Raw genomic sequence first — 144,179 nt, 5'->3', positions numbered from 1 at the left:
GGGAACTGTACTGTACCTAATGTGGGGGGAACTATACTGCACCTAATGTGGAGGAACTGTACTGCACCTAATGTGGGGTGCTTTACTGCACCTAATGTGGGGGAACTATACTGCACCTAATGTGGGGGGAACTATACTGTACCTAATGTGGGGGGACCGTACTGCACCTAATGTGGGGGAACTGTACTGCACCTAATGTGGGGAGCTTTACTGCACCTAATGTGGGGGAACTATACTGCACCTAATGTGGGGGGAACTATACTGTACCTAATGTGGGGGGACCGTACTGCACCTAATGTGGGAGAACTGTACTGCACCTAATGTGGGGGAACTGTACTGCACCTAATGTGGGGGAACTGTACTGCACCTAATGTGGGGGGAACTATACTGCGCCTAATGTGGGGGGAACTGTACTGCACCTAATGTGGGGAACTATACTGCACCTAATATGGGGGAACTGTACTGTACCTAATGTGGGGGGAACTGTACTGCACCTAATGGGGGGAGCTATACTGCACATAATGTGGGGGAACTGTACTGCACCTAATGTGGGGGGAACTGTACTGTACCTAATGTGGGGGGAACTGTACTGTACCTAATGTGGGGGGAACTGTACTGTACCTAATGTGGGGGAACTATACTGCCAACCTAATGTGAGGGAACTATACTGCCAACCTAATGTGGGGGAACTATACTGCCAACCTAATATGGGGGAACTATACTGCCAACCTAATGTGGGGGAACTGTCGAGGGGGGGGGGAGGGAGCCATCATAAAGAAGTGCTCAGTCTTCCAGGAAGGCTTAATCTGGCCCTGGCTGGGCCGAGTGTAGGTGTGTGTGTGGGGGGGATCATAAAGAATTGCTGTCATTAGGGTTGCCACCTTTCTTGCCAAAAAATACCAGCCATGCTAATTTGCATAATTAATGATATATGTGTAACATCACAGGATACAAATATGTGGGGGAAATTTTGTCCAATTCTGGCCTGTATGAGGGCTAATTTTTTGTAACTTTAACTGTACCATTTTAGTTTTGATGTGACTTTTTGGTCTCTTTTTTTTTAATTAAATTTGGGAGTTGCAGTTAGTTGCTAACTACAAATTCAAGCATGCCCTGATACAGCCTGTGGCTCAGTAGTTGCCCCAAACAAAAACTACAACTCCCAGCATGTTGGACTATATAGTAGTATATGTAGTGGCCCAGTACAGGAGTTCCACCCCTGTACCTTGCTGTCCAATCAGGAGGACTCTACTGTGGTGTCCCCTGAGTCCCTCTTTAACCCCTCAAGGACTCAGACCATTTTCACCTTAAGGATCCGAGCATTTTTTGCACATCTGACCACTTAAGCATTAATAACTCTGAGATGCTTTTACTTTTTAATTTGATTCCGAGACTGTTTTTTCGTGACATATTCTTTTTTATCATAGTGGTAAATTTTTGTCGATACTTGCATCATTTCTTGGTGAAAAATTCAAAAATGTCATGAAAAATTTTTAAATGTAGCATTTTTCTAACTCTGAAGCTCTCTGCTTGTAAGGCTAAGTTTCCACTTGGTTTTTTTTCTGGCAGTTTTTGGAATACTACCACTGCAGTTTTTGAGCCAAAGCCAGAAATGTATTCAAAAGGAATAGGACATATAAAGGAAGGACTTATACTTCTCCTCCCTTATGGATCCACTTCTGACTTTGGCTCAAAAACTGTAGTGGCGGTATTCCAAAAACTCCCAGAAAAAAAAAAAACAAGTGGAAACTTAGCCTTAGTAATAGACCTACCAAATAAATAATAAATTGATTCACATATACAATATGTCTACCTTATGTCATACAGTTGACATGTTTTTACTTTTGGAAGACATCAGAGGGCTTCAAAGTTCAGCAGCAATTTTCAAATTTTTCAAAAAAAATTTCAAAATCAGAATTTTTCAGGGACCAGTTCAGGTTTGAAGTGGATTTTAGGGGTCTTCATATTAGAAATACCCCATAAATGACCCATTATAAAAATGGCACCCACAAAGTATTCAAAATGACATTCAGAAAGTTTGTTAAAGGGGTTGTGCGCTGCCCTGACTTTCGGAGCTCTGCTCACAGCGTCCGGAAGTTCATTACTCCGAACATTGTGTGCGGGCTTCCGTGTTCGTGGCCACCAGGCGTGACGTCACGCCCGGCCCCTCGCGACGTCTCACCCGCCCCTTCGGGATGTCACGCCCGCCCCCTCTACCAAAGTCTATGGGAAGAGGGCGTGACAGCGGCCGCGCCCCCTTCCCATAGACTTAAGTTGAGGGGGCGGGCGAGACGTCACGAGGGGGCGCCCGGTGGCCGCGAACACGGAAGCCCGCACACAGCGTTCAGAGTAATGAACTTCCGGACGCTGTGAGCGGAGCTCTGAAAGTCAGGACAGCGCACAACCCCTTTAACCCTTTTGTTTTTTCACAGGAATAGCAGCAAAGTGAAGGAGAAAATTCACATGTTCTTGTAGACCCAGTTTTTGCATTTTTACAAGGGGTAAAAGGAGAAAAAATCCCCCCAAAATGTGTAACCCAATTTCTCTCAAGTAAGGAAATACCTCATATGTGAACGTAAAGTGCTCTGAGGGCTCAGAAGGGAAGGAGCGACAATGGGATTTCGGAGAGTGAATTTTCCCATTTTTACAAGAGAAAATGTTATTCATTATCGTTATTATCTTTTATTTTTTATTATCATTTTTATTTTTTATTATTATTTTCATTATTTTTTTATTTTTATAACTTTTATATTTATCTTTAATACATACACACTTTGGCTTACTTTCTTTATGCAATTTATTGTACACTACACAATTATTTAATGATATAATGGTGTTATATATGGTGATATTTAGGATTACTTCCTCTGTACCTATACATCCTTATATATCTTAGGATTCTTTACATTGGCAGTAAGTTTGATTTTTATTCTTGACATTTGGGTTTTGATATTATGCGTGCATTGTGTGACTCACGTTATGCACGGTTATATGTTGGCCTTTTCTACAGATATAGTTTTAATATATCACTTATTACCTGCTGCTCACATATATGTATATATTACCTTGTTATTATGTATATATACCTTTTTATGGCACATAATAGTATCTACACATATTAATTCACATATTCATTTATTGATTTTCTCACATATGGTTTTATTATAATATAGTGGGCTGAATATATAACTTCACACTATCAATCCTTATATTCAATATACACTTGTCTTCCTGCACTAGCCTACCCTACACTCAGTTTAGCACAATATATTTTATTATTATCATTATTATTATATTGATTATTTCAACTTTCTCTTCCCCTCACTTTTGTCACTCATTGTTTTGTGTCTGTGTCACCTCATTTGTACACTTTTCTTTTTATTTTCCACCTCTCACTTTCCCACACCTTTAATAATTTTATAATGTACATACATATCTATGTGTATGTGCAAGTGCATGCATATATATATATATATATATATATATATATATATATATATATATATGTCTATGTGCATTTCATCTCACTTCTTCACTTTATATATATATATATATATATATATATATATATATATATATATATATATTATTATTATTATTATTATTATTTTTTTTTTTTTTATTATTATCCTTGATCTCAGCCTATTGTTATATATATTCTTTATATCAGTATGTATACATAAATACTTTTTGGTTTCATATACCTTAATTAATTCTTAATAATGACGGTATATATACATAGTCTATCAATTCTCGCTAATCTTCGTCTCATTTATGAATTTTTTTTCAAATCGTGCCATTTATTCATTATCATTTATCTATTGATTTATTTTTTTCAATTTTTATATATATATATATATATATATATATATATATATATATATATATATATATATACACACACACAGTGGTCCCTCAACATATGGTAATCCGTTCCAAATGGATCATCGTTTGTTGAATACATCATATGTTGAGGGATCCGTGCAATGTAAAGTATAGAACAGTGGTCTACTACCTGCGGACCTCCAGATGTTGCAAAACTTCAACACCCAGCATGCCCAGACAGCCAACGTCTGTCCGGGCATGCTAGGAGTTGTAGTTTTACAACATCTGGAGGTCCGCAGGTTGAAGACCACTGGTATTGGAGGTTGTACTCACGTGTCCCTGCTGCTCCGGACCCATCACCACTCATCACCACTGCCCTGGATGTTGCCTTCCATCGCTGTCGCCGCGTCCCCAGGGTGTCCCCAACGCTCCGGCAAGGACTCTGCTTCCCCGGCATCCTCGCTCTCCGTCACCGCCATGACGTCGCTACGCACGCCGCTCCTATTGGATGACGGGACGGCGTGCGCAGCGACGTGATGACGACGATGGAGAGCGCCGACGATGCAGGGGATCCCGAAGAGGACGCGCCGGAGCCCCGAGGACAGGTGAGTGATCGTCAGCGGACCACACGGGGCACCGTAAACGGCTATCCGGTGGTGGCTGAGGCAGTCTGTGCTGCCGGATAGCCGTTTATGCGATGGCCCCAACATACAAAAGCATTGTATGTTGATGCTGCCTTCAACATGCGATGGCCTCTGAGAGGCCATCGTATGTTGAAATGATCATATGTCGGGGCCATCGTAGGTCGGGGGGTCACTATATATATATATATATATATATATTTATTTTTCTTGTAATTTTACCTTATTATTTATGTACTTATTTTCTTTATATCATTAACTTGGTTTATTATGACACTATGGATTTTGATTTACCATGTCTTTCTATGCTTCTGTATACTGATTTGTTCATTCCGATCATGAATTGCCTTTATTTTATGTTTACCTGTAATGATTTTTGTTCACCACTAGATGTCACTATTTATTAATACTTACTGTGTCGGTAGTGCGCATGATTCGCTGCGGCCTCTCGCCGGTGTTCGGGAGGTCGCGTCTTAGTGGTTCCGGTCACGTGATGTTCTTTCGCGTGTCCGGGTCATGTGACGCCATTTACGGCCACACAGTAAGTTTATACAGGTGTCTTATACTGAGTCATTAATTTCTGAAACGACTATTGAGTCACTATGTGTATAAAAGGTCTGATGGCTGAGGATGTCGCCACTCCTGGATGAAGGTCAGCGTTCTTGTGACCATACTGGTCTTTTGTGGGTATTATACAATACTGTTTGTACTATGCACTTTAGCCTTGACATGTAGCCTATATGTCAATACACAGTACCTTATATACTTTGTATTTAGCACTTTACCTATACTGTTTTCAGGTTTGCTGCACCTATATATTATATCTTCTTTATGTAGATTGGTGTCTGTGTTAATATATTTGATGCTACTTCTCCCATATTTTATACCCCTTAATTGCCATCGTGGTTGTAGGGCACCTGGTGTTGCCGCATTTTTTTAATGTATTGTTTCCTTCTATATATGTGTGTTTGATTTTAATGTATATCAATAAAAATCATGTTTTTATATTGGCATAAATTACTCCTTTGAATTCTGCTTTTTGATTTATATTTGTATTTGGAGTCATATCAGCTTTATGGGATATTACCTATTAAGGAGGGTGTTACAGTGGTCGGTTTTTGTGCCAAACACTTATGATCTTTGTTTTTTGTTCTGTTTTCTCATATCTACATTTTTACAAAAGGTAATAGGAGAAAATGACCGCCAAAATTTGTAACCCCATCTCTTCTGAGTATGGAAATAACACATGTGAGGACGTAAAGTGCACTGCGGGCGAACTACAATGCTCAGAAGAGAAGGAGCCACATTTGGCTTTTTGAAAGCAAATTTTGCTGAAATGGTTTTTGAGGGGCATGTCGCATTTAGGAAGCCCCTGTGGTGCATTAACCGCAAAAAAACTCCCCACATGGCTACTATTTTGGAAACTGCACCCCTCAAGGCACATAACAAGGGGTACAGTGAGCCTTAACACCCCACAGGTGTTTGACAACTTTTCGTTAAAGTTGGATGTGGAAATTAAATTTTTTTTAAATTCCCACTAAAATGCTGTTTTTTCCCCCAAATGTACTATTCATACAAGAGGTAATAGGAGAAAATGCCCCCCTCCCCAACATTTGTAACCCCATGCCTTCTGCGTATGGAAATACCCCATGTGTGGATGTAAAGTGCTCTGCGGGTGAACTACAATGCTCAGAAGAGAAGGAGCCACATGGCATGGTATTTGGGAAACAAATGAGCCTTTACACCCCACAGGTGTTTTGACAAATTTCCGCTAAAGTTGGACATGAAAATGAAAAATTAGATTTTTTTCACTAAAATGCTGGTGTTACCGCAATTTTTTTCATTTTCACAAGGGGTAATAGGAGAAAAAGCCTCCCAAAATTTTTAACCCCATATGTGGATGCAAAGTGCTTTGCAGGCGAACTACAATGCTCAGAAGAGAAGGCGCACCATTGGGCTTTTGGAGAGAGAATTTCTTTTGAATGGAAGTTGGGGGCCATGTGCGTTTACAAACCCCCCACATGTGACCCAATTTCGGAAACTACACCCCGTTTGACAGATCTTTGGAACAGTGGGCTGTGCAAAGCAAAAATTTAATTTTTCATTTTCATAGACCACTGTTCAAAAAATCTGTCAGACACCTGTAGGGTGTAAATGCTTACTGCACCCCTTATTACATTCTGGAAGGGGTGTCGTTTCCAAAATGGGGTCACATGTGGAGGGTTCCACTCTTCTGGCACTATGGGGGCTTTGTAAACACACATAGCCTTTAACTCCAGACACATTTTCTCTCCAAAAGCCCAATGGCACTCCTTCTTTTCTGAGCATTGTAGTGCACCCACAGAGCACTTTACATATACATATGGGGTATTTATATACTCAGAAGAAATGGTGTTACAAATTTTGGGGGGCTTTTATCCTATTACCCCTTCTGAAAATAAAAAATTTGGGATAACACCTGCATTTTAGTGAAAAAATAAAAAATAAAAAATGTTCACGTCCAGCTTTAACGAAAATTCTTCAAACACCCGTGGGTTGTTAAGGCTCACTATACCCTTTGTGCATGAGGGCTGTAGTTTCCAAAATGGGGTCACATGTGCGTTTATGTCAGAACCGCTGCAACGATCAGCCACCCCTGTGCAAATCACCTCAAATCTACATGGCGCTCTCACTCCTGAGCCCTGTTGTGTGTCCACAAAGCATTTTACATCCACATATGGGGTATTTCCATACTCAGGAGAAATTGCGTTACAAATTTTTGGGGTCTTCTTTTCCTTTTACCTCTTGTGAAAATGAAAAGTATGGGGCAACACCAGCATGTTAGTGCAAAAATTTATTTTTTTACAATAACATGCTGGAATAGACTCCAACTTGACCTTTTCTGAAAGGAGAAAATGCCCCCCAAAAAACGCAATTTCTCCTGATTACGGAAATACCCCATATGTGGCCCTAAACTGTTGCCTTGAAATACGAAAGGGCTCTGAAGTGACAGAGCGCCATGAGCATTTGAGGTCTAAATTAGGGATTTGCATAGGGACGGACCCGGATGCAAGAATTAGACTTGCCTCCGATACCAAAAATACCCTACAGCAGTGTTTCCCAAACAGGGTGCCTGCTGTTGCAAAAATCTCAGCCTGCCAGGACAGTCAAAAGCTGGAGGCTTCGTTTTGGAAACAGTGCCGTACCAGACGTTTTTCATTTTTATTGGGGGGGATTGTGTAGGGGTATATGTATATGTAGTGTTTTACCCTTTATTTTGTGTAAGTGTAGTGTTTTTAGGGTACAATCACACGGGCTGGGGTTTACAGTGAGTTTCCTTCTGGGAGTTTGAGCTGCAGTGGAAAATTTGCTGCATCTCAAACTTGCAGCGAGAAACGCACTATAAACCCCCGCCCGTGGGAATGTACCCTGTATGTTCACATGGGGGGATCTTTGGCTGTCCGTGCATGTTGGGGGTTGTAGTTATACAACAGCTGGAGGCACACTGGTTGCAAAAAACTGAGAGTTTGTTACTTAACTCAGTGTTTCGCAACTAGTGGGCCTCCAGCTGTTGCAAAACTACAACTCCCAGCATGTACAGTCTGTCAGTGCATGCTGGGAGTTGTAGTTTCCAACTGCTGGAGGCACACTGGTTGCAAAACACTGAGTTAGGTAACAAACTCAGTGTTTTGCAACCAGTGTGCCTTCAGCTGTTGCAAAAGCTACAACCCCCAGAATGCACAGACAGCCGAAGGGCATGCTGGGATTTGTAGTTATGCAACAGCTAGAGGCATACTACTAAAACTCCCAGCATGCACTTTGGCTGCCCATGCATGCTAGGGGTTGTAGTCATGCAACAGCTGGAGGCACACTGGTTGCAAAACACTGAGAGTTTGTTACTTAACTTAGTGTTTCGCAACCAGTGTGCCTCCAGCTGATGCAAAACTACAACTCCCAGCATGTATGGTCTATCAGCGCATGCTGGGAGTTGTAGTTTGCAACAGCTGGAGGCACACCGGTTGCAAAACACTGAGTTAGGTAACAAACTCTGTTTCGCAACCAGTGTGCCTTCAACTGTTGCAAAACTACAACTCTCAGCATGCACTTACAGCGGAAGGGCATGCTGGGACTTGAACATATGCAACAGCTGGAGGCACAGTACTGCAACTCCCAGCATGCCCTTTGGTAGTTTGTGCATGCTGGGGGTTTTAGTTATGCAATTGCTGGATGCACACTTTTTCAAAGAAAATATGTGCCTCCAGATGTTGCCTAACTACAACCCCCAGCATGCACAAACTACCAAAGGGCACGCCGGGAGTTGGAGTTGTGCATTCTGCTGTTGCATAACTACAACTCCCAGCGTGCCCTTTTTTGCATGCTGGGAGTTGTTGCTAGGCAACAGCAGGAGGCACGGCCTTACCTCCTGCTGCTGCGCACGTCCTGCCTGACATCCTGCCGCTGTCTCCGCTCTGGTGGCTCCGATCCTGTCTCCGATGCCAGGGATCAGGGGCCCCCACAACAGGTACACAATCCGGACAATCGTGAGCTGGCCCTAGTGCCACCTCACTCCTGCTAGTAAAGGGTGATAGGTGCTGTCCAACACGGCACCTATCACTCTTTTTTTTTCTGGGTCACCGGGGACCTGATTGACCCGGAATCGCTGTCAATCGCCGATCTGAATTGATCGGCGATTTGCAGCGATTGCCGACATGGGGGGGTCTCAGGACCAGCTGAATGATTTCAGCAGGCATCCCGGTCCTTTCCCTGCCCGGCGCGCGGAGGGAACGGAATTCCCACGGGCGTAAATGTACCTATACGCCTTGGGTCCATAAGGGGTTAATCTATGTAATGTAAATGATTAATTATACCTTGTGTTATCTATTATAATGTCCTTATACTGTCATGTGCCTTTATAAACTGTTACCAAGAGTTGTAACCAAGGAAGGTGTCAGTGATCACGTGACTAATAGGGTGACCTATAAGACCCCTCCAGAGTCTCCCCCATATAAACCCTGGGAGGAGCTAGCTAGTGAGTTCTATGCATGCTGAGGAACAGTAAGGTCAAGCCCTCAGAGAGTGTCTAGTGTCCTGAGGAGGCCTATGGCCTACCACGCAGCCACGTTTCCACTAATCCAGTGCCCCACAGGTGAACATCAAAACCTGGTAAGCTATATATGGGGTGAAGTCAGTCAAGATCAGTCTGCACCAAGTCAGCGTGAGCATGCAGCAAATTGTCCAAATCCACTATAAGACCCAGCAAGCCCTAAAGTCTCTGAAGTCACTGGTCACTTCCTTGGGCCTAACTGAGCTGTAAAGTCTATTCCATCTGTCTACCTCAGTAAAGCTGCCATTTTTCCCTAACTTGGCATAGGAGTCATTATTTGCCCCCGCCTAGCCCATGATCCAGTGGTATACATTTGGGTGGTGCAGAGGTTAAACCACGTCCTGGCGTCACGAACACAATTATAGGTCAGTGTTTTCCAACCAGGGGTGCCTCCAGCTGTTGCAAAACTACAACTCCCAGCATGCCCGGACAGACAACGGCATGCTGGGAGTTGTAGTTTTGCAACAGCTGGAGGCACTCGGTTGGGAAATACTGATATAAGTGCAACATTCCAGGAGTTGGAGGATTGGTTGGATAAATACCAGCCATTGCATTGCCTCTAGTTTAACATAAAAATACTGGCTGAGCTGGTAAAATACCGGACAGGTGACAACCCTAGCTGTCATCCTGATGGGCATTCGGCCAGCAACTGCTGAAGGTGTAGGACCACCTGTAGTCATGAGAGATGTATTTTTTTAATACCTTACAACTTACACACCACATTTTACACACACACAAAAAAAAAAAAAGTTCCAAAAAAGTGGCTTGAATAATGACAGGTATGTGGAATACATACATAGAAGAATAAAATCTTGTGGTTAAGGTTTTATATAGGAATCATTATGTCCCGGTATTGAGCCATCTTAGTATTGACAGTTTATCATCACCGAAATAGACAACGAGAGAAGACTCATCTTGTCATATTACCAGGGGAAAATTGTGCTGCGACTGCAACCTAGAAAACCCTTCCTGTATTATACTAACATCAGCATCATGCCAGAAAAATACTGCACGCCAATACTGAAGGTGAATGGGCTAAAAATAGCTGGCGAGTTATTGTAAGGCAATGTCACTCACCATGGTGCAGACATCTTAAAGGGGTATTCCAGGATCTTTTTTTTTATTTGACTATGCTACAGGGGCTGTAAAATTAGTGTAGTCCATATTATAGTATTTGTGCCTGTGTGTTATCACAATTCTTCTGTGATTATGGCCCCAATATTTATTTTTAACAGCATACAAATTTACTCATGTCTCGGGATTTCCAAGGTTGCAGTGTGGCCCGAGACATTACATCACTAATCAGGTGATCAGAGGGAGCCCATCCTGCTTTAACTTTCTTTGCAACAGCTGTTGGCACCCTGGTTAGAAAACACTGAGGGAGATTTCTCAAAACCTGTCCAGAGGAAAAGTTGTCCATAGCAACCAATCAGATCGCTTCTTTCATTTTGCAGAGGCCTTGTTAAAAATGAAGGAAGCAAGCTGATTGGTTGCTATGGGCAACTTTTCCTCTGGACAGGTTTTGATAAATCTCCCCCACTGTGTTTCAATGGGTGGGGTGGCTGATGTGTGGGAGCAAGGAAAGTGACCTCAAACTTTCAAGCATGGAACTGTGGGATGTGTAGTTTAGAGAACAAAATGCAACAGGGAATGCTCAGTTCTCGAAGGTAAGTACTAAAATCACCTTATGGTGGATAAACCCTGTGGTGTCCCAGTACAGGACCTGGTCCTGTCCCTGTCTAAAGTCCCCTCAGCCAGAGTCCCTTCATTCCCATAGGACTCTCCTGCAGGGCTTATCCCTGGTCGCCTCATATAAATTGTGTATTATTTAATGTATATACATAGGTATTATAAGTGTATAGGACCTTAGCAGGTCATGGGATTATAATAATGGTTGAACTATTGTTCGAGGACCTTCCAGGGTCATGTGATGTACCCAGAGTTCACTGGGTTCAGGACTTACAGGTTTGCTGACCAATGAGCTTAGTCCAGCCCCCTATAATATAAAGGGCTGTAGCCACTAAATTTGCTCTCTTAGTTCCTGCTATTGTTCCTGCACTACAAAGCCAAGCACATCTCAGCAGAACCAGCAGCCATTAAACTGTGAGTTACAAAGCTCAATCTATCCAATCCTGTGTGACTACTACCAGCTAAAATATTATAATTAGTAGCCCAGTGGCCTGCATCAAAGCTCATCGCTTCAAAGTCCAAGCAAAACCTGTGAGGAACCTGCATTCCGCTTACCTCTTAAGACACTGTTCTGTCTGTTGCATAAAATCCACAAGTAAAGTTCTTCAGTTTATTCATAAAGTCTGCTCTGGACATTCCGTTATTTTCCCTGTCGTTTCTGGGACGGTTGGCGGTAGGAACATTAACACTGAGGAAACCGCACCCTGGCGTCACGAGGAAACCAGACCCGGCACTTACATCTACGCAACACCCCAGACACCACAACTCTCCTGGTTCACCACAAAGCCTTTTGGCGTCTTACGAACAGGATTTGGATGTGTGCCTTAAAGAACTTTGCTCGATATGCAGAAAAAATTGGAAACACAAAAGGGAAGCGCAACAATGTGCCGTAAAAGTTTTCAGATATAGCGAAGACAAAGAGGTGAAAAAAACTTGCTCACCTTCTGGTGTTGTGCAGTGGGCACAACACCATATCGCGCTTGTATCCCGTTGCAAAGGGAATAGTGAAATCAGGGGGTGCAGCTCACACCGTGGCATCCTGGGATTCCTGGACGTCTGGAGAATGCAAGATGTGAAGATCCACGGGGCTCCGGTTCACATGGAAAAAAGGTGTGTTCGAGCGCTCACTCCTGTAGAATAGCTTGGCTGGGATCGTGGCAGTATAGAAGTAGCCGGACGCGGTTAAGGATATAATAACCGGATTTTATTTGGATAGATCACAAATAACGCGTTTCGAGAGGGGGGACCCCCTCTTCGTCAGATCAATGATGTGGCAGATGTGGGAGGCCACTAATTTATGCAAAAAAGCCTGCGAAATTTAACAGCAATTACCGGGTACAGATTAAAATACAAATATGCATCTGTGCAATACAATTTCCACAGTGTTGAAGATGTCTCAAATCTAAAGCAAAACATAAAATTAAACACATATTACATTTAACATGAATGGTGCTTGGGTGGCAGATCAAATAAGGTATTACTACTACTAGCCTGGCCTTCCATTCGGAGAGCAAAGCAAGTAGAAAAATCAAAGCGCCGCTCTCCATGTTGCGGCGGCATCTCAAATATAGAGGCACAATGGGACCGTGGTCTTCCCCTGTATGGGAGACCCCTCACCCAGGTGTGTGGGAGGAAACGTCCCAAATTACAAAAAAGTTCATAGTAGATGCGCATATCCTCCGCTGGATCGATTTAACAAGCGCAGGCATCAGCATTGCAATAGAGCATATTCTATGCAGTAGTGCTGTGGTGTATCTTGATGTCATTGATAGATATATATATATACACATGCGCAGTTGTACACACATCCTCCCATGTATTCTTCTTTGGTTGATTGCTGGGCTGGTGGGGGTCATCTTTATTGGTAAGAGGGCAGGATGACACATTCAGTGAATGAGCTCTGTAGCCTCATTCAGCCCATGGGGTTGGAGCGATTCTAGTCTGTAAATCTGAAGGAAAGAGATGTATTGGATTTACAGACTAGAATCGCTCCAAACCCATGGGCTGAATGAGGCTACAGAGCTCATTCACTGAATGTGTCATCCTGCCCTCTTACCAATAAAGATGACCCCCACCAGCCCAGCAATCAACCAAAGAAGAATACATGGGAGGATGTGTGTACAACTGCGCATGTGTATACATGTGCGTGTATATATATCAATGACATCAATATACACAACGGCACTATTGCATAGAATATGCTCTATTGCAATGCCGATGCCTGCGTTTATTAAATCGATCCAGCGGAGGATATGCGCATCTACTATGAACTTTTTTGTAATTTGGGACGTTTCCTCCCGAGCACCTGGATGAGGGGTCTCCCATACAGGGGAAGACCACGGTCCCATTGTGCCTCTATATTTGAGATGCCGCCGCAACATGGAGAGCAATAGTAGTAATACCTTATTTGATCTGCCACCCAAGCACCATTTATGTTAAATGTAATATGTGTTTAATTTTATGTTTTGCTTTAGATTTGAGACATCTTCAACACTGTGGAAATTGTATTGCACAGATGCATATTTGTATTTTAATCTGTACCCGGTAATTGCTGTTAAATTTCGTGGGCTTTTTTTTGCATAAATGAGTGGCCTCCCACATCTGCCACATCATTGATCTGACGAAGAGGGGGTCCCACCCCTCGAAACGCGTTATCTGTGATCTATCCAAATAAAATCCGGTTATTATATCCTTAACCATGTCCGGCTACTTCTATACTGCCACGATCCCAGCCAAGCTATTCTACAGGAGTGAGCGCTCGAACACACCTTTTTTCCATGTGAACCGGAGCCCCGGGGATCTTCACCTCTTTGCTTAAAGAACTTTGCTACCCGGCCAAAAACCATAGTCCTCCCCCTATTCAGAACGGTGTTTTATGAACTGTCCGGAATTATCGCATGTAGCGATTAACATTGCGCCCAGAAGTGTACGGAACTTTACTGTTGAGATTGTGCTTAGCTGGGGCGCAAGAAAAAGTAAGGGGGGAGGTGAAGAATTCTGTGCATTTGCTGTGTACCTGAAGGAGTTTAAAGTCAGCGCCGGGCCTTCCCGCGTGCACAAAAAGCTGCGACTCCTCCCCGTTGATCCTCCGTAGTCACGCCTCCAAGTGCCGGCTGGAAGAATGAAAAGTCCCTCCTGTGTTGCCGAGGGGAAGGATTTCTTGCCAAACCGGGAGTCCCTCGGGCACAGCGAAAATTCAAAAGCTCCGGCAGCTGCGCCCGCATCCATATAGTGCACCTCCGCTGCAAAGACTTTGCAAAAGCCAGAAGAAGAATCCGGGCAGCGCAGCTGATACAGCAGACTCCAGCAGCAGATTGCACAAGCCGATGCAGCACGCCGCGGTCCATCTTAAAGGGCCAGCGTACCCTAATTTCCCAGCAGCGATGATTCACTCAATCTTCAAGACAGTGCACTCGAGCTTCAAGACAGCGCAGTCAAGCTTTAGGACTGCGCACTCAAGCTCCAAATGAGCACACTCAAATTTTCTTTAAGGGCCAGGGTACCCAATCAAGTTTCCAAGATGTCAGCACCTACAGCATCATCACCACCACCTAACCAACAGGATGGAGGTGCTCGTGCAACGCCGCCAGAGGGGTCACCACAGTCTGCAAGGAGAATGTTGCCTGCTTCACCTCCAGCTCAACATTACAACCTGGGAGCTCCTGTAGCCGCACCTGTCTTCTTGGGGAATCCAGTGCTCCCTACCTATAATGGGGATCCTTTGACCCTGCAAGACTTCAAGGAAAAGATACAGAGTCTTTTTGTTTTCTATTATTTACCCCCTAACCGGCAGGACAGCTACAGGGATCTGCATTGGAAGAGGTCCGCACCTGGCCAGCTGCCGACAAGGCCACAGTGGAGCAGATTTTTGAGGGACTCTACCAAGTGTTCGAGTCTCACTCCCCATCTGAGGTACATCTACGCATGTACGAGAGACGTCAGAAACCAGGTGAGACCCATCGGGCCTATGCTGTAGCATTGCAAAACGCATTAGAAACTGTGCAGAAGTTAGACGGCATTACGCCCGAGCAGTGTAACAAGGTGCTCATGGACAGATTCATAGATGGGGCACGAAATAAATGGGACAAGGCCCAACTTAGAATGCTGGTGGTGCAGAACCCTGACATATATTTCTCTGCCTTTAAGAGATTGGCCATAAAAGTCAGGGCCCGAGGCAGAAGAAGTTAGTGCCCCTTCCACTGAGACATTAGGAGCCTCTGCTAGGCCAGCACAGCCCTCACCGCCTGTTGCTGCACCAATACCTGCCCCTACCAGCCCTGCGCCCGCAGATTTACAGAGTGTACGACAGGACATTGACCAGTTAACTAAAGCCGTTAAAGAACTGGCAAGCAGGCCCAGCCCACCTAGTTAAGAGACACTTCCACCCAGAAAACCTGCTCCCCGTCCTGCCAATCCTCCTCATTTCCCCCCTATGACGCCTTCAGGGACTCAGAGACCCTTCTGTAGTCATTGCAATAAAGCCGGGCATTGGAAAAGTCAGTGCTGGGCTTTAAACGGGAATCCCCTGAGGAATCCACTAGATCCAGAACCAACCTGCACCAAGTAAGGACTTTCCATGTACGTTGCCCCATTCCCTTATGTGAAAATTATTGTGGAGGGGGTGCAGTTAGAGGCCCTTATTGATATGGGTTCCCAGGTATCCACTATTTCTAAAGATGTATTTTATAGGTATTGGGGGCCTGAAATATCAAGCCAAGTGCCAAGCAATATCAAGAGGCCTTCAGCAAGCTCCCCACCGATTTTGGCCGGACCACGATGATCCAACATCGGATCCTAACAGTTGATAGTCCTCCAATCAAGGAACGACATCGCCCAGTGGCCCCTGGTATGTACCAGACGGTGAAAAAATTGTTGACCGAGATGAAGGAGGCTGACGTAATCCGGGAGAGCCAAAGTCCTTGGGCCCCTCCCTTGGTCCTCATCAAGAAGAAAGATGGGACCATCTGTTTCTGCATGGATTACCGGAAGTTGAATAAAGTCACCCACAAAGATGCCTACCCTCGGATTGAAGAATCCTTGACTGCCCTAGGATCCGCTGCCTACTTCTCTACTCTAGACATGACCAGTGGATATTGGCAAGTGCCGATGGCAGAAGAGGATCGTGAGAAAACAGCGTTTGTGACACTGATGGGGCTCTTCGAATTCAAAAGTATGCCCTTTGGGCTATGCAACGCCCCTGCCACCTTTCAATGCCAAATGGAACGATGCCTAGGACATCTTAATTTCCAGAGCGTGCTACTATATCTGGACGATGTCATCGCCTACTCCAAGACGTACCAAGAGCATCTGGACCACTTGAAGGAGGTGTTTCAAGTCCTAATCCAACATGAACTGAAGATCAAACCCTCTAAGTGCCATTTACTGAAGCCACAAGTCCATTATCTCAGCCATGTGGTCAGCGCAGAAGGCGTCCAGCCTGACCCAGAAAAAGTGAATGTTGTCAAGGACTGGCCTTCCCCATGCACGGTGCGGGACATCAGAAGCTTCCTGGGATTTGCTGGCTACTACCGGCGCTTCATTCTTCACTTCGCACAAATTTCTGGACCCCTTACAGCGCTTCTCCGGGGTACTGCAAAGGAGAACTATAACGGAAGACTCCCGATCCAGTGGGCTGAGGAACAAGAAACAGTGTTCCGGGCTTTGAAGTTCCTACTCACAAAGCCGCCTATCCAGGCATATCCTGATTATGGCCAGCCCTTCAGGTTGTACACAGATGCCATCTTCGAAGGCCTGGGAGCTGTTCTATCCCAGGTGCAGGAAGGTAAAGAAAGAGTGATAGCCTATGCCAGCCAACCCATTGGCACACCTAAATACAGCAAAATTGGGAGCTATTGAGCAGCGTTGGGCCTCCAGACTGGCCAACTACGACTTTAACATTAAATACTGAAGTGGCAAGTCTAATGTGAATGCTGATGTGCTATCTCGGATGACTCCTGGAGAAGAACCACCCGTCGAGGATGAGTGGGAAGACGTGGAGATGCCCCCATTCTATCAGAGGTTCATGAGTCAGAATGTCCTTACTACACAGGAAGACAGTGAACCTGGATCTACAAAGGTTCCTGAGGACCTCTATACCTGGAAGACCCTACAGGACGAAAGTCGAATCATGGGGGATCTGTTGGATTACCAACTCCTGAAAAAGGTACCAACCCGTCTACGCCAGTCACAGTGTGACTATGAATTGAAGAGGTTGTGGCGAGAAAGAAACCAACTGTTTGTTCACAAAGGACTACTGTACAGGATCTCGTTGGATCCAGTCTTTGGTGAACAACTCCATCAGATCCTGATTCCTAGAAGAGATGCTGCAATGGTCCTAAATGCCTATCATGATCAGTCGGGACACTTTGGGATCCACAAAACCGAAGCCACCATCAGACAGAGGTTCTATTGGGTAGGGATGCGAGGAGACATTGAAAAGTGGTGCGGTGAGTGTACTGTCTGCAACGTCACCAAGAATCTCCGCAAGGCTGCGAGAGCACCCCTTCATCCCATCCAAACTGAAAGGCCCAACCAGCTGGTCGCCTTGGATCATGTGAAGTTGTCCTCTACCCGTTCTGGATACACCTACACCCTTACCATGGTAGACCACTATTCCAAGTGGGTAGTGGTAGTGCCTGTCAAGGACCTCACGGCAAAGACTGCTGCGCAGATGTTCTATTCTAGCTGGGTCCAGACCCTGGGATGTCCGGAGTCTGTCCTCAAGGATTGGGGGACAGCATTTGAAGCCCAACTGTTCCAGGATCTGTGCCAGTTTCACGACTGGAAAAAGCTCCGGACTACAGCTTACCCCCCTCAGGGGAATTGCCTGTGTGAACGAATCAACCAGGTCTTCATACACATGTTGCGAGCAGCGTCAGTATCCAAACACGAAGAGTGGCCCCGGCTATTGCCTGAATTGTTGGAAATATACAACAACATCATCCACTGTTCCACGGGGTACACCCCCTTCTTCCTAATGATAGGGCAACATGGGCAACTTCCCAAGGACTGAGCATTTGGGTTACAAGCACCCTTCAATAATTCTCCACAAGCTTCACAAGACTGGGTCTCTGATCATCAAAGGAGAATTCAGGAAGCTAAGGAGATTGTTGGAAAGAAAATGGGCGAGGCCCAAGAACGTCAGCAGAGAGACTACAACCGCCACGCATCTGCTAAGCAGTTACAACTGAGAGACAGAGTTTGGCAAAGGAAGTTCCCCAGAACTCATAAGTTAGACTCCATCTGGGAAACAGAACCTTATACTATAACCGCTGTTCCATACCCAGACTCAGATGTCTACGAAGTACAGAAGACTGGATTTGAACCGCAGGTGGTTCATCGGAACCGAATCAAATTGTGCCTCAGAGAGGACCTCCCAGAACCTCCTCCTCCTGTTCCCACAACTGCTAGACCTGTGAGGGAATATGTTCCAGGAGAAGGGATCCATCCGTCGATTTACATTCCGATGTTCTCATCCAACCAGCCTGCAGTATTCTGTGTAATGCCCTATCCAGTTCTAGCACAGCCGTCTCCTCTCCTGCTGCATGCCTGTCTCCCGTGGCAACTCCAGTAAGGTCAGAACCAATCTCACAGATCCCTATGGGTTCCCTCAGTCCAGAGTTAAGTACAACTTCTGCCTCCAGCCCTCAAGCTGGTCCTTCTGGGACTGAAGTCACAAGAGTTCTGACAGAAGAAATTACTCCCGAAACCAAAGAGGTGGTGATGCGTTGGTCTCAAAGGTCGACCCAATGAAATATACCAATTAGATATCAAGACTGACAACATTCATAAATATAGTGTGCACATAGCATATAAACTTCGTTAGTGTACCTTCATAAGTTCCAGTACACATAACTCAGAAAAATCTCACAAATACCAAAATTAAGTCTTAGGGACTGTCACATGTTATATCTCAGTCCATACCACTGTTATGCATTAATGTCATGTACTAATATGTTCTTTTGTATTTTACGTGTTCAGGATGCTCTTCCTGGCCAGAAGGTATTCCTGTAGCTAACTAAAAAAAAAATGCACGTATCCGGTGAGGTAACAGTATGCTAAATTTTCTAAATTCAGAGTTCTAGGGGTAAGTGTGTAGTACCGATAGACCCTAGTAGCTAAGGCATTGGGCAGAATGCCTCAGGCAACCCAATCCGCAACCAGTGTATAACATTAAAAACAACAAATATGTGGTATAATAAATGTGTGGTATAATAGTATCTAAGGTATGTTAAAAAAAATAAAAATAAATAAAAGAAAAAAAATGATAGTGAGATTTATAGCAGTATGTAGATGCATCACGGTCATCATACATACTTACAGTCCAGTATCAGTATTATTTGCCAGTCAGGAAGAAAAGAATGAAAAAAAATCATTAATCAAATGTTCAGTCAAATGTCATATGTCATTCATTTAATGCATAGTCAATAGGTGCATAATAAATTAAGGTAAAGTAGCGATACCAAAAGTGTATACAGATAGGATATGATGAACCTATCATCTTTTGCTCATTCTGGTTGTGACCCAAACCCAAGCAAATCCTGTTCATCCTGTTGAAATACCATCCTGTTTGTGATCTAATCCTCAACAGTCCTGTTTATATATAATTGCTGAAGCATGTACAGACACTACTCAAACGTACAGAGACTTTATATTTGTTTTCATCTCAGCCTGCATATGGACGTTTGTATTAATGCCCAGGACTGCATCCGGCCCTATCGCCATTCCGTCCCTCTACCTTAGGGGACCTACCTCGAGGATGACTTTTCTCAAGTAAGGGGGTTTGTGGTGTCCCGGTACAGGACCTGGTCCTGTCCCTGTCTAAAGTCCCCTCAGCCAGAGTCCCTTCATTCCCATAGGGCTCTCCTGCAGGGCTTACCCCTGATCGCCTCATATAAATTGTGTATTATTTAATGTATATACATAGGCATTGTAAGTGTATAGGACCTTAGCAGGTCATGTGATTATAATAATGGTTGAACTATTGTTCAAGGACCTTCCAGGGTCATGTGATGTACCCAGAGTTCACTGGGTTCAGGACTTACAGGTTTGCTGACCAATGAGCTTAGTCCAGCCCCATATTATATAAAGGGCTGTAGCCACTAAATTCGCTCTTAGTTCCTGCTATTGTTCCTGCACTACAAAGCGAAGCACATCTCAACAGAAATCCGCAAATCATCATAACTTCATTCAATTCATCCAGGCCAAAGCCTGAGAGAACCAGCAGCCACTAAACCGTGAGTTACAAAGCTCAATCTATCCAATCCTGTAGGACTACTACCAGCTAAAATATTATAATTAGTAGTACAGTGGCCTGCATCAAAGCTCATTGCTTCAAAGTCCCAGCAAAACCTGTGAGGAACCTGTATTCCGCTTACCTCTTAAGAGACTGTTATGTATAGAGACTGTTGCATAAAATCCACAAGTAAAGTTCTTCAGTTTATTCATAAAGTCTGCTGTGGACATTCCGTTATTTTCCCTGCCGTTTCTGGGACGGTTGGCGGTAGGACCATTAACACTAAGGAAACCGCATACTGGCATCACGACAACTAAGGGTTAATACCACCAGACCCCAGACACCACAACTCTCCTGGTTCACCACACCCCTTTAAAGGAACACCCACTTCCGGAGTCTTCACAATGGCATTTAATAGATCATCAGATATTCTGGATTACTGGATTGTCATAAAAAGGCATATACCTGTATAACATTTAAGGATTCATTTAAAGTTCCTGGGCCTCGATGCAAACTCTGTAACAGGCTCCCGCCTAAGATGTACCCTTTATAATACTGGCCTGAAGAGGGAAGGGATTCATGTGGCTTCTAGGGTGCCAGTTCTTGGCTGTTAAACCTTATGAAGAAACATAGAATGTGTCGGCAGATAAGAACCATTTGGCCCATCTAGTCTACCTAATAATCTGAATCCTATGAATAGTCCCTGGCCCTATGTTATATGAAGGATAGCCTTATACCTATCCCATGCATGCTTAACCCCTTAAGGACCTAGGGCGTATGGATACGCCCTGGCTTCCTGGTACTTAAGGACCCAGGACGTATCCATACACCCATGGGAATTTTGGTCCCGGGGGGGTCATCAGAACCCCCATGTCGACAATCGACGCAAATCGCCGGTGAATTCACACCCTCGATTTGCGCCGATTCCGGGTTATTACGGGTCTATGGTGACCCGGTGACCCGGAATATAAGGTGTATAGCAGTTGTACAAGACACCCACGATCCCCCTGAAGGGATAGGAGTGAGGTGGCAGGGGTGCCACCCCTCCTATCCCTGCTATTGGTCGTCAAGGAGCGACGACCAATAGCAGATCGGGGGCGGGGGGGTTAACTTTCGGTTTCCCCATTCTGCCCACCCACAATAGGTGGGGCAGAACGGAGAAACCGAGGAGGACTGGCGACAGAAGATCCACTTACCCATCCGGAGGCTGCAGGCGACGGTGATCGCTGGGCGGCGATGTCGTGCGGCTGGCTCACTGGATCCTACGGAAGCCGGTGAGTTGCCTAGCAACATCTGGAGGTCTACAGTTTGAGACCATTATACAGTGATCTCTAAACTGTAGCCCTCCAGATGTTGCATAACTACATCTCCCAGCATGCCCTTCGGCGATCAGTACATGCTGGGAGTTGTAGTTTTTCAACAGCTGGAGGCACACTGGTTGGAAAATACTGAGTAAAGTAATAGAACCTAACTGAAGGTTTTCCAACCAGTGTGCCTCCAGCTGTTGCAAAAGTACAACTCCCAGCATGCACGGTCTGTCAATGCATGCTGGGAGTTGTAGTTTTGAAACAGCTGGAGGATTGCCCCCCCCCCCCCCCCCCCCATGTGAATGTACAGGGTACATTCACACAGGCAGGTTTACACTGAGTTTTCTGCTTCAAGTTTGGGCTGCGGCAAATTTTTCGCCGCAGCGCAAACTCCTAGCGGGAAATTCACTGTAACCTGCCAGTGCGAATGTACCCTAAAAACACTACACTACACTAACACAAAATACAGTAAAGGGTAAAACACAACATATACACCCCCTTACACAGTCCCCCCCAATAAAAATGAAAAACTTATAGTACGTCAGTGTTTCCAAAACGGAGCCTCCAGCTGTTGCAAAACAAAAACTTCCAGCATTTCCGGACAGCCACTGACTGTCCAGGCATGCTGGGAGTTTAGCAACAGCTGGAGGCACCCTGTTTGGGAATCACTGTCGTAGAATACCCCTATGTCCACCCCTATGCAATCCCTAATGTAGTCCTCAATTGCGCATGGCGCTCTCTCACTTCGGAGCCCTGTCGTATTTCAAGGAAGGAGTTTAGGGCCACATATGAGGTATTTCTCGGGAGAAATTGCACTACAAATTATGGGGGGCTTTTTCTCCTTTTACCCCTTATGAAAGGGAAAAGTTGGGGGCTAGACCAGCCTGTTAGTGTAAAAAAATGAATTTTTACACTAACATGCTGGTGTTGCCTCATACTTTTTATTTTCACAAGAGGTAAAAGGAAAAAAAGAGCCCCCCAAAATTTGTAACGCAATTTCTCCTGAGTATGGAAATACCCCATATGTGGGCGTAAAATGCTCTGCAGGCACACAACAAGGTTCAGGAGTGAGAGTGCACCATGTACATTTGAGGCCTAAATTGGTGATTTGCACAGGGGTGGCTGATTTTACAGCAGTTCTGACATAAACGCAAAAAAAATAAATACCCACATGTGACACCATTTTGGAAACTACACCCCTCTCGGAACGTAACAAGGGGTGTAGTGAGCCTTAACACCCCACAGGTGTTTGAAGAATTTTCATTAAAGTTGGATGGGAAAATGAAAAAATTATTTTTTTCACTAAAATGCTGGTGTTACCCTAAATTTTTCATTTTCACACAGGAAAATAGGAAAAAATCCCCCCAAAATTTGAAAACCCATTTCTTTTGAGTAAGAAAATACCCCATATGTGGATGTAAAGTGCTCTGCGGGTGCACTACAATGCTCAGAAGAGAAGGAGTGCCATTGGGATTTTGAAGAGAAAATTGTTTACAAAGCCCCCCCATGTTTACAAAGCCCCCATAGTGCCAGAAAAATGGACCCCCCCTCGTGACCCCATTTTGGAAACTACACCCCTCACGTAATGAAATAAGGGGTGCAGTGAGCATTTACCCCCCACAGGTGTCTGACAGATTTTTGGAACAGTGCTCGATGAAAATGAAAAACAATGAACAGCGTTTTTTTTTTAAATGTCAATAAAAGGGTTAACGAGGGTTGTGCGGGAGTGTTTTTTTAAATAAAATTTTTTTTTCAATGTGTTGTGTTTTTTTATAATTGAATTTTCAGGCTTAGTAGTGGAAGGCGTCTTGTAGACAGAATCCATTACTAAGCCAGGCTTAGCGTTAGCCCCCAAATCAGCTAGCACTTACCCCTAATTATTACCCCGGTACCCACCGCCACAGGAGTTACGGGAAGAGCTGGTACCAACAGGCCCGGAGCGTCAAAAATGGCGCTCCTGGGCCTTAGGCTGGGGAGGGCCAGTAACAATGGTCTTCACCCACCCTGGTAACATCAGGCTGTGGGTAGCGCCGTGCATGCGCCATGGGCCGTACACCCGGAAGCAGCGTTTTCCTGCATAGATAGATATGCAGGAGAATGCCGCTTCCGGGTGTACGGCGCGTGGCGCATGCGCGGCGCTACCCACGTAACCTACACCAAAAGGAAGACTGCGATGAGGCAGCCATGAATATTCATGAGCCGGGCAGCCGCTCCGCCTGGCAAAAATGACGTAAGCGAGCACGTGCTGATGCTGCGGACCTCCCACTGAGTCCCAAGTCTGGGAATACCATATAACTAAAAATGAAGATATCTGGCGAACCGCTGCACAGTTTTTAATGAGATAAGAAGCGTTTTAATCAGGATCACCCGCACTACAAGCCTGTGTAACAAGTTTAGTGCGAGTGATTTTGATGACAGATTTCTTTTAAAGTCCCATACAAGTCTATGGGAAATATAAGTTACTGCATAAGTTTCAAACGGCTGGAGATATTTCCATAATACTTGGTCACATGTTACTTATATGTCCACTAAAATTATAGGATAGTTAATTTAACCCTTAGCTACCCCCCTTTGTTAGGGTCGGGTTTTTTGTTTAAAGTCCCATGCAAATCTACGGGAAATGTATGTTCCCACATAACTTCCGTATGACTGGAGATATTTCAATAATACCTGGTATACATATTACTTATATGTCAAATAAAAATATATGATACTTAAATTAACCCTTACCTACACCCTTATATAAAAGATGGGTTTTTGTTTCAAGTATATGGGACTTCCAGTACCTTACTCCACAAGCTCCGCTCTGCATCTCCTGGTGAATGTGTCAGTCTGGCTGGCAAGTCACACCCTATCTCACAAAGACACGCCCACTGTTTATATGGGCACTGTCATGAACTTTTTTTTTGATATGCTGTAGTACTGATGTACTACAACATATTTCTAATATACTTTAATTATTTTTTGGTAATTAAAATACTTTATTTTAATGTTGAAATCCGGCCACTGGGGGTCTCCCTCCTAGTGGCCGGCTGCAGCCTGCTGTGACGTCACAGATGAATTTGGACTGATCCCGGCCGGGCATCGGTCCAAATTCAGTCAGGCTGCGCTCGCTCCCTGCCTGTCAATCAGACAGGTGGGAGCAAATGCTTTGAACTATGAGGATGTGCGCAGGCTCTCTGGCCTCGCACGCCGCCCCCAGCTCCCGGTGTGAGGTAGAATTTCACCCTGCACTTTAGTCTTTTCAGGCGGCGGCCAGGGGGATTGGATGGGAGCGGGTTGCGCGGCGGGGTTCGGGCCAATAGATGTCAGGGCAAGCTGGGAGTTGTAGTGGGGAAACAGCTGGAGGTACACTGTATAGGTGAACTAAGGGCTGAAGTCGGCCCCCCCCCCCCCCCCAGCAGGCATCAGTGATCTCGTGCCTGCTGCAGAAGTTTGCCTGGCAAGGGAGCACACTACCAGGCAGACAAAAAGACATTTTTAATATAGTAAAAAAAAAAAATGTAAAGGTAAATGTAAATGTAAAGGGTTAGGGATAGAAAGAAAAAAAAAGGAGTTTTGCAACTGTTGATGGGTTTTGTTTCCTTGCAGTGCATTTACTTTAGAGTACTGTCCCACGTACCGCTCACACAGCGTATTTCACGTTGTGTGAGTGGTAAAAATCAGTGGCGTAATGCAGTGGCGTAGCGTGGGTTGTCAGCACCCGGGGCAAGGCAAGTGATTTGCGCCCCCTAACCCGTGGATTTTAGCACTCGAGTCTCTTCCACTAGATTAGTTAAAGAAACCCTTACCCCCTAAGCACATGTATTGTTTGTTATGAAAATACTGATGTAATTAAAGTAAAATGCATGTAAATACAAGTTTATTTTCAAACACTTTATTGAGTGTGAACATGGATTACACATTCTCCACATTGTCAGCGGGTCTATGAATATAAATCTACAAATGCAGTAACCTAGCGTGGGCCGCGCTATTATATGTCGTCTCACAACCATCATAAACGACAAAAAATATCAAGAACAAAAACTAATCAAAATGGAACCATACCCTGGAGATGATCCAAGGCACATGACTTTGGGTATTAAAAGTAAGCGGCAAATGTCAGGGGGCATTATATGTGCATTATATGGGCACATGACAGGGGGCCCCTGTCATGTGCCCCCACATATATTGCCCCCTGACATGTGCCCCTCACATATAATGCCCCCTGAGGGGGCAGGACAGGGGGCATTATATGTGAAGGGCACATGTCAGGGGGGGGCATTATACATGAGGGGCACAAGACATGGGGTATTATATATGAGGGGCACATGACAGGGGGGGGGGTCCTGTCATGTGCCCCCACATATAATGCCCCCCTGACATGTGCCCCTTACTCATCATTTGCCCCTCTCACTTATAATTTGCCTCCCCTTTCTCACGCCTGTCACCTTTCTCCCACGCTGCGGCTGCTCCATTCCTGCAGTCAGTGAGAGCCACGGCGACGTGATCTTTGGGCGCCAGCGCGATGATGTGATGTCATCGCGCCATCCTGCCGTGATTGGCTCTCACTGACTGCAGGAATGGAGCAGCCGCGGCGTGTGATAGCAAGGTGACGGGCGTGGTGGAGCGGGATAGCCGACAGCTTTCACACCACCATGCGATAGTTCAGGAAGAGGGGCAATCTCGGGGGGGGGGGGGCAATTGCCCCCCCCCCCTGGATCCGCCACTGCCTCCACAGTGGGCGGTGACCCGGCGGCTCGGATCGGATTCGCACAGCCAGCACTGCAGAGAGAGTGAGTGAGCCAGGCAGGGGCAGAGAGCTGCGAGTGAGCCCCCCCCAGATGTTGCGCCCGGTGCGACCGGCCCCCCTGCACCCCCCACGCTACGCCTCTGGCGTAATGTGAAGATGCTGGCCCCAATGCAAAAACTGTTACAGGCCCCCCAGCTATAAGGCTTCATTTATGGCGCTGGTCTACTTCTATAGGAAAGATAAACTAAAAAGGCAAAAAAGAGCACTCCATAGTGAATTACCACTTAAAGGGGTACTCTGCACCCCTAGACATCTTATCCCCTATCCAAAGGATAGGGGATAAGATGTCAGATCGCCGGGGTCCCGCTGCTGTGGGCCCCCGGGATCTCGGCTGCTGCACCCACCTGTACGGCTTCCACCTCACACCGGCAATGCTGGAGGCTTCAGAGCCCGACCACAATGGCGGAAAAGCGTGACGTCACGACTCCGCCCGATGTTATGTCACGTCCCGCCCCCTCAATGCAAGTCTATGGGAGGGGGCGTGACGGAGTGTGAGGTGGAAGCCATACAGGTGGGTGCAGAAGCCAAGATCCCGGGGGCCCACAGCAGCGGGACCCTGGCGATCTGACATCTTATCCCCTATCCTTTGGATAGGGGATAAGATGTCTAGGGGTGCGGAGTACCCCTTTAACTGGTTCAAACCCACTAGGTGTGCATGGGCGCTTACCAAGGTTGGTTGCGCAACCCCAGCACAACAAAGGTAGAAAGCGAATGGTGGGTCTCACTGCAGCCTTCCACAATAGACAACCAAAACCAACGACCTCTAAAGTAGGTGGAAGTCCTTCGGGCGCTGAGAGACCACAAGTACAGGGTAAAAGTAACCAATGTTTATACCCAATATGTAACGCGTTTCGATGCTTGATGAAGCACTTAGGCGCAAAACGCATTGCATATTGGGAATAAACGTCTGTTACTTTTACCTGGTACCTGTGGTCTCTCAGCGCCCGAAGGACTTCCACCTACTTTGGATGTCGTTGGTTTTGGTTGTCTATAGGAAAGAGAGATCTTAAAGCTCCTTGACACCCTCTGCACCCCCTATAGTTATGCCCATGATAATACTGTCCACCATAGATCCACTTACAACAGATCCAGCTCCATATTAGTGTTCCCCAACTTGAGGATTTCCAACTACAACTCCCATCATGCCCTGACAGCCGGAGGGGATGGAGAGACGGCATGAAGGAAGTTGTAGTTTTGCAACAGCTGGAGAGTCACAGGATTGGGAAGATTGGTCTATATCAGTGGTCTTCAAATTGCGGACCTCCAGATGTCACCTAAACTACAACTCCCAGCATGCCTGGACAGCCAACGGCTGTCCAGGCATGCTGGGAGTTGTAGTTTAGGTGACACCAAGTTGTCTTAAGCTTAGGCGTCATGGACTTGGTGCCCATTAATGTGGAAGGCAGCACAGACCCCTGCTTTTTATCTGTTTTGCAGCATGATTCCCTCCTCCTGCTGCAGGGAGCTGAGGGGTTAACTGTTAGGTGGGCTGGGTTAGAGAGGAGGAAGGCTGTCAGCTAGGTCAGGAGAAGTGCTCCCTCCCCCTTCCTCACACTCATGGCAGCCATCTGAAGGGAAAGCCCCCCCATTGTACGTGTCATTTGTTTTCTGTTTTGTAACCCCCTGTTTAACAACAACAACAACAAAAAAAAAATATTATGATTTGGGATTCTAACAAGTTTTGGGACCTTTTCCTATAAGGTCGCTTGTATACTGCTTGTTCCTTCGGATTTCTGTTATCCCATTTGTTTTGATATTGGTTTTCCTCTTTGGATGTATTTTGATTATGCTTTCTTTAAAGGAGTAGTCCGCGCCCCCGGTGCTCCGGTACACTCCGGTACAGGTGTTCGGTCCCCGGGCTGTATTCTTCTTACTTCCTGTTAGCCCGGCACGTCACACGGAGCTTCAGCCTATCACCGGCCGCAGCGATGTCCCGCCTCGGCCAGTGATAGGCTGAAGCTCCGTGTGACGTGCCGGGCTAAGGCTGGGTTCACACCACGTTTTTCAAATACGGTTACCGTATACGGTTTTCCGCTAAAAAACGTATGGCAAAAACCGTATGCAACCTTATACAACCGTATGACTCCAAATTAAAACGAGTACGGTTTTTCCCCGTACGGTTCTATCCGTTTGCATCAGTTTTTGCCAACGGTTTTGCTATTTTGTTGGAATTAGTTTTCCAGCAATTTAATAAAGTTACTATTGTTCTATTGAAATTCCAATCTGCGCATGTGTCAACTCCAAGAAACGGATTAGAAAAACCGTGTGCAACCGTATTCTGAAATTCTATGTCCGGTTCTCATAGACAACAATGTTAAAAGAACCGCATATGGTTCGCATACGGTTTTCCAACCGGAGGCAAAAATGTGGTCGACAGCGTTTTTGCCTATGGTTGAAAAATCGGCAAAACCGTATCCGAGGCAAAACGGATGCAACCGTACACAACATTTGGAATACGGTTTACAATGCATTCTCTATGCATACGCTTTCGGATACGGTTGTATACGTTTTTTTTGCGGAAAACCGTATACGGTTACCGTATTTGAAAAACATGGTGTGAACCCAGCCTAACAGGAAGTAAGAAGAATACAGCCCGGGGACCGGACACCTGTACCGGAGTGTACCGGAGCTCCGGGGGCTCGTTGGCAGGTAAGAGAAAGTGTGTTTTCTTTTATTTTGCAGCACGGACGGGATAAAAGGAAAAAAGTGCGCGCCGGAGTACTCCTTTAAGTCACAGCTGGCGATGGAGAAGTGTTCGTGACTCCTGAATGGAGAGAGAAGGCTATGTGCCCACCGGGAAAAGTCCGGCGGCTGGCAGGGTGCTTCACCTGCTGCTGGGGCGGCAACCCACTCGAGATGGAAATTATAGAGGTTTTGAGAATGTTTAAGGTTGATAATAAAGCTGAGGCCGACCCCCATCGTCCATTAAAAGAGAGATTGTTGTCTTGGTTTTATTTTACAAAAAAAAGGTAGGGGGTGAAGCCCCTGGTAGAAGTATAAGACATACAACAAGTCTTGCAACATGTGGAGGTCCACCGTTAGTAGACCACTGCTCTATATCGTTGACCACAACGGTGACCCCCACCATACACGTTCCCAGGGACTCCATATAGACTGCCTGTATACAGTGCTCCCTCAAATTACAATATTAATTGGTTCTGGGACGACCATTGTATGTTGAAACCATTGTATGTTGAGACCAGAACTCTATGGAAACCTGGTAATTGGTTCTGAAGCCCCAAAATGTCATCCAAAAATAGGAAAAAGTGAGGATTAAAGAAAAATAAGTAGATAACTAATAAATCACTGTCTATGTCAGTGTTTCCCAAGCAGGGAGCCTCCAGCTGTTGCAAAACTACAACTCCCAGCATGCCCGGACAGCCTTTGGCTGTCCGGGCATGCTGGGAGTTGTAGTTTTGCAACAGCTGGGGGCACCCTGCTTGGGAAACACTGGTCTATGTAGAGGACAGGAGCTTCTTCAGGGTCCTGTACAGTACACACAGTGTCCTAAAAAAAAGTAACATGGAGTCGCCCTCACCTGGTGTCCAAAGTAGCAGCTAACCCTGGAACAGGTAAAGAGTAGTACAGAACATGTAATACCTCCCTGTACTGTAGGGGGCGCTACAAGACACCAGTCAGTGCATACACTTCAGAAATACAGGCGTTTTACCGGTAAATTGCCCATTCTGATTGGTCAGTTCTCTTGGCCATTGACGCGTTTCACAGATCTGGACTGTCCATAGCATTGTATGTCGAGTCTGGTTTCAACTTACAATGGTCCAGAGAAGACCATTGTATGTTGAAACTATTGTACGTTGAGGCCATTGTAAGTCGAGGGATCACTGTACTGAGCTTACGTTGCTGCAAGAGTAATTGTCTAGTTCAAATAAAGCTTGTTTATTTTAGGGGCGTGGCTAGCACGCAATGCACGCAGGGAAATGTAGTTCTCTTGCTGTGACACCGGGTGTCATGAGACTGAGCATTGTTTGTCCTTATCGAAAGGCGCTGGGATCCGTCTCGGATTGTCGCCCTGGACACAGGTTTCTGGCCGTTATTTATGACGTATGGATGGGGCTGTAAATTGTAATAGCGATCTACTACCGGGTCCTCCTGGGGCGCTGTGTAGAGATAGCGTTCTGTGGTATACTATATAGATCATATGGAAGGGTGCAGGGCTTATAATAATCACTCTATTATAGTCTACCTTCTATTTACTTACTATTAACGCTTTCAGGGAGAGACGCAGAGTAGTCACGTGACTGACGCCCTCTGTGCAGCTTTATGGTCGTCCTCCTGCAACTTTGTTGCAATATGTCAGTCACGTCTGATTCATCTCTCCGGGAGGATTGTAAGGTTTCCATAAAAATAAACTATTGGGGGAAAAAACGAAAGGCTACGAATGCCACATAAACTAACCCCACGTTTTTATCCCCTATAATGTTGTTCATGGCTTTTTATTATAGTAACACTTAGTATATAGGTCAGTGTGCCTCCAGCTGTTGCAAAACTACAACTGCCAGCATGCCCGGACAGCCTTCGGCTGTCCGGGCATGCTGGCAGTTGTAGTTTTGCAACAGCTGGAGGCACCCTGGTTGAGAAACACTGGTGTAGGCGTTTTTCGTATTATAAGTCATGTGATTTATGTGATCAAGGTTTTTCTTTTTTATTTATTAAATTATTTTTTTTTTTGCGTATTTTTTTTCTTTCCATAGAAGTCTATTATGGGATGAAAAACATCACAATTTCTTAAAAAAAAAAAAAAAAAAGGATTGCGCCTGAACCTAAAAACGCTGCACAGGCTGCATTCACATCTCGTTTTTGCAATACGGTTCCCGTATCAGGTTTTTTGTTAAAAAAAAAACGTATGCAGCCGAAGGCTGTCCGGGCATGCTGGGAGTTGTAGTTTTGCAACAGCTGGAGACACCCTGGTTGAGAAACACTGGTATAGGCGTTTTTCGTATTATAAGTCATGTGATTCATGTGATCAAGGTTTTTCTTTTTTATTTATAAAAATTTTTTTTTTTTGCGTATTTTTTTTCTTTCCATAGAAGTCTATTATGGGATGAAAAACATCACAATTTCATTAAAAAAAATGCAATACTCAGAGGATACTGGGATTTAAAAAAAACTGCGCCTGAACCTAAAAACGCTACATAAGCTGCATTCACATCTTGTTTTTTCCAATACGGTCCCCGTATCAGTTTTTTTTGTTAAAAAACGTATGTCTCAAAACAGGGCCGAACCGTGTACAACCGTATATACCTCTTATACGGTTTGAAAACAGATGTCCGGTTGCATACGGTTTAATACGTTTTTTTGAAGAAAAAAGACGGATATGGTTTTATGTTTGTCCTTAACCCCTTAAGGACGCAGCGTTTTTCCATTTTTGCACTTTCGTTTTTTCCTCATTACCTTTTAAAAATCATAACCCTTTCAATTTTGCACCTAAAAATCCATATGAGGGCTTATATTTTGCGCCACCAATTTGACTTTAATGACATCAGTAATTTTACCCAAAAAATCTACAGAGAAATGGAGAAAAAAATCATTGTGCGACAAAATGGAAGAAAAAACGCAATTTTGTAACTTGGGCTTCCGTTTCTACACAGTACATTTTTCATTAAAAATGACACTTTATCTTTATTCTGTAGGTCCATACGATTAAAATGATACCCTACCTATATAGGTTTGATTTATTATAATTTCGGAAAAAAAATCATAACTACATGCAGGAAAATGTATACGTTTAAAATTGTCCTTTTCTGACCCCTATGACTTTTTTATTGTTCCACGTACGGTAGGAGGGCTCATTCTTTGCACCGTGATCTGAAGTTTTTATCGGTACCATTATTGTATTGATCGGACTTTTTGATTGCTTTTTATTCATTTTTTTATGTTATAAAAAGTGACCAAAGTGAATTTTTTTCCGCGCACGCCATTGACCATGCAGTTTAATGAACGATATATTTTTTATAGTTCGGACATTTACACACGTGGAGATACCACATATGTTTATTTTTATTTATTTATTTTTTTTTATTGGAAAAGGGAAGGGGTTAAATGATCTCTAACTTTATTTTTTTTTTTTTCACTTTTTTTTTTTTTTGCAGTGTTATAGCTCCCATAGGGAACTATAACACTGCATACACTGATCTTTTACACTGATCACTGCAAAGCCATAGCTTTGCCTTGATCAGTGGTATTGGCGGTTGATTGCTCAAGCCTGGATTTCAGGCTTGCAGCAATCAATCGCCGTTCGGACGCACTGGAGGCAGGTAAGCCACCCTCCTGCTGCGTCCCAGCTGATCCAGACATCGCAATTTTATCACAATGTCCCGATCAGCCCGACTGAGCTGCCGGGATACTTTAATTTTCACTTTTAGACGCAGCGATCAACTTTGATCACCGCGTCTAAAGAGTTAATGCCGGACATCTGCCGGAACGGTGATGTCTGGCATTAGCCACGGGTGGGTATGATGCAAGCTCAGCTCCTGAGCTCACTTCATAACCCTCCCGTGCCGCAGCGCCGTATAAACCTGGCGCTTTGCGACAAGGGGTTAATTAAAGTTCTTCTTGTTCTATTTGTGGGAAGAACTTTAGGTGTACACTGCGCATGTGCAAACTTCAAAACCGTATGGTGCAAACCGGATGTAACCGGACAGTACGGTTCCCATAGGCCACCATTTAAAAAAAAATAAAAATTTATCCGGTTTTTCACCTGGACATAAAACCGTAGTATACTACGGTTTTGTGTACGGGAAAAAAAATGGATAAAACCGTAATTGAAGCAAAACGTACACAACCGGATGCTACGTTTGGCATACAGTTTTCAATGACATGTCTATACATACGGTTCCATACGGCTTCTACACTGATACCGGAAACGGGAACCGTATTGAATCGAGATGTGAATGCAGCCTTAGGCTAGGTCCACACTGCGTTCCTGCCCCTATAACTATTGACTCCAAGCTAACATCTGGCCATGGCGTATGTGGCCTAAAATTGTTTTTAAAAAAAAAGTAAAGTGGAATGCCAGCCTTTAAGGGGTCCTGTTTGTCCTGCTTTCAAGCACAGAACCCACATCTGGAAGGGCTACTGTTGTCCCTGACCTTTCCCAGCATTCCATGCGGCCAGAGACAATATGTCCTAAGTCACATGGTCGCCAGGGGGCGTGGCTATGCTTGCAGTGAGTGGGTGGATAGCACTACTCTTCAGTTTACACTTCAGTAAATCCCTTCCACTAGACATGAGCGAATTTACAGTAAATTCGATTCATCATGAACTTCTCGGCTCGGCAGTTGATGACTTTTCCTGCATAAATGAGTTCAGCTTTCAGGTGCTCCTGTGGGCTGGAAAAGGTGGATACAGTCCTAGTAAAGAGTCTCCTAGGACTGCATCCACCTTTTCCAGCCCACCGGAGCACCTGAAAGCTGAACTAATTTATGCAGGAAAAGTCATCAACTGCCGAGCCGAGAAGTTCATGACAAATCGAATTTACTGTAAGTTCGCTCATCTCTACCTTCCACTTTACCAGTTTACCATAAAATGGAAGGCAAGACAAAAAAAAATATTATTTGTGGGGGAGAAATCCGCAACATTTGGAGGTTTTGTTTTTACACAGTACACTTTATGGTAAAAATGTCTTGTTCTCTTCATTCTGTGGGTCAATTTATTTACTACAATATATCTCTAATATACCATACATCAATAATTTTTTTTTTGTGTTTTCAAATATTGTATTTTCTATTTGAAATCTGGCCACTAGGGGTCTCCCTCCTAGTGGCCGACTGCAGCTTGCTGTGACATCACAGCTGAATTTGGTTGGGCAATCAGTCGGAATTCAGTCAGCCTGAGTGTCAATCAGACAGGCGGGAGCGAGCACTGTGAACGCCGGGGCTGCACGCATTGGGTCACTTGTCTCGCACGCAGCCCGTCCCCTCCCCCGGCAGGGATATCTTGCACGGCAGATCCAGCGATGCTCCTATACTTCTCCCTGGGTAGCACATGAACTGCTAAACAGGGAGGAGGAGACCCCGGAGCAGCCTGCCGTGCTATTGGCGGTTCGTGTATGTACGTTCCTTAAAGGAGCGCAGCATAGATGAGGTGAGGGCTGAAGTCGGCGCCCAGCAGGAATCAGTGACGTGGCGCCTGCTGGGGAAGTCGGCTTCCTGCTCAGCCAGAGTGAGCAGCATAAGAGTAGCTGTTTAAAAGGTAGGAAAACATTTTTAAAAGGTAAGGAGGGCCGAGTATCCTCGCTCTCCGTCGCCGCCATCATGCCGTTACGCACGCCGACGCACGTACGCGACGACGTGATGACGAGGAAGGAGAGCGCCGGCCATACAGGGGATCCCTGAACGGAGAAGACGCCGAGGAGGCAGGTAAGGTCCCTCCCGGTGTCCTGTAAGCACTAACCCGGCTATTCAGTCGGGCTGTTCGGGACCGCCGCGGTGAAATCGCGGCGGTCCCGAACAGCCTGACTGAACAGCCGGGTTAGTGTCACTTTCCCTTCAGACGCGGCGGTCAGCTTTGATCACCGCGCCTGAAGGGTTAATACAGGGCATCACCGCGATCGGTGATATCCTGTATTAGCCGCAGATCCCGATCGTTGATGGCCGCAGGGACCGCCGCGATAGGGGTGTATTCGCCGTATAAGACGCACCGACTTTTCCCCCCCAGTTTTGGGGAAGAAAAAGCGCGTCTTATACGGCGAAAAATACGGTAACAATAGGTAGGGACAGGAAAAAATTATATACATGGTGGCAGCTACTCTTTAAACTTTTTTTTAAACAAAATTACTACCATATGTTTGAAAAATTCACTATTCTATTTTTTGCATTTACCCCATTCAACATACGGGATTGTATTATTTTTTACATTTCCCCACACGCTGATGAATGATATCAGAAGGCAGAGGATCGCTGCAGAGGCCCTGGAGCAGGTAAATGGTGCTCCGGCTGCCATCATGACTCATCAGACCCCTGCAATTGCGCTGTAGGTGGTCCGATGTTTCTCACAATGCCCTGCTAATACTTCAGACGCCATGACAAGTATTGATGTGTTAATGGCAGGCATCAGCATAATCACTGCTGCCTGCCAATACCGACGGGTCCGGGACCGTGGTCCATAAAGCGGGTACAGCTCCCAAGCTTGCTTCATAGTCTGAATGCCTCTCAGTAAATGTATGCCGTGTCCTGAAGGGTTAAAAATCGCCCTATTCTGACCTCTAACTATTTTCCCATATACATGGCTTATGAGGGCTATTATTTTGTGATCTGTAGTCTTTGGCGGTACCACTTTTTTGATTACTTTTTATTTCTTTTTTTTCTAAGATGTGTTGTGACCAAAAATCTGCAATTTTGGACTTTGGTATTTTTTTTACATTCGTCGTTACGGGACCATTAACATTTTATTGTAATAGTTCGGATACTTTCACATGCGGCCAAATATGTTTACTTTTTTTTTTTTTTTTTAATGGGAAAAGGGAGTGATTTAAAGGAGTACTCCAGGATGTCCCCTATCCTAAGGATAGAGGATACGTTTCAAATTGCAGGGGTTGGGGGGTCGACTGCTGGGACCCCCCACGATCTCCTGTACGGGGCCCTGGCAGTCTGTAGAAAGGGGGCGAGTTGACCACCACAAGAAGCTGCTCTGACACGCCCCCTCAATACAACTGTATGGGAGAGCCAGAGCACTGCATTTGGTAATCTCCGGCTCTGCCATAGTGCTGCATTGAGGAGGCATGTCGGCTGCCGCTTCATGAGGTGGTCAACACACGCTATTTGGCAAGAGAGCCAGTGCCCCAGCACTCGGACCCTCTGCGATCTGAAACTTATCCCTCTCCTTAGGATAGGGAATAAGTTTTCACATCCTGGAGTATTCCTGTAAATTTTTATTGGGGAGGGGCTTTAAAAAATATATATTTATTATTCAATTTCCATTTTTCAAGGCTATTACTATTACTATTAATAGCAATCTATTGTTACTAATGTTCAGTGCTATCGGTGATCTACTTGTACAGCCTGCCAGACGGCAGACCATGCAAGCAGATCCCTGAAGAGCGGCCCTGAAACAGGTGAGAAGAACTCTGACAGCCATCTTCACTTATTGGACCCCCCACCCCACCCCCGCAATTGTGCTGCAGGTGGTCCGAGCTCCGTTTCACATGACTAGCGTGCTTCCTCCGGCCGGAGGAAGCACGCTAGTCGTGTGAAGCGGAGCTCGTTCGCTCTTCACTGTCCCCCCACTACCCTCTTCCTTGTAATATGTGTATGTAAGTATACTTCAATAAAGAAGAATCCAGTCAGCTGAATTGGTGAGTTGCCGATGTTTCCTTTTCTTCTTTGAAAATATACGAACTGTTCCTACATACATCAGAGCACCACTATCAGCATACCTTGCTGCATCTATATCCAGCATACATTCCCGTATACCCATTGCTTCAAGCATTGCTGTGTTACCCTTCTTTGTGAACTGGTCTGATGAGTGTCCCTAAGCCCCACAATGGCTTTAAATGCCGTGATCAGTATTAATAATCAACTGGTGCCAGTAAATTAAACAGATTTGTAAATGACTTCAATTAAGAAATCTTCACCCTTCCAGTACTTTTTAGCAGCTGTTGTATGCTCCAGAGGAAATTCTTTTCTTTTTGAATTTCTTTTTTGTCTTGTCCACAGTGCTCTCTGCTGACACCTGATGCCCGTATCAGGAACTTTCCAGAGCAGGAGACAGTCCCCATAGCAAACCTATGCTGCTCTGGACAGTTCCTGACATGGACAGAGGTGTCAGCAGAGAGCACTGTGGACAAGACAAAAAGATTTTTTAATTGAAGTCATTTACAAATCTGTACCAGTTGATTTAAAAAAAATATATGTTTTCCACCGGAGTACCCCTTTAATCCTGGCATCTAAAGGATTAATGCGCTCCCATCATAGTTGGAATGCCGTTTAAGGCCTAATTGTACGTTCTGGTGTGGTAAGTGCTAGGTCACCAGGACGTATACTTACATCCAATGTCGTTAAGGGGTGAAAGGGACTCTGTCAGCTGCAACTCAGATTCCAACCTGCTCACTCCTCCTTCCATTCCTTTCCCTGCGTTTAGCTCCCTGCCGAAACCATATGAACTGTTCTGTGTCAATGCCAGTGTTTCCCAACCAGTGTGCCTCCAGCTGTTGCAAAACTACAACTCCGAGCATTTGGCTGTCCGGGCATGCTGGGAGTTGTGGTTTTGCAACAGCTGAAGGCACACCGGTTGGGAAACACTGGTCTATGCTGTGAATAGAAAAGCTCTCATTACCTCTCTCCCAGCAACAAGTATACAGCAGATTCCCAGTCAGAGGATTCTCCGATATCTCCAGCATAACTAGACGGCTGACAGACAGCTGTATCCTCACATAGAAGTGTAGTTCAAGTGTAGTATCTGTTCTTATCAGTTTCATGCTGGTGGCAGGCAATGCCAGTGTGGAGCTGGTGGGGATGGGTGCTGCATGTAGAGGGCAGGTGTACCAGGGCATTCCGGGGCTGGTTCTGAGGAATCAGCCCGACGGCTGCCCCGATGTGACCTGCTTCTTCCGGGTCTCGCCATGAGGCTGAGAGGGTCTAGAGCCGAGGTACTTTTGTGCCTCGGGGAGTGGTGACCATGAGGTCCCGAAACTTACAGGGTGTACTGGCTCACTGAGTGGCAGCACTGGCACCATGAACTCTTCACCTTGTGGCACTCACCTCTTGATTCCCGCCTTCTGGCTAGGATCAGAGAAATATTTATAGATCCGGCCAGATGTCCGGACAGTATACCTGCGCACATTCACATTCACTTATTGATTTCTTTTTGTCACTGTGTCACTTTTTGCATGTTGTGTGTCCACAGGATTTGTCAGGATGCGGTAGCCCTTCTGGGTATCCCTCCTGTGTTCATTAGGTTCCGCAGCTCCCTGCAAACACCCCGGGTACTCGTGCTTTGGCAGGGTACCTACAGTTATCGGCTCTGCGGGCAGATACCTTAGCTAACGTCAAGGGGGATGCCGGGAGCATTTGTGGTCCCTTAGTAGCTTCGGCGAAAAGGGACATTGAACCTGGAACCTCGCAGGTACCTTTTGGTCCGGAGGCGAAGGGTAAGATTTGTTGGGGGGCCTCTCTCCTATCGGAGAAGGGCTTGCGATAGACCGCATCCTCTGTGCACTTTTTTTTGTGTAACACGTTTGCACTTTTTCTTGCACTTTGGGTGATTCGAGAGCACGTTCCTCGGCACTTAAAGGGGTACTCCGGCGCTTAGACATCTTATCCCCTATCCAAAGAATAGGGGATAAGAATCCTGATCGCGGGGGTCCCGCCTCTGGGGACCCCTGTGATCTTGCAAGCAGCACCCCAGTTAAAATCAGTCCCCGGAGCATGTTCACTCCGGGTCTGATTACCGGCGACCACGGGGCAGGCAGCGTGTGATGTGACGCCTCCGCCTCCATGTGACATCACGATCCGCCCCTCAATGCAAGCCAGTAATCAGACTCGGAGCGAACATGCTCCGGAGACTGATTTAAACTGGGGTGCTGCGTGTAAGATCACGGGGGTCCCCAGCGGCGGACCCCCGCGATCAGGCATCTTGTCCCCTATCCTTTGCATAGGGGATAAGATGTCTAAGCCTCGGAGTACCCCTTTAAGAAAATAAGAAGTGTATACAAAACTTCCTGTCATTTGCAGATTCTCATCTTAAAGTAACAAATCTCTCTTTTTTTTTGTAAGGTTTATGTTGGGGTCTGCCCAAGGTATCCTGCGAGCACTCCAGCATAACTGTGCCCACTTGTTGCCCCGGAGAGGCATTTCCCACTTTCCTCCGCTGAGGATGAGGCTGATTCAATTCCAGAGCCCAGCGTCTGCAGGTCAGAGGATCGGATTAGAGCTGGAGGGAGAAAAGGTCATTGACCTGACTGCCTTCCATCCCTCATTGCCATGTAGGATGAGGGAATTCCTGGAAGGTGGTGAGGAAACCCTGCAGATAGCTAAGAGGTAAAAATACTTATTCTGACTAAGGGTATCTTCACACTGATTAATATTTGTCGGAATTCTCCCTGAAAAAATCAGTGCGGAATTCCGCGTGGCATAGGAGACATTATTTAAAAAATAATAATTTTTTTGTGCGAATTCTGCGGTAAAGTGTGGCGGACTGAAACATTTTTTTACATTGAGTTCTATGGGGTTAGGACGCAAATTCCGCATGAAGAAAGAACACGTTCATTCTTCATGCGGAACGGAATTCAGTGACAGAATTCCGCTAGCGGAAATTCCTCAGTGTGAACTGAGGAGCAGAAATGTAATTACATACTATGGGGTTTTTCAGTGCTGAATGAATTGGAGAGGAATAAGCGAGCAGAATTACTCCAGAAATTCCTGAAGATTTCATTGAAGATACGGCCACTACTTTTTTGCCCCGTATCCGGTTTTGTGACCGGACCTAAAACCGTGGTATGACCCTGGTCCAATAAGCCCACCCATACCTCCAGCACATCATAATTATGCACGCGTCCAATTAGCCCACCCATACCTCCAGCACATCATAATTATGCACGCCTATCTGAGAGATTTACGAATCTGTCAGATGGAAATAAAACACCCTCATAACTCCGGGACGGGGCAGATCAACAAACCGTTAAAGGGGTACTCCCCTGTTAAGCGTTTGGGACAAACTGTGAATGCTGGAGCCGGCGTCGGGAGCTCTTGATTTCATAGCCCCGCCCCCTCATGACATCACGCCCCTCCCCCTCAATGCTAGTCTATGGGAGGGGCTTGACGGCTGGGAGGGGCCCCGTCCTAGAGACTTGCATTGAGGGGGTGGGGCATGACGTCATGAGGGGGTGGGGCTATGATGTCACACGCTCCCGGCGCTGGCTCCAGGGTTTGGAACAGTTTGTTCCAAACGCTGAGCAGCGGACTACCCCGTTAAAACATATGTGATCAGCCCTCCCTAAGGAATCTATACATACCAGTGTGATTTTAGAAATGATCACATGTTAAGGGGAAGGTAACACGTTCTGTCAGCTGACTTTGCTACCCATTGGCTTGAAACACACGTGTGATCCTATCTTAAAGGAGTTCTCCGGTGCTTACACATCTTATCCCGCTCCGCTCCTCAATGCAAGCCTACGGGATGGGGCGTGATGTCACACGGGGGCGGGGGCGTGACGTCACACGCCGCCGGCCCTGTAGTCGCCCATAATCAGACCCGGAGCGAACGCGAACGTAATCAGACCCGGGGTGCCGCGTGCATGATCACGGGCGTCCCCAACTGCGGGACTCCCGTGATCAGGCATCTTATCCCCTATCCTTTGGATAGGGGATAATATGTATAAGCACCGGAGTACCCCTTTAAGGGGGTTATCCAGTCCTATAAAAGGAATGGCCTATTCTCAGGATAGGACGTTCTATATTAGATTGGCAGGCGTCTGACTCCAGGCATCATCTGAAGGGGCTGCAGCACTCATGATACTGTAGCCCTATTCAGTATTTACCAGGGTACTGCAGCGTTGTCCTTCACAAGCGGCAATACCCTGCACCACTGCTACAGTGATATGGTGAAAGTGCTGGTGAACATTGTAGAGGCTGCAGCGCTCACACAAACACCACAGTTACATTAAACCGCCAATCATTAAGTGTGCCAGGAATTGACCCCTGTGATCTAGTATTTATGGCAGCCCCGATAACAGGCCATGCATTTGATAAAGCTGGATAACCCCTTAAATGCTGTATACCTTTATAACAACTGGAGCTCCATCCTTTAAAAACAAAGTTTCATACACGACTATGGGTTCCATGTTGTTGACACTCATACTTTTATCTTCTAATTGACGCCATTTCTTGCCTTTCAGGGCCCTGGACTCTGGTCAGCACATCCTGAGCCGCTCTCAGCTCTCAATCCTGTCTCCCATCACCAACCCTGAGAAGGTTATTTGTGTTGGGATGAACTATGTTGACCACTGCCTGGAGCAAAACGTCCCTGTTCCGAAAGAACCCATCATCTTCAGCAAGTTCTCCAGCTCCATCGTCGGTCCATATGACTCCATTGTGCTTCCTGCAGAAAGTCAGGTGCCTATGGTCATGTTGAGAGGCGGGAAATGTGTTGCCATCTTATTGTGAACTAGGTTATGTATTTGATCTTAATAAGAAATGTAGTGAGAACCATTACAAGTGCACTGAAGGAACATAGGGGGAGATTTAGCAAAACCTGTCCAGAGAAAAAGTTGCCCAGGTGGCCATAGTAACCAATCAGATCGCTTATTTAATTTTTAGAGGCCTTATTAAAACTGAAAGAAGCAAGCTGATTGGTTGCTATGGGCAACTTTTCCTCGGGACAGGTTTTGATAAATCTCCCCCATAGAACAAATTCTAGAAGGAGAACATCGGCAAAAATGAACCAATCCCCTATCCAAATGATGGGGGTTAAGTAGCTGATTGCAGGAGTTCGACAACCCCCCAGCCCCCCCCCCCCCCCCCGCAATCTTCAGGATGGGACCCAGCGCTCAGTGAGGAGCATGGGCTGCAGACAACACGTGCTCCATTCATTTCTATGGGAGCACCGAAAAGACCCAAGTACAACACTCAGGCATCATCAGCACTCTACCAGAAATGAATGGAGGGCGGGCATGCTAGAGTTCTCCTTTAAAGGGGTTTAAAACTTTTTTTTTTTTTTTTTTTTTTAAATCAACTGGTGCCAGAAAGTTAAACAGTTTTGTTAATGAAATGGAAGTTCTTTTCTTTTTGGATTTCTTTTCTGTCATGACCACAGTGCTCTTTGCTGACAACTCTGTCCATTTTAGGAACTGTCCTGAGCAGCATATGTTTGCTATGGGGATTTTCTCCTGTTCTGGACAGTTCCTGACATGGACAGAGGTGTCAGCAGAGAGCACTGTGGTTGTGACAGAAAAGAAATCCAAAAAGAAAATAATTTCCTCTGTAGCATACAGCCACTAATGAGTACTAGAAGGATTAAGATTTTTTAAATAGAAGTAATTTACAAATCTAAAAAAAAATAGAAAAAATCTCAGCTCACCTGGGACTTGCGCGGCTACCTCCAGACATCAAGGAAAAATAGGAAAAAAAAGGCCAGCAAGTAGAAGCATAGAAAAACTTTTCTTTATTCAGGAATCTTCCATTAAAAAACCTTCAGGTGGCAGACAAACATGGACATGCAAAAATACAAAAACTGCACATGTAGAAAAAGGGGTCCCAAGCAATAGCTGACACGTTTCCGATCTATCGATCCTTACTCATAGCTTGCTAATACTCAAATGAAGCATCCCTATACATCCTTGCATATATAAGGATGCCTCATTTGAGTATTAGCAAGCTATGAGTAAGGATCGATAGATCAGAAACGTGTCAGCTATTGCTTGGGACCCCTTTTTCTACATGTGCAGTTTTTGTATTTTTGCATGACCATGTTTGTCTGCCACCTCAAGGTTTTTTAATGGAAGATTCCTGAATAAAAAAAAGTTTTTCTATGCTTCTACTTGCTGGCCTTTTTTTAAAAACTATTTTTCCTTAATTTACAAATCTGTTTAACTTTCTTGCATCAGTTGATTTAAAAAAGAAAGTTTTCCACTGGAGTACCCCTTTAAGCAACTTCAGGAGCTCCAGGTAGAAGTGATGACTCATATGCAGGGGATGGCACATATTTTAGGCTCTGTTCACATCTGCGTTGGAGGCGCACTAGGAATTTCCGCCGCCGATTCCATCACATTTGACTGTAGAAGTAGTGCCGCATGCAGTGCTAATTTTACCGTGCAAATGACAGACCCCTCAGCAGAACCTGACAGGCCCCATTGTAAGACAAAGGGATCTGTTATAAAGGAAACCACAACGCAGGTGTGAACAGTGCTTTAAAGCTGCCCACTCTTAAAGGTGTCTTATACATGCCACTCTGCTGACTGAAAACATAATAAATAGCATTTGGAAGAATCTTTGTATAACTCTTCATTATGGTAGATTTCTGGAGGGACACCTTTTGCATTTGTGTATCCCCAACCAGGGTGCCTTAAAGGGGTATTCCAGGAAAAAACTTTTTTTTATATATCTCAACTGGCTCCAGAAAGTTAAACAGATTTGTAAATTACTTCTATTAAAAAATCTTAATCCTTTCAGTACTTATGAGCTTCTGAAGTTAAGGTTGTTCTTTTCTGACTAAATCCTCTCTGATGACACCTGTCTCGGGAAACGACCAGTTTAGAAGCAAATCCCCATAGCAAACCTCTTCTAAACTGGGCGTTTCCCGAGACAGGTGTCATCAGAGAGGATTTAGACAGAAAAGAACAACCTTAACTTCAGAAGCTCAAAAGTACTGAAAGGATTAAGATTTTTTAATAGAAGTAATTTACAAATCTGTTTAACTTTCTGGAGCCAGTTGATATATATAAAAAAGTTTTTTCCTGGAATACCCCTTTAACTTAAAGGGGTATTCCAGGCAAAAACTTTTTTTATATATCAACTGGCTCCGGAAAGTTAAACAGATTTGTAAATTACTTCTATTAAAAAATCTTAATCCTTCCAATAGTTATTAGCTTCTGAAGTTGAGTTTCTGTTTTCTGTCTAACTGCTTTCTGATGACTCACGTCCCGGGAGCTGTCCAGCTCCTATGGGGATATTTTCCCATCATGCAAGGGATATTCTCCCATCATGCACAGCTCCCGTGACGTGACATCATCATTGAGCAGTTTGACAGAAAACTTCAGAAGCTAATAACTATTGGAAGGATTAAGATTTTTTTAATAGAAGTAATTTAAACAGATTTGTAACTTTCCGGAGCCAGTTGATATATGAAAAAAAGTTTTTGCCTGGAATACCCCTTTAAAGTGTTTGCAAAACTACAACTCCTAGCATGCCCGGACAGCCTTTGGCTGTCCGGGCATGCTGGAGGTTGTAGTTATGTATTTGGCTGTCCGGGAATTCTGGGAGTTGACAAACACTCATGCACAGAATTATCATGGGCTCTTTAACAACACCTTAAAGGGGTTGTCCAGTTAAAAATAATGTATCCCCTATGCACAGGATAGGGGATAAGTATCTGATCCATCGGTCAAACCCCCCCTGCGACCCTCAGAACAGGGTCCTGCTCTCAGAGAGTGCATGTGCTGCAGACCACACACGCTCCATTCATTCTTATGGGAGTGCTGAAGATACCAGAGTACAGCACTGGGGCATCTCTGGCGCTCTCATAGAAATGAATGGACGATGTAGCGAGAGCAGGGGCCCTGTTCTGGAGATCGTGGCAAATCCCACCAGTTGGACCCTGCATGATCAGATGCAAGTTGTTTTGCACTAGACAACCCCTTTAAAAGGTGGTATACAGGATTAGAAATGCAGAGCCGTTTTTTTTTTTTTGTAAAAACTGCACCACATTTGTCCTCAGGTTGTGTGTGGTATTGCAGTTCAGTTCCAGTGAAATGAGTGGAGCCAAGTTGTAATATCACACACAATCTGGGGACAGGTTGGAAAAAATAAGCCCTACTTTTTTTTCCCCATACCGCATTTAAAGGTTGTTAAAAATCTGACTATCCTTAGGCTAGGTTCACACTACAGAATTTCCAAATTTTGGTCGGAAATTCCGGTGCAGCAGAAACCCATTGCTGGCAGCAGACATTCTGCTGACACTAGACAACCGGCTCATGCTATATCTGAACATGGTTAAAAGGGTTGTCCTAAAAATGTATTAAAAAATTAATAGGTTTCTTTATTCTAGCATTTGATAGGTTGCTACTACTGTTGTGAACCACTAGATGGCACTATTACATTACCATTGTATATCTGTGCCTCTTGTTCTTCAGTGCTGATGTTCTTATACTACTCTATTTGCAGGAAGTGGATTGGGAAGTTGAACTTGCTTTCATCATAGGAAAAAGAGGGAAAAATATCAAGGTAAAAATAGATAAATGCATAGATGCATGATCATATATTAACTGTAAACTACAATTCTCAAAATGAGACCTCATCGGATTCAAAGTACACCAAGCTTCCTTGAATTTTTTATTAGTCTATCACTTCTCCTTCAGAACACTGCTTTTTAAGCTTAAAGGGGTACTCTGCCTCTAGACATCTTATCCCCTATCCAAAGGATAGGGAATAAGATGTCTGATCGCGGGGGTCCTGCCGCTGGGGACCCCCGCAATCTCCCTGCAGCACCCAGCATTTGTTTAGAGCGTTGGGTGCAGTGACGGAGGCTCGTGATGTCACGGTCACGCCCCCTCAATGGAAGTCTATGGGAGGGGGCGTGACTGTCGTCACGCCCCCTCCCATAGACTTCCATTGAGGGGGCGTGGCCGTGACGTCACGAGCCTCCGCCTCGCACCGCCAGTCACCTGGCACAGAGCGAAGTTCGCTCTGTGCGCCAGATGTCTGGGGTGCTGCAACGGAGATCGTGGGGGTCCCCAGCGGTGGGACCCCCGCGATCAGACATCTTATCCCCTATCCTATGGATATGAGATAAGATGTCTAGGGACGGAGTACCCCTTTAAATACATGAGACTCAGATTTCTAAAGTCCGATGTCCAGGTCAGAAACCTTCTCAGTATCCAGAAAAATGCTCTAGTATAAATCGGTAAGTTGAAGAGGTGCAGCTTGTCCCTTGTGTGGAGGTAGTAGCTCCCACATTTGACTTACACCCTTTATTCAGACACATTTCTACTGTATACACAGGAGCAGGACGCAATGGAGCATGTGGCTGGATTTACTGTGGCTCATGATGTTAGTGCTCGTGACTGGCAAATGAAAAAGAATGGCAAGCAGTGGCTTCTGGGTAAAACATTTGACACTTTCTGTCCAATGGGCCCAGCGCTGGTCACAAAAGACTCTATTTCAGGTACTTCTGGTCATTTACATTATACATTTATGACAAAAATATATTGTTCATGACACTTTGATGAAATGACCAAAACAAAACTTTGTATAAGTTAATAGAAGACACAACAGTAAGAAACTCTGTAATGTATCTTATCAAAGAAAAATGCTTCTTTCTAAATTCTCTCCCTTCTAAACTCATCGGGGGAGATTTATCAAAACCTGTGCAGAGGAAAAGTGGACCAGTTGCCCATAGCAACCAATAAAATCACTTAAATTTTTAAAAAGTCCTCTGAAAAATGAAAGAGGCGATCTGATTGGTTGCTATGGGCAACTGCTCCACTTTTCCTCTACACAGGTTTTGATAAATCTTCCCCATCATGTACTATGCAAAAACAGCTTTAAGAGGTCATCCAGGAATAGAAAAACAGAAATAATTTCTTTCCAAAACCGTTCCATGTCTGTCTCCAGGTTGGGTGTGGTATTACAATTTGGCTCCATTCACTTCAATGGAACTGAGCTGCAGAACCACAACGAACCTGGAGACAGACGGGGAGTGGTTTAGGAAATAAATTACCTCTGTTTTTCTATTCCTGGATAATCCCTTTAAATCTGTCTTTAGGAATGAAAGAGGCTCACTGAGGGATTAAGTGACATGCTGCCCATAGAAGTCTATGGTGAGGGGGGTTAATAGACATGCATAGGATAAGGCATAAGGCTATCCTTCATATAAGATAAAGCCATGTACTATTCATAGTATTCAGAATATTGGGCAGACCAGATGGGCCAAATTCAGCTAAAATAATTACAACTCCAGTATAATCCAGGTAAATACTGGTGCATGGTAATAGTACACACCTCCTGACGAAGTAGTGCAAACTACGAAACGGCGCAAGGCGGCATGGGGTCCCAATATGACGCACAGTACCATGTCTGCTTAAGGTATGGGTCTTTTACCATAATATTATATTTCTATGCTTGATATTTTACCACTGTGAGGTCAGTCTAACCATTCCTGCTGGAGTGGTACTAAGGTGATAACTATATCATCTAAGACTTATGGGTAAATCTTGTGCTCTTATCTTGGGGTGCATGTTTTTATAGGTTCGGCATACTGTCTATGTCTTTTTTTTTTTATTCATTTTTTATACTTGTACTAATAAAGCTTTATATTTTTGGGTATTATACTGGAGTTGTAAATATTTCAGGTAGCACTTATTGGTTCCTATATATTGAATGGGTTGTCATACCTGTTGTAATATTGGTTCCTGCGGGAGAGTGTAGGTTTTAGATGGGCCAAATGTTTCTTATCTGCCGACACATTCTATGTTTCTATTAGTAGCTGCAAAGTGAAACAGTAATGTAGCTGAAAGCTTTAGTGTTTTTTTCTCACCTCTAGATTCACAGCTTACACTGCTCAGCATTGCTTCATAACATTTTCCATGTTGCTACTGCTTTTTAGGATTAACAGGGACATAGGGCAGCAGGATTATATCTTCCATGTGTGTGCAGTGTATAGAAACATCAAAAAGTCAGTGAACCACTAGCTCAGGAACATTTGAACATTAGAAATAAATATTGCAGAGCAGAAAACAAGATACTCATTTTATAATGGCCAGAAATAGTGCTATTCGTCATGTACACATATGATAGCTTGTTCTTCAAACTTTAACCCCTTAAAAGGGAAACTCCGATGGAAACAAGTAGAAAACAAATGTTTTCAAATCAACTGGTGCCTGAAAGTTAAACAGATTTGTAAATTACTTTTATAAAAAAAATTTTGATCCTTCCAGTACTTATTAGCTGCTGTATAAAACAGAGACATTTGTGAATTTCTTTTCTGTCTGACCACAGTGCTCTCTGCTGACATGTCAAGAACTGTCCAGATTAGAAGCAAATCCCCATAGAAAACCTATCCTGCTCTGGACAGTTCCTGACACGGACAGATGTGTCACAGAGAGCACTATGGTCAGACTGGAAAGAACTTCACACATTTCTCTGTAGTATCCAGCAGTTGAGAAATACTAGAAGAGTTTAGATTTTTTTTAAATAGAAGTAATTTACAAATCTGTTTAACTTTATTGCACCAGTTGATTTGAAAATATATTTTTTTCCACCGGAGTACCCCTTAAGGACAGGCTCATTTTGGCCTTAAAGGGGTTATCCAGCATAAGGTGATTTTAGTAGGTACCTGGCAGGCAGTAATGGACATGCTTAGGAAGGATCAATGGTTATGTTGTGAGATTACCATAACACTGTGGCTAGCTGTTTGTGAACTGGTATTTCCTGTTTGACTTTTCTTTTTTTGACTACAAATCCCACAATTCCATCTTCCTCCCTCCCACACATCAGCCACCCCACCCATTGAAACATAAATGAGCCGCATCCATTCAAATCAGGGTGCCTCCAGCTGTTGCATTAGTTGCAGTTGATCTCTCTCCCACCAAGCGATCCCTCCACCCATTGAAGCAGACAGGCTCCCTGTCATCAGCTGACTAGTGAGTCAGGTCTCGGCCGCATTGCAACCTGGGAAAAATCTGAGACAACATTCTATAAATATTGGGGTGAAAATCACAGAAGAATTGTGAGAAAACCATCACACACACACACAGGTACAGACACTATATTATGAACTACACTAACTTTACAGCCCCTGTAGCATAGTGAAATAAAAAAAAAAATCCTGGAATACCCCTTTAAGGACATGCCCAGTTTTCATTTTTGCACTTTTGTTTTTTTCTCCTTCCCTTCTAAAAACTATAACACTTTCAATTTTGCACATACAGACCTCATATAAGGGCTTGTTTTTTGCGTCACCAATTTTACTTTGTAATGACATCACTTATTTTAAAACATAATCTGCGGCAAAACAAAAGAAACTTATTAGTGGGGTGAAATAAGAACACCATTTTGTAACTTTTGGGGGCTTCCGTTTCTACGCAGTGCACTTTTGGGTAAAAACAACACCTTATATTTATTCTGTAGGTCCATACGGTTACAATGATACCCAATTTATGTAGGTTTTATTTTATTTTACTACTTAAAAAAAACTACATGCGCCCGGGGCCGCCGGGGAGAATAGCGGGAGAAAAAAATACAGCTTGTGGCGTCTTTTTCTTCCGTTACTCCCCGTGAAAAACAGTGGCACCCGATGGACCCCATTCACTATAATGGGGTTCATTGGAACCTGCTGTTGCCTGTTGCGCCCCGTCAAAATAACGGCTTGTTTGACGGCAGTTTTTGACGGGACGCAACGGCAGTGTGAAAGAAGCCTTAAACTGTCATCTTCTGACCCCTATAACTTTTTAATTTTTCTGCATACGGGGCAATATGAGGGCTTTTTTTTTTTGTGCCACAGTCTGTTGTTTTTATCAGTACCATCTTAGTTTTGATGGGACTTTTTGACCACTTTTTATAAAAAAAATTTATGGTATATGAAGTGACCAAAAATGCACAATTTTGGAATTTTTTTTTACGTACAGTATACCCCATCGACCAGTAGGGTATTAGTGCCGAGACCCTCTTCGATCAGTAGTGAGAGCCGGGTGAAGTGTATGGCAGCATGCATCACTCGATGGCTTGGTAATCTGTCCACTTATTGCAGGAGACAGACTCCATAGACCAGTGTTTCCATACCAGGGGCCTCCAGCTGTTGCAAAACTACAACTCCCAGCAAGCCCAAAGGCTGTCCAGGCATGCTTGAAGTTGTAGTTTTTCAACATCTGGAAGCACCCTGGTTGGGAAACACTGCCATAGACTATAACGAAGCGTCATTAGTTGGCTTAGTAATTACTTGAGGGGAGACCCCAACCGATCTTGAGTTTTGATATGTAAAAAGTTATTTTAAATGAGAGTAACGCTTTAATAACTATTTAAAGGAAATCTGTCATCAGAGTCACCGGCAATAACCTGTTGGTACAGACAGTAGTGCAGGTGACACTGATGACAACCATACTTACCTGGTCCCATTCCGTGCTGCAGTTCTCCCGCTATCTTCTGTTTCGGGGCCAACTTGGAGCATGGGCGGAGCTTCCTGACATCACAGCTGCTGCATCTCTGCTGGGTCCCGCTGCTAGCAAACAGCAGTGGTGATGTCAGGAAGCTCCGCCCATGCTTCAAGTCGGCCCAAGAGCGGAAGATACCGAAGAAGATAGCGAGAGAACCAATGCACAGAACGTGATCAGGTAAGTATGATTGTCATCAGTGTCACCTGCATTACGGTCTGTACCAACAGGTTAGTGCAGGTGAAACTGAAGACAGATTTCCTCTAACTATTGGGATCATGCCTATTGTATGACATGAAGGGGGACAGTTCTGTCTCTGATAGTCTTTGCACCCGTGTTGTACACCACCACATAACACCGTGTATCATGTTTGCCTGGAGTGCACCTATAATCATTCTACTTCTTTCCTTCCCAGACCCCCACAGCCTCGGAATCCGCTGTCGTGTGAATGGAAACCTCGTCCAGGATAGTAACACAAACCAGATGGTTTTCAAGACGGAAGCTCTCATTGCCTGGGTTTCCAAGTGAGGATTTGCCAAAAAACATTTGCCAAATGTAGTAAAAATTCTGTGTTCTAAAAATATCTCGGTAAAATGCTTCTTCACATCTGCCCTATGTACATTAAAAAACAAAAAAGTCCAGAAGACACATAATAGTCACAAGGCAGACGTGGCATTCTGCATGTCTCTGCTCTTGATCTATGAATCCTGACATGCAGAGGTTCTCTTGTTTTTGGAATAACGTTAGGGGGAATAGCTTTAATAGCAATCCTTTTGTTCAAATGTTTTTGTTTTGAAGGACGATTTGTTCACTGCTGATGTGTAAAGCTTTAAACAAGCAGACAACAGTACAAACACATTTATAAAAATTGAAGACATGCAAGTTCAAAAAGGTGCAAGCACGTGCCCAATATACCGTATATAACACACAGGGCCATCGTGTGCACCATGCAGGGGATCTTACCAGGGGTTAGACAAACAGAGCAGATTCCTTTTCATAAAGCAGCACCACCATTGTCCTTAGGTTAGGTGTGGTATTGCAGCTCAGTTCCACTGAAGTGAATAGAGCCAAGTTGTAATACCCCACAGAACCTGAGGACAGGTGTGGCGCTGTTTTGGGAAGAAAACGCAGAACATATACTACTTTTAATTGTTGCCTGTTTTTAGTTAATTTATTGGTCCATTATTTATGTACTGAGGTTACTACCACGACCTCTGTTTATATTTTAGTTCTTGTTTTTATTTAATATATATATCCTTCTACTAACTATATGAACTCATTATTCCTATTATAAACATAAGAGAATTGATGTAGTGAGACCTGAAGGATATTGTTTCATTTTAGTTATCTATTTATTTCTTAAGACAGACATATTTAATAATATATATTAAAAGACATTCTATAGAAGGCTTGAAGGAGGCTTTGAGGACTAACCCCTTTTCCATACATTACCTACTCTGTTATACCTTTAAAGGGGTATTCCGCTGCTCAGCGTTTGGAACAAACTGTTCCAAACGCTGGAGCCAGGAGTTTGTGATGTCATAGCCCGTCCCCTCATGGCATCACGCCCCGCCCCCTCAATGCAAGTCTATGGGAGAGGGCGTGACAGCCGTCACGCCCTCTCCCATAGACTTGCATTGAGGGGGAGGGGCGTGACGCCATGAGTGGGCGTGGCTATGATGTCACAAGCTCCTGGCGCCGGCTCCAGCTGAGCAGCGGAGTACCCCTTTAAGGCACATGGAGTATTTGTGCCCTTGTTAATTAACCTCGGTCATCCCCAGACAGTTTAGATTGTGAGCTGCACTACCTCTATCTATCTATCTCTCTATCTATATCTCTCTCTCTCATATATATATATATATATATATATATATATATATATATATACAGTATATTCTGACTTTACCATGTTTCATTCTCAGATTTGTCACTTTAAATCCAGGAGATGTATTTCTTACTGGGACCCCCCCTGGAGTCGGTGTATTCCAGAAACCACCAGTCTTCCTTAAGGTGAGAGATCGGGATCACAGAACTAATAAAATGCAGTTTCTTCTGAACATCTTGGTTTATGACTTTTTTTGCTTCAATAGGATTTTGTATGTCTGCTCCTGTGCAGCTTTTTTTGCAGCTTTCACATAAAATGGACAAAGCAAGTTACTATTTTTTTTGTATTGCATACAGTTGTACTGTAAGTGTAGTCATCTTGTTTAACAAATGTGTACCAATGTACAAACAATCTTTTGGAATATACATGGCTGATAGAAGACTGTGGAAATGTCAGATGTGCACATACATGGTGTGATTGTAGCTTTAAAGGAGTACTCCAGTGAAATTTACTGCTCGGTCCCCCTCGATCTCCTGCATGGCACCCCGGTAGTCCACAGGGGCGTGCTGACCCCCGAAGGAAGCCATGGGCGACACCCCCCCTCCATGTATCTCTATGGGTGTGTCGGCTGTCGCTTCATGCAGGGGTTGGCACGCCCCCTTCCTATGGACTGCTGGGGTCCGTGCAAGAAATCATGGGGGGGGGGGGGGGGGGCAGCAGTCCCCCCGCATGATCTATAACTTATCCCCTATTTTTGGGATACGGGATGAGTTTTATTTCACTACAATACTCCTTTAATGTTTCAGTCAATATTTATATCTGCCATTTTTGATGCTTTATGATATTTTTTTAAAGGACATTTCTTTTAACCATGACACCAAAATGCAGACAAATTGGTGCACACTCTTAATTTAAAGGGAGACTGACAAGACGGTCACCCATACTAAGCTGAATATATAGGCTTATAGGGGGAGATGTATCGAAACCTGTGTAAAAGAAAATTTGACCAGTTTCCCATAGCAACCAATCAGATTACTTCTTTTATTTTTTCAGAGGCCTTTTTAAAAATGAAATAAGTGATCTGGTCAACTTTTCCTCTGCACAGGTTTTGGTAAATCTCCCCCAAAGTGTGGGCAACCATCTTTCAAACAAGTTATGAGCAAAAGCAGAAATGTGCTAATTTAGAGAAACTAGTAATGTTTTTTTCCCCCCTATTGCTCTTTTAGTGACCATTGCAGCGCCATCTCTTGCTCGTCTCACCTGCCCCTTCATTACTATTCACTCCTTCTTCTGTTGGTCATCCCTCATGTCACCATGGCTGCGCAGGGTCCAAGTGTTCAGCGCTAAGAGAAATGCTCATTCTGTTGCCCGTAGACACAGAGCAGAGAGGGAAACACTTTTCCCACTCGTTCTTGTGATCAGTTGAGGTCTGAACACCCAGACCCTGACCCACCTGATCTGTTGACATGTCAAAAGTTGGGGGTCTTTTTGATAGGGCGTCATACTGTATATACATTTTTTTTTTGTTAGTAATGAAATGAAGTTACCAAACTGACTACTGCTCTGCCTTGTAATTGGGCAGTGTCAGGATTTGGGTAGAAATTCAGAAATTCCCTTGAAGGCAAAAAAGGGACATGATTTACCAGTACATTCCTTAAAGGGGTACTCCCGTGGAAAACTCTTTTTTTTTTTTTTTTTTTTTTTTTTTTTTAAATCAACTGGTGCCAGAAAGATTTGCAAATCACTTGTATTAAAAAATCTTAATCCTTCCAGTACTTTTTAGGGGCTGCATACTAAAGAGAAATACAAAAAAGAAATGCATTTCCTGTGATGTCCTGACCACAGTGCTCTCTGCTGACCATTTTAGGAACTGTCCAGAGCAGCATATGTTTGCTATGGGGATTTTATCCTGTTCTGGACAGTTCCTAAATTGGACAGCAGAGGTCAGCAGAGAGCACAGTGGTCTGGACATCACAGGAAATGCATTTCTTTTTTGGATTTCTCTTTAGTATACAGCCCCTAAAAAGTACTGGAAGGATTAAGATTTTTTAATAGAAGTGATTTACAAATCTGTTTAACTTTCTGGCACCAGTTGATATATAAAAAAATAAATAAAAAAAGTTTCTACGGGAGTACCCCTTTAACCCCTTAAGGACGCAGCCAATTTTCACTGTAGGACCCGGCCATTTTTTTGCACATCTGACCATTGTCACTTTAAACATTAATAACTCCAGAATGCTTTTACCTTTCATTCTGATTCCGAGATAGTTTTTTTGTGACATATTCTTCTTTATTTTAGTGGTAAAATTTTGTCGATACTTGCATCATTTCTTGGTGAAAAATTCCAAAATTTGATGAAAAAATTGCAAATTTTGCATTTTTTTAAACTTTGAAGCTCTCTGCTTATAAGGAAAATGAATATTCCAAATAAATTATATATTGATTCACATATACAATATGTCTACTTTATGTTTCCATCATAAAGTTGACATGTTTTTACTTTTGGAAGACATCAGAGGGCTTCAAAGTATAGCAGCAATTTTCAAATTTTTCACAAAATTTTCAAAATCGAAATTTTTCAGGGACCAGTTCTGTTTTGAAGTGGATTTGAAGGCTCTTCATATTAGAAATACCCCATAAATGACACCATTATAAAAACTGCACCCCTCAAGTATTCAAAATGACATTCAAAAGGTTTGTTAACCCTTTAGCAGCAAATTGAAGGAGAAAATTCAAAATCTTCATTTTTTACACTTGCATGTTCTTGTAGACCCAGTTATTGAATTTTTACAAGGGGTAAAAGGAGAGAAATCTTCCTAAACTGTGTAACCCAATTTCTATGGAGTAAGGAAATGCTTCATATGTGTATGTCAAGTGTTCGGCAGGCGCAGTAGAGGGCTCAGAAGGGAAGGAGTGACAATGTGATTTTGGGGAGTGATATTTTCTGAAATGGTTTTTGGGGGGCATGTCACATTTAGGAAGCTCCTATGGTGCCAGAACAGCAAAAAACAAACAAACACATGGCATACTATTTTTGACACTACACCCCTCAAGGCACGTAACAAGGGGGAAGTCTATGCCAGTGATTCCCAAACAGGGTGCCTCCAGCTGTTGCTAAATTCCCAAATGCCTGGACAGTCAGTGGCTGTCCGGAAATGCTGGGAGTTGTTGTTTTGCAACAGCTGGAGGCTCCGTTTTGGAAACACTGCCATACAATACATTTTTCATTTTTATTGGGGGGGGGGGTATAAGGGGGTGTATATGTAATGTTTTACCCTTTATTATGTGTTAGTGTAGTGTAGTGTTTTTAGGTTACATTCGCACTGGCGTGTTACGATGAGTTTCCCACTAGGAGTTTGTGATGCGGTGAAAAATTTGCCGCAGCCCAAACTTGAAGCAGGACACTTACTGTAAACTTGCCCGTGTGAATGTACCCTGTACATTCACATGAGGGGGGCAAACCTCCAGCTGTTTCAAACCTACAACTCCCAGCATGTACTGACAGACCGTGCATGCTGGGAGTTGTACTTTTGCAACAGCTGGAGACACACTGGTTGGAAAACCTTCAGTTAGGTTCTGTTACCTAACTCAGTATTTTCCAACCAGTGTGCCTCCAGCTGTTGCAAAACTACAACTCCCAGCATGTAGTTATGCAATAGCTGTAGGTACACAACTACAACTCCCAGCATGCCGAGACAGCCGTTTGCTGTTTGGACATGCTGGGATTTGCAGTTTTGCAACATCTGGAGGGCTACAGTTTTAGAGAACACTGCAAAGTGATCTCCAAACTGTGGTCCTCCAGCTGTTGCAAAACTACAACTCCCAGCATGTACTGATCGCCGAAGGGCATGCTGGGAGATGTAGTTATGCAATAGCTGTAGGTACACAACTACAACTCCCAGCATGCCGAGACAGCCGTTTGCTGTTTGGACATGCTGGGATTTGCAGTTTTGCAACATCTGGAGGGCTACAGTTTTAGAGAACACTGCAAAGTGATCTCCAAACTGTGGTCCTCCAGCTGTTGCAAAACTACAAATCCCAGCATGCCCAGACAACAAACAGCTGTTTGGGCATGCTAGGAGTTGGTTTTGCAAGATCTGGAGGGCTACAGTTTAGGAACCACTATATAGTGGTCTAAAACTGTAGCCCTCCAGCTGTTGCAAAACTACATATTCCAGCATGCCCAAACAGCTGTCTGGGCATGCTGGGAGTTGTAGTTTTTCAACATCTGGAGGGCTACAGTTAGAGACCACTGTATAGTGGTCTCAAACTGTACCCACCATATGTTGCCAAGCAACTCACCGGCTTCCGTACGATCCAGCCGCACGACATCGCCGCCCGCTGAACTCCGTCGCCTGCAGCCTCGGTCGCCTGCCCGGATGGGTAAGTGGATCTTCGGCACCGGTCCCCGTCGTTTCCCCGTCCTGCCCCGCCTATTGTGGGTGGGCAGGACGGGGAAAACGAAAGTTAACCCCCCGCTCCCCCAATCTGCTATTGGTGGTCGCGTCTAGACCAACAATAGCAGGGATATCAGCAGGCATCCCGGTCCGATCTCCGCCCGGCACACGGCAGGGGCCGGAATTCTCCATGACGTACGCCTACGTCATGAGTCCTTAAGTACCAGGGTGTCATGACGTAGGCGTACGTCAAGGGTCCTTACGGGGTTAAAGGGGTTATCCATGAATAGAAAAACAGAGCTACTTCCTATCAAAAACCATTCCCGTCTGTCTCCAGGTTGGGTATGGTTCCGCAGCTCAGTTCCAATTAAGTGAATAGAGCCAAGTTATAAAACCACACCCAACCTGGAGACAGACGTGGAGCTGTGTTTTTCTATTCCTTGATAACCCCTTTAATCTGTCTTTTTTTGATTAGTCTCCTGTTCAGTTACATGTATATAGTTTACAAGTAGCATATCACCAATAGAGGATATACTGTACACAGACAGGTGAGTAACCGGATTATCTTTTGAAGCTGGCACCTATCAAGGAATGGCATATTAGGCAGCAAGTGGGCAGTCAGCCAAGAAAAATAGGTAAATGTAGGGATCTGAGCAACTTTAACAAGGACCAGATTGTAATGGCTGCACTGCTGGATCAAAATATTTACAAAATGCCAGGTCTTGTGTGGTGTTCCTAGTATTCGTTAGTTAGAAAAGGGATCAACGAAAGCTAAACCAGCAACTGTATCATAGACACCCACGGCACATTGATGTGTGTGGGGCAGTGAAGGCTTGTCTGTTTGGTCCGATCCCCTAGAAGAGCTACTAAAGCAGAAATGCTGAAAAGGTTACTGCTGAAGATGATAGAACACACAGGGCATGGCCGCTTGTTGTGTATAGGGCTGCTTAGTCCATGTTGACCACTGTTAAAGGGGTACTCTGCTGCCCCAGCGTCCGGAACATATTGTCCCAAACATTGGGTGCAGGCGCCGTGACGTCACGCCCTCTCAGTGCAAGTCTATGGGAGGGGGTGTAACGGCCGTCACTCTCCTCCCATGACACCATGTCCCCCTGACGCCCGCACCCAGCTTTCTGAATGAACCCCAGCTGCGGGACCCCCACGATCAGACATCTTGTACCCTATCCTTTGGAAAGGGGATAAGATGTCTAGGGGCGGAAAACCCCTTTAATGGCTGAAAGCACCTACAATGGGTCAGAACTGGAACATGGAGACAGGAGGGAAGGTGACCTGGTTTCATTATTTACATTTACTGTTTACATCATGTGGACAGCCAGGTTCATGTGTGTACCTTACAGTACATGGGAAAAAGGTGGCACGTGGCTGCACTAGGGGCGTGACTAAGCGGATCTGCCGCAAAATGGAACATTCACCCACGAGCTCCACGGAGCTCCGGTATCTATCTCCTACTCTCCCTGCTTTGTGGAAAATGTGTTGAATTGGTAATAAAGTAACATTGTCCTTGCATCTGACCTGGTGAGTGCTATACCTCAAGTTTCTATACAGTTGTACATGGCTGCACTATGACAAGTCAGCGGAGACTGTGTGATACTCTCGTATGTTTGTATCATCTTTTTCTGGTAAACCTTATGTCCTGGCATTTATGTGGATGTTTCCTTGGCACTTATTCCATGGCCATTGTATTTCCTAATGGTAATGGCTTCTTTCAACAAAAGTAATGTGCTCTGCCCCACTGCAAAAATGGAAAGGTATAGATATCCATCCTTACTGACTCCCATTAGGTCTGGTCAGTAGTTTTTGGGTGATTCCCTCAGCCAGCCGTTTCTCCTCGAGCACCCCTGTGGGGTAATCCACATTTGGATCACCTTCAGGAGTTGGAGGCGGCTGGATTCTGGAGCGCTCATGGAGTTAAGTTTACCATACATTTGTTTGGGGAGGACTGTGTCTTTCCTTCATTTGTGGACATGCAGAGACGGTTTGATGTCCCTCGGGATGCCTACTTTGGGTATCTCCAGTTGATACATGCGGTCTCAGCCCAGTTTGGCTCCCTGGAAGTTAACCCTGTGTTTTCTGATCTCAAGTTGCTTCTGGGGACCACCGACCGGAATAAGCCTTTAACCCAGACGTATGCCTTGTTGCAATCCGTAGGCCCTGACCCGTTTGCCCTGGCATACCTGAAATGGGTTGTAGATATCCCTACCCTGTCTGCAGAGATGTGGAAGGAGGTGGTCCAGACTTATTATCCCACTGTGGTTAGTGCTTGCGATATGCTTATCCAGTCCAGGTTTGTTCTCCGCCTGTATTATACCCCTGCTAGTTTGTACCGCATTGGTGTTTCTATGTCTGACGTGTGTTTCAGGTGTGGTAGAGATAGGGGCATATTCTTACATGCGGTATGGACTTTGTCCTGTGTTGTACCTTTCTGGAGGGAGGTGATGCAATTTGTGTCAGACCCCTTAGACTTTCCCTTTGTTTTGTCACCTGAAGTCTGTTTGTTGGGGGTGATCAATGGTCTAGACAGGCTCTTATACACTTCTAATTCGTTTCCTCCTGTTCTGTGCACGTAAGGTCCTGGTTATGGCTTGGAAGGATGTGACCTCTCGCCCTCTTTCTAGGTGGGTGGCCCTAGTGAACCAATATGTTCCCCTGTATCATGCCTTGTATGCGAGCCGTAGGTGGCCAAAAAGTTTGATAAGGTGTGGGTCCCATGGATGTTGCTGGACGTGTCTACGGGGCCTCTCAATCCTAAGAGGGCAGGGTGTTGTGAGGTGGGCTCCTAGGATGTTTGATTGTGTGTGTGGTTGTTGTGTTGGTTAATCCCTTGGCAGGAATTTGTTCCTTTTTATTGTTTAGGGTGCATGGGGTAGGGGTGTGTTCACCCAGGGGTGTTCTTGTTCTCTGTATATGTTGTATGCTTAAAAAAATTAATAAATAAAAAAATAAAAATATATATAAAAAAAAAAAAAAAATTGAAAAGTATGAGGAACATAAAGACTACAAGGGATAAAGGAACTCTAATGCCTAGACCAGTGTTTCACAACCAGGGTGCCTCCAGCTGTTGCAAAACTACAACCCCCAGCATGCCCGGGCAGCTTCTGATCGATTATCTGTGGGATGTGCTGAAAGAACCAGTCTGATACACGGAGGTCCCACCTCACAACTTATACGGCTTATTCAGGAATATAAATACAGAGCTAAATTCTTTCAAAGACATCACCACACTTGTCCTCAGGTTAGGTGTGGTATTACAAATTGATTGTATTCACTTCACTATAACTGTATTCCATGCCACAGTGGGTCAGGGCTATATTGCCTGCATGAGGGGAAACTCCACAATATCAGGAGGTGGTTGTATTGTAGCAATCAGTGTATAGCATCATTATCCTATAGCAGTGTTTCCCAACCAGGGTGCCTCCAGATGTTGCAAAACTACAACTCCCAGCATGCCTGGACAGCCAAAGGCTGTCCAGGCATGTTGGGAGTTGTAGTTTTGCAACACCTGGAGTAACGCTGGTTGGGAAACACTGTCCTATAGATTCTGATTATCAGGATCTGTAACAGATACGGCCTGGGCTATGTGATCTAGCCATTAACGCATTTCCTTATTTCACACTGCTTCGAGTGGACCAGCTATGTCTTATTTACTGTCTGTTGCTTTATTTTTTTTTCAGGCAGGAGATGTGGTTGAATGTGAAATTGATGAGCTGGGAGTGATAAGAAACACTGTGGTGTGAAGATCTGTACATTACAAGGGATGGACACAGCAATGTAGAACACTCAGGTTTAATAATAAGTAATCACAAAGAAGACACAATCCTGCGGCGACAGACGTCCACGCACCAGAAGCCTGTGTCAACCCAATTTCTTTAAAGGGTTTTTTTGTTTTGTTTTTTTAAATCAACTTGTGCCAGAAAGTTAAACAGATTTGTAAATTACTTCTATTAAAAAAATCTTATTCCTGCCAGTACTTATCTGCTGAATACTACAAAGGAAATTCTTTTCTTTTTGGAACACAGAGCTCTCTGCTGACATCACAAGCACAGTGCTCTCTGCTGACACCTCTGTCCATTTTAAGAACTGTCCAGAGTAGGAGAAAATCCCCATAGCAAAGATATGCTGCTCTGGACAGTTCTTAAAATGGACAGAGATGTCAGCAGAGAGCACTGTGCTCGTGATGTCAGCAGAGAGCACTGTGTTCCAAAAAGAAAAGAATTTACTCTGTAGTATTCAGCAGCTCATAAGTACTGGAAGGATTAAGATTTTTTAATAGAAGTAATTTAAAAATCTATTAAAAATCTTTAGTATTGAGCAGCTAATAAGCACTGGAAGGATTAAGATTTTTTAATAGATTTTTAAATTACTTCTATTAAAAAAATCTTAATCCTTCCAGTACTTATGAGCTGCTGGATACTACAGAGGAAATTCTTTTCTTTTTGGAACACAGGGCTCTCTGCTGACATCTTTGTCCATTTTAGGAACTGTCCAGAGTAGGAGAAAATCCCCATAGCAAACATATGCTGCTCTGGACAGTTCCTAAAATGGACAGAGATGTCAGCAGAGAGCACTGTGGTCCAAAAAGAAAATAATTTCTTCTGTAGTATTCAGTAGCTAATAAGTACTGGAAGGATTACGATTATTTTTTTAATAGAAGTCATTTACAAATCTGTTTAACTTTCTGGCACCAGTTGACTTTAACTCAATAGTTCTTACATTATTAAACGAAATCTGATCAGGGAACCTAATAACCTAAATATAAATACTATGTGCCTATTAACAGCTAAACATGTTTTACCAAAATATTCCTTTTTTTCTAATACTGTGTTCTGTAGGATAATTCTCTCCTGTTCATCTCCTGTATATAAACTGCTGGATGAATGATGTCAGTTTCTTGCAGTTTTCCTCCAGAAGAAATGTCTCTTGGAGATGGAGAATTGATCCATGACAGCTCGGTGAACACTCAAACACCTGCAAATGGAGAGAGACGTGTACAGTGTGCTGTTATCTTGTCCGCAGAGTATGGGTGCCAAGCAGTTTTATAGTGAGGGTATAACACTGTCAACACATCATTTACATAGACAAAATGACTTCAGCTCAACAGCCAATGAAGTTCAACCTCTTAGAAGGCAAAGCAAGTCTCCAGTATATGGAAAACAATTTTACATCGTTCCGATCCTATAATGGGAGTAAGAGAAATTCTCTAGATCAGTGTTTTCCAACCAGTGTGCCTCCAGCTGTTGCAAAACTACAACTCCCAGCACGCCCGGACAGCCAACGGCTGTCCGGGCATGCTGGGAGTTGTAGTTTTGCAACAGCTGGAGGCACACTGGTTGAGAAACACTGCTCTAGATTAAACCGGCTATTTTTTTTATTTTTTATTAACCAGTACTCTTCATCCTGTTAATGGGTATGCCGATGCTAAATCTTGTCCAGGGGGACTCTAATGCTTATCTAAAGGCTTAAAGGTGGTACTCCACTGGAAAAGCTTTTCATTATTTATTTTATCTGGTGCCAGAAAGTTAAACAGATTTGTAAATTACTTCTATTTAAAAATCTTAATCCTTCCAGTACTTATCAGCTGCTGTTTGCTCCACAGGAAGTTCTTTTCTTTTTGAATTTCCTTTCAGTCTGACCACAGTGCTCTCTGCTGACACCTCTGTCCATGTCAGGAACTGTCCAGAGCAGGAGAGGTTTTCTATGTGGATTTGCTCCTACTCTAGACAGTTCCTAAAATGGACAGACCACAGCAGAGAGCACTATGGTCAGGCAGAAAGGAAATTCAAAAAGCAAAGAACTTCCTGTGGATCATACAGCAGCTAAGTACTGGAAGGATTAAGATTGTTTAATACAAGTCATTTACAAATCTGTTTACCGTAACTTTCTGGCACCAGTTGATTTAAAAAAAAAAGTTTTCCAGTGGAGTACCCTTTTAATGGTTAAGCCAGTGCTCACTCTTATCCCGGACTCTAATGCTTATCTAAAGGCTTAATGTGCATAACCCTATTTTACATGGTTGTCCTCCTCAAGTTAAGAACTGTCACTGTGACATTTGCAGTTTTTCCTTCAACAGAGCCATATGAGGGCTTGTTTTTTGCAGTCCTACCTGTACTTTACTCAGAGCCTTCTGTTTTTTTCCCAAAGCTATAAGCTAATGATACCAAGCTATATTAGTATGTAATATGCATTAAGTACCTCTGCGCTGCTTTTTCCCTATTTTCGAGCTCAGGACCCTTACCAGGAAGTGCTGTAATGCAAGTTCTTACTATTCTCTCTGACCTCTCTCTGAATTTCATGCGACCAGAAACAAAACGTCAAAAGTCACATGGTCTCTGAGAAAGTGTGGCTATGCTGCAGTGTGTGGGTAGATTCCCCTGGAGACCATGTGATCTCCGACATCTAGTAAATCCCACATACCTAGCAATCTGCCCACCCATTGAAGTATAGATTTGCTTCTCTAGTCACACAGAACTCCAGTTACAGTGGGTGGGATTTACAAGACATCAGAGGGTACATGATTTCCGGGGGAACACACACACACCCCTACACCTTATTTCCGCAGCTGGGAAACTCTGGTTCTGATGGCAGCTGCTTCGGTATTGCCAGTCAGCTCTTGTCTTCTCACGGGCGGGTTTGTGTCCCTTTGCCTCCCTCCGTGGCTGTGCGGCCCTCTTGGCTGAGGACCTTTTCGGTCATCCTAACTACCCCTTGGCTGAAGGCCTTTAGGTCATCCTAACTACCCCTGTCTTGGCCAGTACGTGTCTTTTTGTCGGCAGTCGATTCCACTCTCCTGCCAGGACGCTATTTGGCCCAGCAGGCCTCCAGGGCACCCATTTCTCGTTGCATTTGGTTGGTTTTCGGATCAGTTTCCTCTGGGCCTCGTCCACATTCCTCTGCAGATGGCTCTATTCAGTCTCTGGACTGGCCTTCCTTTCCCTGGCGGTTGTTTTTTCCACCCCAGGGACTGCTTTTGTACGTCTCATGGTCTCTCTGTTCCCCAATGAGGCGACAGATAAAAGGAGATTTTTTTTTATACTCACCGTAAAATTTCTTTCTCGTAGCCTTCATTGGGGAACACAGCACCCACAAGTTTACAGTTCCTGGTCATGTTGTTTGTTGCCTGTTGTTTCTTTCTGGTGTCCTTCGGACGTATCTCCTTTGTTGTTTGGCTTTTCCTACTGCTTTGTGACAACTGATTAGCTCAGAGTCAGTGGGCGGGTTTATCCTGCTGGGAGGAGCCGACTTCTAGTGTCAGCCTCTTAGTGGACAGCAGCATAATACCCATGGTCTCTGTGTTCCCCCAATGAAGGCTACGAGAAAGAGATTTAACGGTGAGTACAAAAAAAAAAAATCTCCTTTTTGATATATATTACAGAACAGCCATACTTTTGAAAAAAAAAAAAAACTGCTGCACAACCTCTTAAGAATTTCCTTAGATGCAGAGAAGACGCTACCTGCTACGTTCACTCTCTGAGACTGCTGAATATAGCCAAGAACATATGTACACTGCCACTCTTCTTATGATCGGTGGGGGTCTCAGCAGCCAGACCCCATTGATCAGATACTTATCACCTATCCCGTGGATTCCTTATGGGACAACCCCATTAAAGTAGGCCATCAATATGCAATTTGTGGGGATGTTATATGCAGTAACTTAGCACAAGCCATGTCTGAATTTCAGTGAATGGGGGTAAGCTTTAGTATCAGACAGTGATTGTGCCAGTCTGCTGACTGGCAAGGATACCAGAGATCACTATTTTGAGGTAAGTTTTGTCACCTTCAAATTGTATGAGAAAACCAGTCCCTTTTGTCAATTTACATTTGAACCTAATATTCTTTCATCAGCTTGAATCCCATAAATATGAAATATTCAAGACCTTACAGATGTATTTTATTCAGAACTGAATGCCTGTTAACTCAAGGGATGAAGCCTAAACTATTACAGAAGTGGCAGGAGACCTACATAGCAAACAGCAGAAAGAAAAACGGGTCCTGCTGTGCTGTGTGTACGCTTGGAGCTGTCCTTAAACGGATGGAAAACCACATTAATCTGGAGGGAAACTGAGTAGCAGTGATAATGTTCAGGAGGTGATAAACAACAAATGATGTGGATACTTACTCCGAGATCTATGAATGTTCTAACAACACAGGCAGCCAGGGAACGTTCTGCACACTCTGAGAGAAAACACAGCGATAAGTGTCTGCTTTTAATGTATGCTCACTGGTTACTCATCAGCAGTCATTCTAATGTGTGTTCTGAGAATACTAGCTAGTTCCCTTTATGCTGTCTTTAGGAACATTTTCATATAGTGCATGCATGCTGTTTAGTGACAAGTAAAGTAAAAAGGCCAAGTTTACAAAGGGACCCTCAGTGCAGTATTTGGCATGGCTGTCTTTTCTACAACCTCTAAAGATGATAAATAAATTAAGTGTTTGCAGAACAGTTACCACTTAAAAAAGGCAAGAAATACTTTCTGTTAAATAAAAGATTGTGGAGACAATGAGCAAAAACAGAACATAAATGCCAGAGATAAAAAAAAAAAAAAAAAAAAACACAAAACACAGCAGTAGTAGATACAATGCACAGTGCACGGAAAGATTCACCCAGTTGCTTTATCTGCATGATTATTACTAATGTAGTCAGCTAAAGGCTCAGTAGCTACTGATCTGTACTACGCCTAAAGGTGCTCTGTATCACTGTAAACGTAACACTTCTGTAATATGGCATGCATTTGACTGTGCCACAGTTCTTTTTCTGCCATGGCATACATTAGTCACCAAGGTGGAACAAGTAGCAAGTCAGCCATGTCTAATTTTTCCGAGATCCTCTTTTTGGCAAATCTTCTCGTCCAAGTGATCACAGCAGTCCACATTCCCATAATGGAAAACTGAGTAACTACCTACCTAAGCTACATTCAAATTGACTGGTCTCTCCATCCAGAGATCTTACCCCAGACATCAGTCTAATTGCATCATGCATAAGCAAGTTCCTCAGGTCGTCTCCAGGACACAAAACCCTCTGGCACTCATAGTGGATTTTCTGGTGATCTCAACCCGTTGTTCTTCTCTCATGGATGAAGAAGATCAAAGCAAAGGGATTTCAGCTGTCTTGGTGGCCCCTGATTGGTTTGGTCACTTGTGATACACAGATGTGACCAATCTCATCACAGGTTCTCCTTGGTTAGTCCATTGTTGATGCTGTGATATCAGCTTCAGAAATGTACCATCCCTTAAAAGGAAAACTGTACTGGACAACGTTTGGAAATAAATGTTCCGATCTCTGTTTTTGCTCTGCGGGGGTCGGCCTCGTCCCTCATGATGTCATGGCAACGCCCCCTCAAAGCAAGTCTATGGGAGGCTGTCACACTCCCTCCCATAGAATTGCTTTGAGGGGGCGTTGCCGTGACATCACGAGGTACGTGGACGACCCCCGCAGCGCGAAAACAGCTTTTGGAACGTTAATTGCCAGCAGACATAACTATATAAAGAAACTGACCAATGATTCAGCATTTTATATTCACCAGATTGCACAATACCAAGAGAAGGAAAACAACAAATGACAAGGAATCCTGCACGCTTTGCTCTGAACACACAGTTCTATTTTAAGTCCAGTAAGAGTATAATGGGCAGCGCGAGGTCAGCGGCACACGAGAACGGTGCACAATTACTAAGATTACTGTGTACTTGTAAAAATATTTAGTGACTTCTGCACTTTTGGCTAGATAAAGCAGGCATTAATGCGTAATGAGCCATTGCTGGAATAACAAGGGGCCAGAGTAAATGCTTGGTCTTCCAGCGGATGCTTCCCAGCGTCATCTACACAAAGGTGCAGAGGCTAACTGCATGAAGGCTGACGCTGCTGCCATTATGGTTCAGTATGCCGCACATCATTTTAGGAAGGCAATTTTACTGTAATTTCATAGTGAACTTTTCACATCTCTCAGAATAAATGTTGATGTGTGTTCATTCCATTAACATTTTTCTTTATTAAAGGCCCTTTTTACCAAACAAACACACAGGAGCGGTTAACTCCAAGTTTGCCTTTCATTTAAAAGGTCTTAAAGCAGATGTCTAATCATAGACTTAAAATTAGATATGTCATTAAAGGACATCTGCAGCAAAAGACAACTTATCCCCTATCCACAGGATAGGGGATGTGTCTGATCGCGGGGGTCCGACAGCTGGGACCCCCCCGATCTCCAGCACGGGACCACGGATCACCCGTGCAGGAGGCGTGCCGGCCACATCGTGACGTCGTGGCCGACACGCATCCTCCATGTATCTCTATGGGAGAGGCGGGGAGGCAGCATTCGTGCCTCCCCGCCTCTCCCCATAGAACTGTATGTGGAGGGGGCGTACCGTTGACTTCACATAGAGTGGCAGTGCGGAGCAGCAAAAAGGAGATTTTTTTTATGCTTGCTGTAAAATCTCTTTCTCGAAGGATCCATTGGGGGACACAGACCGTGGGTGTATGCTGCTGTCTCTAGGAGGTGTGACACTATGGCAACCAAAAAGTCTGCTCCTCCCAGCAGGATATACCCGCCCCCAGGCCCTGAGCTAATCAGTTTTAGTACCAGAGCAATAGGAGAAGACAGACAGGTCAAGGAAAAAACACGAACTGTCCGAGAACCAGAAGAAAAAAACATAACAGAACACACCCTCGGACAGAGAACCAAAAAGAAACCCCCAAAAAAGGGCGGGAGCTGTGTCCCCCAATGGTTCCTTCAAGAAAGAGATTTTACAGTAAGCATAAAAAAAATCTCCTTTTCTCTATCGGCTCCATTGGGGGACACAGACCGTGGGATGTACCAAAGCCGTCCCTTGGGTGGGTAAGGAATCAGACAGGTGGACGGTTGGACCACCGCTGTCTGCAACATCTTACAGCCCAGAGTAGCATCAACCGATGCGAAGGCATGAATTATGAAGCACCTTGAGAAAGTGTACAAAGACAACCATGCAGACGCCATACAGAACTGCAAGGCCAAAGCCACGTAGCGGGGGGCCCAGGATGCCCCGAAAAACGGGTGGAATGAGCCAAACCCCTGAAAGTGGAATCTTCCCCTTGCAGCGGTAAGCTCCCAAAAAAGAACAGACCGGATCCACCGAAAAATGGTGGACGTAGAAGCAAGCTGTCCTATACAACGACCTTCCGGAAACACAAAAAAGGGGGGTCACACTGCCCAAAGGAAAGAGTGACTGAGGAGAGAAGTCCGAACAGCCCTCACCACAACCAGATTGTGGAACAAACGCTTCCAGAGATGAGAAGGAGCCGGTAGGACGATGTTCTCATTGAGATGAAAAAGTCAAAAACCATCTTAGGTAAGAAGGACGGACCTGGACGGAAAACAACTTGTCCTGGTATACAACCAGGAAGGAATAACGGCAGGAGAAAACTACCAGCTCTGACACCCTCCTAACAGAGGAAGAGCAAAAGGAATGCCACCTTCTGGGGAAGGAGGCGAAGAAAAATGTCCCTGAGAGGGTCAATAGGGGTGCCTTGCAGCGCACCTAAGACCAGGTGTAAGTCCCAAGGGAAAAGAAGGGGACTGATAAGGAGGGGCAGCCTGTGCCACTCCCTGAACCAGGTTCGGACATGATAATTGAACGTCAGAGGACGTCGAATGGAAAAGACTGAACCTTGACCCTTAAGCAAGCTGAAAGCCAACCCTAGGGCCAGCCCAGACTGGAAAGGGAAAGGGGTCGGAAGGAAAACCGCGACCAGAGAAAAAAGTTGAGTTTCACACCAACGGAAACAAGACCCCCAGGTATGGTGGTAAGTCTTGCAGAGGAAGGCTTGTGAGCCCTCAACATGGTGCAAACCACTTGGGAAGAGAAACCGCGGGTCCTCAGAAACGCTGTCTCAACCGCCACACCGGCAAAAGCAGAGACGGTAAATAGGGTGGCAAGAGAGACCTGAGCTGGGAGATCTGGACAATAGGGAAGGAGAAGCGTTAAGTCGTTCAGGAGTCTGACCATGACAACGAACCACGGGTGGGTCCCGAGAATGGCGGGAACGCCCTACTATGAGTTTCCTCAGAACCCCGAAAAGAGAGGAAGGGGAGGAAAAACCAGACAAGGTAGGGCAACGCCCAACAACTAAACAGATAAGGTAGGGCAAAGCCCGATCAAGAGAGAGGAACGCTTCGGTTGTGGCGGGACAAGCAGAGGTCAACGCCAGGAGCGCCCCAGGGGTTGCAGATCACCGCTAACACCCCTGGATGTAGGGACCACTCGTCTTGGACGACTGAGGACCAACCGAGAAGACCACATCCCAGGGACGGCCGGAAAGAAGATAGCGGAGATGGCCGGAAACTTGAGTTCCGCCGAGAAGAGAAATTCCCAAGAATCAAGCAAAGAAAATTTTTTCCCTAGACTCCAACATGTTGAAGGGGAAAAAGGCTTCTCGGGGGACCCAAAGCCCCAGACCGGCCGGTCCCTGAAAACACCTCCCCAGCCCAACAGACAGGCAGGGAGGGGCAGGAAGGAACGTCTCTGAAAAATCAGGGGGGAAACGAAGCCACCATAGAAGGGACTGACAAGACTGTCAAGAGGCAACGGAGATCTGTCCCACTGAAGAGAACCAGTAGGGCAAATGGTATGGCCTACACCAACCGACCCAGGACATCCATGTAAAAGCGAATGGAAAACTGGAGCAGGGTGCCAAAGTCACCGGACTCTAAATAAGAGAGTCGGACGATTGTTCAGCGGAGTCAAAAGCGGGCAGAGGCCATGTCGAACTGGAGCCCCAGAAGAGCAGTTGGACTTGTCCCGATAGACCATCCAACCGAAGTGAGACAAGGACTTTAGGTTGAGACCAAGACTCTCCAGGATCTGTGCCCTGGCTGGAGCTCTGATCAGGAGGTCGTCCAAGTCAGGGATCACAGAAACAACTGATGTCCGTATTAAAGGGCTATCACAGGCGCTAGGACTTGGAAAGGGTCCGCGGAGAAGTGGCCAGACCGAAATGGAGAGCCACAAAGGAAATGACCGTCCGGAACTGCAAAGCGGAGGTACCGCTGATGACCGGGAAATAATGAGATGTGGAGACAGGTATCTTTGATGTCCACTGAGGAGCGAAAACTCCCCTTGACCATGGACGCCAGCACCGAACGGAGAGACTCCATTCGGAATGGGAAAGCAGAAGATGCTGGCTGAGATACTCGAGAACCAAGATTGGGCGAACAGAAACTCTTTCCTTGGGGACCACAAAGAGGTTGGAGTAAACCTCGAGAACTTTCCCTTGAAGGAAACAGAACAATTATGCCCTGGATAAAAAAGAGCTGGAGCGCGCCCCGAACTGTCTTCGCTAAAAGGGGAACCAGAGGGTCCAGGAAAGAAAAAGACAATCCCAAGGAAGGGAGGCAAATTCGATCCTGTATCAGTCGTCTACCACATCCCTGACCAAGGGATCCTGAATGTGTGTGGTCCAGGCATCCCGGAAGAGTAAGAGGTGACCAACCACCCAAGAAAAAGTTGGTGGGTGGGGCGACCCTTCAGGCCGAGGAAGGCCTATGGGTGGGATGAGTCCGGAAATGGGGAGCCCTCTACCCGTGAAGGCGCCAGGCTGGACCCTTTGGTTGAACCAAGGGTCTGCAGGACCGGAAGGAGAATGACTTCCGATGGCAAGTAGTTCTGCGAGCCTTATCCAGAGGTATAAGGAACTCTTACTGCCCGTCGCCTCCTTTCTTGAAGGTTGTGTCGGCATTCAGGCTAAAAGTCACATGGAGTGACGGAGGGCTACCAGATAGCCTGTGGCAAAGGCAGCACAGCGACTGCGCATGAGAGCAGAACACAGAAAAAAACTCAGGCTGAGGAGCACCGGAAAGCTAGTTCAGATAGATCCTCCGGAGGAATCCTGAATACTACCTGGCGAAGTTGGGAGACCATACTGAAAGGGCATGAGACACCCAGGCAGAAGCAAAAGCAGAACGAAAGAAGGAACCTGCTGTCTAAAAGGCAAATTTTGCCAAAGTCCCCACCTTTTTTGTCCGCTGGATCCTGAAAGGCAGCCGTATCAGTCAACGGCAGGACAGTCGCCTCAGAGAGGTCGGAGACCGGTAGATCCACAGTTGGAGAGGAGGTCCACCGAGCAATGAGGTCCTTGGCGAGGGAATACCGCGCTTGAACCTTCTTGGTTTTCTGAAACTTCTTGTCAGGACGCCTAGAGGCAGATTCCAGAAGGACGTCAAATTCAGCGAGAGAGCTGAAAGTCTTGAGTGCCGGTCGGGTACGAAGAAAGGAAACTTCTGGAGCTACGTCCGAAGTTCCTGGATCCTTTTAACTGGAAGGTGTCTCTTATGGCTGAAACCAATGAGTACACCACATCAGGCATATCCGTGCGGTCCTCTGAGTCGGAGGCCGAAGCAGAAACCTCATTCATAAGTTCTCCAGGTGAATGGGAACGAGGTGAGGTAGCCCTGGAAGAGGTCAGGCACAATGAAAGATAACTTCTGGAGCCATGTCCGAAGTACCTGGGTCCTCTAGATGGAAGGTGTCTCTTATGGCCGATGCCAATGAGTGCACCATGTCCGACATATCCATGTGGTCCGCTGAATCAGAGGCCGAATCGGAAACTTCAACAAAAAGTTCTCCAGGTGAATGGGAACGTGTGAGGTGGCCCTGGAAGAGGGAGAAACTGACCTGGTACGCGGATCTGGGGAACCAGAGCGGCGACCATAGAAGCGTCCTCTAGGGGAGCGACGCTTGCTACCAGCTGGAGTAACAGGGCAATGCCTGTGAGGGGAGCGCCTGTGCCTGCCAAGAGACTCGGGGGATGAGTCAGATGAAACCCCCTTATGACGCTGCAAGAGCGTCAGTATAGGGGGAGAGCGGGACCCTCTGGAGGGCCGGAGTAGGGAGGAACCCTGGAGCCCTTCACAGGGGGGTCTGGGGAAGTGATGTGTAGGTAGAACAAACGGGTTCAGCAGAACCATACATTTTAGCATTACAGCCCCTAAAAGTGTATGTTTAGAGGGAGGAACCTGTCTGGGCTCAGACATAAGTCTCACCCAGCAATGGCATTTTTCTACATCTGAGATAAAAGAGCCCAAGATCTCAACTTGAGAGGCAGAGCAGATATCCCCAGAGCTATCATGCTGCCCGCGCTCTGAGGAATCCCCGCCGGCCACAGGTGGGCGTAGCTAAGACTTAGCTCCGTACAGGGCCCGCAGTACATGCGGCCGATAATGGCGCCCACTCCCGGTCCCAACACATATGTGAATGACAGGGGAAGGGAGCGGGCGAACACACTGCCAGCAGCCTCGGCTGCCGAGACAGCGATATGCAGCCCAAGCTGCACATTCAAAAGAGTGAAATTCGCAGCCGCAGCTCGCAGGTGGGCGGGGCTTATCAGAGCCCGCGGCTGAGAACATGTGGCCGAGATAATGGTGCCCGCTCTCAGCCCTAATCCCATATGCGGCCGCATGTGCGAACGCAATGGGAAGAGAGCGGTGAAAAACACCTTCGGCAGCTATTACACGCTGTCGACGGGAGGAGAGACGGGCGCGAGATGCGGCTGGACTGAAGCCGGCACTCGCGAGAGAGAGTCGTCAGCCGTGGCTGCTGAGGGCGGAAACTGGCCATGGTGCCTGAATACAGTTTCACACCACTGCATATGTCCCTCAACCTAAAACTAAGAGAGGGTTTTTAGTCCCTCTTGAATAAGCCCCCAGACCACCATGAAAGGGTTGCCCAGGAAAAAATAAAGAGTGGGCGAAAAACTAGGGGTCTGCAGAGGTTGCAAGTCCACACCTGAAAGGGGGAAATACTCACCTCAGTTGAAGAACTTACCTCATGAAGTCTTCTCTATGAAGTCTTCAGTCAGCTTTAGTTAACTGCATTACGCCGAGCTACCATGTGCGAGCAAGGCGAGCAGGAAAATAGGGTGACCCGGACCAATGAGGTACAACCCCAGGCGCTGACCTTTGGCGAGAGGGGGTGAACAGCGCATATACGCAATGTCTGTGCCCCCTTACTCGCAATGGGGAAACAGTGAGCCACAGTTCCTGAGTCCCCACCTGAAAACAGGAAAAAAAAAGGAATAAAAAACTAACACATTCCCTAAATCTAGGAAAATAATAAAACTCCAGACCGTGTCTACCTCCTTAGACACTAAGCTTAAACTGATTAGCTCAGGGCCTGGAGGCGGTTATATCCTGTTGGGAGGAGCCGACTTTTTGGTTGCCATAGTGTCACACCTCCTAGAGACAGCAGCATACACCCATGGTCTGTGTCCCCCAATGGAGCCGATAGAGAAAGACAACTTATCCCCTATCCACAGGATAAGGGATGTGTCTGATCGCGGGGGGGGCCTTATCCTGTGGATAGAGGATTAAGTTGTCTTTTGCTGCAGATGTCCTTTAACTATAGGTTTAAGTAATAAATGAACTACATTTCTAGCTCTGTTGCTTTAGGGTACATATACATACATATATATATATATATATATATATATATATATATATATATATATATACACACACACACACACTCATCTACCCCTTTATGCTTTTCACTGCAACTCTTCCTGTGCAAACAGCCTGCCAGTACCTAGGCACCAACTCAACATTCATTAAAGGGGTGCTTCGGCCAAAATCTTTTTGTCTATCAATAAGAGAAAGTTGGCATTAAAAAAATAACCCAGGACTTGCCTCCCTCCACTCCCCCAGTGCCTCCTGTATCGCTGTACCAGTCTCTGTGTAGCGATCCTCTTTCTGTTTTTCGGGCCCAACATGCAACACTGCAGCTCAGCTAATTGCTGACCAGAGCGGGGTCCGGGCAGCAGGAAGAAGACTAGGGCCTTTACCCAATCTATCACACTGCTGCTCAGCCAGTCACTACCAAGGTAGAACACCACTGTGACGGGCCCCAGAAGTAGGAAGAGGATCGCAGCAGAGGCCAGGATGGCGATACCGGAGGCACCCGTGAAGTGGCAGGAGGTAGTCTTTGTTTATTTTATTTTTTATGCCGGCATTTTGGGCTTATTGATAAAGGGGTACTTCAACCAAAAAATTTTTGGTTGAAAAGTGTTGCTTTTCACCTGAGAACAGCACAGCTAAATGCATCCATAGACATAGAACTGATCAGTGTAATTAGCAATCTACTTGTATAGAAGAAGATTGCAGCAGAGTGGCAGGAGGTAGGTGAGGAGACCTCTGGCTGCCATTTTGACTCCTCACCATCTTGGATTACACCACAGGTTGCCCAATAAGCCATTATAATACTTTAGATGCCGTGATCAGACACAGAGATTTTTATAGATATTCTAGAAGCAATTTTAAACTCACCATAGGAGCGATCCTCATCCGCTTTCTCCAGCAGGTACTGGTGCAGCTTAGTAACATAGTCTGTCTCAGGCTCTGTAAGTAATGAACACAATACCTCTTACCTAAGAAAATCCTCTAGATAGCTTTTTAGCAGTAGCTGTATTCCTTCAGTCTCCTCCCAGATGTAGTTTAAGACTTTGTCAATGGCACCATATAATAAGCCAAAGTAACAAGTGAAAAATAAAATAAAAATATAGGGATTTCTTTGAGTACTTTAATAAAAAACCTTCTCTTGTTGAGTTCATTAGGAAACACAAGCACTATGGGATAAACTGCTGCTACTGGAGGTCTGGCAGCAAAAAAAGCATTCACCACTCCTTTCAGGCTAATACAATAGGAAGTTAAAGCACAACTATCATTAAAAACATTTACTCATTGAAGATTCTCCTCTGAATTCTGACATGGCAGTAGAGAGGGTCATAAATCTCCAACTAAGGATATAGGGAAATATGACTTAAGATATAGGGAAATGTGTTCACACTCAAATTAGGTACTAACATGTAACATACATTCACATACAGGACCATGTCTACTAGTAGGTCACTTATACCCCAGGTGACGCAATAGAAATAAATAATAAACAAAAAACACTGGTGCTCAAAGTCTTCATAGATATGATTCATATCTATTGAGACCTCAAGCTCCAGTGTTTTTTGTTAATTATTTGTTTCCACACTAAGTTTATGGTGTACATTTGCCACATGGTGATGGGAGCTATGATGGTAGAGAAACGACGTAAGACCGCTTAAGCCACCGATTGGCTGTAGCGGTCACATGCCAAAACAGGGAGCCCGTCAGAGGTTAATCTTGCCCAGCCATAGATTTGCATGTGTACACATAGAATTTATCTGTATTTCTTTTGCCCTTATACACCCCACTTCCATATTTAGTTTGTTGGAACGAATTACAAACTACACATTCACATCCTTTTTGTGGGGTATGACGCCCTAGGCCAAATGTCTTTTTATACTTCAATGCCTCATACCATGTCTAGACATCCCTCGTTCTTGAAGGAATAATGCTGCTCTCTCATATGTCTTCAGCACTGGATTCAAGAGGTGGCAAAGGAAAACAAAGAAGTCTGCGTGATGACTGGAACGACCTAACTATTGGAAGAAAAAAATACTTTTGCTGTAAAAATAAAATAATCAGATGCATGCCTCCATGAACAGCAGCAACCTGCTTCCTACCTTATAGTGACGTTTGAGGTGTTCTCCTATGCAGTCACTGTCACTATCTGACATGTCACTGAAGTCTCTCCATGTTAGTTTGTCTACGAAACGCCGTCTTCCTGTGTCACAGGCTGTAGGTGCACTCGGATCCTAAGAAAAGTGCAGACACTAGATCGGTCTACTCATCCTCCGATTTACTAAAAACTCAATCTCATAAACTACTCACCTCATACATGGAGAGAAGTCCACAATGAACTAGCTTGTCCAGGATATCCTGGCACACGATATATGTATTCTGACATGGCTGGAAAACAAAGAAGACTTTGGCAAAATGAAAGCATTCTGAATAAATCGACACTCATGTCATAGATAAAGACAAGAAGAAAAAAAACACACTGTAGGAAGCATACCGGCATGAGCAAAATATTTTTGGGCAGCAAGGAGCAAAGACACATGATCATTTCAATGATCTCATCCTGGGTAAACAAAATCTCCACCAAACACAGACTGGGTAGCTGAGCCAGGAGTGCGTGAATGGCACAAGCTGCACGAAATAGGAGAGGAAATAAGTATTATAAGAAGCAGTGCAGGCAGATATGATCCTCAGTGAGGGTCATATTCAAAACTCTTCACGTCCAAAATTGTGCGCCAAATTTTTGCCGCAAAAAAGTTTGTCAGATATTCAAAGTGTTTTACATGAGAATGATCCAAGGTTTACACCAGTCACACCAGTTTTGGAAAAGTGGGCGTGGTTATGTAAATGTGATGTTTTACATGATATTTTCAAAGGGGTGAGAGTCAATTTTACTTTAAAAATTTCCCACCAGCTCTTTGCTAGTGAAGAAATCACAGAAATAGTTGTAGTTTTTGTTCTCTCTTTTTTTTTTTTTTTTTTTTTTAACCCCTGGACACGTTTTATTCATGCAGTTATTGCTTGTATGCAAACAACAACTTTTAGGGGTACTCCCCCCAAAGGGGTTAACCCTAAAACTAGAAATCCCCCCGTTTAAAACTTCAATGTTTTATTATAACTCTTAAAATAAAACAAATAGGAAACAACATTAGTGTTTGGTGCACATTTAAGAACACGAACGTTGCTCAGCTTTTTGTATCTATGAGTCCACTAGTATATCAGTCTTTCACACTTTCATATGGCTTTTAGCTTTGGGCTCATATATGTCTTTCTGTCTATGCTGGCGTTATGGTCGCTGCTTAAAATAAATCGCTAGCCATCTGCCCCCCGACGTTTCGTCAGCCCACGCTGACTTTATCAAGGGAGTCCGGCTATATAGCCGGACTCCCTTGATAAAGTAAGCGTGGGCTGACGAAACGTCGGGGGGCAGATGGCTAGCGATTTATTTTAAGCAGCGACCATAACGCCAGCATAGACAGAAAGAATCCCTGGAATCCCCGGGGGGATTTGTTGTTTATATTGCTTGTATGGGCACTAGTAATCATGGAATATCATGTGAAATGCTTCCACCAAAATTTTGCATAATTCAAAATTTTGCACCAAACTCTGCAACACTGGCACAAAAAAAGAAAGATGGCAGTAGAAAAAAAAATTGGCGCCAAAAATATTGAATTTTGGCGCAAAAAAAAACTAATGTGGCATAAAAAATTTACTCTCACATATTTTCAAAGCAACAAAAGAGACCTTTGAAAATGTGAGGGGGGAAAAATATAAAAATAAAAAGGTGTGATTTATATCGCTGGAACAGAAATGACAGTAGATTTTGAATACTATATATCTGTTCTCAATATTATTTGAAAGGATTCTGTAGACATCTTAGGGTACGTTCACACTGAGAATATCCCCCCCCCCCCCCCCCAGAGAAACTCTGGCTGAATGTCCGTTTGTAGCAGGCGCCACTGATTACATTGGTGGCAGGACCGCGCAGATGTGGGCAGCCTCAAAGATGGCAAGAGAGTCAGATGGAATTCCTACGAAATAATGAACACACTTATTCCTTGGACAGATGTCCATTCTGCTGGAGGAATTTCGCTGCTGCGATTCCGCAGTGTGCACAGAGCAGCAGAATCCCATTGAAAACAATGGGACTCTGCTGCTGACGTAATGTCGCAGTGTGAACGAGCCCAAAGAGTCATACAGTTGACAAATGGAATCTCATAATGCAAAGTTCAATAAATGATGCAACACTATTGTTTTCTAGGGAATGTAAATATTCCCTATAGGTCGACAAACACATTTACCTCCTATAGATTCATACAAGAAGACAGGCAGTAGAGAAGAGCTTTTTTGGGCAAGTTCTTGTATACCATCTAGCGATTCTCTGCATAGCACATATATATCATTTGAAGGGGCAGAATACAGCACAGTGCAGTGGCGGAGGATGTATAGGCTGTGACGGAGAACATCCCATCGCTGGCCGGAAAATCCAACATCAAACCCATGAAGAAGAATATCTTCTGTTATCTTAGGGAGTTCAGCAAGAAGTCTTGACAGCGAGACACCCTGAACAAAGGTAATGGCAGTCAAAAGATTTAGGTTATATTTGAGAGGTTCAATACGAAATTACATATCATATGCAACAGAGCAGTATTTAGTCTATACATATTGTACAGTATTATCTTAGTATTTTCCCATAAACAATTGTTTTCCAAACGGTCTGTCTCCATCTGTTGCAAAACTACTACTCCCAGCATGGCCGGACAGCCAACTGCTGGGAGTTGTAGTTTTGCAACAGCTAGGGACATACTGTTTGGAAAAAACTGCCATAGACTGCAGCTAAAACTATGAAGTATTTGACAAACTATCATGATGCACAAAACCAGTTATATATAGCTCTGCTGCTACATCATTGGATAAGTAGTAGATCTTTAATGCATATAATGTATTTTGCACTTACAGTACCTTCCCATCTCACCTCGTACTATTTCATAAACAGGCATGAATGTGTTGTTTTACACTTTGCATTTGGCCTGCCTACAGTACATGCACCTTGTAGCATCAGATCTCCATGTTATCTGAAATCCTTGTATATTCAGTAACCATATGGCCTACAGCATCTGCAGCTCTTATTAAATACATTAATTCATAAACGTGCTGTGTGAATAAACTCTACCTCTAGATCCACAGAAAAACCATATCATACATCATGCGTAATCTGCATTATTGTAATGGACGCTTGTATCCCAATGAACTCTAACTTTGGTTATTTTGTTTCTGTACAAAATTCCCAGGGGATCAAAATTCCCAGGGGATTAAGTGAGTACTTACAACTCTGTATTTATGGAGAATAAGTGCTGAAATAATGTGAGAAGGCATGACGGCTGTACAAGTCACGGCAGCTGAAATACAGAAAGGCAGACAATGGAGGAAAGTGTTAGGGCTCATCCACACTGCAGAGTTTCCTCTACTTCTCTATGCAAAAATATGTTAAAATGGAAAGGAGCAGTGCCTCATAGCAAGAAAGTATTTGTGGGAAGTAAATATGCCTCCTATATCCACTAATAATGACCCACTGTATTCAGAAATAATGCCCCTGGTGGTCAGTAACACCCCCACCCCCAAGGCTTATAATAATGCACCCTGTATTCAGTAATTATGTCCCCTCTAGACTACCTCTAGTAAGAGTTCACCTATATTCGGTAATATGCACCGTTGTAGTCGGTAATATGACCCCTCTGTGGTCGGTAATATGCCCCCTCTGTGGTCGGTACTATTCCCCCTCTGTGGTCGGTACTATGCCCCCTCTGTGGTCGGTACTATGCCCCCTCTGTGGTCGGTAATATGCCCCCTCTGTGGTCGGTAATATGCCCCCTCTGTGGTCGGTAATATGCCCCCTCTGTGGTCGGTAATATGCCCCCTCTGTGGTCGGTAATATGCCCCCTCTGTGGTCGGTAATATGCCCCCTCTGTGGTCGGTAATATGCCCCCTCTGTGGTCGGTAATATGCCCCCTCTGTGGTCGGTAATATGCCCCCTCTGTGGTCGGTAATATGCCCCCTCTGTGGTCGGTAATATGCCCCCTCTGTGGTCGGTAATATGCCCCCTCTGTGGTCGGTAATATGCCCCCTCTGTGGTCGGTAATATTTCCCCTCTGTGGTCGGTAATATTTCCCCTCTGTGGTCGGTAATATTTCCCCTCTGTGGTCGGTAATATGCCCCCCCCTGTGGTCAGTAATATGCCCCCCCCTGTGGTCAGTAATATGCCCCCCCCTGTGGTCAGTAATATTTCCCCTCTGTGGTCGGTAATATTTCCCCTCTGTGGTCGGTAATATGCCCCCCCCCTGTGGTCAGTAATATGCCCCCCCCTGTGGTCAGTAATATGCCCCCCCCTGTGGTCAGTAATATGCCCCCCCCTGTGGTCAGTAATATGCCCCCCCTGTGGTCAGTAATATGCCCCCCCTGTGGTCAGTAATATGCCCCCCCTGTGGTCAGTAATAACTTTTAGGGGGAGGTTTATCAAAACCTGTCTAGAGGAAGAGTTGACCAGTTGCCCATAGCAACCAATCAGATCGCTTCTTTCATGTTTGAAAAGGCCTCTGAAAAATTAAAGAACCGAGCTGATTGGTTGCTATGGGCAATACAGAAATTTTTCCACTGGCCAGGTTTTGATAAATCTCCCCCTTAGAGGTTAACCCCTTAAGGACTCAGCCCATTTTGGCCTTAAGGACTCAGACAATTTAATTTTTACGTTTTCTCCTCCTCGCCTTCTAAAAATCATAACTCTTTTATATTTTCATCGCCAGACTAGTACGAGGACTTGTTTTTTGCGCGACCAGTTGTCCTTTGTAATGACATCACTCAATATATCATAAAATGTATGGCGCAACCAAAAAACACTATTTTTGTGGGGAAATTAAAAAGAAAAAGGCAATTTTACTAATTTTGGAAGGTTTCGTTTTCACGCCGTACAATTTACGGTAAAAATGACGTGTTTTCTTTATTCTGAGGGTCAATACGATTAAAATGATACCCATTATTACATACTTTTCTATTATTGTTGTGCTTAAAAAAAATCACAAACTTTTTAACCAAATTAGTACGTTTATAATCCCTTTATTTTGAGGACCTATAACTTTTTTATTTTTCCGTATAAGCGGCGGTATGAGGGCTCATTTTTTGCGCCATGATCTGTACTTTTTTTATACCACATTTGCATATAAAAAACCTTTAATAAATTTTTTATAATTAATTTTTTATAAAATGTATAAAAAAAAGAAGCAATTTTGGACTTTTTTTTTTTTTTACGTTCACGCTGTTCAACGTACGGGATCATTAACATTTTATTTTAATAGTTCGGACATTTACGCACGCGGCGATACCAAATATGTCTATAAAAATTTTTACGCCTTTTTGGGGGTAAAATAGGAAAAAACGGACGTTTTACTTTTTTATTGGGGGAGGAGATTTTTCACTTTTTTTTTTACTTATACTTTTAAATTTTTTAACATTTTTTTTTTACACTTGAATAGTCCCCATAGGGGTCTATTCATAGCAATACCATGATTGCTAATACTGATCTGTTCTATGTATAGGACATAGAACAGATCAGTGTTATCGGTCATCTTCTGCTCTGGTCTGCTCGATCTCAGACCAGAGCAGGAGACGCCGGGAGCCGGAACCGGGAAGGTGAGGAGACCTCCGTGCGGCGTTCTGAATGATCGGATCCCCACAGCAGCGCTGCGGGCGATCCGATCATTCATTGAAATCGCGCACTGCCGCAGATGCCGGGATCTGTATTGATCCCGGCATCTGAGGGGTTAATGGCGGACGCCCGCAAGATCGCGGGCGTCGGCCATTGCCGGCAGGTCCCTGGCTGCGATCAGCAGCCGGGATCAGCTGCGAAATGACACGGGCATCGCTCAGAGGCCCGCGGTTATGCACAGGACGTAAATGTATGTCCTGGTGTGTTAAGTACCACCGCACCAGGACGTACATTTACGTCCTGCGTCCTTAAGGGGTTAAACTGCCGGGATCAGACTGAAGACCAATCTTACCAACTGTGTTACAGCTGGCAGCCGGCGTATATAAAGCAGCTCTCTTTGCTGAACCCCCCCCCAATGCTTTCCTGACACACCTGTATGTGAGGCTACCAACCTTCCCCACAGACAACCCTTTTAAGAAGTCCAGCTCCCGTGAGTTAAGATGAATGGTTCTACACAAAACCTAAAATGCCTGAGTCTGGCAGAGCCAGGGCTTGTCAGCCTCTCTGCCCCTGGACTTGTCCCTTTATGACATCCATAAGGCATATGGACAAAAGCTGCCCTGGACAGGACAACTTTCTTAATGGATTCTCCTACAATGAAGGAAATGATACGTGATCCACTTAGGCTTCTGTTATGCAATGATAAATAGTAGTCTAAACAGACATTATATGAGCTATTCACTGACCTAGAATAGTGAACAGAAGCAGAACTTACAAAGATCCATTATATGTATCTCAATAAACTGATTTATATTACTATGTGTTCACGAGCATATCACAAAAAGAGTGTATCTTTCTATTAATAGGAGGCCATAGAGGCTTATATCATTGGCGCAAGGTCACCTATCTACTTGTGAAAAGTGCAATCCATTGTTGTATTGTTGCAGCCCCCACTTTATTGTTCTGAGCTGCTGTCATCTGACAAAAGATCACTTCAGCTGTATACGCGAATCACCAACATATCAATGTGTTCAAAAGGCTCCCAGACAAAAGGATTGAGGGAGACGGAGCAATTTACATTAATGAAGAGGAAAGAAATGAGAATAAATCCATCTGCTGCTCGCCTACGACATGATGTGGGGAGGGGTGAATGATGGGGGGCGAGAGGCTGCAGCACGGTGACAGCTCAGAAATAAACAAACTTAACTTCATCACGTAGTGATCTTCTATAAGCTCATAATATAAGTGTTATAAAGGACCTGAAATCAACCCGACTGCAAGAGGAAAACACTGGCTCTAGGAGAAGTACGTGTGAATTAGTATTACATGTGAAGACTGAAGTCAGAAAGAGAGATTATGACTTAAAGGGGTACTCCACTGCTAGACATCTTATCCCCTATCCAAAGGATAGGGGATAAGATGTCTGATCGTGGGGGTCCCGCTGCTGGGTCTCCCTGCGATCTCCCGCAGCACCCCGCCAGGTTTCTGTGGCAGTGATTTCTGTCCGGAGAGGATGTAGCACCATGACTAAGGACTGTTAACGGTCGGTGACGTGGGTTTTAACTCACTAGAGAACTGTTTGTCTTTTTGTTTATTTTGGACTTTCTTTTTTAACATGTACCATTAAAGGTTACATTTTATCCACTGTGGAGCTGGAGTTCCCTCTTCCCCAATTCTCCTACTTGGATCATCTGGTTTCACCGAGGATATGGCTTGGCTTTCCGCTCTCATGCTCCCTGCAGATGTATCTCCTTGACTTAATGGCACCCATGGTGAACTGGAGTCTTTTTGTTTTACTATTTTTTTCTCTTTAAAAGGGTATGTTACAGATCAGTTGCATATATGCGCCCTGGTTTGGCCATGTGTAAGCCAGACATTGGCCAACCATCTAATGTGCATTGCGGCCTCCTGACTCCTCCCTGAATGACTATGTTGAGAAGGAGAGAGAGAAGCATTGGGTATATTTGATTTCAACTGCCTGATCCCTTTGTGTTTTAGGAGATAAAGTGCAAAAATCTGTCCATAGGACAACTTCTAGTCAAGTACTCCACAAATCTGGCCTTTATGGATGAGTGGCAAGAAAAAAAGCCATTGTTGAAAGTGAATCACAAGAAATCCTGTTTTGAGTTTGCCACAAGCCATATGGGAGATACAACAAACATGTGGAGAAAGATTCTCTGGTCAATTGAGACCTAAATTAAACTTTTTGGCCTTTGCAAAACGCTTTGTGTGGCGGAAACCCAACACTTCCCATCACCCTGAGCACAACATCCCCACAGTAAAACATTGTGGTGGTAGCATTTTGATGTGGAGATGCTTCTCTGTAGCAGGCACAGGAAACTGGTCAGAATTGATGGAAACATGGACAGAGCCAAGTACATGGCAGTCCTTAAAGAAAATGTGATGAAGGCTACAAAAGACTTGAGACTGGGATGGAGGTTGATCTTTTAGAAGGACAATGGGGGAGATATATCAAAACCTGCTCAGAGGAAAGTTGCTGAGTTGCACAAAGCAACCAATCAGATTGCTTCTTTCATTTTTGAAAAGGCATCTGAAAAATGAAAGAAGTTACTTGATTGGTTGCTATGGGCAACTCAGTGACTTATCCATGTTGACATGTTAATGTCCGAAAACGGCCCAGTCAAAGTCCCAAACCTGAATCCAACTGTGAATCTATGGCAAGACTGGAAAATTGTTGTTCACAGACATCTCCATCCAATCTGACTGCGCTTCAGCTTTATTGCCAAGTAGAATAGACAAACATTGTCATCTCTAATGCACATCTGGTAGAGAGATACCACAAAAGACTGGCAGCTGTAATGGCAGCCAAAGGAGGTTCTACCAAGTACTGACTCGGTGGTCAACAAATGTCATTTTTTTACTCTTATTAGTGCATTTTTTTTTTGTTGATCAAATGGTAAAAAGTGTATAAATAAGTCTATTAGAATTCCAGTTTGTAACTGTAGCAAAATGTATAGTTATGCAAGACACTGAAAATGTTCAGATTTTAGGTAAAGGTATGTTCTATTCACGCATCAATAAAGCTAAAAATAAGACTGACTCAAGTCATGAATTTCACGATGTCATGTGCTTATATCTACACAATGAAAGGAATAAATTCATGGGACAAGGGGGTAGTGTTTATTAAAGAGAGAATGCTGGGCACAATGGATATTTCAGTGCCTTTAAGTGCTGTTAACAATTTGGATACGGTTTTCTTCACAATGTATGAGTCACACCTGTCAAAGGCCTTGGTCAAGAATTCATCCTGGTATGGAGGAACAATAGAGCAGTAAATGCTGTTCCTCAAAATTGGATTGGCACAATCTTTATATAACTTAGCTTTAAATAAATACAGGAAGTTATTTTTGGATGCACTGAAGCAACATTCCCATAGTGCTCTGCAGTGGGTACTGCTTTAAAGCTACAGTGACCCCCCCGACCTACGATGGCCATCGCATGTTGAAGGCAGCATCAACATACGATGCTTTTGTATGTCGGGGCCATCGCATAAACGGCTATCCGGCAGCGCAGACTGCTTCAGCTGCCACCGGATAGCCGATTACGGTGCCCTGTGTGTTCCACTGACGATCACTTACCTGTCCTCGGGGCTCCGGCGCATCCTCTTCAGGATCCCCTCCATCGTCGCCGCTCTCCATCGTCGTCATCACGTCGCTGCGCACGCCGTCCCGTCATCCAATAGGAGCGGCGTGCGTAACAATGTGATGGCGGCGACGGAGAGCGAAGATGCCGGGGAAGCAGAGGCCTTGCCGGAGCGTCGGGGGACACGGCAACAGCGATGGAAGGCGACATCCAGGGCAGCGGTGACGGTCCGGAGCGGCGGGGACAGGTGAGTACAACTTCCTATACCAGTGGTCTTCAACCTGCGGACCTCCAGATGTTGCAAAACTACAACTCCCAGCATGCCCGCACAGCCAACGGCTGTCCGGGCATTCTGGGTGTTGTAGTTTTGCAACATCTGGAGGTCCGCAGGTTGTAGACCACTGTCCTATACTTTACATTGAACGGATCCCTCAACATACGATGGTTTCAACAAACGATGGTCCGTTTGGAACAGATTACCATCGTATGTTGAGGGACAACTGTACTTTACTACTATGTAAAAAAAATTATAATAATAATTATGACAACCATATAAAGTGGTATTACAGATCACAGAAACATATGACATCTACTGTGGATATGCCACAAGTGTCTCATAGATGTGAGCCTCTCATTTGGCACCTGCATTTATGTCACTTGCTCAGATGTTTTCATAAATCCCACAGAATTAATGGAGAGAGCCGCACATATGAATATTCATGTTCCCTTTTTTCACCCTACCAGTATAGGGTAATTGGTAGTAACCTTAACAGACCGGGTTTGTGGGATATCGGTTATTAACATGTCTTTTAGACATGAATTATTCCTTTAACCCTTCTCCATAAATTACACAAAGATAGTCACTATTTTTAAAGTTCCCACTTACTAAAATACAATGAAGCACACTAAAGGCTTTGATCCTACACTCTGCTGTATATTAAAAGCACAAATTAAAGTTGTACTACACCCCTAGACATCCCTAGATAGGGAATAAGAAGTCTGTGGGACCACCGCTGCACCCGGCGATCTCCTGGCATTCATTTAGAGCATCGGATGCAGCGCCGGAGGCTTATGATGTCATGGCCTCGCCCCCTCAATGCAAGTCGATGGGAGGGTGTGTGACGGATGTCACGCCCCCTCCCATAGATTTGCATTGAGGGGGCAGGGCTGTGATATCCCGTTGGGGTGTGGCCGTGATGTCACGAGACTCCGCCCAGCGTCGCCAGTCATCCGGCACGGAGCGAAGTTCTCTCAGTGCACCGGATGTCTGGGGTGCCACAGCAGAGATCGCGGAGGTCCCCGCAATCAGACACCTTTGGATAAGATGTCTAGGGGCGGAGAACCCCTTTAAAAGGAAAACTGTCACATGTTCAATCCCGCACTAACCACAGGTACTGACGTACCGATACCGGTACCGATTCATATGATCCCTACCTTGCCCGGTTCCGTCCGGCCGTTGGCCCGCAATCTTAGTTTTTTTATATATATGCAAATGTGGCTGTTACTTGCACGGGCGGGGATTTCAGGAGCCTAGTGGCAATGTGACGGCAGCGCCGCCCGTCCGGAGCGCCACCCACTTATGAAAATTCATCCCCCCTCAATCCGACTCTCTCCCCGCCGCTCCTAACTGGTCTTGACTGCGCATGTCAGGAAGCAGCACATGCGCAGTGAAGACCAGTTAGGAGTGATGGGGAGAGGGAGAGCTGGAGGGAGGGGGGATGAAAATTCGTAAGCGTCCGGCACTGTGGACGGGCGGCGCTGATGTCACAGTGCCACTAGGCTCCTGAAATCTCCGCCCAAGCCAGTTACAGCCACATTTGCATATATAGAAAAAACGGATCCTGGAAAGGTAGGGATCATATGAATAAGTGTCCTCCGCACTATCCATCAGTACCTGTGGTCAGTGCGGGAGTGAACATGTGACAGTGTCTAGTACTACTCATCCTGCATGCTGTGTGTCAATGTAATAGATATTGTCCAGCTACAATAACATCACACTACCTCTCAATGAATGCAGCAGGAATCCATCAACTAACGCTTTTTCTGATTCTTGTGCTGTTTCCTGCTCTCTATCCAGTGCAGTCTCATCAAACATGCTATACCTGCACAGAAAATATTGGGGGAAAAAAAAAATGTCTTACCACCAACCATGCATGCAGAGGACACTGAGGTCTATAAAGTAGTTATCACTGGAGAAGGCAGGCTAGTAGGCATCTTCAAAAACTGTGTTTGGTTTTAGCAGTTCCTGTCTTGTCATGACTAAAGGCAGAACATTTGCAGTACGTTTTGTCTCAATTCATTTGCATAATAGTTTTATCTGATTTGGAGAGAACAATACATATTTTAAAGCCACTAACCAGCAGCTAACTGCAGGAGTCATACTACTGAGTCCTCGATATCAGCTGCTCTCTCCAGAGGAACCAGGGGGGGGCCCACGATCTCCCTGCAGCACCCACGGGTGCTGAATCTCCAGTTTCGGAAACCTCCTGGATTCCGGGACTGGGGACGTGACGTCACGCCACGCCCCCTCCATTCATGTCTATGGGAGGTGGTGTGACTGCCGTCACGCCCCCTCCCATAGACATGAATGGAAGGGATGTAGCGTGACGTCACGTCCCCAGTCCCGGAAACATGGAGGTTTCCGAAACTGGAGATTCAGCACCAGCATAGAATGCGGGTGGTGCTGCAGGGAGATCACGGGGGGGGTCTCAGCAGCGCCCCCCCCCCCCCTCCCCGCGATCAGACATCAAAGGATAGGGGATAAAATGTTTTTACCCGGAATGCCACTTTAATCTGTGCCCTATATTCTTTCTGTTCCTATATGCTTTTGTACGATTTCTATTGTACTTGTCAGTGTTTATAAATGTCACATGCTCCTTATTTGTACCTTCGTGTATATCTCATTTTTGTATGGTTGTATATTGTTTTATTTATGTATGTGTATCTATGTATCTGGCCTTCGGGCTGCACCCTAGATGAAGGAAAGGGAGGGATTGTCTTGTTGTTTTTGTATTTTTTCATTTCTGTCCTGCCAATACCAATGGCCCTAAAGGCATGACATATTAGTTGCCACATGTGGGCTTTGGACGTGTCCAGTTATTTTTTAATAATATCTCCTCTGGTCTGATGATCAGCCACTCGAAGGCTTGGAATCAATATATAATATTTTGCCAAAAGAGCTGTGAATGATTTAGGCAATACAGACCACAACCCACACAATTCTTCTCATTTACCCAAGAAATAAGATTCTTCATTATTTAAGACAGGATCTCTGAAGTGTAATCCCAAGTGGGGATATAAATAGTCCTGGATAGGATGGAATGAAATGTTCTCCTTCTGACAGCTGAAATTGTATTTCTTTTTATCTAACCAGTGCTTTTATTGTGTCATTTCTACACAGTCTATACACTATGTAGGGTATTGAAGACAAAAAAAAAAAAAAGAACACAAGACGCCGTAATAGTTTAATAGTTTGCAAACACTGTCTTGAAAGGGAAACAGGGAGAACAATGTTTGCAATTGTTTTAGAACTAGTTATAAAAATGCAGACAATGCTTAAACAACATTATATAGTGATTACCATCTGATTCAGGGATGGACGCACTCAAAATCTCCATACAGAATCCCCATAGATGGCAATGCCTGCGGAGCGAATTCTGCCTAAAGAATGGACAAGACCATTCTCTTGGCGGGGATATTCACTGCTAAATTCCTTAGTAAGCACTACTGCTGCCTTTTTCAGGATTAGTGGAGGTCCCAGAATTTGGATACCCAACATCACAAAGTTCTGGCAAATCCTATTGTTTTATAAGACAAAATACCCTATAATCCACTGACAGTATATGGCTAATTTCTAGCCCTGACATTTTTTATCCAAACAACTACTTCTGATGTAGCATAAAAAAATACAGTGATTTTGTTTTTATTACCTTGTGCCCAGAATTCGAGGCAGAAGAGTCTCCCGCAAGCTTGAGACAGGTGCTGAATGTTTCCAAGTATAGTTGCTTATGTACTCCTGTAACAGAAAACACAGACAATTCATGCCATAATGTGGGGCATATTACTGAGCAATTATAATATATATACCACCATCACAGATTGATATTTCTATTTAAAAGGTGATAATGTAAATCAGAAAACAAGGTGGATCCTCCAGCTCGGACAAGGATTAAAACACATACCGCATATACTCGAGTATAAGCCGACCCGAATATAAGCCGAGGCCCCTAATTTCACCCCAAAATCCCAGGAAAAGTTATTGACTTGAGTATAAGCCTAGGGTGGGAAATACATCATCCCCCCTGTCATCATCCAGACCCCCGTCATCATCCCCCCCCTTCATCATTACCGCCTGTCATCATCCCCCCTTCATCATCACCGCCTGTCATCATCCCCTTGTCATCATCCCATACCCCCCCCTTCATCATCCCCGAAGCACGGAGAAGAGGCCCCCCGGTGAAGATGACAGCCCGGAACCACTATCCCACCGGACGACCTCCCCACCAGACAGTCCTGCAGCACTGGACCAGCGCACCCTAACGTCCCGCCGAGCGGAGGCGAGTACAGAACTAAAGGGGGTGAGAGGGGGCTGGATGATGTCGAAGGCTGCAGTGGTCTTCAACCTGCGGACCTCCAGAGGGTTCAAAACTACAACTCCCAGCAAGCCCGGGCAGCCGGCTTGCTGGGAGTTGTAGTTTTGAAACCTCTGGAGGTCCGCAGGTTGAAGACCACTGAGGGCGGAGAGTTCACTCGAGTATAAGCCGAGGGGGGTGTTTTCAGCACGAAAAATCGTGCTGAAAAACTCGGCTTATACTCGAGTATATACAGTACTTTATTTTATCTTCAAGCTGAAAAGGTACATAGATGTGGATAAAATATGTACAATATGCCAAAGCGTTTCAAACAATAAGTGGGCAAAACCTGCATATTTATAAAGTTTGGGGTTCACATACATATGAGGAGGTCCTGCCTGTATTGGGGTACAGAGGGATTGGGCACATCATGTATCCATTACCCCCTTGCCGCCCCATGACATGGCACAGTTCACAATGGTAAGTGGGTCGTTCTGTTACATCATGGTGCAGGGTGCTGATGGGTCACAACAGCTGGAAGACTAATTGACTGCATGTCAGTAGAACACTGACTTACATAATGAATTCCAATACAAAAGGATTGCAAAATATTATATGAGCAATCAAAGAACTGCATATTCAAGTGCCATAGGGGGAAAAATAAAATCTAACAACATTTATTTAAAAAAGTAAAACATTTAAAAGTATACTCTCATTTAAGACATTTATGGCAAATCCACAGGAAGTGATCAGGAACCCGATGCCCATTTTAAGCTGTTTGCTTAACTCCCATTGAATTTATTTAAAAGAAACAGTGGATATGCCAAAATTATCACAAAATTTCACACATAACACAAAATATGAAGTTATAGGGGTATTCCCATCTCAGCTTTTCGGTTTCCTAGCCTCTGGAGGTAGTCAGGAAGTCAATAGGAGTTATGCAAATTGCGTAATTCAGCCTGCTTTGGCTGTATTTGGCCTTCCAACCACCTTTGGAAAGCCAAAAACAAGCCGGAGGAGGCCAGAAAGCATAGTTAGGAATACGGCTAATGCTGACAAAAAAAATATATAAAAATATTATGGCTCTCTGAATTGACAAACAACAACAGGCTGTGTCGGTAAAAGGTTAAGCTTAACAGAAAATTCATAAATGTTGTGAAAACAAACACCTAGAATCCGGAAAGGGAACAGTACACTAAACTTGCTAACAACTAATATGTGCAGTACATGTTCAATTAATTCTCAGAAAACGTTCATAATTTAAGAGTTTCAACACACAGTGTCACTAGATACAGCTCATTGTGTAAAAACTGAATAATGCAAATGTAGGAAATAAAAGAACCAACCTGTAGTGAAAAAGGCTGAGCAAAATCCACACGTGCACAACCTAGCGAGCTGGACCAGGGACAAAAGGCGGACGTGAGGAATCGCCACAATCCCGGAAAAGATGCCAGCTAATGGAACAAGACAGATGTTAGAGGAGGAGGGGTAGACATCCAGGAACATCTTGGTATGGGTACAAACTAACCTTTCTACCACTGCTGGCAGATTCCGGACAAGAGTCATAGGATATACCCACAGGTGCAATAAGGATGTCCGTAACCACCCCAGACTGCACAGCTGACATCATCTGCTGGATCCATTCACGGGCAGCAGGAGAAACTTTGCGACAACTTGCAGAAGAGGTGAACTCCAAAAACACCAGCAAATGTTGCCCTTCAGAGAGCAATTTCTCAATAAACTGTTAGAGGTTACAAAGTTTTAGAGTAAAACAGTGAAAAGAACCATGTAAAGTCATAAAACTGCATATCATTTTAAAGGGCTACTCTAGGGAAGTACATAAAAAAAAAAAAAGCTCCAAAGCCACATTACCTGGGTATGTTCCCTGTAAAGGCTCCTGCCTGATATGCATGGCTCCTGTGGCACCCTTTACTCATTGCAGCTCTCCTCTCACTGCTATCCAGCCTCCTCTCTGAGAGCAGCCCCCACCCTCCTGCTCTGTGAGCAAAGAGATACAGAGTGTGATTGGCTGAGGCGGCACGCGCCTCCCAGCTTTCAGCACTAAAGGAAGCATGCCTCAGTGCAGGGCAGAAACCATGTGTTCTGTGGCTCTCAGGAGGGTGGGGGCTGCTTTAAGAGATTTGGAAAGGGACACAGGATGGCTGAAGGACGTCTTTTCCTCACTCCATGTATGCAAGTGACAACTGAAAGAAGGGAAACTGCTCTAGATAGCTAATGAATGATATTTAGACCATTACATAGGTTGGTAAGGGAGAAAGGATGGACTATGGATTTAGTTCCTTGGAGTAACCCTTTAATAATTAAATCTATACATAATAGAGCTATTCATAGGATAGATGGACAATTTACATCAGTGTTTTCCAAACAGCGTGTCTCCAGCTGTTGCAAAACTGCAACTTTCAGCATGCCCGGACAGCCTTCAGCTGTCCGGAAATGCTGGGAGTTGTAGTTTTGCAACAGCTGGAGACACACCGTTCTGGAAAATACTGATTTACACAGAGGTAGATAAAGGACAAGAATGACAAAAATGCATTCTTTAAGGCTTCATCCCTCACCACAGAAAGAACAGCTTGACCGACTGGCTTGGATGATCCATTTGGTGGAATAAAGACAACTCCCAATTTCTGCAGGAACCACCTAAGAGCCCCAGAACAAAAGAAACAATGTCAGAGATGGAAAAAAAATCATGAAGGCTTTAATGCAACCCAAGAGGTGAGCATTTCGGTTTTAGTGAGGTTAGGCACAATATTCTCCCAGCCTCAGACATTTTAGCTTGTGAAGATCCTCAAGTGCTAAGACAACTGCAATACCTCAACTCAATGCATCATGGTCTGGACTCTCACAACTTTCTTTACACATTATTAGGGTATATTCACACTTTGTATATTACACACATAATTCAGCGCACAAATTCCAAACCAATCCCACCTTGAATGAAAGTTCTATTGACTTTAAGACAACAAACAAGAGCGCTCCTTGGTGTGACACCTTCAGCATAAAAGGTTAAAAACAAGTGAGCCGAGGACCAACTCACCTAAAACGGTTGTGCAAATTCCGGCCGTAAATGTTGGCACCCCTGAAATTTTTCAAGAAAATTAAGTATTTCTCAACGAAAAGGATTGCAGTAACACATGTTTTGCTATATACATGTTTATTCCCTTTGTGTGTATTGGAACTAAACCAAAAAAGGGAGGGGAAAAAAAAAGCAAATTGGAATCAGTTGATTCCTATAACCATCAATAAGCTTCTTACACCTCTCAGCGCTTTGTTGCCAGCCATCCATTTCTGGGTGCTTTTTCACGTATGTTTGGGGTCATTGTCCTGCTTGAAACAATCTTGTTTTTCCACAATTTTGATAGGGTGCCAATAATTTTGTCCAGCCAATTTTTGGAGTTTGGTGACATTATGTCCAATTAGCTTTTTTTCCCTCCCTTTCTTTGGTTTAGTTCCAATACACACAACGTGTTACTGCAATCCTTTTCTGTGAGAAATGCTTCATTTTCTTAAAAAAAGTCAGGGGCACCAACATTTACGGCCATGACTGTATAAGCACTGCTGCACATTCCTCCTCACGCTCAAAGCGTGAACAATTGACTCAGATACCACTTCAACCTCCACGGAGGATAAAAGGCGCTGCCAATAAGGTGATCCAAGAAAGTATAAAAGCTGGTTTTATTAAAACATACTACGCGTTATGAAACCGGACCGGTTTCTTCTTCAGGTATATACCTGAAGAAGAAACAGGTCTGATTTCAGGTATATTACCTGAAGAAGAAACCGGTCCGGTTTCGTAACGCGTAGGATGTTTTAATAAAACCAGCTTTTATACTTTCTTGGATCACCTTATTGGCAGCGCCTATTATCCTCCGTGGAGGTTGAAGTGGTATCGGAGTCCATTGACTTTAAGGGCATCTGCACAGTGAAGAATCTCCACTTGCAGATTTCTGATCAGGAATTCAGCTCTGAGATTCCATCTGGCGCAGTAGGATCGCGCAGACCAGCGGTATCACCTTTGATGGCAATGCAGTCCGTGCGTAATCCCGCTGAAAGAATGAACATGTTTATTCTTTGGTGGATCAATTTTAGGGGCGTAATTCTCCACCGCTGAAATTTCGTAGTGTGAATGGGTCGGCAGAAGGCCCATTCACAAGAATGTTAAAGGGGTTATACAGGAAAAAACTTTTTTTTATATATCAACTAGCTCCAGAAAGTTAAACAGATTTGTAAATGACTTCTATTAAAAAAATCTTAATCCTTTCAGTACTTATGACCTTCTGAAGTTAAGGTTGTTCTTTTCTGTCTAAGTGCTCCCTGATGACACGTCTCGGGAACCGCCCAGTTTAGAAGAGGTTTGCTATGGGGATTTGCTTCTAAACTGGGCGGTTCCCGAGACACGTGTCATCAGGGAGCACTCTGACAGAAAAGAACAACCTTAACTTCAGAAGCTCATAAGTACTGAAAGGATTAAGATTTTTTTAATAGAAGTAATTTACAAATCTGTTTAACTTTCTGGAGCCAGTAGATATATTTTTTCCTGGATAACCCCTTTAAGGTTCACAGAGCGGAATTCCAGATCACGAGTTCACACGCGGAAATTCCATAGTGTGAACATAACCTAATGGTCTTTCAATAAGGAACTTCCACAGATGAAATTTCAAAGCAGAATTATATTCTGCCATTATAATCTGTGGGTAAAAGCCCACTGAAGTCAATGGGACTTTATTTTTACTAACAAAATGAGCTTTGAACAGAACTGATGCAGAATTTTAGAGTGGATCAAAATGGCTGATTTCCTGATCCTCCTCCCGATTTCTTCTTCAAATTCCACATCAAATTCTGCGCCATTTCCGCGCCAAGCAAAAGATGGCGGACTTGCTGAATTTCCTAACCAAAATGATTCTCTTAAAGGGGTTCCCGCAATATTAAATGGGTACTCTCATTAAACATAATTTTTTTAATTAAATAGATTATGCCTAAATAAAAATGTTTCTAATATATGTAATAAAAAAATAAAAAAATCTCTCTTTCACTCTTTAATTTAAATTTGAAATCCTGGCCACTAGGTGTCACCCCTACATGGTCCAGGAATAATTTTCACCCCCTCACGTCGCGCACGTACGGACCACTGCTGGTCGGGCAGCGTGATCCGGAATGCGCATCCTCAGCTCGCTCTCTGCCTGTATATGAAACAGGCAGAGAGGAAGCACAGTGCTCGTGCACGCGTAATTTTAATATCCCCGCCCCCCCCCCCCCCTGCATCTCCCCTTCTCATTCATTGCAGCGTGCAAGCATACAGGAAGATGGGGGAATATATAAATCAACTGATACCAGAAAGTTAAACAGATTTGTAAATTACTTCTATTTACAAATCTTAATCCTTCCAGTACTTATCAGCTGCTGTTGTGTAGTTCTTTCCAGTCTGACCACAGTGCTCTCTGCTGTCACCTCTGTCTGTGTCAGGAACTGTCCAGAGCAGGAGAGCTTTTCTATGGGGATTTGCTCCTTCTCTGGGCAGTTCTTGACACAGACAGAGGTGTCAGCAGAGAGCACTGTGGTCAGACTGGAAGGATCTACGATCTACACAACTTCCTCTAGAGCAAACAGCAGCTGATAAGTCCTGGAAGGATTAAACATTTTTAAATAAAAGTCCTTTATAAATTGTATAATTTTCTGGCACCACTTGATTAGAAACAATTATTTTTCCTCCGGAGTTTCCCTTTAAGTAATAAGTTAAGAACAAACAAGGCTTTAATGTAGGTGCCTTTAAAGGGGTATTCCGGGTTTATACATCTCATCCCCTAGCCAAAGGATAGGGGATAAGATGTATGATCGCAGGGGTCCCACTGCTGGGGACCCCCGTGATCTAGGTGTAGCCCCCGGCAGAATGGAGTTTGACCAATAGGATTTTGAGCAGATTTGTGTCCAGTAGCATAGACAACTCTACTGTAGTAGTGAAATGTAACTAGATTTTACATGTACTTGACCAATAAATTATCAGAAAGAAATGACAATCTATGAATAAACTTGCTCTATGAAATAACCCAGTCACGTCTACATAGCCCTTTTCTTCACAGGGATCGATGATACCTGCAACCTCCATCTGCACAAACATTCAAAAAAACAGGGAGCAACGCACAAAGCCCATGACGCCTTTTCGTATGCCAGCTTAATTTAGCTGTATTCTGAAAGTACACTACACATAGCAAAGGCAGCTTTTATGGGACGGGATCAATATTCATGAGAACACAGCCTACACTGTATTGACGTCTGACAATAATGGCAGGATCCCAGGCAAGGTGCCACTGGCTGACTGCTCAAAGTATGTGAGGCGGGAGGGTATTATTCCAGGTACTTGGTCAATGTAGAGTACCTTTTTGGGTTCCTTTCAAGACAATGCTACATTTGTTTTACATTGAATATACAGAATAATAAACTTTCTTTCAATGTCCAGATGTAGAAGAAAATGTAATTACCTAAAAGTGTGTCTGCTCATTTATAGTATTGTGAATAGCCTAGATCAGTGTTTTCCAGACCGTGTGCCTCCAGCTGTTGCAAAACTACAACTCCCACCAGCCAAAGGATGTCCAAGCATGCTGGGAGTTGTAGTTCAGTAACAGATGAAGGCGCACTGTCTGGAAAACACTGGATTAAGTCAATGTAAACATTATGAATGATGGAAATCACTTTCCTTCAGTCCATTGGCACCTTTGAAGGTGTACTCTGCTGCCCAGCAGTCAGAAGATTTTGTTCTGAACGCTTGGAGTGGGTGGCGGGGGCTCGTGATGTAATGGCCACGCCCCTTGTGACATCACACCACGCCCCCTCAATGCAAGACTATGAGAGAGGGCGTGGTGGCCACCATACCCCTCCCATAGACTTGCATTGAGGGGGTGTGGTGTGACATCACGAGGGGCGTGGCCGTGAAGTCACGACCCCAGCCGCCTGAACCCAGCCTTCTAAACAAACGCAGAGTGCTGCACAGAGATCGCGGGGGGCCCAGCGGTGAGACCCCCGCGATAAGACATCTTATCCCCTATCCTTTGGATAGGGGATAAGATGTCTAGGGGCGGAGTCCCCCTTTAAGTAGGATGATGATGGTTGTTAAGGGACTTCTAGTGAATAATTGTAGTCATACAAACTGGCCATATGCCATCAATGACCTTTCCATGATCATTCATGTAACCAGGGACTGCAACACCAAGGACCAGAAACTACTGGACAAATGTTTTAAACATGGCTGACTTCTTTGTTGATAATGGTGGTCTGTCATTGGTCTGCTAAATCAAATCATTTTGGTTGAAAGTAAATTTTCATCAACAGTAGATTAATGTGTACAGGAAACTTTAAGCTGGCCATACACATGGACGTCAGCCGAACCTGACACCCACCAAATGTGCTTGGCCCCCCCCTGACACTCCCGTAATGGCATATATTAGAGCAGTGTTCCGAAACAAGGGTGCCTCCAGCTGTTGCAAAACTACAAATCCAAGCATGCCCCCCTTGATCACCCCAACCCTGTGTCTCTTCTCCACCCTTGATTCCTAGCTGTGTCACCAAATCCCCCCCCCCCTCCCGTGCCATTTCATTCGCCCTGTGCCACTTCATTACCTCCCTTGTTCCCCTCCCCCCCTTTACCACTTCATAACATGTCTTATCCCGCTCCCCCCCCCCTATTTGCCATTTAATTGCCTCCCTTGCTGTCCCCCGTGTCACTTCATTATCTCCCTTGTACCCCGTGTCACTTCATTGCCTCCTTTGTTCCCCCCTGTACCACCTCATTACCTCCCTTTATCCCACTTCATCTGGTTTTGGTTCAAAGAACTGCACCAACAACTGCACCTCAAACTGCATCAAAACCTGCTTGTGCGTTCCAAGAGTTACCCTTAGTTCTTATAATCCTCTTGTTTACTTAACCCCTTAAGGACCAAACCAATTTTGGCCTTAAAGGGGTACTCCTGTGGAATTTTAAATTTTTTTCCCAATCAACTGGTGCTTGAAAGTTAAACAGATTTATAAATTACTTCTATTAGAAATCTTAACCCTTTCAGTACTTAGCTGCTGTATACTCAACAAGAAGTTGTATAGTTTCTGTCTGACCACAGTGCTCTCTGCTGACACCTCTGTCCATGTCTGGAACTGTCCAGAGCAGGAGAGGTTTGCTATGGGGATTTGATCCTACTATGGACAGTTCCTGACATGGACAGAGGTGTCAGTAGAGAGCACTGTGGTCAGACAGAAACTATACAACTTCCTCTGTAGTATACAACAGCAGTACTGGAAGGGTTAAAAAGTACCTGTCACCAAATAAACCATTCTAAAATAACTCAGGATTTTGTTTCCAAACTACTCCTAACACTCCTCCCACCCTTAAAGGGGTACTCTGCCCCTGGTATCTTATCCCCTATCCAAAGGATAGGGGATATGATGTCAGATCACCGCGGTCCCACTGCTGGGGACCCCGGGGATCGCCACTGCGACACCCCGCCATCATTACTGCCACAGAGCGAGTTCGCTCTGTGCGTAATGACGGGCAATACAGGGGCCGGAGCAGCGTTATGTCAATACTCCGCCCCTCATGACATCACGGCCCGTTCCCCTTAATGCAAGTCTACGGCAGGGGGCGTGACGACCGCCACGCCCCCTCCTATACACTTGTATTGAATGGGGCGGGCCGTGACATCACAAGGGGCGGAGCCCTGTATTGCCCGGCATTACGTGCAGAGCGATATCGCTCTGCGCAGTAATGACAGCGGGGTGCTGCAGCAGCGATCCCCGGGGTCCCCAGCAGCGGGACCGCGGCGATCTGACATCTTATCCCCTATCCTTTGGATAGGGGATAAGATGTCAAGGGGCGGAATACCCCTTTAAAAAAAATTCAGAGCTTTACAAAGCTGTATATCTTACCTTTCTTCTTGCTCCCAGCAGGAGAAAGTGGGCGTTTCCCAGAAGGCATGACATCACTGAAGTCTGCTGGGGGACCACTTCTGCCCTCACATGGTTGCAGTGCTGTGATGAATAGAAGACCTCAGCAACACAGACTGAAACATGCACAGAGCCTATCAGTGAGGCTCTCCTGCAGGTTTCAGTCTGTGCAGCTTTTTGTGAGACTCTGTGGAGATTTCAGTTTCTGTGGAGCTGTCAATCAAGCTCAGTGCAGCTAGAAACACTTCCTGAGGAGACCAAACTCCCTGTATTAATTGTGGCAGGGAACAGAACAGAGCCACCTAGTGGTCGTTTTTTCTATTACATTTTAAACATATTTAATGTTGATAATTAACAAAAGCAAGTGAATGGGAAAGTGTCTGCTAATTACACAAGGAACAATATATTACAAGTTTTATTTGGTGACAGTACTCTAAGAATTTTAATTAAAGTAATTTACAACTCTATAACTTTCTGGAGCCAGTTGATGTGAAAAAAAAATTATGAAACGAAAACCGCATTTTTACGCTGTACACTTTACGCTAAAAATGATGTTTTCTTTATTGAGTGGGTCACTAAGATTAAAATGATACCTACGTTTACGTACTTTTCTATTATACTGCTTTTAACCCCTTAACCTGTTAAGGACACAGAGCATGCAGGTACACTCTTATGCCCTGGTACTTAAGGACCAAGGACGTACATGTCAGTCCTGGTCCCGTTAACGGTGTTTAAACCATTCTCACCAGAGGAGAACAGGTTAAAGCCCGTGGGTCCCGGTTGCTACAGGCAGACGGGACCAACGGCTAATGCCGGGTACCGTCGTTCGGGCCGATGCCCGGCATTAACCCTTTAACCCAAAGTTGATTGCGGCATCTAAAATTAAAGTGTCCCAATAAGCTTACCGGTCGACGAGAGGGTCCTCACCTGCCTCTCTGTCCTCAGTTCGGCGATCTGCTGCTCCTAGCCTGGCAGCAGGCTACAGCAGTAGATCACCAGTTACACTGATCAGTGGTTTGCTATGGCAGAGCACTGATCAGTATATGCAACCAGAAGATTGCATGTTTTAGCCCCTGAGGGGGGGGGGGGGGGGAATTAAAAAAATAAAATAAAAGTGTGCAAAAAAAAAAAAACAGTTAAAAGTGAATTAACCACTTCCCTAAAAAAAAGTTCAAATCACCCCCCTTTTCTCATTTTTAAAATAAAATAATGTAATAAAAATCATCATGTGTGGTAGTGCCACGTGCGTAAATGTCCGAACTATTAAAATATAAGGTTAGCTACAACGCACAGTTGATGGCGTACACGTAAAAAAAATACTAAATACCAAAATTGCGCATTTTTGGTCACTTCATATACAATAAAAATATTAATAAAAAGCAATCAAAAAGTCCCATCAAAACAAAAATGATACCGATAAAAACTAAAGACCATGGGGCAAAAAATTTAGCCCTCATATAGCCCCGTATGCGGAAAAATAAAAAAGTTACAGGGGTCATTAGCATTTTTAGCATTTTTTAAAGTAGTAAAATAAAATCAAACCTACATAAATTGAGTATCTCTGTAACCGTATGGACCTACAGAATAAAGATAAGGTGTCATTTTTACCAAAAAGTGCTCTGTGTAGAAACGGAAGCCCTAAAAAGTTACAAATTGGCATTTTTTTTAGCCCACAATTATATATATTTTTTGGTTTTGCAGTAGATTTTGTTATGGAATGATTAATGTCATTACAAATTACAATTGGTGGCGCAAAAAACAAGCCCTTATATGGGTCTGTAGGTGCAAAATTGAAAGAGTTATGATTTTTAGAAGGTGAGGAGGAAAAAATTAAATTTGGAAAAAAGGAAAAACTTAAGGATAAAATGGGCTTAGTCCTTAAGGGGTTAAGGACGCAGCCAATTTTATTTTTGCATTTGTTTTTTCCTCCTCGCCGCCTTCTAAAAATCATAACTCATATTTTTATCCACAGATGAGTATGAGGGCTTGTTTTCTGCGCAACCAGTTATACTTTGTAATGATATCACTCACTTTACCATAAAATGTATGGCGCAAGCAAAAAAATACTATTTGTGTGGGGAAATTGAAAAGAAAAACTAAATTTTGCAAATTTTGAAAGGTTTCGTTTTCACGCTGTACAATTTACAGTAAAAATGATGTGTTCTTTATTCTGTGGATCAATACGATTAAAATGATACCCATGATTACATACTTTTCTATTATTGTACCACTTTAAAAAAAATCTCAAACTTTTTAACCAAATTAGTACATTTAAAATCCCCCTATTTTGACGACCTGTAACCTTTTTATTTTTTCATATAAGCGGCGTTATGAGGGCTAATTTTTTTGCTCCATGATCTGTACTTTTTATTGATACCACATTTGCATATATGAAAAAAAAATAAAAATTCTTGGAATATGATGTGACAAAAAAGCTGCAATTTTGGACTTTTTTTTGTACGTTTACGCCGTTCACCGTACGGGATCAATACGCACGCGGCGATACCAAATATGTTTACTAATTTATTTATTTTTTACACTTTCTGGGGGTAAAAGGGGAAAAAGGGATTTCTCACATTTATTTTTATTTTTTTTTAAACACTTTTTATGTTCCCATAGGGGTTGATTGCTAATACTGTTCAGTGCTACTGCTTTATCTCAGAGCAGAGGACCCCTGGAGAAGGCCGGTGAGGGGACCTCCGGCCGCCATGCTGGATGATCGGATCCCCACGACAGTGCTGCCGGCGATCCGATCATTCATTTTACCGACTGCACTGCCGTGATCTGTATTGATCATGGCATCTGAGGGGTTAATGGCAGACATCAGCGCAATCGCAGCCGGGACCCACCGTGCATGAGGCAAGCACCACTCCGGTGCTCACGGTCATGTACCGGACTTAAATGTACGTCCTGGTGCGTTAAGTACCTTAAGTACCACAACACCATTTACGCCCTGTGTCGTTATGGGGTTAAAAAAAATCTCAAACTTTTTGTTTTTACAAAATAGGTATGTTTTAAATCGCCCTATTTTAACCATCTCTAACTTTTCTATTTTTCCGTAAACAGGGCTGTATGAGGGCTGATTTTTTGCACCATGACCTGTAGTTTTATTTTAGAACCACTTTCGTGTATATGAAACTATTTGATCACTTTTTTTTTTTGTGAATGTGATGTGACCAAAAATCAGCAATTTTGGACTTTTTTTTTTTTTTATTTTATTTTTTTTACATTTATGCCGTTCACCATACGGGATCATTAATATTATATTTTGATATCTATATCGATCATTAGACTGCAAATCATAGCACTGATTAGTATTATCGTTATGGGCGATCTTCTGCTCTGGTCTGCTGGAGTGCAGATCAGAGTAGAAGACCCCGGGAGAGCGTCGGAGGCAGGTGAGGGGACCTCCGTCCACCATCTTAGCTTATCTGATCGACTGGGCCGTGGGCAGATCAGATCAGCCATTACAATCGCCACACTGCCGCAAATGCTGTGATCTGTATTGAGGGGTTAATGGCGGACATCAGCATGATCGCTGATGTCCGCCATTACCGGTAGGTCCAGGACCTGCCATGCATGATGCTAGCACCGCTCTGGTGCTCGGGTCATGTACAGGACGTAAATGTACATCCTGGTGCGAGAAGTACCAGAGCATCAGGACCTACATTTACGTCCATCGTCGCTAAGGGGTTAAACTGGCCACACACGTCCCGAAATGTTTGTTTTCATATCAGAGAAGATCCCTTTACAAAAAAAACAGGCAGGACATGAGGGTTGAAGGCAACTAATATAAATGATGTAATGATAAGAAAAAAAACAGGCTCTTCAGTGTGGAAAAATCTAGTAAATAGGAAAAAAGGCACAATCTTGAAGTTAGAACAGTGTTTCCCAACCAGTGGTTCTCCAGTTGTTGCAAAACTACAACTCTCCTCATAACATTCTGTCAGTGCATCATGGGAGTTGTAGTATGCTGCAGCTGGAGAGCCATCAGTTGGGAAACAATAATTTAGGGTCACAGCTCATTAGGAAGAAAAAAGAAAAATTTGCACTGGAATCGGCGCTGCATCAGGATAAAACCTCAGGAGTCGGCGATAAAAAAAAAAAAAAAAAAAAAAAAAAATTAAGCATCAATATATTTATTGAAACAAATAGAAATTAAAGTTACATACAGTAGCAATGACGTGTTTTGGGACTTAATTCCCTTCCTCAGATTGCAGATGTATCATATTTCCACCAAGGATACCAGTCCATATGCACATTGAGATGTTTACCACACTTACTTGCGGAATTGCTCAAGGCGTTGTCCTCCTTGTTTTTTTTTATCCCCTTTTTCTTTTCAATAGCTTATTAGGGGGGGACAGAAAGTGGTACACCTCATCAGGGGCGACCGTGCCACACCTCATTGGGGGGGGGGGCAGTGCCACACCTCATTGGGGGGGGGGCAGTGCCACACCTCATTGGGGGGGGGGGGGCAGTGCCACACCTCATTGGGGGGGGGGGGGACAGTGCCACACCTCATTAGGGGGGGGGGGACAGTGCCACACCTCATTAGGGGGGGGGGGGGGACAGTGCCACACCTCATTAGGGGGGGGGACAGTGCCACACCTCATTAGGGGGGGGGGGGACAGTGCCACACCTCATTAGGGGGGGGGGGGACAGTGCCACACCTCATTAGGGGGGGGGGGGACAGTGCCACACCTCATTAGGGGGGGGGACAGTGCCACACCTCATTAGGGGGGGGGGGGGGACAGTGCCACACCTCATTTAGGGGGGGGGGGGACAGTGCCCCACACCTTATTATGGATGTAAATCTACAGCTGTGCCTGCCAGCGCTATCCATCCATCGTTCTTGACGGAGCCATCAGCACTTTCACCCTGCACTGGGCGTCTGACCTCGGAGGTTATATACCGGCACTCATTTACTGATATCATCTACAGTGGAAATCCCTGCATACGAACTGTGTACCAATTTAACTCTTACAGAACGGTTTCTCTTTATATATGCTGGACTTAAAGTAATAAGTGCCGTTTACATTTTACTTGTTCCCAGAATTTCCATGAACGTTCAGTGCCAATATTTTGGCTGCACTGGATAGTTATTTCTTGCCTGTGTGGAAAAGATTATATTGATGGGTATACAGTATGCGTGCATTTTCTCCAAACTTGAGTTTTAGTATGCATTCCAGTGATTCAGCTCTCAAGGTGAGCCGCACAATGTATTCTCAGGATCTTCACTACTTTAAGATAAAAAAGAACTATTGTACGCTACCGTGTTTATCAGTGTTTCCCAAACCGTGTGCCTCCAGCTGTTGCAAAACTACAACTCCCAGCATGGCCGGACAGCCTTTAGCTGGCTATTAACCCTTTAGATCGCCGCTGTCAAAGCTGACAGCGGCGTCTAAAGGGACATGTGAATGCTCCCTGGTGGGCTAGTGGGGTGGATCGCCCCCCCCCCCGCAGCACGATCGCAGGGGGGCGATCCACTATAGAGGTAGCCGGTGGGCTTACCTCTGTTCCCTGCTGTCCCGCTCTGTCATTGATAGATCCTGGCTGGACCAGGCTCTATCAATGAATCACAGAGCTCACAGATTAACAGAGTTCAATAGAATCTATTCATCTGTCTGAGGAATCTAATGATTCCTCATAAGTCTAATAAAGTGTAAAAAAAAATAATAATAAATAAAAGTTTTAATAAAAGTTTGAAAGACACAAATTAACCCAGTGGTCTTCAAACTGTGCCCCTCCAGATGTTACAAAACTACAATTCCAAGCATGCCAGGACAGCCGTTGGCTGTCCGGGCATGCTGGGAGTTGTAGTTTTGCAACATCTGGAGGGCCACAGTGTGAAGACCGCTGCATTAACCCCTTCCATGTTAAAAGTTCAAATCACCCCCTTTTCCTATATAAAAACATGTAAACATAATAAAAATAAACATATTTGGTATCTCTTCGTGCGTAATTGTACAACCTATTAAAATATAACATTATGTATCCCGTACGGTAAATGTAAAAAAATACCAATCCACAGATTTGCAATTTTTATAATATCCCAGAAAAAAAAAGTTAAAAGCGATTAAAAAGTCAGATCAATACCAAAATGGTACCGATACAAAAAACAGATTATGGAGCAAAAAATGAGCCCCCATACAGCCTGGTATGTGAAAAAAAATAAAGCTACAGGGGAAAAAATGGCAATTAAAAAAATTAGAAAAAGTTCAGAATTAGTAAAACATGACGTAAACGATACAAATCTGGCATTGCTGTAATCAGGCGCCTAAAGTATAAAACTAACACATTATCTCAACCACAAGGTAAATGGCGCAGAAAAGAAAAACCACCAAATATGCAAAATTATCTTTTACTATTTCAATTTCACTTCCCTTAATATATATATATATATATATATATATATATATATATATATATATATATATATTTTTTTTTGTTTTTTTTGTTTCAGAGAATATGTTATTGAAAAATTAAAAGGTATCATTATAGTAGGTAGTTATCATTATAGTAGGTAGTTATCATTATAGTAGGTAGTTATGGGTATTATAGGGCGAGGAGGAAAAAATTAGAGCGTAAAAGCGAAAATTGGCCCGGACAAGTCGATCGTCATGAGGGACAAGTAGATTTTGCTCCATTTTAGTCCCGTGGACAAGTAGTTTTTTATAGAATTTCCACACCCCTGGAGCGATACCTGTTTTTACATCAAACTTACAATGTCACTGAAGCATATACAGTAAAATACCCTCCAGTTTATAGGCAACATTGGTAAAATGTCCACCGACTATGGAGTGTGCAGGGAATTGACATTCTGTTGTTGTAATTAGAGATGAGCGAATTTCCAGTAAATTCGATTGGTCACAAACTTCTCGGCTCGGCAGTTGATGACTTTTCCTGCATAAATTAGTTCAGCTTTCAGGTGCTCCGGTGGGCTGGAAAAGGTGGATACAGTCCTAGGAGACTCTTTCCTAGGACTGTATCCACCTTTTCCAGCCCACCGGAGCACCTGAAAGCTGAACTAATTTATACAGGATAATTCATCAACTGCCGAGCCGAGAAGTTTGTGACCAATCGAATTTACTGTAAGTTTGCTCATCTCTAGTTGTAATGTGAATACATCAGCTGAATGAAGGTGATAGGCGGTATATCTTTACCTGACCAATGGTGAACAGTCTGTCCTGTCCCAGGCAACACGGGGCACTCTAAGTTTTTGGGAGAATAAGATAAAAGGTACAAGAAAGAAATCCAGCCATGATGGATGAGTGGCGAGAAAGACAACTGGTGTTTTTGGACTCTAAAAAGCAAAAAACATAAGGACAAATTTACAGTACTTTAAAATGGCCATCAGGTCTCTCTAGTTATGACCATTTATCTTTCTCCAATTTAAAGCGGTACTCCGGTGGAAATTTTTTTTTTTTAAATCAACTGGTGCCAAAAAGTTAAAACAGATTTGTAAAGGACTTCTATTAAAAAATCTTTACCCTTCCAGTACTTATTAGCAGCTGTATGCTACAGAGGAAATTCTTTTCTTTTTGAATTTCTTTTTTGTCTTGTCCACAGTGCTCTCTGCTGGCACCTGATGCCCGTATCAGGAACTGTCTAGATCAGGAGAAAATCCTCATAGCAAACCTATGCTGCTCTAGACAGTTCCTGACATGAACAGAGGTGTCAGCAGAGAGCACTGAGAGACAAAAAAAAATTCAAAAAGTAAAGAATTTCTTCTGTAGCACACAGCTGCTAAAAAGGACTGGAAGGGTAAAGATTTTTTAATAGAAGTCATTTACAAATCTGTAACTTTCTGGCACCAGTTGATTTAAAAAAAAAAAATGTTTTCCAACGGGGTACCCCTTTAAGACCATGAAAGCAAAGGAACCTCTTTATTTAAAAAAAAATGTCACTGGTGGAAATGCTAAAACTAAAATTCACATGCAATTATTTTTAACATCACAATGATAACTGTATTAGCAAATTAATATATTTTATAGTTATTTATTTCACTACTAAAAATGTCATAATTCTGAGGGTGTTTCCTTCCAATCAGAAGGTAATCTGACACAGCTTCTAAACTTATAGATGCCACTAAATTGTGAAATACCTTGTTACAATATGTCCACACTGCAGAATGTCCGCCCAGAATAAAATAAAATGGGAGTCTGCTGCAATGGAATTTCCGAGTGGAATTTTTTTTTTTTCCCACTGGATTCCGCTTTCCAATTACGCCGTGTGAACAAGGCCTTAGTGCCTAGGTCTATCTGCTGCTTGAATGCTGAATAACCCCGCTGAAAGCTGTCATGTCGTACATATACATCATACACCATTACAGGGTTAAATTCAAAAACTATCATAAAACTAATGTACACAAAGTAGTGCTTGGTTACACAGGGGAGAAGTCTCACCGCAGTAGAAACTTCTTTAAGCGTGGCCACCTGTCCACAATGAAGCTGAAGATTCAAGTACAATCGATTAAGTAACTTCACGAGTATCCAGCGTGTTATTCTACAATAAACGGAAGAAAAAGGATTGAAGAAATAGGGGGGAGGGGGCTAAAAAATTCCACAGTATTTTTTATCATAATGCAGAGGGATTATTGCTAACAATCTATATGGATTGCACTGCCAAAGCTTGGGGTCACGCACAATAAAAAGAGACAGATGAGAAACTGATCAGCAAAGGGGAGACCCATAAAGGGGTACTCTGATGGAAAACAATTTTAAATCAACTGGTGCCAGAAAGTTATACATATTTGTAAATTACTTCTATTAATAAATCTTAATCTTACCAGTACCTATCAGCTGCTGTATACTACAGAGGAAGTTCTTTTATTTTTGAATTTCTTTTCTGTCTGACCACAGTGCTCTCTGCTGACACCTCTGTCCATGTCAGGAACTGTCCAGAGCAGGAAAAAATCCCCATAGCAAACCTCTCCTGCTCTGGACAGTTCCTGACATGGACAGAGGAGTCAGCAGAGAGCACAGTGGTCAGACAAAGATTTGTTCAAGAAGAAAAGAACTTTCTCTGTAGTAAATAGCAGCTGATAAGTACTGGAAGGATGAAGATTTTTAAATAGAAGTAACTAACAAATCTCTATAACTTTCTGGCACAAGTTGATTTAAAATTAATTATTTTCCACCGGAGTACCCCTTTAAGTTATATAGAAGGTATTTTGCCCTACCAGCATAAGCCTGGTGACTAAACAGATGCCCGGCCCCCTCTTTGCGGGCGTTCCATTTTCCTGATATGCTGCCAACTTTAGTCCCCATTTCACACAGAATTTGCTGTGTGGACCACAAGTAACATTTCTAAATGTAACAATATCAGACATTCATATACTTTTTATACTATATATTGTGTTTCACTTACAACAACCAGAAACTATAATAGCTGGTGATACAATTTCCCTGTTACATTCGTAATAAAATGTAATCATTTCTCTAAAGACCAGATTAGAGGACAGTGTATACCCCTATTTTCTTTATACAATTTCATTTCAGGTTGTACAAGATACACAACCTTACCAACATCAGTACTCATCGGGGACCTATCGTGTTTTCCTCTCTTAGTTGAGCCACCGATCCCCTTTTATGTTTTACAATATGAGACACTCAGTGAATCTCATTAAAACTCTCGGAGTTGAGATCATGCATGGAGACCTGACCTAGGGGGATTGACCACTATTTTATTTTTCCTTTATTTGCATTGAATCGCACTAAGATGCTTGGTGATGGTCTTGTAGCCATTCCAGCCTCGTGTAGGTCTACAGTCTTGTCCATGACATCCTTAGACAGCTCTTTAGAACTTCACTGATTGTTTTTTTTTTGGTTTGTTTTTTAAGAGCAGAGCAACTTTATCTCTATCACCCAAGTGCAAGAAAAAAGTGCAAACGTGTTACGCTCAAAAAAACGTGCACAAGGATGCGGTCCATCACAAAGCCCTTCCCTGAAAGGAGAGAGCCCCCCCCCCCCCCCAAAAAAAGGAAACCACCCTTCTGTGGATGGGTGTCTATTATTCAGGTAACAAGCTGAGATTAGGAGCACTCCAATCATCAGATTTTACCTCACCAACCCCGGGGGGGGGGGCGCTTCTGCCCCCAGGGATGGTGAGGATATGAACATATAAACTAGTCACTGCCACGGCCATAAGTTGTTCTCTGGGCGGGGAGCTCCTCTCACCTACTCCCGTTCTTTGGGCGGCAGCAACGCCCCCTCCGCTTGATTGAAGGGCCACATCATCGCTCTGCTCCATCTGTTCAGTGAGCAGAGCGATGAGGTGGCCCATCATCAAGCGGAGGGGGAGTCACTGCCGGCCGAGTAGGTGAGAGGAGCCCAGGGGACTAAAAATAAGGACTAGGATAAATATTTTACCCTGTACAATGCTTTGGCAAGTGTTATATAGGGTAAAATCTGATGATTGGTTCCCTTTAAGAAAGTGCTCCAAATTACAGCTCGTTAGCTGTATAAAAGACACCTGGAAGCCAGAAATCTTTCTGACTGATACTTATTTTACTGCAAATCAATTCATAACTTATTCGAAAATGAAAGCCCTTTCGTAATATGGTTGTATAAAATTTTTTGAATATTTAATAATGAAAACAGCTCTTGAAAATCCCTCCCACTAGGGGTCCCCATACCTACTGTGACACTATCCAGTCCTGAAGCAGCATCAGGCTTGTCGATGAGTCATGGACAAGGCTTAATGAGCTGACACACCAATCACCTCCCACCACCAGAAGAAGGGACACGCCCCCTTCCCCTGAGAGGATTTCTAACACTGTGAGCTAATGAAAAAAGGGATTTTTATAATAAATAAAGATGACAGAGGCATAAAAAAATAGATGTACATGGTCAAGATTAGGTACCGAGTAAAATTTATTTTGTTTGTGGGATCTGACAGGTGCACTTTAAGGAAGAGATCTTCAATCTACCAAACTAGGAAACTGGAAGTGGCACCCTGTTAAAAAAACAGAGCCCCTCCGGTGATGGGGGGGGGGGGGTTGGGGGGTAATCAGGGCAGCTGTTTAACCTCACCAGGCTCGTGCTAGAAGGGTAAGATAACTATTCACTGGAGTGTGTAAATCACACAGGCTGTGTAAAAAGTGTAGAGATTTGTTACATTTTGTCAACTACCTTATGAGACTCGGAGACAGAGACTTGTGAATGTTCCCCAAAATCCTCAGCACCTCCTTGTGGCCGTCACTACTTAAAGCACTTGCAGAAACAGTAGGTTTATCACTCTTTTCTTTATCCTTCTCTATAGCCGATATAATTCTATGATGTGGAAAACATGGAGAATTACAGATGTCTAAATAAGCATATTCCAAAAATAGTTTAATCTACAAATTACACAGATATAAAATACACAAATTGCTAAATTTATAAAAAAAAATATTATTTAAACAGGAATGATCAGTAGGGCTCTGACTGGCGGGACCCCGCCTTTCTCAAGAATGGGAACATAATTGTCACTGGAATGACTGGAGCACATCACGCCATTCTTTCTATAAGGAAGTGTTCTCCAATCAATGTGCCTCCAGCTATTGAAAAACTCCCAGCATGCCCAGACAGCCAATACTGATTGGAAAACACTGCTCTAAGGGGCTTACAAATATTTCTGAGAACCAAACTTGGAAATGTTTGGTGGCCTCAAAGAGTACTGACCACACATGCATGCCACTATTTTGTTCCTGTTCTCAGGATCTGTGGGGGTCAGTCCCCTCCAATCAGCTTGTTATTCTCTATCCTAAGGATAGTAGGATGAGCGGGGAACACCCCTTAAGTATTATGGCATGAAGAACTGATATAAACCAAGCTCATGCAGTTTTCAAATATCCCAATGTAGACAACAGCAAAATGTGTGAGTGTTAAAGGGGTACTCCAGCCCTAGACATCTTATCCCCATCCAAAGGATAGGGGATAAGAGGTCTGATCCCTCCCATAGACTTGCATTGAGGGGACGTGACTGTGACGTCATGAGCCTTCGGAGATGCTGGGTGCAGCAGGGAGATGGCAGGGGTCCCCAGCGGTGGGACCCCCACGATCAGATATCTTATCCCCTATCCTTTGGATGGGGGATAAGATGTCTAGGGGCGGCGTACCCCTTTAAGTATTATTTTGCTATAATTAAGAGAATATACAACTGTTCCTTGGTTAGAAATAACATACAAATGCAAAGAAATAGGGAGACTACCTGGGAAATTCACATATCTTCTCAGACCATTCTAAAGAGAAGTCTTGATCTGCCGGCCTTTCCCATATAAAGAGAACATGGCATAATCGTCTGACTAACCAGCCACGATACCTTCACATTTAGAAAAAAAAGTCATGGATAAGAGCGGGCTTCTAAGAGATATCTGCTTTATTAAATCATGTTGACTTACCGCTAATAAAGCCTAGTGGTAATATATGTATACCCCAAGACCATGGAACCAGATGTTAGCTACTGAACAAGCCACTCATGGCATTACTCCTAATACTATCACTTAGTGTGGCAATTAAAGGGGTACTCCACTCCCCAGCATTCAGAACATTTAGTTCTGAACGCTGGGAGCGGGCTTCAGGGGGTCACAACGCCCCCTCATGAAGTCACACCCCCTCCCATAGACTTGCATTGAGGGGGAGGGGTGTGACATCATGACGGGGGTGGTGACCCCGAAGCCCCCTCCCAGCGCGCGGAACTAAAATGTTCCGAACGCTGGGGAGTGGAGTACCCCTTCAAATACTTGGAAATACCCTACATAACACATGACTGTTTCTTAAAGGGCATCTGTCACTTCATTTACACCTGTTAAACTGCCAAAATAATCTATCAGGGATTAGTGTCCATGTTCAAGGCATACCTTTCTCCGTGCATTGGGTGGCTATATTATATATAAAAATGGTTCTGTAGACTGTCACCCAGTGTCCACGGCCTGCCAGCGTCCCTGTGTACATTGTCCGCACATGCGCTGTCAAAGTGGATTGCGACATACATGCGGTGAGTCTGATTCTCAACCTGTCATACTCCATGTGTGTGCGAAGCAAGAGCTAGGGGTTCCCACAAGATCTTGACCGCTGGAGCCCCCCGTGTCTCCTATTAGAATGGTTCCATTTATTCTCTATGGGAGCCGTGAAAACAACAGCCGAGTACAGAATTCTCAAGATTTCAGGGGGTCCAACTGCTATGACTACTGATGGATAGGGGATAACGTTACAAGACAGCACAACCCCTTTAAAGGAAAACTGTCAGATATTGTCTCCACAGTACTGGTGGATAGTGCGGGAGACGCTGATTAAAACGAGCCCTACCTTACCCGGATCTGCCCGGCAGTTCGCCCGCAATTGTAGTTTTAATCTGTGTGTATATCTTGCTGTAACTGGCACGGGCGGGGCTTCTGCACTGATGTCAACTCCGCTTATATTCACCCCCCCCCCCTCCCTCCAGTTAGGAGCAGCGAAGAGAGGGAGAGCTGGAGGGAGGGGGATGAATATTCATAAGCGGACGGCGCTGACATCAGTGCAGAAGCCCCGCCCGTGCCAGTTACAGCAAGATATACACATAGATTAAAACTACAATTGCGGGCGAACTGCCGGGCAGATCCGGGTAAGGTAGGGCTCATTTTAATCAGAGTCTCCCACCAGTAGTGTGGATAGTGCGGGAGAAAATATCTGACCGTTTAACCTTTCAGAGTAGTGACAAGATCATTTTAGTGCTCACAATACTGTAAGGCTATATTCACACGGCACTGTGCAGACATTCCGGACACTGCAGGGTGCCTGCATAACATGAAGGAGCTAGGACCGCACAGGAATGTCCAGTCTCAGACGGCTATGCATTCTGTGCAGACTCTACACAAATAATGAACATGTTCATTCTTTGTGCGGACACAGAAAATGGAATTTCCGTGCCGGAAACATCTGGCACAGAAATTCAGCTGTGTGCACAGAGCAGCAGAATTTTGTTGAATTCAACGGGACTCTGCTGCACTGGAATCTCTGTGTCGGATTCCAATGCGAACATGGCCTAATTGAGCCCCTAGGAGTCTCCTCAATGGTGAACAGCTATTTCTTATTCTTTTCATTTCAGATGTAAGAACTAGTGCTGGGCTGTTTGCCATCAGTACTCCCACGGCACTTCCTTACCCTTACTTTTCTGGCACTTATTCCTCTCTACTATACTATGACAAAGTGCTGGAGCAAATAGAGCAGCAGTACAGCATGGGAGGGGTTCCACTAAGCACTGAACTGGGAGGGGGGAGATTCTAACAGAATTCCCTTAAAGGGGTACTCCGGTGGGGGGAAAAAAAAAAAAAAACATTTTTAATCAACTGGTGCCAGAAAGTTAAACAGATTTGTAAATTACTTCCAATAAAAAATCTTAATCCTTCCAGTACTTAAAAGCTACTGAATACTACAGAGGAAATTATTTTCTTTTTGGAACACAGTGCTCTCTGCTGACATCTCTGTCCATTTTAGGAACTGTCTAGATCAGGATATGTTTGCTATGGGGATTTTCTCCTACTCTGAACAGTAGACGTCAGCAGAGAGCACTGTGTTCCAAAAAGAAAATAATTTCTTCTGTTGTATTCAGCAGCTAATAAGTACTGGAAGGATTAAGATTTTTTTAATAGAAGTAATTTACAAATCTGTTTAACTTTCTGGCACCAGTTGATTTAAAAAAAATAAATAAATAAATAAATAAATAAATAAATAAAAGTTTCCACCAGGGTACTCCTTTAACAACAAGCAGAGGATGGCAGACTACAGGGAAGGGAGACACCTAGGGGCTGAGACTTTTTCTGGGTTAGGACTCATAATTGGTCAATGGAGTGATTTACAAGTATGTTTGGAATCACCCAGGCTATGACATGTAAGGAATTTGTTTGAAACAACAATAACCATTTATATAATTACTAAAAGAATAGTTGCTTATCTGCCTGTATGGTATTTTAGAGTGGTCGTCCAGGATGAGGGAAAAAAAGGATTTGTTTTCTTGTTTCTTTTAAAAAACAACTGCACCATGTCTGTTCACGGATCTGGTATTGTAGCTCACTGCAATTCAAGTGAATAAACTACAATATCATGGGAAAACATGGTTTTGTGTATAAAAAACTAAATTAAAAAAATAAAAAATTACTTGACAACACCTACAAATCTTAAAGAATTTGCACAACATTACAAAAGGGGTTTCACACCCTTGTCCATGGGTTGTGTCTGACTTTGACGCTCATCCCCATGTGTCTGTATACTAAATCTTAGCTCCACACTAGAGATGAGCGAATTTACAGTAAATTCGATTCGTCACAAACTTCTCGGCTCGGCAGTTGATGACTTTTCCTGCATAAATTAGTTCAGCTTTCAGGTGCTCCGGTGGGCTGGAAAAGGTGGATACAGTCCTAGGAGACTCTTTTCCTAGGACTGTATCCACCTTTTCCAGCCCACCAGAAAGCTGAACTCATTTCTGCAGGATAAGTCATCAACTGCCGAGCCGAGAAGTTCGTGACGAATCGAATTTACTGTAAGTTCGCTCATCTCTACTCCACACGTCTGTGTACTACAGCGCTGCTTCAAGTATCTTTGGGTACGACAGCTCAGCCCTATGGGGGACATGTATCATTATTTGTGTATGGTAGAAGCAGTTCACCCCTTTTCCCAAATTCAAAATTATGTGCAGAAGCGCTAAATTTATCAATCAAGCGCAATGAGCTTCATAAATTGCGGGTAAATGTAGTAATCTCCTCAATCCACTCTTTGGAAAATAGAATCGATGATTTAGAGCATCTCGCTACGTTAAGTCCAAGATGGCTTATATTTGCGGAAAAAAAAAACAGCTCTTGCGGCGAAAGGAAAAGTACGCAGTTAATAAATCCATGCGTACTATAGTTGTCACTCCAAGGTACCCTGATTCGGCCACATCTGCAGGACATGCTCTACCAAAACGTACACAAAAAAAAATGCGCAAAAAAAGGGCTTGCGCAAAATTTTGCGCAAAAAAAATACACACAAAACAGGGGTAAAATCTTTGATACATGTCCCCCTATGAGTCTATGTCGGAGTACTACAGCTAAACTAAAGAGCTGAGCTGCAGAACCAGACACATGCATGTTGGGTACTACAGTGTATGCCAGCAGATCCAAACCAAGGTGCCTCCAGCTGTGGCAAAACTACAACTCCCAGCATGCCTGGACAGCCGTTGGCTGTCCAGGCATGCTGGGAGTTGTAGTTTTGCAACAGCTGGAGGCACCTTGGTTGGAAAACACTGGTGTATGCAGTGCTCGAGTGAATACTGCAGTCCCTTCATTCTCCTAATAATTCTCAATATTCATATGCCGATAACCTATGCTCAATGTTCAAAGCTGGGGAAAAAAAACATTTTAACCTCTTTTGAATAATTTTAATATATCCAAGCTTCTCCCCAAAATAAATATTGTCATATACTGTACCGGCTGTCCTCCTCTGTTATGTGGATGGCATTACGAAATCCCATCTTTGTGTGTCTCTTATAGAAGAAAGCCTCCTGCATGTTAAATACATTGACATGTTCAACTACATATAATTAAATTAAAAAAAATTTAAAAAAGTAAGGGAGCAAATTATGGAAAATCAGAACTCATGAGTCAGCACTCACCATACTCTTTGAATTACAGGACTGACATGGTTGCCCCGTAAATGGTCGATATTGCCCTTGGAAAAGTTGGAGCATTTCTAGCTTCAGTCCCATTCCAAAGGGACAAATTCGACTCTAAAAGGATTTGGGAAGAAGCTTAAGTTACTTGAGAGGGAGAAACAATATTATTCCAAACCACTTGGAACAGTTTTCTCTTAGGGACCTACTTAAAGGGGTACTCCGCTGGAAAGCATTTTTCTTTTAATCCACTGGTGCCAGAATGTTCAATAGAGTAGGAGAAAATCCCCATAGCAAACATATGCTTCCCTGAACCGTTCCTAAAATGGACAGAGGTGTCAGCAGAGAGCACTGTGGTCAGGCAGAAAGGAAATTCAAAAAGAAAAGAACTTACTGTGGATCATACAGCAGCTGATAAGTACTGGAAGGAGTAAGATTTTTAATAGAAGTAATTTACAAATCTGTTTAACTTTCTGGCACCAGTTGATTATAAAAATGTTTTCCAGTGGAGTACCCCCTTAAACAGAATTTTCTAATATCATATAGGTGGGTTCCTTCAGGAGTACATTGAAGGGAACCAAGCGGTAGATTTCACCATATATAATGCTTGGCAATGCATTATATATGGTCAAATCTTTATCCTCAACATCCCCGGAGGAAGATTTTGCCTGCAGGGATGGTGAGGATATGAAGTTACAGTCCCACCGTCCGGCTGCCCTGTAAGTAGTCTCCTGGGTGGGGAGCTATACTTACCAGGTCCTATCGCTCCAGCTGCAGTGACACCCCCTCGGCATGATTGACAGACCCCTTCATCCAAAGAAACCAGCTATGGCTTATAAACTTGCCTTCGCCGATGGGCACACACCAGACACAGGAGGGTCATATCTCTCCCCCCACCCCCAGGTCAGCAATCGGGCTTCACGTGATAATAACACTGAGTAAATGTATTACAGAACACTCACAATGGTATTTCCATTAGCAGGATGTGTCAATCCTTCAGATGTCATCTTCAGATCTTCACTCTATCTGTAAATGAACCCAAGTCAGCAATGCTATGGGGGAGGGGGGCAAGACAAACAAAATATACAAGTCATAAAAATACAAAATTAAAAGGGGTACTCCACTGGAAAACATTTTTTTTAATCAACTGGTGCCAGAAAGTTAAACAGATTTGTAAATTACTTCTATTAAAAAATCTTAATCCTTCCAGTACTTATCAGCTGCTGTATGATTCACAGGAAGTTCTTTTCTTTTTGAATTTCCTTTCTGCCTGACCACAGTGCTCTCTGCTGACACCACTGTCCATTTTAGGAACTGTCCAGAGTAGGCGAAAATCCCCATAGAAAACCTCTCCTGCTCTGGACAGTTCTTGACATGGACAGAGGAGTCAGCAGAGAGCATTTTGCTCAGACAGAAAAGAAATTCAAAATAAAAAGAACTTCCTGTGGATCATACAGCAGCTGATAAATACTGGAAGGATTAAGATTTTTTAATAGAAGTAATTTACAAATCTGTTAAACTTTCTGGCACCAGTGGATTTAAAAAAAAATGTTTCTCAGTGGAGTACCCCTTTAAATGCAAGATTGTTCAATCATTTGTTTACAGGTCAAAAATTGTCTGTTTTGAAAGCCTTTTTGCACACTATTTGGGCCGTTTTTGCTTCATATACATGTCTCGATTTGCAAATATCATAACATTTGTCGCAGCGTTTCTCCTATAGACTTCTATGGAAAGACAAAAAAAGTTAAATGCCATGTGGGTTTAATAAAGGAATGACAAATAAAAATGCAAGGGAAACATTACCAAAGACGCCAGGGAAAATAACCTTATACCATAAGTGACTGATCTCGGGGGTTGTCCAACCACTGAGCCCGACACACCGCTTTATTCACCAGTCCCCCCTCCTTCAGAGACGAGCATCGGCTGAGTGGGCCATCACTAGAGGGGGCTGGAACGTTCAGGGGGAAAAGCAGCTAAATAGTAAATAGTGAGTTCAGAGGCGAGGGTCGGGCCCTTTCTGGAGATTGTGGTCAAAACAGGGGATACGTTTATTTCCCCAGAGTACCCCTTTAATAAAACCAGCATAAGATATATACTGGAGTGACTACACTACATTATAGCCTACTGCTGGCATTACACTTGGCGTTTTTTACCAAAGGCTGTCCTGGCATGCTACCGTGTTTCTCCGAAAATAGGACTGGGTCTTATATTACTTTTAGCCACAAAAAACACACTAGGGCTTATTTTCAGGGTAGGGCTTACATATTTACAGTACGGTATGCACATTAATCAACATGGCGGTTCCACGGTATTTACATACCCCCCCCCCCCCCCAATTATTATTATGTGATGGGCGCAGCTCTGAAGCCCATCCCCCCCCCCCGCCGGTTTATCAGCCCAGCACCCCACATCGGGGTAATAATTGTTTGTCACCCGCAAGCGTAGCTTCTCTCCCCCCTAAATATTGATCGGCCGCTGCGCTGTATCTATTCCTGTGCCCGGGCTTCAAGTAGGGTATTACAAAACAAACTTTAACTTACCGTACCTTAGTCCTCCGGTCCCCCGTTGCTAAGGCACCGGCCTCATGGTCCCTCCGCTGTTATCGCTGCTTCCTGGTGTTGGGACGTCACAGAGCCTTCAGCCTATCACCGGCCGCAGCGATGTCCCGCCTCGGCCGATGATAGGCTGAGCCGACTGTCATGTAAGAAGCCGGCCGGCCGGTGCCTTAACAACGGGGAACGGAGGACGAAGGTAAGTTTAAGTTTGTTTTTAATATTTGCAGCCCGGGCATTGCCTAGGTCAGTGGTCTTCAACCTGCGGACCTGCAGCTGTTGCAAAACTACAACTCCCAGCATGCCCGGACAGCCGTTGGCTGTCCGGGCATGCTGGGAGTTGTAGTTTTGCAACATCTGGAGGTCCGCAGGTTGAAGACCACTGGCCTAGGTCTTATTTTCAGGGTAGGGCTTATATTGCAGCCCACCCCGATAATACAGCTAGGGCCTATTTTCGGGGTAGGGTGTATTTTAGGGGAAACACGGTAGGAGTTGTAGTTTTGCAAAGTCTGGAGGCACCCTGGTTGGAGAACACTGTCTAAGGATAGGTTCACACTGCCACTATGCTCTGTCACGTTAGGCTCCCGCTCCTGCTAAACTCTCATCATTTCACAACGGAACTACCGCTGATAGTGCTCTGCAGCAGTGTGAAAGAATCCTTAGGCATTCGTGGTTTGTTTTATTAAGGGGTACTACGGCGCTAAACATCTTATCCCCTATCAAAAGGATAGGGGATAAAATGTTACATTGCAGGACCCCCGCAATCTCTCCTGCAGCACACCCCCGTTTTCCAGCTGCACAGAGCAAGGATCACTCTGAAGCTGATGATGGGCGGTGCAGAGGATGGAGTATTGTGATGTCACGGCTCTGCCCCCTTGTGATGTCACACCCTGCCCCCTCAATACAAGTCTATCCAGCCCCTTTCCATAGACTTGCAGTGAGGGGGTGGGGAGTGATGCCACGAGGAGGCGGAGCCGAGACGTCACGATACTCCATCCCCTGCGCCGTCCATCATCAGCCTCAGAGCGATCCTCACTCTGTGCAGCAGAAAAATGGGGGGGGTGCTGCAGGAGAGTCGCGGGGGTCCCTGTGATCTAACACTTTATCCCCTATCCTTTTGATAGGGGATGAGATGTTTAACGCCGGAGTACCCCTTTTAGGAATGTTTGGCTCTCGGGAATCTTCTACAGATCTGCTGCTGCAGAAATTCTGCAGCAGACTGTGCAATGGGATGTTCACACGACAATTTCCATGCAGAATTCTGCATAAATATTTTACAAGGACATTCCGCAGCAGCATAGTCCCATTGATTTTGATGGGATTCTGCTGCTCTGTTCACAGAGCAGAACTTCCACAGCAGCAACATCTGCTGCAAAAATCCTGATTCCGGTGTCCACAAAAACATTGAACACGTTCAATTTTTCGGATTCTGCTCAGAGATCCAATGCGGTCTATGAAGCAGCGCATTTCTGATCGGTTCTAGCGCTGGAATGTTCTGCCAATGCTCCATTGTCCGTGGCATGTCTGCGTGCTGCCCACAGTGTCTTTTGTGCTGCAGATCCGCCGCTGAAGGACCCCTACATGGTGGCTTTACGTGTGCCTGCTCGGAGTGGCAATACGCCGCAGGAAGCAGGCACACTGCGGTGATGTGCGAGTCGCCGTGCATGCGTGGTGTACTCTCGCACATCGTGGCCACTCCCCCTGCTCCATGAGCTTAGGCCGAGCGCTGCCGCAATGTGCGAGTATACTGTGCATGCGCGCTGCGACTCGCACATCATAGTGCATCTGCTCGTAGCGGCATATTTCCGTTCCGAGCAGGCACACGTACAGCCACCATGTAGGGGTCCTTCAGCGGCGGGTCTGCAGCACAAAAGACACTGTGGGTCCGGTAGTGTGACGGCCGTTGGGGCCACGGGAGAAAAAATACAGCTTGCGCCGTCTTTGTCTCCCGCTGAGAAACAGTGGCGCCTGACGGACCCCATGACCCGCTGTTGCCCGTTGCGCCGCTTCAAAATGAAGGCTGCCAAACTAAAAAATAAATAAAGTTTGAGGCCGTTCTTGACTGGGCGCCACGGCAGTGTGAAAGCCGCCTAACTTTGTGTTCTATTTCTGGCCTCATCATTCTCTTCCATTCTGCAATTCCAGGGGGCACGGTTAACAGACGCGCAGGTTGGTGCGCTAAATTTAGTACTTCCACAAAAGAGGTCTTGCACACATTTTTGCGCAGATGGCAGAACAATGTATGAGCATATATATATATATATATATATATATATAAAACGCACTCTCCGGGGGCTTCCTACCATTTACTTTTGCGCAGCACCTGCGGAAACCACACAATAGATCAGCAGGTTTCCCAGTGCACAAAAATCGACTCTATTGATAAATTCCCCTTCTAGTGTTTCTGCGGGACCACATGACGGAGCTGCACACGTTATCCTTAGGTGACGTCATCCACTGGCCGCCACAAGCTGGGTGATACAATGACATCACTGACATTCACTCTACAGCACAAGCACGTGACATCTCTGGTTATTATAGTTAAAAAAAAAAAAAAAAAAAAGGTCCCAGATGTGACAAAATTTTAAAGAAACTTGGGGAGATTTATCAAAACCTGTGCAGAGTAAGAGTGGTGCAGTTGCCCATAGCAACCAATCAGATTGATTGTTTCATTTTCCACAGGCCTCTTTAGAGGCCTGTGGAAAATGAAAGAAGCAATCTGATTGGTTGCTATGGGCAACTGCACCACACTTCCTCTGCACAGGTTTTGATAAATCTCCCCCACTGTCTGTGTGAACCAGGCCAACAACTTATACCAAAGCACGGACGTGAACTTTCCCTTTTAGCTGCCAAATTACGCAAAAAAGCCTCTCCTGACTAACTAAATAAACTACAAGTCTCAGCAGAGAACCACCAAGTCCTGTGAAACAACCAGCGCGCCCGCCACCATCGTACATACCGCTCACACGGGAAGCGGAAGCTCGTGACGTCATTCAGCGAGCAGGTGAGAGGGACGCATGCGCAGTGAGCACCCGGCCTCTCCCAGGAGGAGCCTGATGACGTCACCGCACTTATATAGAATGCGCCTTGTAACTTGACTTTTAGTTCTACGGAGTTCAGTAGTGTAGACCAGTGGTCTTCAAACTGTGGCCCTCCAGCTGTTGCAAAACTACAATTCCCAGCATGCCCGGACAGCCGTTGGCTGTCCGGGCATGCTGGGAGTTGTAGTTTTGCAACAGCTGGAGGGCCACAGTTTGAAGACCACTGGTGTAGACGGTGACGTGTTGCGAAACTACAGCTCCCAGCCAAGCGTATTGAGGACTGTAAGCGCACGCTGCCGGAGCATGCTGGGACTTGTAGTCTCTCGCTTGCTCTTACATGCAGTCAATGTTGGCGATGGGAATTCTAGTTTATTCATAAGAATGTAGTATTTTAGTTCATTGTTTCTCTGGCTCCCAGACCAGGATTTCCCTACCATGGTGCCTCCCAAGACTACAACTCCCAGCATGCCAGGAAAGCCACCAGCTGTTTTAAAACTACAACTCCCAGGAAGATGCGTTGTCTTGGGAAAGTGGGAGGAACCCTGAAGCTGGAGACAACACCACACAGAGAATGACAGACCTACACAACTTGACTACATAATGGCCCTCATTTACTATTGCAAACCGACATGTTTTGTCGCGCCCCCTTTTTGTGACCACGTCCCCTTTCCACGATGGTCACGCCCCTTTTTCGGGTTTGCCAAGAAAACCGTAAAAGGGGCGTGACCATTGTGGAAAGGGATCATGGTCACAAAAAGGGGCGTGTTCCTGACATTTTCGCAAAAAAACATATTTACTAAGGTTTTCACAGAAAATGTGGATTTCAGCTGAGGAAAACCCCACGGAGATCAGAACATGTGTAAAAAAAAAAAAAGGAAAATGTAGGGAAACCTTAGTAAATACCGTGGAAAAAAATTGTAGGGAATTAAAACCCACAAAGAAACCAACACAACACTCTTAGTAAATCAGGGCCAATAATACGTGAATCACGTAAAAGCACGCTAAAGCCAGTGACATTTGTGATAACACTATACAGTGACCCCCCCCCCCCCCCCCCGACCTACGATGGCCCCGACATACGATCATTTCAACATACGATGGTCTCTCAGAGGCAGTATCAACATACGATGCTTTTGTATGTCGGGGCCATCGCATAAACGGCTATCCGGCAGCGCAGACTGCTTCAGCTAAAACCGGAGAGCTGTTTACGGTGCCCCGTGTGGTCCGCTGACGATCACTTACCTGTCCTCGGGGCTCCGGCACGTCCTCTTCACGATCCCCTCCATCGCCGGCGCTCTCGATCGTCGTCATCACGTCGCTGCGCACGCCGTCCCGTCATCCAATAGGAGTGTCGTGCGTGCGTAGTGACGTGATGACGGAGAGCAGAGAGCGAGGATCCCGGGGAAGCGGAGACGTATGGAGCGTCGGGGACATGCCTGGGCAGTCAAGGCATGCTGAGAGTTGTAGTTTGGCAACATCTGGAGGGCTACTGTTTGGGTACCACTGTAACAGTGGTCTCCAAACTGTGACCCTCCAGATGTTGCAAAACTACAACTCCCAGCATGCCCAGACAGCCTTTGGCTGTCTGGGCATGCTGGGAGTTGCAGTTTGGCCCCCCTAGTGGTTGCCACAGTAAAGATCGATTTACTTTCACTTTCAATTCCCCCCCCCCCCCCCCCCGTCGATTCCCTACCTGATCAGGATCCAGCAGGCTCCAGTGAAGATCCCAGGTCCCCAGGCATCTTCTCCTGCAGGTACGGCCTCCATCTTCTTCCCAGAGCCCCTCGAAATCCAGGGGCGGGCAGAACGGGGGGTTGCCATGGCAACCCCCTGTCCTGCTCTGCCATTGGTCAGAACTCCGTTCTGAGTAATGGCAGGGGATAGGAGGAGATCGCAGCTTTGCGACCTCACTCCTATCCTTTAGGCTGATCTGGGCTGTTGCTGACAACTCCGATCAGCCCTATTTTCCGGGTGATTGGGTCACCAGAGACCCGATCAGCCCGGAATTGGAGAAAATTGAATGTCTGAATTGACATGCGATTTTCTCCGATCGCCGACATGGGGGGTCTCAGGACCCCCCTGGGCGATGTGCCAGGGTGCCTGCTGAATGATTTCAGCAGGCATCCGGCTCCGGTCCCCAACCGGCTAGCGGTGGGGACCGGATTTCCCACGGGCGTATGGATACGCCCTCGATCCTTAAGGACTCGGAATGCAGGGCGTATCCATACGCCCTGTGTCCTGAAGAGGATAAAGGTTTCCAACCCGAATTTGTTGAATTGTTGTGGATTTTTTCCCGACAACTCAGAGGAGTTGGAAACCAAAACCAACAAAACCCACGTGCGACAAACAGGATGCGACATAATAATAAATACCAGGGGAAAAAAGCAGTCGGGTAAGAAAGCAACATAGACTTACAACCCGATTTCCTAAGTAAATGAGGGCCTATATGTTATCATTCTCTGTAAAAGTTACTGATAGAAGTTCCTTATTTTCTTAATGGCAGAGCCCAGCTACTTACATTACAATGGTTGTGTATATATTTTCATTTATTAAGTAATCGTATATCTTCAGCGCCAATTGATAAGATGTGACATTGATTCCTTCGTGTTTCTATCTGTTGGGAGACTGAATTGGTTATGACAAAGCGTCCCACGTCTCTATGTAGTTCGAGCCTTCTCAGAGCTCTGGAGTTATAGGGATCATCCTATCAGGACACTTTTCCGTATTTCGCATTAAGGTATCTGCCTAACAGAAGAAAGAGAACAAGGAGAGAGCCCCCTGAGGATGCTTGGAGGATAGTCTCTATATCAGTGTTACGCAACCAGGGCGCCTCCAGCTGTTGCAAAACTACAACTTCAAAGGCTGTCCAGGCATGCTGGGAGTTGTAGTTTTGCAACAGCTGGATGGGAAGCACTGCGCTAGACAAGTTATTGCAAGGTATGGTCTATTACAGTGGTCTTCATCCTGCGGACCTCCAGATGTTGCAAAACTACAACTCCCAGCATGCCCGGACAGCCGTTGGCTGTCCGGGCATGCTGAGAGTTGTAGTTTTGCAACTAGAGATGAGCAAACTTACAGTAAATTTGATTCGTCACAAACTTCTCGGCTCGGCAGTTGATGACTTTTCCTGCATAAATTAGTTCAGCTTTCAGGTGCTCCGGTGGGCTGGAAAAGGTGGATACAGTCCTAGAAGACTCTTTCCTAGGACTGTATCCACCTTTTCCAGCCCACCGGAGCACCTGAAGGCTGAACTAATTTACGCAGGAAAAGTCATCAACTGCCGAGCCGAGAAGTTAGTGACGAATCGAATTTACTGTAAGTTCGCTCATCTCTATTTGCAACATCTGGAGGTCCGCAGGTTGAAGACCACTGGTCTATTACATGTAAGAACTTCTACTAGCTCCTTGGATAACTTAGCTGAGCAGAATGCGGCAGAAAATTTCCGTTGCAGCAGAGTCCCATTGTTTTGATGGGATTGATGGGATTCAGCTGCACTGTGCACACAGCAGAATTTCCGCACTAGAAACATCGGCCGTGGATGTTCAACTTTCAGTCACCGTAGAAAGAATTAACTTGTTAATTCTCATAAATTTCTTGCCATCTATCGAAACAGCGCATTTTGTGAGAGGTCCAAGCACTGGCATGTTCTTCCAGCGCCCACTGTCTGGGGAATATCTGCCGGACATTCTGCAATGTTCAGATGTCCGAATGTCCGCAGACATTCTGCAAACTGCGGGTGCCGGCATAACATGCTGCCACTAAGAGCATTAGAAAATGCACCATCTCCATAGACGGCAATGCGTTTCTGTGCGGAGTACACAGAAAGAACAGACATGTCCATTCTTTTTGCAGACACTGGAATCAAATTTTCCGCACAAGAAAAATCAAGCGCTGAAATAACACAGCGCACCAGAATCCCATTGAATAGAATAGGACTCTGCAGCTGTGGAATCTCCGTATAGAAAATCTGATGTGTGAACATTAAAAAAAGAATCAGATACATTTAATTATTAAAGTGGTATTCCAGTTAAAAACATTATTTTTTTCTTTTCATATCAACTGGCTGCAGAAAGTTAAACAGATTAGTAAATTCCCCACCCCCTCAGCCCAACCCTATATAAGCAGTGGTTAGCTACACAAGGGCCATTTCTTTCCTAGCAGCCCCCCAGTCTGACTGGGAGAGCATGGTAAGTGAGCTATTACACCTTGTTCACACTGGTGTGGTGCTGTGCGGCGTCCGTTGCTGCCGTGGCGCTGTGTCTGCGGGGAGGTGCGACCCATGGACTGGTTTGAGTGGCATTGGGGCTGCTCTGCCAGTGGGTCGCTCCCCCTCCCCCCCCCCCGTGGGCACTGGTGTTGCGGCGGTGGAGGTCGCCGCTCGGTGCTGCGCCGTTTTATGCTAGGGACGTTAGGGACCCACTCTAAATAGGTGGCCTTGACGTGGCGAGTGGGCTTGTACTTTTTGATCAAAAATGTATAAAAACAACCTGTTAGTTTTTGATATTATGCTGAGAAGCAATCAGATCATTATACAAGATTGTAGATGTGCGCCATGTCTGTTTTCTTCTAACCGAATTCACACAGATTAGTAAATTACTTCTATTAAAAAATCTTAATCCTACCAGTACTTATCAGCTGCTGAAGTTGAGTTGTTCTTTTCTGTCTGACAACAGTGCTCTCTGCTGACACCTCTGTCTGTCTCAGGAACTGTCCAGAGTAGGAGCAAATTCCCATAGCAAACCTATCCTGCTCTGGACAGTCCCTGAGACAGACAGAGGTGTAAGCAGAGATCACTGTTGTCAGACAGAAAACAACAACTCCACTTCACCAGCTGATAAGTACTGGAAGGACTAAAACAACAACAAAGACGTGATCTCAAATAGCAGGAGGTGCTAAATAGTGTTGAGCGGCATAGGCCATATTCGAATTTGCGAATATATGGACGATATTCGCTAAATTCGCATATTCGTAATATTCTCGTTTTATTTTCGCATATGCGAAAATTAGCATATACAAAAGTTAGCATACGCGGAAATTCGCATATGCAAAAATTAGCATATGTGAAAATTTGCACGCCAGTCTCACACAGTAGTATTATAGCCTTCTTTATACCACACAAGCTGGAAGCAGAGAGGGATGATCACTGTGATGTGTACTGTGAAAAAATAAAAAAAACGAATATTCGTAATTACTAATATATAGTGCTATATTCGCGAATCCGCGAATATGCGATATTCGCAAATAAAATTCGCATTGCGAATATTCGCGAGCAACACTAGTGCTAAACCCCAATTGTGCATTTATACTGGGGGAGCAGATCCTGCCCTTGTAGTCCGTTGCTAAGGGCGATCCCCAGCATAAAAATGCATACAATGGAGGATGCCTGCAGCGGACTACAAGTGCCACAATAGAATCCTACACCAGATAAACGGTGTGGATGTGTAACAATTAGAATAATACAATACAGGAATATGGGTGCACTACTGTGGTAGATGTATACAATGACATTGGCTATCCCTCAACACTGATGTTAAAATTAAGATATTCGCCAGTGTATCCTTATATGAAGGACACACCAGAGCCCGCACACCAACGCCAAGGTTTCTCAAGTGGCACAGGACCTAGCGCTAAACCTACCTGTGCATGACAAGCACAACCAGGGGCCAGTGGGCAAGTACTGGAAGGATTAAGATTAATAGAAGAAATTCACAAATCTATTTAACTTTCTGAAGCCAGTTGATCTGAAAATTATTATTATTTTTTTTTTACTGGAATATCTCTTTGACTACTTGGGGACGCAGGGCGTACAGTTACACCTCCGTTCCCAAGTCCATAAAGGGGTACTCCACTGGAAAACTTATTTTTTTTAATCAACTGGTGCCAGAAAGTTAAACAGATTTGTAAATTACTTCTATTTAAAAATCTTAATCCTCCCAGTACTTATCAGCTGCTGTATACTACAGAGGAAGTTCTTTTCCTTTTGAATTTCCTTTCTGTCTGACCACAGTGCTCTCTGCTGACACCCGGTGACAACTGTCCAGAGTAGGATAGGTTTGCTATGGAGATTTGCTCCTACTCTGGACAGTTCCTGACATGGACAGAGGTGTCAGCAGAGAACAATGTGGTCAGACACAAAAGAAATTCAAAAAGAAAAGAACTTCCTGTGCAGAATACAGCAGTTGCTCATCCTTCAGGCAGAAATACTCGCGGAACAATCTATTGGAGACTGCAGTTTCCGCATTTTTTGTCTGGAGGTTCCGTAGTGTAAACCTAGCCTTAGAGGTAAACTGTCAGCCCGTTCACCTACGCTAAACCCAATACCAGTGTGGGTGAACAGGAGTCCAACGAGGGGTCACTTATTTAAAGCGGTATTCCAGGAATTTTTTTATGTGACTATGCTACAGAGGCTGTGAAGTTAGTGTAGTTCATAATATAGTGTCTGTACTAGAGATGTAGCGAATTGTTCGCCGGCGAATTTAGCATGTTCGCGTTCGCCTAGCCGGGCGAACATATGTGAAGTTAGATCTGCCCCTATACTTTAACATTGCGGTAAACTTTGACCCAGTGAGTCAGTCAGCAGACACATTACAGCCAATCACTAGCAGACCCTCCCTTCCAGACCCTCCTACCTCTTGCACGGATGCCATTTTACCCTCTTTCGGCATGCTGCAGGCTTAGGAAGTGGAGGGTCAGAGAAGCTGCTCCTGCTGTAATAGGGAAAGCACTAGTGTAACATCTGCTTTAAGGACAGCACCCAAAAAAGCCCTTTTTAGGGCTCAAATATATCAGTCTGTGTCTTTCAACAGCTGGAGGCACCCTGGTTGGGAGGGAACCGCTGGTTAAAAGGGGTACTCCAGAATAAAACTTAAGTTCCTTCAAGCAACTAACTACTATAGTATTCAAAGGGCTGAAATATATCAGTCCGTGTGTTTTGCAACAGCTGGAGGCACCCTGGTTGGGGACCACTGCTTAAAAGGGGAACTCCGCTGGCAAGCTGTTTTGCTCATTGTCACACTAGTGCAAATCATATTTGGTGTGACAGTTGTGCAAATTAGAAAAAAAAAAACCTTTTTTGGCTGTTAAATAAAACCAGTCACTGTCAGTTCACGTCACAGTTGCCAGTTTTTTTGCCTGCAGGGCAAATTGTGTCACCTTAGTGCAAATCACATTTGGTGTGACAAAAACCTTTTTTGGCTGTGAAATAAAATCAGTCACTTCACTTCACACTTGGGAGTCTTTTGGCCCTTAGGGCTCATTGTTACACTAGTGCAAATCATCTTTGGGGTGACCGACCATAGTGTAAATTAAAAAAAAAGCAAAAAACTTTTTGGGCTGTGAAATAAAATCAGTCAGTTCACTTCACACTTGGGAGTTTTTGGGCCTGCTGGGCTCATTGTCACACTAGTGCAAATCATATGTGGTGTGACAGTTGTGTAAATTTAACAAAAAAATATATATATTTTGACTGTAATAGATTGAATAGCAGTTAGTTGTCTGCAAGCGTGTGTGTCAGGCCTACAGCGTCTACTCTACGTCTACGTCTGTCAAGGACATGTTTGAGCATAAGATGCCAATGTCACAAGGTCACCCCCTAGCCCGGAGTCTGACTGCTGGCTTGTCTGAACTCATAGCCTGCCAGCTTTTAAAAAATTATTATTTATTTTAAATAAAAAAATAAATAAAAAAATAGCAAAACATTTTTTTTTAGCTATTGGGACACCGCAGTGGAAGGTACCCGGACAAAATGTCTTTGCACAAAAGGCAATCCCTAACCGGTACTCGATTGTGCAACAGGAAGTAATGGCATGTCTGGCACACAGTGTTGGGGCAAGGGTCCATCTGACCACTGATACCTGGTCTGCAAAGCATGGTCAGGGCAGGTATATCACCTACACTGCGCATTGGGTAAACCTGGTGACGCTGTGCAGGGTTGCCGCGATGGATTTTGAATAAAGACTGGCCTCTTGAAGCTGATTGGTCGCTCGCTGCTGGATGGTATGGGGGCGACCAATCAGGAACGTGCCGTACATGGCTGTGTACAGTTACGCTGTCATAGGAAAAAGTCAGTGAGGGGATGTCATCCAAACATGGGCATGGGGATGGTAGGCTTAACTCTGATTGGCTGTTCCAGATGTCGAGTGAGCCAATCAGAGAGGGGACGTATGAGTTCAGGTTGCAAGTCCTTGCCGCTGGTGGTGGCAGGATGTCTTTCAAATCTTTCAGCCAATCGCTGCTGGGCAGGTCCGGGCGGCGACCAATCGGGGATGAGGCGTGTATTTCCTCTTTGGAGCATTCCAAGAGGCATCGGCGGCAACTCTTTTTTTGAAGAATCCGACCAATCACGTTCCGTCTGGGTAAGGTGGCGATCAAGGATGACTTGCATGACTTATCCGCCACCAACTATGGTTCAAGCTGCAATGTTTTAGGGCACTTTCTGCCTGGGAAACAAACAGAAATTTTTCTGTCTGCTGCTACAGCAGCGGCTGCAACAATACCAAATTTTTCAGCTATGTGTACATGCCTCATTTTTCTCGCCTCTGGTGCTGCACATTTTCTGCTGCTGCAATTTTTCTGGCTGTTGCTACAGCAGTGGCTGCAACAATACCAAATTTTTCAGCCATGTGTACATGCCTAATTTTTCTGATACACTCTGCTGACATCTCTGTCCATCATGCCAGTGAGGCGCTTGATTTGCGACAGCCCAACACGTTGGAATTCAACACTCCTAATGTTCGACCACCTGCTCCAACAAGAAAAAGCCATTAACAAATATTTTTATGACCGGGGTGCCAGGACATCATCTGCGGAGCTGGGAATTTTTTTTGCCACATTACTGGAGGCTCATGCGCAATGCCTGTAGGCTCATGCGTCCTTTAGAGGAGGTGACAAACCTAGTCAGTCGCACCGAAGGCACCATCAGCGACATCATACCGTTTTCTTCCTGGAGCGTGCCCTGCGAAGAGTGCTGGATCAGGCAGTAGATGAGCGTGAAGAGGAAGAGTTGTGGACACCATCACCACCAGAAACAGCCTTATCAGCATCGCTTGCTGGACCTGCGGCAACGCTGGAAGAGGATTGTGAGGAAGAGGAGTCAGAGGAGGAATGTGGCTTTGAAGAGGTGGAGGAAGCCCAACCACAACAGGCATCCCAGGGTGCTCATTGTCACCTATCTGGTTCCCATGGTGTTGTACGTGGCTGGGGGGAAGAAGATGATACCTTCCCTGACATCACTGAGGACGAAGAATGGGACATGAGTAGCTCGGCATCCAACCTTGAGCAAATGGGGTCTTTCATGCTGTCGTGCCTGTTGAGGGACTCTCTGCTGACATCTCTGTCCATTTTAGCAACCGTGCATATTAGATGTATGCTAAGGGTAGCATGGTGGCTCAGAGGTTCAAATCCCACTATGTGCTGCCTAAAGGGGGGCTCTAACTATGTGCTGCCTAACATGGGGGGATCTATGTACTGCCTATAGGGGGGATCTAACTATGGGATGGCTAAAGGGGGATCTATGTGCTGCCTAAATGGGGCTCTATGTGCTGCCTAAAGGGGGCTCTAATTATGTGCTGCCTAAAATGGGGAAATCTATGTGCTGCCTAAAAGGGGGATATAACTATGTGCTGCCTAAAGGGGGCTAAAGCACGTTATTCCAAAGAATTTGGATTAAAACCAGACTCTGCATCAACTATGTAATTTTCCATGGCAGTTGTGCCATGGATCCCACTCCGGCACGCCACAGTCCAGGTGTTAGTCCCCTTAAAACAACTTTAAAATCACTATTGTGGCCAGAAAGAGTCCCTGTGGGTTTTAAAATTCGCCTGCCCATTGAAGTCAATGGCGGTTCGCCCGGTTCGCGAACATTTGCGGAATTTCGCGTTTGCCATTCGCGAACCGAAAATTTTATGTTCGCGACATCACTAGTCTGTACCTGTGTGTGACGGTTTTCTCACAATTCTTCTGTGATTTTCACCCCACTATTTATTTTTTACCAACATACAAAATGACTGTTGTCTCAGATTTTTCCCAGCTTGCAATGCGGCCGAGACCTGACTCACTAGTCATCTGATGACAGGGAGCCTGTCTGCTTCCATGGGTGGAGGGGTCAATCTGCAACTAATGCAACAGCTGTAGGCACCCTGATTGAAAACCACAGGTCTTTTGTTTCAATGGGTGGGGTGGCTGTTGTGTGAGAGAGAGGAAAATGGCATTGTGGGATTTGTAGTAAAAAAACATAAGTCAAACAGGAAATACAAGTTCACAAAAAGCTAGCCACAGTGTTATGGTAATCTCACAACATAGCCATTTAGCCCCAAGACAAGCGCAGATCCTTCCTAGGCATGTCCATTACTGTCTGACAGGTTTGTACTAAAATCACCTTATGGTGGAAACCCCTTTAATTATGTCTCTTAGTCCTGAGATATGTCCCCCAGAAGATCCTCTGCTAAATTCTGTAAATCACATGCAGGGGGCGGGGCTCACTGTGACTCCACTTCACTAGGATGTGAAGTTACATACAATGAATATGTAAATTGAGCCGGCAGAGCCCCCTTAATTTAGCAGAGGATCTTCTGGGGGACATATCTCAGGACCTACTGGACATATTTAAGTAAGTGACCCCTCGTTGGACTCCTGTTTACCCACATTATAACACAGTCAGGGAGATTTATCAAACCTTGTCCAGAGGAAAAGTTGTTGAGTTTCCCATAGCAACCAATCAGATCGATTCTTTCATTTTTTTTCAGAGGCCTTTTTTAAACATGAAAGAAGCAAGCCCATTTTCACCTTAACCCCTTAAGGACTCAGGGTTTTTCCGTTTTTGCACTTTCGTTTTTTTCCTCCTTTTTAAAAATCATTTTTCTTTTCTTTTTCTTTCTTCTCAGCATTGTAGTTCGCCCGCAGAGCACTTTACATCCACATATGGGGTATTTCCATACTCAGAAGAAATGGGGCTACAAATTTTGGGGGGCTTTTTTTTCCTATTTTTCTTTGTGAAAATGAAAAATATAGGGTAACACCAGCATTTTAGTGAAATTTTTTTTTTTTTTTTTAATTTTCACATCCAACTTTAATGAAAATTCGTCAAACACCTGTGGAGTGTTATGGCGCACTATACCCCTTGTTACATTCTGTGAGGGGTGTAGTTTGGGGGTCACACATGGGTATTTATTTTTTTGCGTTTATGTCAGAACCGCTGTAAATTCAGCCACCCCTGTGCAAATCACCAATTTAGACCTCAAATGAACATGGTGCTCTCACTCCTGAGCCTTGTTGTGCGCCCATAGAGCACTTTGCGTCCACATATGGGGTATTTCCGTACTCAGGAGAAATTGTGTTACAAATTTTGGGGGTCTATTTTTTTCCTTTTACCGCTTGTCCGCTTGTGAAAATGAAAAGTATGGGGCAACACCAGCATGTTAGTGTAAAAATTTTAATTTACCCAACTTTTCCTTCATAAGGGGTAAAGGGAGAAAAATCCCTCCAACCCAATTTCTCCCGAGTACGGAGATACCCCATATGTGGCCCTAAACTGTTGCCTTCAAATACGACAGGGCTCTAAAGCGAGAGCGTGCCATGCGCATTTGTGGCCTAAGTTGGGGATCTGCTTCCACCACCAAAATACCCTATGGCACTGTTTCCCAAACAGAGTGTCTCCAGCTGTTGCAAAACTCCCGGTATGCATTGACAGTTGCTTTCTGGCAATACTGGGAGTTATTGTTTTTCAACAGCTGGAGGCTCCGTTTTAGAAACAGTGCCGTAAATACCTTTTTTTTTTTTAATTTTATTGGGGGGGGGGGACTGTGTAAGGGTGTGTATATGTAGTGTTTTACTTTTTATTTTGTGTAGTGTAGTGTTTTTAGGGTACATTTACATGGGCGGGAGTTTACAGTGAGTTTCTCGCCTGGAGTTTGAGCTGCGGCGGAAAATCTGCTACATCTCAAACTTGCAGCAGAAACTAGAAAAAATGTGCCTCCAGCTGTTGTTTCTGCTATAAGGTGATAGGTGTCGTGTCGGACAGCGCCTATCACCCCTTTTATTTTCCAGGTCACCAGGGACCTGATTGACCTGGAATCACTGAAAATCGCCGATCTGAATTGATCGGCGATTTGCATCGCCGACATGGGGGCTCTCAGGACCCCCCAGGAGTTTGCACGGGGTGCCTGCTGAATTATTTCAGCAGGCATCCCGGTGTGGTACCCGCCCGGCGAGCGGTGTGGACTGGAATTCCCATGGGTGTACAGGTACAGGTACAGGTAACGGGTTAAGGAAGTATTAAATGGAAAAAAGTTGTTTCTAATGACAGTAAAGCTTTTTTTTCACCAACCCTTTAGGAGTGCAAGACACAAACCCATTATACTTAGGCACTCCCCTCCCCTAAAAATTATAAATTTTATTATAACCTTCAAAAACTAGAGGAAGTGTTAGGTCCCATGCACTCTAAGGAAGTTCAGCAAAGATTGCATCAGCAGATCTATATCACTCGGAATCAGAGCTTATTCTGCAGAAAAAGGTGTCAAGAAAAACGTTCCATTGACTAATAGAATTTTCTGAGCAGATTCTGTCAAAATAATAAACATTTTCATTATTTTCTTAGAATCCAGAGCAGTGTTGGAGATCCACTATAGAACTTCCTTAGTTTGCACTGAGCAACACAATCGTATTGAGATCAATGGGATTCTGCTGCAAGTGATTTTCCTTGCAGAATATCTGTAGTGTACCACAGCCCATAGGGCCTATTCACAATTAAAAATGTACTCACTAAATTCCTCTGTGGATATGCCCCCTTTCTGTTCTATTATAAACAAAGCAGAAATTATGCTAAATCGGCACTTATCATTTGTGGAAATTAGTGCCGAAAGTCAAAGTCCCATTGACTTAATGGGCTTTTACTACCATGTTCTGGCAGACAATTGCCCCTCAGCTTATCACTGGCTGTGGCGATGTCCCTTCTTGACAGTAATTGGCTGAGGGGCAGTGTGCTAGTTCAGGCCCTGACATCACGATTTCTGAAGAACAGCCGGCGGTCACATTCACTATTAGGCTGGTGATCATGTTTTATTCGAATGGTGTGCATCCAAGAGATGCAGTGAACAGATAGCCCAATCACTTCATCCTAATCTTTCTTTACATAAGCCTATATGGCAATGGTCTCCAACCTGGGACTCTCCAACTGTTGAGAAACTACAACTCCAAGCATACTGGATGTTTCAGTTTTGCAATAGCTGACCCAGGTTGAAGACCACTGCCTTATAGTAGCTATCTAGCATTTAGCTAACAGTGTAAACAGGTACTACAAAGAGTTTTTATAGGATGCTACATATGAACAAGATAAACCTAACTTTAAAAGTGCAAATGTTCAAAAAAAAATTATTGGTGGCACAGCCCTAAAACCTGAAAATGGTGAGAAGTGTGCAGCACGGTGACGTACCTAGTGGTGTCTGTTCCGCTTCCTAGCAGCAGTAATGTGTTTATTTCATCTGCTGTCACATCAAAGCATCGACCTGCTCCCTAATCACTCATTAGCCTTGGTGAGATCTGCGTCCACGTCATTTGCAGGGTTAAAATAAAAGCCTCAATTTCTCCTTTAAGTCACCAACTATGTAAAGTACTGGCTGACATTGCCCATAGTCTATACACATATTTACATGATCCATTATTAACTTGCTATTTTAGGCAAATGTTCTTTGCCCCGCCATCTACGCAAGGGATAAATAGATTTATGTTTGGAGAACAGTTTCATAGAGAATTAGACTGGGTCCGCAGTGCAGTTGGAATTGCGCCAGTGTCCAGGTTTGTCACAAATAATCACAGTTTTTAACTAGACTGTTAGGGTAGCATTACATGGGTAGACCTGTGCCGATGTAGCATGGGAGCTCCATTAAAACGTGTGCTGAGGAAAAGTTGACCAGTTGCCCAGAGCAATCAATTGTGGTGCAACACCGGGTGAAATTGCAGGACCACAGACGTAGCGGTGTAGATGGTGGGATCTGATGGTACTAACCCTGAGGGGCTGGATGGTATTAACCCCTAGTGTTCGTGACGCCAGTGTGGTTTTCGGGTTCCGGAACACCACACGCCCGGATTCTCTGCTATCCCAATTGCTAGAAGTGAAATGAGAATTCACAACCAGTTATGGTCAAACTGAAGCTTTACTGAGTAGAAGACAGGTGTAATTATCTTCACAGCTAAGGCCAGAATTCCCAGAGAGTTGTCCAGGACCCAGAGGACCTCGCAGCTTGCTGGACCAATATACTTAGTTAACTTGACTTGAAATTAGACTTGATAGAAGAAATTAAGAAAAAAGTCGGCAACTCACCAACGCTGGTTCATGTGAGGTCTTCCTTTATTATGGCATACTCACAAACATGTGCAGGGGAGACACAGACAGGTGGGGGATACAGGTGGGCAACGGAACCGTTTCACACGATGGTCGTGCTTCAGTGCAGTCCAATTTTTCTCCATTGAAATTAGACTTGACTTGACTATGTGCAGCACTTGACTAGTTTCAGTGACATCAGACATAGACTTAAAGAATACCGGTAGCTTTTGGGGTCTTCCAGATGCTGATCACTTGCATTGAGATCTCTGGTGGTTGCTGCCTCAGCAAAGACTTAGATGGAAGAGAGCAAAATTGTAATGGCCGCCCCTTTATATAGTGGGGGGCTGGACTAAAGCTCATTGGTCAAGCTGCGGGTCATAGGTTAATCTGGTGCTCTCTTTGAGAACATGTGACAACAAATAATGTGATAACATGACATGTGACAGCTAAAGTTCTCTGCTCTATCTATACATAGGGATCCTTTCTAGGCATTAAAGGGATATACACACTTTATAAAACCAACAGGGGGGAGACCTTGCAGGGGAGCCCCCAGGTCACTGAGGGACTCAACCTGACAGGGCCTAAGGGTAGCACAGGACCATGTCCTGTACTGGGACATCACACAATCAAATCGCAATCTGGTTGCTACGGGCAACTGGTCAACTTTTTCCCCTCACAGATTTTGATAAATCTCCCCCAACGTGTATGTAAGGAGTCTATTACATGGCTCAATTATTGTGCAGGCAAGGCTAGATTCATGAAGTCCTTCCCGTCCATCTTTCTTGGCAGCACATCCCCAGGGAGATAAACAGGAGATGACATTTATTAAAACCTGTGAAGAAAAATGGTGTAGTCTCCCATAGCAACCCATCAGATTGCTTTTTTAATTTTTAAAAAGGCCTCTGGAAGTCAAAAGCTGGCATCTGATTGGTTGGTGTGGGCTACTGCACCGTTCTTTCTCTACACGTTTTAATAAATGTCCCCCAATGTTTTTTTTATCAGCTTTGAAAGATGTCATTAGCCGACAAATGAGCAATATCCTGATCATTGCTGATTGCTGGGCCTGTTTAGCCAATAATCACGCCGTGTTAGGGTACGTTCACATGTGCGTCTTTTCTGCTGCAGATTTACTTCTGCAGATTTTGCTGCCTGTTGACTTCAATGGGTAGCAAAATCTGCTACAGCAATGTGAACGTACCCTTCATACGTGAAAAAAAATGTGTGGAATGTCTGCCAAAAAAAACAAAAACAGGTACAGACATTCCAAATCAGAAATTTTGCCATGTGAACAGTCCAACAGAATCCCATTTAATCAGCTCTTCCGTGGAATTCTGCACCTAAATTTTGCCGTGTGAACATAGCCATAGCAGGTAAAACTGCAAACCACACAGCCTACAACAGTTGTGTTGATCTGTGCGCCGGCGTGGTGCAGTCCACCACAAACTCAGAACCCAATCTTGATGCTGGGATTACACACAACTTTTGTCTTTTTTATGTAAAAGAAAAATGCCACAAAAAATTGGCACTTCCAAGATGCAATTTTTGTGGCATTTTTTTCAAAAATGTGGGCAGAAATGTTGGCGTTTTTTCTTTGGCTTTGGTGTTTATTATTATTTTATATATTTTTTTTTTTACTACAAGATATGTGATTCTTTCATCATGTGACTTAAAAAATTGAAGAGAAAAAAATCGCAAACATTATATACACATTGCGTTTTTTTTTCTTACAATAGGAGGAAAAACACAAAGGCCCAGATTTATCAAACTGTGAGAGAAAAAGCGGAGTGATATTTCCACAGCAACCAATCACAGCTCAGCTTTCACTTTACCAGAGCTCGTTAGCTGAGCTGTGATTGGTCACTGTGGAAAAATACCTCCACTTTTCTCTCACAGTTTGATAAATCTGGGCCTTTGTGTTTTTCCTCCTATTGTAAGAAAAAAACGCAATGTGTATATAATGTTTGCGATTTTTTTCTCTTCAATTTTTTAAGTAGACCGCCGCCGCCACCCGCTTGTCTCCCCCTGCCTGTCCTGGGGGCCGCCGCCGCCCGCTTGTCTCCCCCTGCCTGTCCTGGGGGCCGCCGCCGCCCCCTTCTTTCCCCCTGCCTGTCCTGGGTTCCTGAGTCCAACCACCGCCGCTGCACCATTGCCTTCCCCATCCCCGGTTTTATAATTACCTGTTCCCGGGGTTTGCGCTACTTCTGGCTCCGGCGGCGTCCTGAGCTGTCACTGTGCGCCGGGCCACTGACGGTGACGTCGCGTTGAGGACGTCATTGCGCAGCGCACAGCAACAGCGCAGCACGCCGCAGGAGCCAGAAGTAGCGCGGACCCCGGGAACAGGTAATTATAAAACCAGGGATGGGGGAGACAATGGGGCAGCGGTGGTCTCTCGCCAGAGGATAGGCAGGGGGAGGCAATCAGGCAGCGGCGGTGGTTGGACTCAGTACCCCAGGACAGGCAGTGGTGGCGGCGGTCTCTGGCCCGGCAAAAGCCGCTGCAGTTCATTGATTTAAAGTGCTCGCTTTAAATCATTCATCTGCAGTGGCTTCTGCAGGGCCAGAAACAGACTATCAGGGTATACTTGCACACACGCACCCTCATTTTACCAAGGATATTTGGGGTGGGGGGGAAATTAAAATGCACGGAATATCTGTATAAGTTATCGGCTATCGGCCTGAAAGTTCACAGGTTATCGGTATCGGCTCTAAAAAATCAATATCTGTCGATCCCTACTGGCCTTGAGTCTAAAAGAGTGAAAAAAAACTAAAAATAAAATAGCCATAATTGTATGGCATTTTTATATTTCCCTACTGACTCTCACCTGACTGCAGTGTTTTTGCCCCCCCCCCCCCCCCCCAAAAAAAAACAAAACCTTATAGCGAGTATGGTGTCTATTTGAGAGTTTGACAAAAACGTCTTTTTACCAGAGCTGTGTTTTAGAGATTAGGAAGCTCATAGACAAGAGTATGCATTTCTTGTTCGGCTCCATTGGGGGATACACGTGGGTATATGCTGCTGACACTAGGCAACAAAAAGAATGTCGGCCCCTCCCAGCAGGATACAGACTCTGAGCTATCAGTTTTAGCTTAGTGTCCGTAGGAGGCAGACACAGGTTATCCAGACCTCCAGACCTGGTCTTTTATTTTCTTATTTTTTAGTTTTGTTTATTTCTCTTTTTAGGTTGGGGTTCCGGAGTATAGCACTCACTGCTCCCCCATTTGCGAAGAAGGGGCACTGGCATCGAGTTATTCACTGTCCACCTATCCTGCCTGCATCACTGCGCGCCCTGGCCCTCCTGGTGCTTCCTCCTAGGGTGTCCCACCAGAGCCTGATTTCCGACCTGGCGCAGGTTTCCCGTTCTGTGGTGACTGCATTGGTGAGATCTTCCTTACACCAGACCTCCAGGGAGGCTCTCTGCCCTTCCCCTGATCCTCATTTCGGGCGATCTAACAAACGCCCTAGGGCGTTCTCCTCTGACTCGTCTCCGGAATCCGGAGATCAGGAAAGGCGCTCTCCTCATGGGTCTCGCTCCTCCTTCCTGCCCCCGGAAGCGCCCCTGCTCCAGGGGGTGCTCTTCTGGTCGCTGTCCTAGGTCTCCAGGTCTGTGTGCCAGGTCCGCCTCGCCTTCATCTAAGGCTGTTTCCACCCGCTCCCATTCTCCTGGGGAGCTGGAAGATGAGGCGTCAGGTTCTGCCTCTGATCCAGAAGACCGAGCCAGCGTGTCCTACATGATGGACAACTTGGTGTCAGCCATCAGGGACACTTTTCACCTAGATGACCCTGGAACTTCGGACCCAGCTCCAGAAGTTTCCTTCCATCGTTCCCGTCGCTCTCCTAAGGTATTCGGCTCTCATGCTGAATTTGACACCTTACTAGAAATGGCATGGAAGCATCAAGAAAAATGCTTTCAGGGGGACTAAGAAGGTTCAGGCGCAGTTTCCCTTTGCCCGGGACCTTATTGCGAAATGGACATCACCGCCGGCTGTGGATCCTCCGGTTTTCTGTCTGTCAAAATCGACTACTCTGCCATTGGCGGATGCAGCATCCTTTAGAGGGGTACTCCCATGGAAAACTTTTTTTTTTTTTTAAATCAACTTGTGTCAGAAAGTTAAACAGATTTAGTAAATTACTTCTATTAAAAAATCTTAATCCTTCCAAAACATTTTATGGGCTGTATACTACAGAGGAAATGCTTTTCTTTTTGGATTTCTCTGATGTCATGACCACAGTGCTCTCTGCTGTCCATTTTAGGAACTGTCCAGAGCAGCATATGTTTGCTATGGGATTTTCTCCTGCTCTGGACAGTTCCAAAAATGGACAGCAGAGGTCAGCAGAGAGCACTGTGGTCGTGACATCAGAGAAAGCCAAAAAGAAAAGGATTTCCTCTATCGTATATAGCCCCAAAAAAGTACTGGAAGGATTAAGATTTTTTAATAGAAGTAATTTACAAATCTGTTTAACTTTCTGGCACCAGTTGATGAAAAAAAAAGGTTTCCACGGGAGTACCCCTTTAAGGAACTGGCGGAGAAGAGAATTGAGAATCTTGCCAAGTTCGCCTTTGAAGCGGCAGGTTCATCCTTGCTTCTTGCCTTCGCTTCTTCTTGGGTGTCCAAAGCCCTTTCTGTCTGGGCTTCCCAGCTCCGCCAAGGCATTTTGTTCAGGGCCCTTCGGAAGATTTGGCAGATCTTGCTCTTCATCTCTCCAGTGCTGGAAACTACTTGTGGTCTGCTTCCCTGCAGTCTGCCCGTTGTACGGCTTTTGCCGCAGGTAACCTGGTGGCGATTCGTCGCTCCATGTGGCTCAAGGCCTGGGATGCCGATGCCGCTTCCAAGAAATCTCTCACTGTGCTTCCTTTCTCTGGGATCCGACTCTTTGGGAAACACCTGGATGAGATTATCTCAGAGGCTACTGGAGGGAAGAGCTCCTTATTACCGCAGAACAATTCTCGCCGTACCGATTCCCACAGGAAGTCGGTCTTTTGGTTCGGGTTGGGCAGCCAGACCGGCGTTCTCACAAGATAGGAAGGCTGCTTCCTTCAAGGCTCGCCCCTCCTGGAAGTCCGATAACTGTTCCGCCCGTTATGCCCTCAAGTTGGGCACCCATAAGCCTCCCTCTGCCTGAAGGGATGCCCCCACCCGGACATTCTTTTTAAGTGGAAGGTCGGTTGTCCCTGTTTGGGGATGTTTGGATTGCCAACGTGCAGGACTTGAGTCCGAGATGTTGTTTCCGACAGCTGTCTGATTTGCTTCCCTTCCAAGGGACCGCTTTTCACCAAGGTCCTGGCGGCAGTGATCACCATCCTGCGAGCCCGGGGTGTGTCCGTGATTCCCAACCTGGACGACCTCCTGGTCAATGCTCCAACCAGGGACCAGAATCAGGAGCGTTTCCTTCTCACTCTTCAGACCTCTTCCCATTTTGGCTGGGTGGTCAATCAGGACAAGTTCAACCTGATTCCCACCCAGTCTCTGATCTTCGACACGGAGACTGCATGGAAGTCCTGGGTCGGATGGTGGCGACCATGGAGGCCGTTCCCTTCGCCCAGTTTCATTGTCGACCTCTTCAACTTTCTCTTCTGTCCCGGTGGGACAAGCCTCCGCTATCCCTCGATCGCAGGATTATTCTAGGTGGGCGTGGTTCGCCTAATGGCCAACATACCACTGCGCCTTTTCATTCCGACCTGCTCTCTCAGGGTCCTCTTTGCCATCACAATTTACTGTCACTGCATTTGATGGCATGGCGGTTGAAACCGCGGTTCTAAAGGCCAGGGGGTTCTCTCCCCAGGTGATCAGCACAATGATCAGGGCGCACAAGCCTTCCTCTGCGAAGATTTATCACCATACTTGGCGTTCCTATTTTTGATGGTGTGAGTCTCAATCCTTCTCCCAGTTTTCTCCCTTCCAAGCCTTCTTTCCTTTTTACAGTCTGGGCTAGAACAACGCATGGCTCTCAATTCCCTTAAAGGTCAGGTGTTGGCTCTCTCCATTCCCTTTCAGCACCCCTGGCGTCCGACCCTCACATCCGCACTTTTCTGCAGGGTGTTGCTCATGCGGCTCTGCCGTGCAGATCCCTTACTCCACCGTGGGATCTGAATCTGGTTCTCAGTGTTTTGCAGGGTACTCCCTTCGAGCCTCTCCGGGTATTCTCCTGCTGTTACCCCTACCTGGTCTTGCACCAGGACAAAGTTATTTTCCCTCTGGTCCCATCTTTTTTGCCTAAGGTGGTCTCCACCTTTCACCTAAATGAGGATATCGTCCTTTTGCCCAGCTCCGTCCCATCCCAAGGAATGTTTGTTTCATGGTCTTGACGTGGTACGGGCCATTCGGATTTACCTTTCTTTGTGCTTCGAGGGTCGTCATAAGGGATTTCCTGCTTCGAAGGCAACCATTTTGCGGTGGTTCCGTTCTGCCATCTCGGAAGCTTACTGCTGCAAAGGGAAGTCTCCGCCTTTCTGGGTCTTAGCTCATTCCACTCGTTCTGTCAGGGCAAGGTTCCTTTTGTAAATTAAGTCATAACAACCAATCAGATTCCAGCTTTTAATTTTTTTTTTTTTAAAGAAGCGATCTAGTTGGTTACTCTGGGCACTGTTCCACTGTCAGCAAAAGGATTGATAAATCTACCCCATTAAGAGGGATACATACTGAGGGAGATTTATCAAAACCTGTGTAGAGGAAAAGGGGTGCAATTGCCCCTAGCAACCAATCAGATCACTTCTTTCATTTCTAATGAGGCCAGTGAAAAATGAAAGAAGCGATCTGATTGGTTGCCATAAGCAACTGCACTACTCTCCCTCAACACAGGTTTTAATAAATCTCCCCCACCGTATCACAAAAGATCATCTGACAGAGAAACCTATAAAACAGCAACATGAGAGTACAAAGATAATGATAGAAAGTAATCATTGTATATAACCCCTTAAGGACCAGGGGTTCTTCCGTTTTTGCACTTTCAGTTTTTTCCTCCTTACATTTAAAAAATCATTTTAGGTGCTCTTTCAATTTGGCACCTAAAAATCCAAATGATGGCTTATTTTTTGCACCACAAATTCTACTTTGCAGTGACATCAGTCAATTAACCCAAAAATCTACGACGAAACAGAAATCATTGTGCGACAAAATTGAAGAAAAAAAACACCATTTTGTAACACTTGGGGGCTTCAGTTTCTACGCAGTACATTTTATCTTTATTGTGTAGGTCCATACGATTAAAATGATACCCTACTTATATAGGTTTGATTTTGTCGCACTTCTGGAAAAAATCATAACTACATGCAGGAAAATTTATACATTTAAAATTGTCATCTTCTGATCCCTCTAACGTTTTTATTTTTCTGCGTATGGGGCGGTATGAGGGCTAATTTTTTGCGCTGTTTTTAGCGGTACCATTTTTGTATTGATCGGACTTTTTGATCGCTTTTTATTAATTTTTTCATGATATAAAATGTGACCAAAAATACGATATTTTGGACTTTGGCATTTTTTTTGCATGTACGTCATTGGCCGTGTGGTTTAATTAACAATATATTTTTATAATTCAGACATTTCCGCACGCGGCGATACCACATATGTTTATTTTTATTTACACTTTTTTTTTAAATGGGAAAAGGGGGGTGATTCAAACTTTTATTAGGGAAGGGGTTGAATGATCTTTAACTTTTTTTTCCCACTTTTGTTTTGCAGTGTTATAGCTCCCATAGTGTTATAGCTCCCATATTCTCATAGGAAACCATTGATCAATGATTGTGCCACTTGACTGCTCATGCCTGGATCTCAGGCACTGAGCAGTCATTCGACAATCGGACACCAGGAGGCAAGGTACGGGATCCTCCTGCTGTGTCACAGCTGTTCGGGATGCCACGATTTCACCGTTGTTTTACTTTCACTTTAGACGCGGCGTTCAAAGGGTTAATAGCGCGCGGCACCGTGATCAATGCTGCGCGCTATTAGCCATGGGTCCTGGCCTCTAACACGCCGTGGCCCCGCGTTATAGAAAGGGAAAGGTCTCAGGACGTACCGGTACATCCTTGCTCCTTAACAGGTTAAGGAAATCAAACTACAGATTTTGATATCGGCTGTCAAATACCCTAAAGCTATATTCAAGGTGGAATGTCCACACAGAAAATGTGCGTGCAGACATTTCACAGACAGCGGAGCGCAAGCAGAACATGCCGGTGCTAGGACCACTCAGAAATGCGCTGTCTCATATACGGCAATGCATTTCCTTGCGGAATCTGCAGGAAAAGTTTAGATGTCTATTCTTTATATGGACACCGAAATCGAAATTTCCGCGCCAAAAACATCTGCTGCAAAATCTCATTTAAATGAATTGGACTCTGCTGCAGCGTAATGTAATTGTGTGAACATGGTCTAAGAAGGAGCAGCCATTCCTCATATAGCATAAAATGGGGCTGTGAGTTGGTATTATTCCACCAGTTTTCTGGCAAGGTAAGAGTTATGTTCAAGACACATTTTTGGAGGTAGGAGGGTTGCCATTTAGTGAAGTGGGAATTGTTGAGCTCTTGAACATTTCTTCTGTATCTGCGTAGGTTGTTGTTCCAATTCCTGGGGTACAAAAGTGACATAAGTGTTCAGTGCTAAAGAGACATTTGAATATAATATGTATAATATAATGTATATAGAGCTGGATCCGTCTATAGTTTAGCCGTACCTTGTTTAATACGAAAGCATTGCTATTGCTTCATTGGGCACTTTTGGACCACTCCGTGTCTAAACTGAGTCAAATCCTTACTGTACAGTAATACTGAATATATGGATAAAGTACTAATTCCCTTCCAGTTATGACAGACTGATCCTCATATATTTTCCAGTATTAGGGCTTGTTCACACTGGCACATTTCATTACAAGTTAGAAGCACATTTCCACCTGCAAATTTGAGTGGGGGGAGGGCTCTCCACGGCAGCGGAATTTCTGCTGCAGACCCCATTGAAGTTAATGGGGTGGTTTTCAAGGAGATAAGCCACTACAAAAGCTGTCTGGCAGCAGATTATACCTGCTCTTTCCATTCAAAACACTTCGGTCTAGCCAAACATTAGTATTAAAGGGGTACTCCGGTGGAAAACTTTTTTTTTTTTAAATCAACTGGTACCAGAAAGTTAATTACTTCTATTTAAAAAATCTAAATCCTTCCAGTATTTATTAGCTGCTGAATACTACAGAGAAAATTATTTTCTTTTTGGAACACAGAGCTCTCTGCTGACATCACAAGCACAGTGCTCTCTGCTGACATCACTGTCCATTTTAAGAACTGTCCAGAGTAGGAGAAAATCCCCATAGCAAACATATACTGCTCTGGACAGTTCCTAAAATGGACAGAGATGTCAGCAGAGAGCACTGTTCCCAGCCGGATCTGGTCACCGTAACTACAAAACATGGTGTGAATGCACCCTTATACAGGCTGAGCAGCCACTACTTTACATTTTAGCAGAAGGTCTAGCACACACACACACACACACACACACACAACCTTTTGCCCTAGCAGCACAGGCAGTCCACACCACAAAGAGTTAACCTAAAGCAGCATGATATTTGAAAAGTAAAGATATAATGTATGTCACTTCTGCACTGATGGGACACAGACCGCAGTGTCATGTTAATTTACTGCGGGAGTAGTAATGTATAGGGTCATTCTGTAAGGGTTAAGGGCCAGATAAACATCCCTCCAAGAGAACATGCATTGCGGCCAGACCACACGTACACACGCTTCTGGTATGATCATCCTCACTGCGGTCCCATATCCTAAACCAGGGTCCCTGTGTCCTTTGCAAACTGTTTCACCAAAGTCATAGGGGGTGATTTCT

General features: G+C 44.6%; 2 protein-coding genes across 11 annotated transcripts; one reads left to right on the top strand and one right to left on the bottom strand.

Annotated features, from left to right (window-relative positions):
* The first annotated feature begins 30,492 nt into the window (after nt 1–30,492).
* Nucleotides 30,493–60,610, top strand: LOC130366829 (fumarylacetoacetate hydrolase domain-containing protein 2). Of its 4 annotated transcripts, none has more exons than XM_056569211.1 (8): nt 30,493–30,612; nt 39,304–39,567; nt 41,424–41,640; nt 45,406–45,465; nt 46,243–46,405; nt 50,803–50,911; nt 52,330–52,397; nt 60,302–60,610. In XM_056569211.1, the coding sequence occupies exons 1-7, from the start codon at nt 30,497–30,499 to the stop codon at nt 52,394–52,396; spliced, it is 996 nt and encodes a 331-aa protein (XP_056425186.1). In that variant the 5' UTR covers nt 30,493–30,496; the 3' UTR covers nt 52,397; nt 60,302–60,610. The 4 variants fall into 4 exon arrangements, with proteins under 4 accessions (XP_056425186.1, XP_056425185.1, XP_056425188.1 ...); XM_056569210.1 differs by having other exon boundaries at nt 52,310–52,397; XM_056569213.1 differs by lacking the exon at nt 30,493–30,612 and adding an exon at nt 30,661–30,713 and having other exon boundaries at nt 52,310–52,397.
* A 608-nt stretch (nt 60,611–61,218) lies between these two features.
* Nucleotides 61,219–121,825, bottom strand: GPAT2 (glycerol-3-phosphate acyltransferase 2, mitochondrial). 7 transcript variants are annotated; one of them, XM_056571368.1, is made up of 22 exons: nt 121,741–121,825; nt 115,417–115,480; nt 114,458–114,571; nt 114,273–114,346; nt 110,042–110,152; nt 108,982–109,122; nt 106,255–106,354; nt 105,013–105,152; nt 91,483–91,564; nt 90,435–90,647; nt 90,253–90,360; nt 88,265–88,350; nt 86,337–86,437; nt 78,362–78,432; nt 77,335–77,596; nt 75,531–75,664; nt 75,347–75,424; nt 75,139–75,270; nt 74,934–75,054; nt 73,910–73,981; nt 64,744–64,799; nt 61,220–61,595 (listed from the first exon to the last, which is right to left on the bottom strand). In XM_056571368.1, exons 2-22 carry the CDS (start codon nt 115,459–115,461, stop codon nt 61,476–61,478), a joined length of 2,361 nt encoding a protein of 786 aa, XP_056427343.1. In that variant the 5' UTR covers nt 115,462–115,480; nt 121,741–121,825; the 3' UTR covers nt 61,220–61,475. The 7 variants fall into 7 exon arrangements, with proteins under 7 accessions (XP_056427348.1, XP_056427343.1, XP_056427342.1 ...); XM_056571367.1 differs by lacking the exon at nt 121,741–121,825 and adding an exon at nt 119,966–120,110; XM_056571372.1 differs by lacking the exon at nt 121,741–121,825 and adding an exon at nt 119,921–119,941.
* Nucleotides 121,826–144,179: the final 22,354 nt, after the last annotated feature.

This window comes from Hyla sarda, chromosome 4, assembly GCF_029499605.1.
Source record: "Hyla sarda isolate aHylSar1 chromosome 4, aHylSar1.hap1, whole genome shotgun sequence".
In the NCBI taxonomy this organism is placed as follows: Eukaryota; Metazoa; Chordata; class Amphibia; order Anura; family Hylidae; genus Hyla; species Hyla sarda.
Note: the sequence above shows the minus strand (reverse complement) of the source record. Positions and strands in the feature narration are given on the sequence as shown.

Excerpts from the sequence above, each read along its gene's own strand:
- LOC130366829 (XM_056569210.1), top strand. The coding sequence starts at position 30,497 with ATGCACGCAGGGAAATGTAGTTCTCTTGCTGTGACACCGGGTGTCATG. Across the intron at positions 30,613-39,303 it reads GATTGTCGCCCTGGACACAG|GTTTATGTTGGGGTCTGCCC; the intron begins GTTTCTGGCCGT and ends TTTTTTTGTAAG. Across the intron at positions 52,398-60,301 it reads AACCACCAGTCTTCCTTAAG|GCAGGAGATGTGGTTGAATG; the intron begins GTGAGAGATCGG and ends TTTTTTTTTCAG.
- GPAT2 (XM_056571368.1), bottom strand. The coding sequence starts at position 115,461 with ATGACATCTGAAGGATTGACACATCCTGCTAATGGAAATACCATT. Across the intron at positions 75,055-75,138 it reads ACCTCAAACGTCACTATAAG|TTAGGTCGTTCCAGTCATCA; the intron begins GTAGGAAGCAGG and ends TTCTTCCAATAG. Across the intron at positions 61,596-64,743 it reads GAACATTCATAGATCTCGGA|GTGTTTGAGTGTTCACCGAG; the intron begins GTAAGTATCCAC and ends CTCCATTTGCAG.